We start from the raw sequence: 144179 nt of genomic DNA, 5'->3' as shown, positions 1-144179 counted from the left end.
TAAGATTGTAATTACCACCACGACTGCATATATGCAGAGTTTCCCCCAAAGAGTTCAAACTTTGACTCAAAATCCAGTAATCTTGAATCCTGGTCCAATCCTTACCAACTACGGAAAGGCACATTCATTTAGAATAATCGTTCAATAGAAAATTTATCAGCTCCTTCCTCATCCTACCCCCAGCCAGATATGTTCTCTTCCTGCTCTGAATTCCAACAAGACATAATGTTACATGTATATGGGTCTCCTTTTCTGTCTGCAGGTAATAGTTTTAGAAACTTTGTGGCCTCTAATATGGGCATGACACATGTGCATGCTTAAGAAATGTTTGACACCGCATGTTCTCACTCATAGGCGGGTGTTGAACAATGAGAACACATGGACACAGGTAGGGGAGCACTACACACTTGGGTTTATTGGGGGGAACTAGGGGAGAGACAGTGGGGGGTGGGAAGTTGGGGAGAGATAGCTTGGGGAGAAATGCCAGATATGGGTGATGGGGAGGAAGGCAGCAAATCACACTGCCACGTGTGTACCTATGCAACAATCTTGCATGTTCTTCACATGTACCCCGAAACCTAAATGCAATAAAATAAATTTTAAAAAAACAAAGAAATGTTTGAATGAATGAATGAATGGAAACTGAATGATGAATAAATGGATAGCTTTTATAAATATTCCCGATTTCCCTTATTTAAGCAGAAAAAAAAATACTATTTGTTGTGCAAATGCAAATGCCTGCAAGGCTCGTTGCACTGACTCAGAAGCCATGCAACATATCTTTGAAAACAATCAGGAAGTCAAGAGTGGCTCCAAATCAAGCCTGGGTGCACTGCTGCACTTTGTGGACATCAGGAATGGGCACTCTGACTCTGCCTGCTCCTGTGTAGGCCCCACAAGGATTACACAGGTTCTGAAACATAGAAGCAGGGGAGAATACCTGAGAAGCAGATTAAGGCAGAGTTCCTCACCCCATTGCCCACAGGAAATTCTCTTCAGTGGGCCACAGCACTAAAAGTACAAATCAAATGCTTCCTGAAAGGTTGGTGCTGATGTCATAAACAACAGCACCACTGAACTACATCAGTCTTGGAGTTTCTGTTTCTGATTCAGGCACTGTTCCCAGGTCAGGTGCTCTGTGAGTGCTAGCTTGGAGTGGCAGTGATAACAACACGTAACAATATCAGATGCCTACTGGGTTCGGGCTCTGCTATGACTCCTGCTTGCCCTTGGAAGAGCAAGCTGGGGAGCTGTGAATGTCAGCAGTGGGTATTTACGCTTGGCTCCAAACTTCTCCAAACAGTTTCCTACCTGTTCCCTTCCACTGGTGGTTGCTTGAGCCTTTCTGCTCCTCAGCCTCAATACTTTAAACTGTGTACCCGGACTCCTATTTTTTATATTTATGGATAACTTGATTCAGTTACAATGCAACAGACTCCAGGACAACTTTTTCTGTCTCTATCTCTGACTCCCAGCACTACAGCATAAATAAATAAATAAAAAGACTTCCTGCTGTGCACTTCTTGGGCACTGTGGCAACTGAAGGACAAGAGTGACTTTCAGCCTGGATTCCATCACCTAGAGAATATTATGTATTGGATGAAATAGGAGATGAGAGGTAAAAATGGACCGTGGCCTACACACACACACACACACACACACACACACACACACACACCACACACACACATACACACACACACAAGTAGGCTTCTAATTGCCAGACTTCTCTAAAGGATGCTTGAGACCTATCCCATTTTCTTTAGTGTTTACCAATTCCTTGACTTCCTCTGACCACAATACCCAGGCCTCTCTCTTCTGGAGATCCAGTGGTCCCCTTGCTGAACATCACGGTCTTCTCTCAGTTCTTATTTTCTTATTCTCTTTGACATCTTGTCAACATCTGACCTTTCTGGATCCTCAATTGCCTACTCCTGAAACAGTCTTCTTCTAATTTTCCTCCCAAGATTAATCACAAGTTAATAAGAATCCAAGCAACTTTTATATTTTTTATTTATTACATTTATATTTATTTATATTTTGAAACAGGCTCTTGCTCTGTCACTCAGGCTGCAGTGCAGTGGTGAGATCATGACTCATGGCAGCCTCAAACTCCTGGGCTCTAGCAATACTCCCATCTCAGCATCCCAAGTAGCTGGGATTATGGGCATGTGGCCCAACTTTTTTTTATTTTTTCTTTTGGAGAAACAGAGTCTTAATATGTTACCTAGGCTAATCTCAAACTCCTGGGCTCCATCAGTCCTCCCACCTCAGCCTCCCAAAGCAATGGGATTACAGCTGTGACCACTATGCCCAGCTTATTTCTTTTAAAGTGTCCCAACATTTCAGCACTTTTTAAATGTTTATTGCTGCTAAATTAAAAGTTTAATACATATTCACAATATACAGTGACATGATCTCATTTAGAGATTCAAACATGAAGCCTGTGTGACTGTGAAGGTCCACTGTGATCGGACCATTGTAATAGGTTTCTCTTACCTCTCTACCTGGCTTTTACAGCTCCTTCAATAACTCTCTTCCTCTTCTGGCTGCAAGACTGGGTCCTCAGTCCCAATCTCTCTCCACTTACTTCCCCTTTGCTTACTAATACTGCCTTCTAGCTCCAGTTACCATTTTTATACTAATGGCTATTCAATAGATTTACGAAACCAAATCTCCCACCCAAGCCTGGATTCCAATACCTTTAGTTGCCTACAAAACATGTAAATCTTACCATTTGCAAACTGAACACATCATCCTCCCTCTTGGCAAACTAGCTTTTCTCTTTCTCCTATCTCAACTCTTATCTCAGCAGAAGCTAAGGGTTCCGTATAAGGCTGTCTGTTGAGAAGAGGGTGCTCGTCCTTTTTCAGCTTTCAGAATTGGGTATGATGGTCTGAGACAGAGAAATCAATATGAAGAAGTTTGACAGAATATTACAGCTAGTTATCATGAAATGGATAGCAAGCTGTTAGACCTTTCCAGGAAAGAAGTTCTTGAAGTCAAAGGCAGAGCTCTGGGCTTTTACACAGAAACGGGTGCAATAGTTACGGATGGAGAGGGAGCTGTTAAGGCTGTCCAATTTAGACATCTCTTAGCAAACTGGGAAGCGATCTCCTTCATGCCTATACCCAAGTCCTATTTGTTAATTACATGCGTGTTGTCTTAGTCCATTTGTGCTCCTGTAACAAAATACCACAGACTGAGTATTTTATTTTAAAAAAAAAAAAATTTACTATCTCAAAGTTTCAGTGGCTGGAAAGTACAAGGTCAAGGTTCCAGGCATGTGATCTAGTGAGGGCCTTCTTGTTGAATCCTCACATGGCATAAGGTGGAGGGGCAACTAGCCAAGCACTGTGTGACATCTCTTTTATAAGGGCCTTTTAACCCCATTCACCAGGAAGAGACTATAAGGCCTAATCACCTCTTAAAGATCATCTTAATACCTATCTTTATCACCTCTTAATACCATCATATTGGCAACAACTGAACTTTGGAGGGGACACATTCAAATTATAACATATGTTGTAAAAAGCTGCAAAATATAAGTTTTAAAATATTAAACTTCCGTTTACCTCTATAAATTATTCACTCTGTGCGGGTTTTTTTGGTAGTAAGTTTTTAATCCCACTATTATAACAATCTCTCAGGAAATATTTTTATGGTCTGAGATCATCCAACAGCGCCGTGTACAATCTGTCCTCATAAGGAGCAGATGAAATCTACCAGTGGTATTCATGGTTATCTTTTCTTAAGCCAGTTATCGCAGGCATCTCTGTCTATCTCTTTGTGGAAGACTCTATGCATATTACCACAGGAAGGAGATATTGTGATATAGGCAACTTCCTTGTTAAAGCTCTTGTCAGGTTAAACACGATTACTTACTTTCTGAGGTTTCCACTAAGTAGAAAGATATGCGCCTTCGAGTCCTAATGAATATCAACTTCAGCCTACCCCAAATGAGGTAAGATCACCATGATTAGATATCAGAATTGAGACACAATTTACGCCCTGAAAGAAAATAATGAGAAAGATCAAATAAGAGTCATGTAATCTTACTGCAAAGCGTAGCCACAGGAAATAGACACCCTGTATCATCTGTCCCAAAAGATGGAGTGTTGTGAGCCACTAATCCAATTATAGGGATCCAGATGATTCAGGTAATGAATGAATCCCATCTTCAGACAGAAGGCAAGAGCAGTGCATGAAATATCTCAGCACAGCATGATATTCCATTTTATAGGAGCCAAGAGGAAACTGAAACTCTGCATAGACTTTCTGCCTCTTAGTGTACTGAAATTTCTCTTGCATTGTAATAGAAAAGATATGGCCCAAAAGAAAAAAGTTGTCAAAAATTTTGGTATTTCTCAAGGCACCTGGACAAATATACCATAGTCATCTAGGGTTATATTGTCACCACCAGTTGTGTAATTAAAACAAAACAAACTTTAAGTATGAGTAAGATATAATTAAGAACAGTGTCCTTTTATGTATGACAAATCAGTATGTGTATACTTAAAGTCTAAAGCTAAGTTATTTTTAAACTATTCATTGTTAAATCCTTTGTAGAAATATTCCTCTAGGAGAGGACGTTTCAAAATAAAATGTGATTCTATTTATAAAGTCTGTATTAAATAGAATACTGTATTAAATAAATACATCTAATATGAATGGAACTAGAACTAAATTCTAGTTTTGAACAACAAATATTTGTCCAAAAAACTTAAGATTACAGAAAAGGCTATAATTGCTGATTTTCTTTGGCAAATGGTGCCATATTGCAAGAAAATTTTATCAGAAAACTTTTGTTTTGTCTTTACTTCAACCTGAGAAAAGTTATAATTCAATTTGTTTTAAAAATGTATCATAATAAAGATTAAGTAAATTTACCTTGTAAAAGGAAAATTGGAAAATAGGCAATAGCTCAATATCATATAATGTGTAACAGCATTTGCCAGGAAAATTCTGCAACTAATATATGCCAAATATATTTAGTGAAAGCAGAGTTTATTGTTTACCATGCAGCTAGAAGTCCAAACACATTTTTCTTTGCTTTTCTTTTTTCCTATTTTTACATTAATACAATCTATCCCTAAAAACTGCCCAAGTCTTCACCAGCCAACTTAAGGTGATTTCTTGCCACCCCATTAAATTATCATCTATCCTCATTGATCTGATCACTTGCAAACTTTTCAAAGATACCGGTATTCCACCTGTCCTTCCTAAATTATCATAGTTCCCTTCATACCGCTTTCCACCACCACAAACTCGCTTGAAACTTGCTTGTGAAGGTCATTACTAATCACCTAATCCCCAAATCAAACCACCTTTTCTCTCTCTTTATCTCAGTCAATTTAATCAATATTTGATCCTATTAGTGTTCCTCCTTTTCCTTGAAATTTGTTTTTTAGGTGTTTTATTCCTAGCTTATCCTCCACATTTCTTTCTAAAGCTCATTTTCTATCTCTACCTCTGCTACACACTAAAGGCTTTTCTTTGGTTCTGACTTTTCCTCTTATCCACAACTTTTCCTCTTATTCACCTGACCTCGTTCTGTAATCCCCTCTCATTTTCCCAGGCCTAAGCACTTGGAGAATTTTCTCTTACCATCCCCCTAAAAATGTGAGTCTATCTAATGTAGATTTAATAAAGCAAATGTTCTTTCCACAGAGAGATATTGTTGGACCTCTAAAAATTCAAAAATGTTCTCAACTAAATTTTCTCCATTTGTATTAGTAAGGAAGACTAACTAAACTTACAATTCTCCGCAATGACAACTGCCCTTACAGATTTGCTTAAGCCCATGTATTCCCTAAAATCTATGGGATATTTAATAACACAACTATGAGTGCAACTGTTTTCTCCTTTAGGATATATACAGGAACTTTCATTCGAAGTCAAGGCAGATGCCTAAAACATTGTAGCAAGACAATCTTCTCATTGTCCGGAGCAGACACAGACACTGCTTACCTCTTCCCTAAATTCATTCATATGATATTAAACTATTGCGTATACTAAAGCAGAAATATGCCAGAATGTACTCTTAATAAATAAGGTCCATGCTTGGTTATAGTGGTATAATGTGAAGGGAAACTCAGGCAATAAACAAGACCAAAAGAAAAAGGAGGCAAGACAATCAGTTTTGACAACAGATCTGTTCTTAGTGTCAGTTCTGTCTCCAATATCCCAGAAACCCGGAAGAAAAGATGTATGGCTAATTCTACCTGAGAACTTCAGTGTTGCTCCATTTTGATGCTATCAAATCTTGAACTCATCTTCCAAGACTGGAGGCAAGAGTCCCCCTGCATACTACACACAGGCTGTCGTTGTCATTTCCCCTTAAAGTCATTTCATCATCCATTGTATGTTCTATTTGTGAAAACCTTGCTTGGTCGAGTCTCTATCTTCACTCGTTATATTTTTCTTCAAACTAAAAAATATGCTCTTAAGAACTGAGTAGCTTCATTCAGGATATGGCCACTACTATAAAGATGACTTTTAGGCAAAAGACTGGTTCTAGGAATCCTGAACGTTTCTTGCAGAGCTTACCAGTCTTATTTCTGCAAATCATGATTACCACACATTTTGTAGCTAAACAATTACTATTCCTACACTATAATATCATCATCTTGGCAAGTGGAATTTTCATCAATATGGGTTATTCTTTCATTCCGTGATATCCCTTGACTCAGGATTTTGTTAATAGACTAGGCCCTCAGGCTCTGGTTCACTCTTAGATACTTATGTTTTATGTTTTCCTGGGATGGTTAATTTATCTTGAGCATATGTCAGTCCCACCAAAAAAGCTCTAATTTTTTCACGTTTTTAAATGATTCTGTCACAGCAGCATTATTCAGAATAGCTAAAAAGTAGAAGTAATCCAAGTATCCATCAGTGAATTAGGAATATAAAATTCTGCAGGTGACCAAACTTTTATTAAAATGAGAGAAAATCAGAAAATGCAAGGACCCATTTAGCATTCATGGGGGAAATAATTTTTTTATACTTGAGAAAATACTACAACTGACTAAAAGAAAAAATAAAATTATTAAATCTCGAGGTAACAATATTAAAATTATATGTACTATACCCATTAAAATTCACATTATTAAAAAATTACTAATTTTTAACATAGTTGTATTACATAGTTCTTATATCAAAAATATTTCTTGGGAAAGAAAATACGTAAAATAAAAAATAATATTTTCAATACCAAGAATTTGACCTAAAAAACTAATTAATTAATACATATTGTAGAGATGAGGAAAGTAAGAGTATGATAAGTCTGTTATACAAGAGAATCAGTAATAGTCTTCTATTCTTGTCATTGGTTGAAAATTACGTATACATACCAATCTGTGTGGGTATGTATATTTTATATACATATATATGCACATGTGAATATAATATATGTATATATAACTATAGAACAAAAATGTGCAGATAGGAAGATAGGATATAGGAATATAGAATAAAATTTGTAGGTAAAAAATAACTAATAGGAAAAAAGAAGAGCTACAGTGACATATAATGTATAGGGAAGAGGAAAATAGTAAGTATAAACACAAAGAATAAAATCAAATGGCAAAATAAGACCATACCTGACTTAGCACAGTAAATATAAATGGCTTAAAGGGTAACAGTAAAAGGCAAATATAATCAGATTATATCAAGAGGTAAAAATCTGAATTTACTAATTATAAGAAGCACATCTATAAACAAATTGGCAAAGGAATGCTGAAAATAAAGGTGTTCAAAAAGTTTCTCTGGTCAAAAGGAATATACAAAAGTTAGAGGAATAAAGAGGTGGAAATATTAGAATCAGACACAGCGTCATGTATCCTGGTAAAAAAAAATGTGATATGGATGAAATGACTATCACATACCTGTAAAAGTTACAATGTGCAATGAAAACATAAACATCACAAACAATCCATACACTGAGAAAATACATAAAATAAAAACAGTTAGGAAAGAAAGGAAACTTTACGTAAAACTTTCACATAACTGTAACAGATACATCAAGGAGATAAAACAGAATTTCAAGAATGACAAAATATCTTTAATAGGCATGTCTAAGCTTTACGCTATACAGACAATATGCCTTTTTCTGTAAAATCCACAGTACAAACAGTAAAATTCACTGTAATGGTTTTAATAAAGTGTGAGCATTTTGAGTCATCCACCCCAAAAGGGCATATTCTTTCCACTTCCATCGTGTAGCTAGAATGTTAGGAATTACCCAACATTCTTCAGTCCTTGAAAGATCTTAATCTTTAAGACATTCAGAAACAATATGCAAATAAAACCCACGCCAGCCTCTCTATGTGCTTTATCTGACTGTAGTAGGCTGAATAAAGGCCTCCACAGCTGTCCTCGTTCTAACCCCTGGAACCTGTGAATGTTACTTTACATAGCAAAAGAGACTATGCAGATGTGACTGAGAATCTTGAGATAGGGAGATTATCCTGGGGATTATCTAGGTGGGCCTTAAATGCAATTTCAAGTGTCCTTATAAGAGGGATTAGAAGGAGACTTCACCACAGAACAGGAGAAACTTAGGATCCATGGAAGCAGAGGTTGAAGTGATGTGGTCACAAGGCAAGGAACGCTGGCAGTGAGCAGACACTGGAAGAGGTGAGGAAGAGATTCTCCCTGGGAACCTCCAGAGGGGAGACAGCCCTGCTCACACCTTGATCAATCCAGTGATGTTGATTTCAGACTCTGGCCTCCAGAACTGTGAGTAGATAAATGTGTTTTGCTTTAATCCACTAAATGTGTGTTTTAAGCCACCTACCACAGGAAACTAATACTCCGACCTCCACCTAGTTTCTCTCTCTGGGACTCCCACTGTGTCAGCAATGGTACCATTACTTTCTTTGTCACCCAATCGCCATGAACTTCTCCCCTTTTTACACTCATGCCCAATATAACGGGTGGTGGAAATAGCATGGATTTTCATCCCACCTCTTTTTTTTATGAATAAATTAAATAAAAGAGTATCAACACAAGTTTGCCTACCCATCATTTTAAAGTAAAACCACCTTAGCTTGATGGTTGACCTCTCTGGTGAAACTGCTAGAAATGAAGAAAGTATCTTACCAACCTAAAGGAAGTGGAGAAAAAAGAGTTGGAGGAGAAGCATGATCCCTTAGCCAAGTCTTTAAAAAAAGAGTTTTTTATAGTAGAACGATTTGTAATCCCCATGGACACAGGGAGGGGAGCACTACACACTGGGGTCAGTTGGGGGGAAATAGGGGAGGGACGGTGGGGGGTGGGAAGCTGGGGAGAGATAGCAAGGGGAGAAATGCCAGATGTAGGTGATGGGGAGGAAGGCAGCAAATCACACTGCCACGTGTGTTCCTATGCAACAATTTTGCATGTTCTTCACATGTACCCCAAAACCTAAAATGCAATAAAATAAATAAATGGGAAAAAAAAAAAAAAGTTTTTTTACGTATCTTTCTCTTGCCAAACTTTAGGTTGCTAATACATGTATCACTATAATTTTATTTTTTATTAATATTCCTGGTGAAAAGTTGGCACATTTGATAGATGCAGGGGCTGTAATAAAGCCATCTGTCCTAAGAAGCAAGAAGTACACAGCGTGATGTAGTTGGCTAAAGGTTTCCCCTACCTCGATTTACATGGGCCTTAACTTTGTTTCAAGAGATTCAACGTGGCAGCTTTAATAAAAAAATAAAAATAATAAAAAAAGAGGATCTTGTGTGTCCTTCAATCGTTGACTGGAAGTGTGGCAGGCCAGGTGTCACTAGCAGCTGAATAGGCAGGCTTCTTGATGACTGTTTCAGCACTGACCGAGTGGTTAAGTTAAATATTTAAAAACTGATAGAGCCAGTGTCGGCATACAAAGGCTGGAATGTAGCAAAAGTCCACCAAGAATTTTGCCTAGGTCTTTCCTGGGGCTTGAAGCATGACAAGATAATGAAGGAATTCTTAACAGGACCCAAGGAACTCCCTAGACCTCCACAAACAAGCTTTACTGGGAAGGAAAGGAAAACCTCCATGATTTAGCAGGAGACAAGATAAGGGTAATCCCCCTCACCCCCCCCTAACTTGGACTCATTTAGATTAAGTAAATTTGTTGACCCTCCAGAGGAAGATCTTTAGGACTCAGATCTCAGTTATAGATTAGAAGTTGATTACTTATGTCTTTAGATAAATGCACACTTACACGTAGACATATAGCTTAGATGGTACATATAAGCTCCGGAAAACTTTGTAATTTTGAGTTGGTCTGGCATTATTTCCCAGCCTTCTCTCTGTGCCCGGTTATAAAAATAAACTCTCTTCTGTCCCAGTTCATCTGCATCTCGTTATTGAGCTGTGAGAATAAGCAGCCCAATCCTAAAAGGAGCATAAAACAAACCTGCCTTTGCTGCTGGTATCGAAGCATCAAACAATGGATACAGCAACAAAAGAAGGTCTTCTTTCATTTTGTTTGGATACAAGGAGCTAGTTTGGGTCTGCTCAGTTAATGTATCTATGCTCATATTTTCCTTCCTCAAATATAGAATAAATGAGAGGCGAACACTGTGATTAGCTAAAGATTAACCAAGAAAGCAGAAATCATCTCAAATGTTCACAGCAGAAAAAATGGAAAGCACAGGTGGGTCCATGAAGAGTGGAGAGGTTGAGAATTAAACGGTGGGCTCTAACATAATCCTGGGAGATTGACAATAGCAGGAAGTCTTCATCATTCTTGGGCTGGCGAGACAAAAGGAAAACACGCAATTGCTGGCACAAAGAGAACCACTCCAGGAGATTGGAGCTGTGGTGGCCTTGATACAATGGGGGCTGAACTCACAGAGAAGATAAAGCCACTGAAGAGCCCACCCTAGGCTGAAACATGTGGGAATGTCTTGATATCTCCCTCCCACAACGCCAGTCCTCACCCTGCCCTCTAATCTCCCGTGGTTGATATAAACCTGCTGCCTGTTGACTCAATCCTGCCAGAAGTTCTCTGGAACCTAAAAAAGTCACCCTGCTGAGAATCAACTGCTTCTCCCCAGAACAAATCAGAGCAGAAGGATGGATCTGAGAGCAAACAGGTCCAGGACCAGCACACGGTACGGTAAAGTGATTTTATGGTGTTATGTAATAGAATATATCATTTAATTCAACTATTTCATTTTACAGAGAGGAGCTAGGGTACAGAGAGATTAAACTGTTTACCTAAATGCACACACAGAGCAAGATTTTATGTCTGAACACACAGCATGTTTTTATTAGGATGTGTTAATTATGACACTGCTTAAATCCCATTATGAAGTGCACGGGAGCTCAGTCATTTCATAGTCACCCCTAGTACCTAGTATAGTCATCCCTATTATCTGATACAGAACCTGGTGCTTAGAAAACCCTCAATAAAACATTTATGGAACTGATACAGATTGAAAGAGAAAACATCCTATCAACTGATCTAAGGCAGCTTTAGAAAATTTCCAGTCATATAAGAGTTACTGAGCAAGTTAAACAAAGAAGACTGCCAAAATTATGCCTCTTAAATATTGTTAAAAGAATCATACATTCTCACTGGCCGGCTGACAGTTTAAGTTTTCTACGATTCAAAACAAGAACAAAGATATGTTCCTTTTAACTATCACACTAAACTATCATTTGAAGTAATAAAAAGGACGTCAGCAATGAAAACTGTACAGGTTGTTCAGAACAGATTGATACAAATAAAAATCTAATAAATATTTATGTGGCCATGTGTGGGAGGTGTTTCCTGGAGTGTTTCCCCCACAGCCCTGACTATGGAGTGAAAAAGGAAACTTAGGAAAAAATATATCCAAAGAGGGATATTTAAACAGCACAGTGGGCAGCGGGGGAAGTGATGACTAATATTGCTGTTAGTAGCGGTTTAGAAACAAAAGAGGCAAGTTGGCTGGAAACCTTCTGCTATCTTCTGCTAGGGCTCCTTGCTAGAGCTGATGCTGGAAAGGAGGAAGGAGGAAAAGAGGGAGAGAGCGAGGAAGGAGGGAAAGAAGAAAGGGAAAGAGGGAAGGAAGAAGGAAAGAAAAAAAGGAAGGAAGAGAGGGAGGGATGAAGGAGGAAAATAAGAAAGGGAAAGAAGGAGAGAGGGAGGGAAGAAGGAAGGGAAGTCATTAGAATGCAAGCTGAACACCCATTTCTTGCTTTTGGCCAAACAATAATACACGTGTTTAGAAGTTAATTTTGGTGGGAACCCAACTTAAGTAGAATTAATAAAATTACTACAGAACTTGAAATTCACTTCCTAAAATTATTCATTAAAAAACTTACATGCATTGAATTAATGTAGCAACACCTGAAGGAAATCAAAGAAACTCGTTTGAATTTTAGGAGAAAAGAAAGTATCATATGATTTGAAATAAATGAAGAAGCCTTAAAAGAGCGAATAGCTAAATAAGTAGAGGAGGTTTTTGGCAACCTATAATTATTGGGAGATTTTTTTCATGAAGCTTCAGGAGAGGAGACTCTGACCCTCAGATTACTCATTCATCACCCAGTCACTGGCTGCTAAATTAGGGGTCAGGAAATAGAGATCAAACATGTGCAAGTAGGAAGAGGAAGAAGGAAGAGAAGGAGAAGGAGGAGGTGGGTAAGAAGGAAGAGGAAGGAAAGGAAGGAAGAGCAGCTATTGCTTTTCTGTTTCAGTGAAACCATGCAAGGCAAAATCCCATTAGAGCTTTCTGAGAAGTCAGGTCTGGTACAGATCTGAGGGTAGGCTTGAAACTTCTAACAAAGTCCATGAAAAATCCTTTTTTTTTTCTTTCTTTCTTTTTTTTTTTTTTTAAATTTAGAACTATTTTTCTAGGTGGCTGAAATAAAAAAAATTAAATAGTTGAAATACTAAGTAAATTTGGTTTCAACAATTTACAGATTTATGTCACAATATATGTTATGTGATTAAGCAGATAAAATAATAATATTAAACATCAAAGTAAGAACAGTGTGGGAGATGAATAATTTAAGGCAAGATCAGTTGCAATGGGTTTTTTTTCTTATGAATAGGAATATATTTTTCCTCTGCATTAAATAAATACTTTGAGAGGTAAGTAAACTGGGAGAGGGGAAATGCAAAACATAATAAAATGGAATACATTCAATTTTAAAAGAATGTCTCTATTTCATTTGAGTGATGGCCAAAAGATAATGGCATTTCTTCAAAGAAAGACAGTTATCAGAATTTAAAATTTCAAAAACGTGTATTAGGAACACACATAATCACTTATGAAGTATGTAGATTCTTGTCAAAAATATTTTGTCTAAATCTAATTATGATAAAACAATCAAGAAAAATCCAAATTGAGAAAAATTTGTGAAAGGAATAGTCTTTGCTTTGTTACATATATGCATATACTACATATGTAAATATGTATCCCCGAAGCTGACCTTGAGAAAGAAATTCACTGAGCCATTCCTTTTTTTTTTAATTTTTTTAGTTGCATTTTAGGTTTTGGGGTACATGTGAAGAACATGCTACTGAGCCATTCCTTACGAGTGTTCCCAAGAGAAACAGGAAAGTGAAAAGTTAAGTCAGTCTAAGAAGAATAAAAAGGCCAAGGCCAAGCGCATATCAGTAACCTCCGGAGAGCTGCCTCAGTCCCTCGAGGGCAAGTAGATGACCTCAGAGTTGTCCACCAGTTTTGCTGCTTGGGAGTCACACTTTCGGCTCATCCCTGCACTTCCTGCAATCTGTGAGCCTCACAGGCAGAGCAGGTTCTGGCTGCCTAAGGTTATTCCCTGTGAGAGAAGCAGGCTTAGGTTCCCACAGCAGAGTCTCTGCTGTAACTAAAAGGCGTCATTCATGATTGAATTAAGAATGGGGGAAGGGCAGGTAGCTGTGAGAGGTATTACTCAGACAACAAGGGCAATTTTTAAATGAGCTATACATTAAATATTCAATTTTATTGTTGTTAAATTTTAACTGTGATAATTATGTCATGCTTATGTAGAAGAAGATCCAGTACTAATAAGATACATATGAAGAATTTAAGACAAAAGTGCCATGTCTAAACTTATTCTCAAATAGCTTCACAAAAGAAGTAATATTGATGTGTATGTGTGAGTACATGAATGTATATACATACATACATGTATACATACATTTAGTGTGTATATGTATACATGTATGTAGAGAAATTAAAATAGAGGAAAAAATAGGAAAACATAAACAAATGGTGACTCTAAGTAAATGATATACAGATATTTGTTGTACTATTATTTTAACCTGTAAGTTTAAAGTTTTTCAAAACAAATAGTAGGAGAAAAATATTAGCACTTATCATGGTAACTTTTTTCAAGAAAAGTTGTATTTAAGATCAAACCAGGTGGGGTGGATCACGCCTGTAATCCTGGTGCTTTGGGAGGCCAAGACAGGAGGATCACTTGAGCCCAGGAATTTGAGACCAGTCCTGATAACATAGTAAAACCTGTCATTACAAAAAATTTAAAAATTAGCTTGGCATGGTGACCTGTAGTCCCAGCTACACAGGAGGCTGAGGTGGGAGGATTACTTGAGCCTGGGAGGTCGAGGCTGCAGTGAGCCACGGTCATGCCATTGCACTCCAACCTCACTGCTTATATAAATGCTCTTATATAAGCAATAAATAAATTAATTATATAAACTCTTATATAAGCTATTTATTTATTTTTTTAAGGTACAGTAGGTAATTCTCTAGTAATGAACCATTCCCAAATCTCAGTGACTGCCTAAATAAAAACATAAAATCATTACATTATTGTATTAAGTTGTGGTGAAAACCCAATAAAAAAATTTGGTGCAAATAAAATGAAATAAAAATGGGAAAAATGAAGTCCTTAAGATCAGTATATTAGGAAAAATTGTCTACTGACTTTCTGACAACAGGACTTATTTATTTGTGTTACTTATTTATTTATTTTTTGAGACAGTGTCTCTCTCTGCAGCCCATGCTGGAGTGCACTGGCATGATCTCAGGTCACTGCCTTTCATCCACCTGGGCCTTGCAAATGCTGAGATTATAGGTGTGAGCCACTGCGTCCACCAGGACTTCTGATTTCTTTGCTGTTCATTAGCGGGTGGACCCTATTCCCTCCAATCGTAACTCACTTTTTAAAGCAGTGATTCTTAGCCCTTTTGGTTTCAATTTTTCTGTGGCATATTTAAAGAAGAGGTTTAAGATACCCAAATTATTGCCAATCAAGTCTTGAATCATTATGGCGCACACACTTCCACCGTATAATTCTGTCCCGGAGTGTCTGAAAAGTATCCATAACAATTGGTCAGCTCCATGTAACTAACTGCTTCAGTGGAAATGATTATTGTCTTAACCTCATTCCTTTGTACTTAAAAAGACAAATTTCTCATACGTTCCAGAAAATATGCCATCTTTATTTAGCACTGTGCAGCTCATCTCTTACTTGCAGCAAGTTGTATCCAGCCTACGTAATTTCTGTAACCTACTACTCCATCCAGCAGTTGGTTTTGACCAGCATTGCTGCAATAATACATATACTTGTTTAATATGTATTAATACATATTAAGTATATGTATTAATCTTACACATTGGTTTTGACAATGTGGCTGTTTCTTTTTTTTTTTTTTTTTTTTGAGACGGAGTTTCGCTCTTGTTACCCAGGCTGGAGTGCAATGGCGCGATCTCGGCTCACCACAACCTCCGCCTCCCGGGTTCAGGCAATTCTCCTGCCTCAGCCTCCTGAGTCGCTGGGATTACAGGCACGCGCCACCATGCCCAGCTAATGTTTTGTATTTTTAGTAGAGACGGGGTTTCACCATGTTGACCAGGATGGTCTCGATCTCTTGACCTCGTGATCCACCCGCCTCGGCCTCCCAAAGTGCTGGGATTACAGGCTTGAGCCACCGTGCCCGGCAATGTGGCTGTTTCACAGATATTTCCTGTTCTGATCCTTACATCCAAATGGTACCTGCTGGTCCCCTTGTGGTGGGGTTAGGTGACCAGTTCTAGCACTTGTCACCAGTAAGTGAAGGGTAGAAGTGACAAACCACTCCTGGGCCAGAGTATGTAAATGTTGATGGCAAACCCACCACATTTCGCTCTTTTGCTTCCAGCACAGCGACCCATGATTTTCTTTCTTCATTCTGCTCCTGGCCCTTAGCAAATCTTTTTTTTTTTTTTTTTTTTTGCATTTTAGGTTTTGGGGTACATGTGAAGAACATCAAGATTGTTGCATAGGTATACATGTGGCAGTGTGATTTGCTGCCTCCCTCCCCCTGACCTATATCTGGCATTTCTCCCCATGCCATCCCCCACCAACTCCCCACCCCCCTGTCCCTCCCCTATTTCCCTGCAACAGACCCCAGTGTGTGATGCTCCCCTCCCTGTGTCCATGTGTTCTCATTGTTCAACACCCGCCTATGAGTGAGAATATGTGGTGTTTGATTTTCTGCTCCTGTGTCAGTTTGCTGAGAATGATGGCTTCCAGTTTCATCCATGTCCCTACAAAGGACACAAACTCATCGTTTTTGATGGCTGCGTAATATTCCATGGTGTATATGTGCCACATTTTCCCTGTCCAGTCTATCATCGATGCACATTTGGGTTGGTTCCAGGTCTTTGCTATTGTAAACTGTGCTGCAATGAACATTCTTGTGCATGTGTCCTTATAGTAGAACGGTTTATAATCCTTTGGATATATACCCAGTAATGGGATTGCTGGGTCAAATGGAATTTCTATTTCCAGGTCCTTGAGGAATCGCCACACTGTCTTCCACAATGGTTGAACTAATTTACACTCCCACCAACAGTGCAAAAGTGTTTCTATTTCTCCACATCCTCTCCAGCATCTGTTGTCTCCAGAATTTTAATGATCACCATTCTAGCTGGCGTGAGGTGGTATCTCAATGTAGTTTTGATTTGCATTTCTCTGATGACCAGTGATGATGAGCATTTTTTCATATGTTTGTTGGCCTCATGTATGTCTTCTTTTGTAAAGTGTCTGTTCATATCCTTTGCCCACTTTTGAATGGGCTTGTTTGTTTTTTTTCTTGTAAATCTGTTTTAGTTCTTTGTAAATTCTGGATATCAGCCCTTTGTCAGATGGGTAAACTGCAAAAATTTTTTCCCATTCTGTTGGTTGTCGATTCACTCTAATGACTGTTTGTTTTGCTGTGCAGAAGCTGTGGAGTTTGATTAGGTCCCATTTGTCTATTTTGGCTTTTGTTGCCAATGCTTTTGGTGTTTTGGTCATGAAGTCCTTGCCTATGCCTATGTCCTGAATGGTTTTGCCTAGATTTTCTTCTAGGGTTTTTATGTGTTAGGTCTTATGTTTAAGCCTTTAATCCATCTGGAGTTAATTTTAGTGTAAGGTGTCAGGAGGGAGTCCAGTTTCTGCTTTCTGCACATGGCTAGCCAGTTTTCCCAACACCATTTATTAAACAGGGAATCTTTTCCCCATTGCTTGTTTTTGTCAGGTTTGTCAAAGATCGGATGGTTGTAGATATGTTGTGTTGCCTGTGAGGCCTCTGTTCTCTTCCATTGGTCTATATCTCTGTTTTGGTACCAGTACCATGCTGTTTTGATTACTGTAGCCTTGTAGTATAGTTTGAAGTTCAGTAGTGTGATGCCTCCTGCTTTGTTCTTTTTGCTTAAAATTGACTTGGCTATGTGGGCTCTCTTTTGGTTTCATATGAAGTTTAAGGTGTTTTTTTCCAGTTCTGTGAAGAATGACCCATGATTTTCTAGGTGGCAGCTGCCTTGCCAGATGAGTTCCTGAGCAACATTAGGATACGCGGAGATCTCCTAATTACCCATGATGGGTAGTGTGAGCAAGTATAAGCCATTTAGTGGAGCAAGAAATAGTGCTTATGTAAGCACTGAGATTTGGGGATGGTTTGTTACCAGAGAATTGACTACTTTACTTCTTCTGACTGATAAATTAATCAGGTTTAATAATATACCTCTGACTTGTGTTGGCTCCATCATACACCAGGGAAACAGATGTTGTCTAGCATTTATATTGTTTAAACATGTAACACAAAACCTCCAGTTTAAATGAACTCCTGAGTGCATTATGAATAATATTTGTATAATTGGCTTTTTGTAAAGAAGACATTTCTATAGCTCTTTACAGGGTCATGCTAATATTAGATAGATTATTCTTCATTTACCTTGATCTGTTCTGAGCAATTGGAAGAGGAAAGATTTGCTATGGGAACACATGTATATAATTTCATGAAAGGAAAAGAGAAAGCTCTGTTTTGTGGAAGGCATTAGTCCACTTTGTTAGTCAAATGAAGATAGACTATTCATTACGCTTTAAGCTTAAGGAATCCAAGATTGCTAAACCAATGGATAACATGTGACTAAAGAACGAATTAGCTGAACTTGATTTTATGAGTTGCCAACATGAACTGTGTAATTACAGCCAGGTCTTTTAAATGCTTTGAATGTTTTTCATGTCTAGATAAGATTACTTCAGACCCACCAGACCTTGAAGGATCAAACTCTTGTCAGTCCTTTTGCCTAAAATTGAAAATATCATGTTACTTGGATTATTTATTTATCCCTGCACCTTGTTTCAAAAAGGATTTAAAGTAGATTGCATATTATTATTTTATTAACACATTTAAAAAACCTGTAAGAGGATCATAGAGTTTTTCTATATCCTACTTCTCAGAGTGTTTTAAACATATTGTAGAATTTATTCACTCATGAATTTGATACAAACTGAAGTGAAAATCTCTTCTCTAGAATCTCATAATACTTAGAAAGCATAGCAACACTTTCAGAGAAAGAGGAAGATCAAATTTAGAGAAAGCTCTTGTTTGAGTTTCTGCCACAATAAGTTTCCCATTCTAGATATTAAAATAATAGTATGTACCTACCCAAAAATACTCGAGTTACTGTAAGTTAAGGATTATGACTTCATTATATGTATTTTAGATTTAGAGTATGCAAAAATTAATGGTATCTTTTTTACCAGCTAATAGAAAAAATTCAAAATAATGTTATGATTTTAATCTTCCATTATATGCATATAAGCTAAAATAGCAAAACATCACGGACTTTGCATTATAATTAAACATAACAGGTGAGTGACTTAAGTTAAAAAAAAAATTGAGACAAGGTCTCACCCTGTCACCCAAGGTGGTGAACAGTGGTGCAAACACAGCTCACTACAGCACTGACCTGGGCTCAAACTCTCCTCCCATCTCAGCCTCCCAGGTAGCCAATATCACAGATACACACCACTACACCCAGATAATTATTTCTTTAATTGAGACAAAAATTTCACAATGTTGTCCAGGTTCCAAATACATTTTGACAGCCTAATTTTAACTATTCAAAAACTAAGCAAATACCTGAAAATTATTTCTTTTGAAAAACACATACTAAATTAAAATCTACTATACTTATGAATTTTCAAAGGTCTTCATAAATATTAAATCATAAATTATTGTGGCTTTCTCAATTGTCACATGTCTCCTTTCATAAGATATTTTATAAATTTTTACTATGGTATTGGACAGAGCGTGAACCTCAGAAGTGCCCAAATCTGAGTTCACCAACTTAACCAAGCACATATTGTTAAGACATTACCTTGAATAATTTATCAATTTAAACTGAAGGGCTTCATCTTCACCATTTCTAAATAATAGGTGTTATAAACAATAAATCAGGTTATTCCATTACATTTAATAGCTAGCAACCCCCACTGTGTTAAGTGTCAGTAATGCAACAGTACCGTAATATATAGGCAAGTGCCAACCAGAATTTAAGTATCTGTTGCATTTCATTCTACTTTCCTTTTCCCTCAACCAATTCCTGAATCAATGTAGGGAGAAACAGGAACATTTTAAGAAATCTTCTTCGACTAATATCAAACAGGATATCTGAAGACTCACCCTTCCATCTTCCTAGTTTACAGTTTGTTCCGCAGCTATTTCTGTGGCTAAGGGTACCAAAATTAGACATTACTTTTATCTCTAAATTTCAAGGCAGTTGTTAAGAACTATGATTAAACTACCAAAATGAAGAAACTTAGAGGAATAATGAACACAGACTACAAACTAAACTGATTGTCACATATTCTATCTGGTGATTTAAGAGACTACTTCTCATACACTGTAATTCAATGAAAAAAATAGCATATACAAAATGATTACTTAATAAGAAAAATTCAAACTTGAAATGAATTGTCAATGTGATGTGCCGTGTTAAAAATGAATAATTAAAATGTGTCCCAAGGTCCAAGTAGGGCATTTTCCCCCATTTTTTCACTTTTAAAAAATACTACAAAGGAGCAGTTATTTGGATTAAAAAATTAATCAAAATTGCTGAATCAATGATGCTTTCAGGAGTTTTCTGTCTTTGACATCAGAGTCATATTATAATACTCTATTTCCTGTTTCCTCTCCTAAATAGAATTTTGCTTCAGGCAATGTTTTTATCTGAGCTTCTGTTTGTAGAAACCAGGGACTTTTATTGAATTGATTCTCAGTGGCTATTTGATCTTAACAAAGCATTTAAATGATACTGAAGCCCTGGCTTGAGCAACGGAGCATCCTAGCCTATCAGTTAGTTGCACACAGCACACATACAACTCATCTGAGTTACAGCTAAGTGCAATTATAGACCTCAGAGCTAATACATACATTGCTTCTTATTTAAGGCAATTCACCTTTGAATTGGTTAACCCTTAATTGTTTATACAATAATAAAATGGGAAATAAAGTTGCTACCTAATATGGTAGTTTCCCCAAATAAACACTTATTTAAAGGTTTATTTATTAATCAAGTATCTGGAATGTGAAATACATTTTTATGACAGGACATAAATTTTAGGTAATGGTTAGGTTTTTATTATGAGCCGAAGTTTTTGATAATGAACAGGGAGAGATACTGTGGCAAAACAGTAATTGAATAAAACATAAATTAAATAAAATGATATTAAAAATCAATGTTTTACATTTATCCTAAGTTGAATATAAAGAGAATTAAATTGAGAATGATAAATGTGGCTTCTAATCATTGTTCCACCAATATTTGACCTTAAGCAAATTGCCTGGGGGTCATATCTGGTAGACAGAAGAGAATGTACACTTTCTTTTAAATACTTGATAATCAGCTTAATTGCTGTCATTTGATAACTTGCTCAGTATTTCATAACAATTGTATAAGTTCAACAAATATTTCTTGAGAGTCTTCCATATGCTGTGTATATATCTTAGCTACATAGTTTAAAAGTACATTATAAAAGATCTGATGCTAAATAGTATATCACCAGTGAATTGCAAATTAAAATATAAATGAGATATCACTATATATCCACCAGATTGTCTAATATTTTAAAGTTGTCAGTATTAAATATGGGGGAAAATGTGGAGCAGCTGGAACACTCATACATTGCTAGTGGGAGATTGAGATGGTGCTGCACTTTGTAAAGCTACACATATATTTTCCATATTGCCCAATAACACCTAAGTATTACCAAGAGAAAACAATTGTCACACAAAGACTTGTTCATGAATGTTCACAGCAGCTTTAGTCATCATAGCTAAAGACTGGAATCAACTCAAAAACATATACATAAATTGATGAGCAAATTGTGGCATATCAATTTAATGAGATACCATCCAACAATGAAATAAATCAACAAATGATAACACTGATTGATATAAATGAATCTCAAAATCATTATCTTACATTAATAAAGCCAAACACAAGTGAGTATTTCTTATATTATTTCATTAGCATAAAAATCTATAACAGGAATATCTAATCTATAACGGCAAAAAGTAGATTTGTGGTTGCTGAGATAAGGGGTAGAAGAAGACCGACAGACTGCAAAGTCCGTCGGTCCTCAGGAGACTGAAGCGGGAAAATCACTTGAACCTGGGAGGCAGAAGTTGCAGTGAGCCAAGATCATGCCATTGCACTCCAGCCTGAGCAACAGTGAGACTCCATCTCAAAAATAAATAAACAAATAAAATGTGCAGTGCTTCGGTTCTCCAAAGATTTCCAGGAGCTTCGGAGGGATTAAACAACCTTTGAGGTAATGACAGGAATTTGAGTTGAGAAACCACCAGGGATGTCAGAGGGATTTTCGGAACCCATGAAATCAATTCACAAGAGAAAGAGAACACTTTCATCTTTTAAGAAGCCTTCTTACAATAATACCAATCATGTATGAACTTGAAAGAGAGGCTTTTCACAGACTTCAAATGCTAGAGCTGCCAAAATCTGAGTTTGGCAAAAATGAGGAGGGCAGAGGGGTTAAGGAAGAAAGGCAAAGCCAGCCAGTCCTCCCACTGCGCTACTAGACCACAGGTTCCCACCTGCTTCTGTGCAAAGCTTTAATTACTAAATTGAGACCCTTCGACTCTATTGCCTAGCGGTTATGGGGGCTGTTGGAAATGTCATTCAGTAGCAGTAAAACATTTCCACACTGAATAAATTTTAAAGGGAAAAGGGAGGGAGAAAAATAAAGTCGTGTCTTAATTACACCATGTTTGTTATGCTAGTGCAACTTCCAGACAAACAAGTAACACCACCAATCACAGCCCCCCACCTGGTTCCAGTCGGATTGCCTAAAAAAAAAATCTTGACACTTCCACCATCTCAACCAATTTCGTAAAATGCAGATGCTAGTGCTCCTTCCTTTGAAGGATGTATGTGGGGAGGGGGAGATGCTACAAATTAAAATGGTGAGTAAAGAGTTTTAAAAAGAGCAAATAGAAACTGTGCGCATGTTAAGGCATAAGTAGCAGTCAATAGTGTTAAGAAGCATCAGCCTTTCCTTGTTCCATTGAGCACAATGATAAGGACCTAAATCTCCTGACATGAGATAGTAAAGACTCAACACCACTCCATCCAAAATGGAATCTAAAATGGGAAGAAAGAGGAAGAAATGACAGATTAAGGAAGTTGGTGGAAGGAATGGGTGAAAAGGAAACTAGCAAAGAAAGGAAAAGAAATTCCTAGATTTCCATCTGAGACAGATCTATTTGGGCTAGCTGAATGATGAAAAAGTTTATAAATGTTTGCACCATTTTCTGGACCCCAAATGCCACTCTCCAGAGATACTGTGTAACCCAATGAACCACCCAGAAGATCTGAGCTCTTCACAATATTAATCCTGGAACCCAGACTCCCTGTTTCGTGAAGGACCAGAACATGGTATTATGCATATGTATTATGAAACTTCTAACTACTGAAGACCATGTGTCTTGTGAATATTTTTATTATCGCTGAAATCACTGAAGGAGTTAAGTTGCCTCCCTTGAATATTATCAGCTGACACATCCCACAAAAAATATATCAGTTAGTAGCTACCAGAAAAGTAACTAAAGATAATTTGAACCAACACAGAACCTACGACAAATGAATAATGAAACAGTAATAATTCAAGAGTTTGCTGTGGAATAGAAAATCACTTCAAAGGAAATTTCTAAAAGGAAAATATTTCTTCTAACTAGGGCATAGAAAAATATAAAAATGAAAATAAATACAGTTTTTTCCCTCTGAGTCTAAAAGGAGTTACAGTGCCTTGAGAGCCACTGGCTATTTAAGCTAAAGGGAACAGTGTACGTGGTTTATTTTCAGTCTTCTCAAGCATGTAAAGTCTGTGTGAGTGAGTGTGTGTGTGTGTGTGTGCACATATGCATGTGTGCATTCAACTGTTAGATTCCTCTTATTTTCCCCAAAAGGTATCAATTGGTAAAATGTACAGGCTTTTCAGTAGGACACATCACCTGATTCTTACAACACACACACACACACACACACACACACACACACACACTCTCCACGCTGTCTTCATATGGTTTGGTTTGGATTTTGCAACTTGTAAACACTTCTAATCTTTCAGTCTGTGGCTTCTTTCCTTTAGATAATTTACATTTTATTTGCAATATGTTTTACATTATTTAATCATCATTTTTTAAAGTCATTGTAGCAGGGACATTTAAGTTCAGGCCAAGCCCATGCATAAAAAGATTCAGTAAGAGATTTGCTGTCTTGTGCTTCCCACCACATCTGGGTCAGGCCCTTGCAAAGCAAGGTCATGGGAACGTGGCTGCTGTCTGAGTTGTTCCTTTTCTAGCCCTTAGGGACATGACGGTCCTTTTGGACACTGAGTTGAAGAAGGTAGTAGTATTTATAACAAATCTAAATGGATTCATATCATTCTTACTCACACTATTTTCAGACTTCTTTTAAAAGTCAGGCTGAGCTCCTGTGGCAAATGTTCACTTCATTCATACTGACATTTTTTAGAAAATATCTTGGGATCTTACGTTAGTAAGAAATAGATGCAAGCACTCTGAGAAATGAACACAGCTAAGGAAAGGGAAAATAATGAACTGAAATTAAAAACAATGTTTTTTGTAAAAAATTTTGTTAAAAGTTAGAGATACCAAGAATTCAAGGGGGAAACATGCCTTGCTGCATTCTTACTTTCACTTCATTTTCTAACATGGCTGATATAGAGAAATCAACCACTAATAAGAATGAAGCCACTTATTAGGACATATTATTTTTAACTCATGAAATGTTCATAGTGCTTCATCTCTCAAAAATGTATTTTATATCTTTGCAGGTTGAGCACCTTTGCTACTGTTTGTCTAGCAATAGGCCCATGGTACCACCAAAGTTAACAGGAGGAAAGTATGTAATAAAAGACAATATTACAAACTAAAAAGTAATGAGAAATGATAATAAAACTAATCGGAACCTACCTTTATTTGGTTCCAAACACTCCTTTCTCCTTATCATTTTATTTATCCCAATAATACATGTTTCTGTCTTATTCTCCATATCAGGTATTGACATACCCTCCCTGAAATGGTTAGGCCTGTGTCCCTACTCAAATCTCATTTTGAATGGTAATCCCCATAATCCCCACATGTCATGGGAGGGACCTGGTGGGAAGTGATTGAATCATGGGGCAATTTCTCCCATGCTGTTCTCATAGTAGTGAGTAAGTTCTTACAAGATCTGATAGTTTTATAAGCTTCTGGCATTTCCCCTGTTGTCACTCATTCTCTCTCCTCCCACCCTGTGAAAAGGTGCCTTCAGCCATGATTGTAAGTTTCCTGAGGCCTTCCCAGCCACGTGGAACTGTAGATCAATTAAACCCTTTTTCTTTAAAAATTACCCAGTCTTGGTTATTTCTTCATAGCAGCATGAAAACGGACTAATACCTTCCCCTTATCTTATTTTCAAACATAAGGTCGAATTCTAATTTTACTAGCATCAGGGAATTGAGGAATTACAAGTGGGAGAGGAATTTTAATCCTATCTAGTGTTTCCATGTATACAAACCATAGTACAAGCCACTGCCGAAACCCACCTTCAGCTCAAGCTGTTTTCTCCGTTCCCACTCCTCATTGCTTTGTAGGGAAGCCACTGTAGCTGGCACAGTGGCCCATTGACTGGATGAGGGATGGGTAACTAGCCCAAGGACAGCTCATCCCTAGGTTGTGTTAAAATAATTAATTGGGAAACCATCAAACTGAGGTGGCTCTAGCCTCTTGAGTTCATACATGTAAACTCAAACCGAGCTCAGAGAAAAGGGTCATAGCCTAGAAAAATGAAACTTAAGCTTAACCAATCAGAAACTGCCAACTAACCTCTAACTAGGGACTTTAAAGCTACTTTAATCAATCAAATATTTTCTTTGCCTTGCTTTCGAGAACAACTTATAAAAGTTTTTCTCTTATTCCCCTTCAGTGGAGCCCAACCTGTTTGTGGTTTGGCACTGCAAATTCATGAATCACTATCTGCTCAAATAAACTCTTTAAAGTGTTAATGTGATTAAGTTTATCTGTTAACAGCTGGCAGCCTCTTAAGAGGATGTGTGGTTCAACAGGCTGTGCTCAGTGGAGGCAAATGTATGTAGCTAAGCCTGTCAGACTCACTTGCTCTGGAATTTTCCCCAGAGAACTAAGTGACTAACCAGTCAGTTGCAAGAGGATAATGAAGTAGACCTACAGAAAAAAGGTAGGATTCCATGAGAAAGAGATCACAGTGGCCATGATAGCCAGAGAAAAAAAATCTAGGGATACCTGGAATCTTGACAAATTTTCTAGTCCTAGATTCACTATAAAAATTTTTCTAATCACCACTTTCCCCGTTCCTAAAGGAGCTCAAGTAAGTTTCTATTTACTCACGAGCAAAGGAGAATACCTCACACCCTTTCTATCCTTCATCATCCCCTACAACATCCTTGCCCAGTGGTCAAGCTTAGGTTTAAGTATCTCTAGTAACAATTTACCACTCAATTTAACCCAGGACATCTCTAAGTAATTAGGGTATAAAGCCATTGGTTATATTGAGTGAGCCTTTCCAGCTTTGAATCATTGTTCTCTGGCTACTTACAGCACTGTGAGACGCAATATCCTCTCATCATTCTGATCCCTCTCAATCGTAAATGTCCCAATTTATCTGTACCTTTCCTCAAATTATGGCTTCCAGAGCTGAAAACTATCGTCTATGTGTGCTGTGACCAACACAGATGGCCTGGATTGCCATCACCCTTGTTCTGTGTAATTTACTACAAGTACTTTACCTATGACTGTGTTAGACTTTTATGACATTTTCTCAGCCCTATTACATTGTTGCATCATTTAAACTTCTTGTTAATTAAAAGCAGTATTTGAAATGAATTGCGGAAGTTAAAGAACTTCTTTAGGTCCTGTTATAGAGAAATATCTAGATGGAATGAAACCGTCTTGATTATTAGATTGGTCTTGGTACCCAGCAGAGGTGTATTAATCTAGGTCAGATTTGTCTGTAAATGACAGAAAACCCCAAGTGACAGTTATTTAGGCAAAATTGAAGCTTATTGTCTTCTCATATCACCATGAACAACCCAAATTTGGAATATCCACCAGGGACCCAGATCCCCTCTGTATTATTACTCGGGCATTTTCAGCATGAAGTTTCCAACAGGTGATTGCTTCAGGCAAAAGCTCCATCTTCAGCCACCACATCTCTGCATTCTGGCTAATGAGAAGGAACAAAAGAAAGGTAAGGCATTATTTTCCTTTTCATTAAGGACCGTCACCTGTATCTTCTTGGTCAAATTTAGCTCTATGACCACAACCAGTTATAAATTAGAATGTACATTTCAGTTCTCTTTTCAGGTAGCCACAGTCAAGAGTCTCTCTCAGGGTGGAAGAAGGAAAAATAAATATTTAAAGCCAAATAGCAGTTTCTCTTGCAGTGACCAAAATTCCCTCTACCTTATATGATTTTGGTCTAACAAAGTATTTTTCTGTTTGAATATATGAGCAGAAAACATCAATAAGAGCTTATTATGAGCCAAACAAATAAATGCTTTAAAAATAGCATTATGGGTTAAATTGTGTCTCCCTGAAAAGATATGTTGATGTCCTAACTCCTGCTACCTCAGAATGCAACCCTCTATGGAAACAGATGTAGGTGCCGGTATAGTCAAGTTAAGATGAGGCCATTAGGATGGGCCCTGATTTAATATAATAGGTATCCTAATTTTTGAAAAAAATGGAGGGGGTGATTTGAACTCAGACACAGATAAGACACGCACAGAGGAAACAGTGTATAGAGACACAGGGAAAATGCAGTGTGAAGATGGGGGATTGTAGTGTTGTATCTACAAGCCAACTACGAGAAGTGAGGAAGGATTCTCCCTTGCAGGTTTCAGAGGGAGCATGACTCTGCTGATGCCTTGATTTGGGACTTCTAGCCTTCAGGACTGTGAGACAATAAAATTCAGTTGTTTTAAGTCACCCAGTTCACGGTGCTTTATTTACAGCAGCCTTAGGAAACTAAGAGAAGTCTAGGTCATCTCCAAAGTTACAGCTAGAGAGAAGAAATAAGTTCCAATGTTCTATCATGCTGTAGGGTGGTTATAGGTAACAGTTTATTGTCTATGTTCAAAAAGATAGAAGAGAAAATTTTGAATGCCCATAACACAAATAATCAATGAGGTGATGGATATTCTAATTATAGTGATGTGATCATTACACATTTTATACATGTATCAGATATCACTCTGCACCTTATAAATATGTACAATTCTTATTTGTCAACTAAAATTTAAAAAGTTATCTCATTAAATTTCCACAACTACTGCTTTGAGAGAGGTACTCTTCATTTTCTCTTTTTACAGATAAGTACTTTAAGGCTCAAAGAGTGAAGCAACTGGCCAAGATCTCTTGAACTTTGATTCAGACCCAGTTTTTTTTCTGATTCCAGTGCCTGAGCTCCCAATACACTATACTAACTAAATAACCCAAAATGCATGTTTTTAAGATCTGCATCCTCTCTTAGCTTGGATTCCACAAGAGATAACTCTGAAGTGTTATGTACATACTAGGTGAGATTATTGCCCCATAGGTCCCTTTGTAGCATGATACTGTAAACTCTCAGCCCAACAGGGACACTTCTGAGAATGACAAAGATGCTTGATATAGTTTGGATGTGTGTCCCCACCCAAATATCATATTGAGATATAATCCCCAGTGTTGCAGATGGTGCCTGGTGGGAGGTAACTGGGGGCAGATTTCTCATGAATGATTTAGCACCATTCCCCATGGTACTGTTCTCGCCATAGTGAGTTCCCTCGAGATCTGCTTGTTTAAAAGTGTGTAGCAACTCATTCGCTCTCTTGCTCCTGCTTTGCCTTCTGCCGTGACCTTAAGCTTCCAGAGGACTCCCCAGAAGCAGACATCAGTGTTATGCTTCCTGTACCTCCTGCAGAACCATGAGCCAATTAACCTCTTTTCTTTATAAATTACCTGGTCTCAGGTATTTTTTAATATCAATGGAAGAATGGATTAATAAAATGCTACTTGGGACAAGAACCCTAAATGAGAACTGTCTTGGGCAAACCAGGGCTTACTTACACTAATACTTACCTTATTGCTTGGCACCCCATCCACTCTAACTCCTAACCAGAAATGTCACTGCAGCGAACTTACAGAATTCTAATGATTAAATTGGAAAACATGGAAGTAACTTAATTACACAATAATAATAATATGGCACCACACAAATAAGGTATTATTTCATGAGTAAAGTATGTAATACAGAAAATATTTACAAAAATGATGTTTAAGGTGATTAATCCTAAAAAAAGGATACATTTTGATTATTTAGTTGAACATATCTGAGAAGACTTCCCAACAAAGACTGAGGACTCCTACATCTGGAAAATTTAAAAAGAGAGAAAGTAAGGTCTATCTTGTATGAAATCTGCATATTGGTGCTCTGTTTGTTACAGCAATGAAGCCAATAACCCAATACTGTGGAGAATGTCAAGCATCTAGTTTTTCACACACACACATAAAAGTACTCCTCTTACAGACTCATTTCTAAGGTTGAGGAAAAAGTAACTCTTTCCCAGGGATATGGATTGAAAGTTATTATCTCTAGTCTCATTCAAATTTGAACCTTAATTAATATCAGAAAGGAGTCAGATTACACATCAGGGAGAGCCTTCTAAATTTGAATTTCTGCCAAGATAGAGTCTTCTTTTATTATTTCTAAGACAGCTAGGTACCCTTGGAAGTCACCTCGTCTAGACTGTAACCAAATAATGATGAAACGTAATAATCCTACAAAGGCTTAGCATATGATCTACAAAATTATATAATTTGATAAAAAGCTCAAATTAAGGATCTCTATATTTGTTAAAGTCAAGTTTCCATAGCCTCTGCCTGGGGCTAAGACAGACTAAATAAAACTAATTTTGCACATGTGAATATATACCTCAACAAACTAAATACTGTATAATCTGACTAAACTTCAGGGTTCTAAAATGATAACTTTGTTTACCTCTGCATGGGAGAATTGTTAGTGATTTTATGTGTCTCTTTTTTGTTGAGTTTTCTCATTGAGAATATAATATTTTGAAATTATATTAAATAATACTTGTGAAATTAAGAAACAGTTCTTTTTAAAAAATTATCAAAAATATGTATAGAAAGAGCCTATATCAGTTATCTATTGATGAATAACAAATAATGCCAAAACTTAGTGGCCTAAAAAAATAAATTAATATCTCATATTTTTGTGGGCTAAGGCTTTGGGAGCAGTTTGGTTAAGGGGTCCTTACTAGAGTCTTTTTTGTTTGGAGACAGACTCTCACTCTGTCACCCAGGCTGGAGTGCAGTGGCACTATCTTCGCTCACTGCAACCTCTTTCTCCTGGGTTCAGGTGATTCTCCTACCTCAGCTACAGGCATATGCCACTGCACCTGGCTAATTTTGGTATTTTCAGTAGATTCGGGGTTTTGCTATGTTGGCCAGGCTGATTTTGAACCCCTTACCTCAGCTGATCCGCCTGCCTCAGCCTCCCGAAATGCTGAGATTGCAGGCATGAGCCACCACACCTGGCTGTTGCTATGGCCTTTTACGAGATTGCTGTTAGGATGCTGGCAGGGGCTGTAGTCATATGAAAACTTGATTGGGGCTAGAGGATCCCCTTCTAGTATTTCTCACTCACGTGGTATTGGGAAGAGGCTTTACTTCCTCACCATGTGGGCCTCTCTCCATAGGCAGTTTGAATTTCCTCATGACATAGTGGTTGATTTCTCCCAGAGTGAGTGGTCTGAAAGAGAACAAGGCAGAATCCACAATTAATTTTGTGACTTAGTATCAGAATGTACACACATCACTTCTGTCATATGTTGTTCATTGAAAGCAGGTCACTAAATAATACCTGCACTCAAAGGAAAGGGAATTAAGCTCCACTTCTTGAAGAGAGGAGTGTCAGAGAATTCGTGGACATATTTTAAGACCACCAGAGCCTATATCCTCACACACACACACACACACACACACACACACACACACACACACACAGAACAACACATACATATAATATTAGGCTGGTGCAAAATATTAGGCTTTGTCTTTAATGGTAAAAACTGCAATTACTTTTGTACCAACCTAATATATTGAAAAAAATATTTAAAATAAAGTTATAACTGAGAGAGGAAATAACTGAACATTTAAAATTTCTCCTTTTTATTTTCTACTTTTAAAAGACAAATATTTTTCTTTTGTAATTAAAAAAAGGAAAGTTTGACAGAGATTTGTTGTCAATGTGGTGGTAAGACTAATTGTTTTAATTAATAGATCAACTTGGTCAGATTTGATATCTTTAGAATATTTTTTCTGATTCATAAATATGGTATGTCTCCCAATTTATTTAGGCCTTCTTTAATGTATTTTGATTGTTGTATTTTTCTCTGAAGATACTGTGTACATTTTTCTCCTTGGTTGGATATATTCCTTAGTATTAAATATTCTCTGATACTATTATATACTTTTTAATTATAATATCTAGTTATTTGCTGTTTCTGTGGAGAAATTAATATATTCTTAGTCTAATCTTATACTAATCAGCTTCCTAAACACTCTACTTATTTCTAATTATTTTCTCTCAGATTATTTTGGGTTTTTCTATACAAACAATTGTATCATCTAAAAATGATGACAATTTTATTTTTAGCTTTCCAATTCTCATATCTGATTTCTCTTTTATTTCTTATTGCTTTAAACCAGGAAAGCCAATATCAAGTTAAATGAAAGTCACAATCATTGATTTTTTTTCACTTCTGATTAAATGGAAATACTTCTAAAATTTCCCCATAATGAAAATTCTTTGCTATAGTTTATCACTATAGGAAGTTGTATTATATTTTTGATTTACAAAGGGTTTTTTTAAATCAAGAATTCAATATTATCAAGTGTTTTTTCCTGAATCTAGTGAAATAACATGGTTTTTTCTTACCTAATAATGTTGGAAATTATATTTATAAACTTTATTGTTAATTAAGTCATTCTTTCATAGTTGGGCTATATTCAACTTGGTTATGATTTCTTAACATTTTCATAAACAGATAGATGCAATTTGCTAATATTTTTCTTGGAATTTTTGCATATATACATTTTTGAGTAAAATAGGGTTGTAATTTTTCCTTCTCAGTGCAAATCTATCAGGATTAAGATTACTAATATTAAAATTGTAACTTCACAGAAATAATAAGAAAAACAATTTTAAAAGCAAGAAGCTGGGAGAATACACGTACAAAACATATAACTGAAATAGGGTTACCACCACAAATATATAAATCAATAGAAAAAATTCACAGTCCAAATTCAATGGGCAAATAAAATGAAATTCACAAAGAGAACAATGCAAATATTTAATTACTATATAAAATATCTTCCACCTCAGTGTAAATTAGGACAATACAATAATTATATGCCACCTAAAAATCCAGCAGAACGATGAAGCTTAAAAAATAGATAAATAAGTCCTGATGTTGCAGACAATGTAGAAAAATAAGAATTCCACCTCTGTTGGTAGAAGTGAAGTTCATATCATCAATTCGCAAAGCAATTTATAATATTTAATGAAGACCAGGCGCGGTGGCTCACACCTGTAATCCCAACATTTTGGGAGGCCGAGGTGGGTGGATCACCTGAGATCAGGAGTTCGAGACCAGCCTGGCCAGCATGGTGAAACCCCATCTCTACTAAAAATACAAAAAATTAGCTGGACATGGGTGCAGGCACCTGTAATCTCAGCTACTCCTGAGGCTGAGGCAGGAGAATCACTTAAACCTGGGAGGTATAGGTTGCAGTGAGCCAAGGTCACACCACTGCACTCCAGCCTGGGCAATAAGAGCGAAACTTCATCTCAAAAAAAAAAAATTAATCAGGTTGAAAGTGTTCATGCCCCACTACCTAACACTTCTACATCTAGAGAAACTGTCACTTTTATGCTCTGGAAGAGAGTAAAATGAGAAACAACCTTAATATCTCTCAGTAGGTAACAGTTAAGTCAGCCATACTTAATTGTGTTAGATAAAATGAAAAAAAACATATCTGCATATATCTATATCATACATGCTGAAAACAAAAATGCCAGTGGAAAAATGACATGTACAATATGGCACCATCTTTGTAAATCTTGAAAACACAAAAGCCAATGTTATGTATTGTTTATGGCTATAAATGAATGAATTAAAATAAAAAGCAAGAATAGCAAAGATAACACTAACTTGATGAACCGATGACTCTAAGGATGAAGGCCTGGGGAACGGCATGGAGAAGGTCAAGGGGGTTCCTATTGAGACATTGTGTTTACTTTTACAATTTGAAAAAAGTATGACAGTATGTTAACATTTGTTAATTTGACAGCAGAGTGTATATAAAGTTTATAAGTCTTTTGTTTTCCCATGGTTTTTAAACCTTTTTCATAATTGTAAGCAAATATGTGTGAAACAGAACCTCTTTAATTAGGTACAGTTGGCCTCATAGCCCTAGTTCCGCATCCATGCATTCAACCAGAACAAAATGTAGTTAGGGCTAGGATGGTTGTGACTATACTGAACACATACGCCCTTTTTTCTTATTTCCTAAACAATACAGTATAACAACTAGTTAAATAGCATTTACACTGTTTTAGGTGCTATACATAATCTCGGGATTATTTAAAGTATGCTGGAGGATGTGCCTGGGTTACATGCAAATACCATGCCGTTTAGCATCAGGGACCTGAACATTCCCGGATTTTGGTATCTTCAGGGGTCCCAGAACTAATCCCCCGTGGATATCAAGGGAGGACTGAATTTGGTAAGTATAATGGCATATTCCCGCTCTTATTGGCCCTGAGGCTGTTCTTTCATGAATTCTGTCTCTGATACTGAATACTCTCTGGGCTTGTTGCTTCATCTGTAATGTAAAAGGACTGAATAGATGGTCATTGAAGATTCTGTCTAGCTCTGACACTGTAGGTGCCATCCCTTTCCCAAGCACTTGTACTTCTCTTTCCGTTTTCAAGGTTCATTTCCAGAATCCAGTAACAACCCACTTTCATTATCTCTACGGCTCCTTTTTCTAAAAAGTTACCAGGAAGCCTTCGACCAAAGCATGCTCAGAGGTCAAGTTAGTTAAAACCCTAGGAAAGTTTTTTGTTTTGCTATTCATTTTCTCACGAGTCTTTCAATTTCCATTTATAATAAAAGTGCTAAATTTTCACCCGTCGTCTCTGCCATTAAAGAGGTGTAGCGAGGAGGAGGTGCTAATAGCGAAGATGTCCCACGGGCCAAAGGCTGCTTCTGCGCTCTTACCTGGGCTTCAGAACCCAGCAAAGGAGCAGGTAACTTAGGAATGGGCTGCAACGAGGCCGTCATAACTGTGCCATCTGGGCAGGGCAGCGTGGGTGGAACAAGTTGTCCTCTGCAGCTCCGGGAAGAGTAGCTCTCCCTGTTCTCTGAGGAAGGGGGGTATGGAGCGGGGAGGCGGGGAGACAGAGCTGCCCGGATCAGAAGCGTCCTGCAGCGTCTCCTCATCCGGAGGAAAAATACGTTTGGACGAACTCCGGTGGAAAAGCGCCCCAGGCTGCGACGGCCTAGAGATCTTGGGGCTGCAGCCCTCGCTGCCTGCGGAGGGGGCCCGGGGCGCCTGTGGAACCAGCTCCCTGCAGCTCTGCGGCCGCGCGGACCTCGGCTGCGTGCGAGGTGGAGGAGGAGGCTGGCCGGGTGCGAGCGGGAACCCAGCCTCAGCATCTCCCACCTGCTCAGGACCACCGCGCAGCTATGGGCTACCAGGAGGAGGAGCCTGTCATCCCGCCGCAGGTAAAACTAGACACTGAGCAGGCTCTGAAGCCAGTTTTCTGGAAATTTTATTCACGTGGCAACAGGTCAAGTCAGCTACCTTCACCTGGGGTCTTAGTTCAGCACCGTGTAATGTTCTCTGGGAGAATAAGTTTTGCTTTAATCTGAGTTTTTGTTTTTTTTTTTTTTTTTTCCTTAGCAGGCACTTTAATTTCACAGAATCACATCACTAAATCCTAACCGATACGGTACTTAGCAGCTGGGGCAGCTGTAATCTGGAAATTTTAGGATGGAGTTTGCTTGCCAAGCTCCGTTGAATTACCAGCTATTATTGTTATTTTTTATTACTGTTATCCTGGCATCGTTTTATTTTCATTAGTGACATTACTTATTATGACTAGAAATATCATGCTAGTATCCTGCCTTACATATTTGTTACTTTTCTAATTTTTGAGCTAATATTTGCTTATAATTGCTATTTTATCTATTAAAATAGAGAGATCTAGATGACAGAGAAACCCTTGTTTCTGAACATGAGTATAAAGAGAAAACCTGTCAGTCTGCTGCTCTTTTTAATGTTGTCAACTCAATTATAGGATCTGGTATAATAGGTAAGTGTATTTTGTTTTGTTTTAAATTTTAAATGAAAGGGCAAAATTTAAGACTCCCTATGCTGCTAGTGTTCATTAATTATTTCTAAAGAAAAAAATACTTATATAAGAAAATTGGTAATTTTGTTTCATAAAAGCCTTCCTTTTTTTTTTTTTTAATGTAACAGTATGTATGGGTGTCTTTTATACTGAAGATGGGGCTGCAATTCACACTCTTTCCACAGTTGAGAGTATCTTCCACATGTGGTGGATGAAGATGAAAATGCATATGGGTGGTAGTGACTCTTTTTGCTGTAGGCTGCGTGGTTGATTGCTAGTGTTACCTAATTACTTTTTCCTCTGACTGAAGTTCCATCATTTGAATCATCTTTCTTTAACCTTTTAGAATTATAAAACTTCCAGATATTTGTAAATATTGGGGATGCAAAAGTTTAATATGAAAACATACCAATCTTATGAAAAATTAAATTCATACACTTTACCTATCTATACAATATTAAATTTTAAAGTACAAAATTATTACGATATACTAATTTTAAATATCATTCCGTCAGCAATGCAAATTTGTTAATTGAAAATGCATATGATTTTCCTACCAAAGGAGCCATACAACCAGAATTAAAAGAAATAAATAGCTCATATTTTCCCATTGTATTAGAAGCAAGGGAAATTTTCTGAAAAAAAGTTGAGTGCATTGCATCACAGTAATAAAGGCTGCCATATTTTCGGTGGTTATTATTCTTTTTGGTGTCTGAAAACACCCTATCTCAGAAAAGACAAGAAAAAAACAAAACAAAATCCTGCAAAATATAATACTTTTTGAGAATTCAGTGTTTTATAAAGTTTTAACATTTTCCTCTCAGTTATCATCTTCTGAAAATTAAACATTTATCTGGATTGAGTTTACTTTTCTTACTTTTCACAAGTTAATATGGTTCTTGATTTTACATTTTCTATGGGTAGTCTTTTCCCCCCCAAATCATACATAAAATAGAGTTACCTGAGGTAAAGTAGAAGGAAGCAGGGGGAAAGACTTGTTTACAATTCTACCTCCATGTACCATGAAGGTATGGGCAGCTGTACTTAGAATTCTAGAGCTGATTCCTGATGTGAACATGTTAAACTGAGCCATGTCAGCAATGCTAACCAGCACCACTGAATTCTGCTCAGCAGCTTGTTTTCTTTTCTTTAAGGGAAAGCTTTTCAGAGAATAAAAATTTTGAGTGGAAATATTTCAACTGTGTTTGTTTTAAATATTTTACAGTCCATAATCTAAAATTGTCCATTTCCCCCAAAATTATATGAAATAATTTTATGTATCCATTTCAGCATTATAAAAAAATATATTTGCCTTCTCATTTTCCTCTCATTTTTTCCTACATAATAGCCCAATTTTGACTCCAGAGTCTGTCTTTCTTAGTATTTCATAACCCTTCTGTGCTCTTTATTATCCTGTCTGTCTGCTTTCTTGGCTAGCAGGTAAGGAAGGATTTGAGGTAATGAGTTTCCACATATTCCAGGGCTATGTCACTCTTATTCTAAAGTCAATGTTATTTGTGTGAACTGGCTTTTGTTTTCCATTTGCTGCTTTCTAAGTCTTATTCCATCACCTCATAAACTTGCTCTCTTGACTTGTCCCTAAGCTAATAACAATTTATTCCAAAATAACTATTAATACCTAACAGTTAATATTAATACTGTCCTATGTGCAACTTACAAATATGTCATATAAGAATATACATTGATTTTTACCTGTTATATGCAGAAATTGAGGGCGGGGAATTTCTGTATTTTTAGCTTTCTTGTTAATGTGAGGGGTGGGGCATTTTATGTTTTTTTCAGGATTGCCTTATTCAATGAAGCAAGCTGGGTTTCCTTTGGGAATGTTGCTTTTATTCTGGGTTTCATATGTTACAGGTAAAATACTATATAATTTCTTATTGCTGTGACTTCAGTTGTGCAATGACTACACACACAGACACACACACACGCATGCAGATGCTGCAACTGAATTTTCTCGTTAATTAAAAAGTGCATCAAGGAATCCTAAAGAATTTAAGCATTTATGCCTGAGGAGATTTACTTTTCTTACTAATCCTTTAAACAGATTAGAAAAAGTAGAAGAGCATTATATATTACCAAGCCTAAATCCTTTTCATGTGCCTTTTTCACTTCATGCAGAAAGTTGTAGATGGGGAAGTCATTTTAAAGCTTCATGAAGGCTAAGAGAAGAGTATGCTCTCAAAGTGCAGACGGCAGGGCTTCGTAGGCAGGTGCGTGTGAATGAACAACCTTATTCAGCTGTTGTTTGTGCAGGTAGAATTGAAGCCCAGGTGATCAACTAGCAGGGCTCATCACCCCTCTCCGCCTGGTTTATGCCTGCCCACACTCTTGCCTGCTACTATCTTTAAATGCAGCAATAAGTTGCTTCTACATTACATCTTCTCTTTTGCTTCCCCTCTTCATGTAAACAGTTCATTCACACCCACATTTTGCCACTCCCCCATTTAAATGCAGGCTTTACAACTCATAATCATCTCCTCTTTTTGTTGTCCTCATCCCCACTCTGTCAGCCCCCATCTCACCTTATGACAAACACGGCGTCCTTCCTCTGCCTTGGATCACTGTAAAAGAGGTGGCAATGATTACAGATAGACACAACTCACAGGAGTTGCTGCTGTGGTGGATTAGATGCCCTTTTACCAGCTAGTGCAAAACACCTCAGCTGCCCTCTGGTCTGGAGTGTTGGCTTGGGCCTCAAGGGGGCCTCCTTGCCTCCATGAGGGACCAATGTGTGTGTGGTACAGTTGGAGCTCCAGAGCTCCACCACCTTGCTGAGCTCTTTCACCTGCCCTGACTTCTCATTCCTCTTCTTCAGGGAGCACTCCATCCACAGGCCCCTTGCCCAAGAATCTAGATCTCAGCTCTGCTTCTAGAGACCCTGCCAAAATGCCATCCCTTATAAAACCTCAGGCTTCCAAGACCTGCCCAAAACTCAGCTATTTTTTCTCAGACTGAGGAAGAGACAGTAAAGCATGTAATAGGTTGCAAATTCAAAGCTAGAGAGGCATTGAGCTCCCTGCCTTCTTCCTATCACCCCCACCCTCAAGACCTAAACTGCTTCTAGTTCTTACAGTTCTTAATTTATAACTTAAGACCTGTAAATTAGCAGCATGGGACCTATAACTTTGTGCTTATGAAGAGTTACTGGTGTTTAAAAATTGCAGTCTACTTATTAGAGCATTTATTACACTAAAAAAAAAAAAATTCTCAGGAGGTTGAGGCAGGAGAATCACTTGAACCCAGGAGGTGGGGGTTGCAATGAGCTGAGATTGAGCCACTGCACTCCAGCCTGGGTGACAGAGTGAGACTCCGTCTCAAAATCATCATCATCATCATCATCATCATCATCTCATTCAAAGATTTGCCCTTGGAATTCTTAAATTTCCTGTTTCCCAATCAGCACTGACAAATAATTAATTTCCACCCTAATCACTATCATTTATTTAAGTGCACTGTAAATATTTATACACATTGTAAACAGGTAGGTAGAACAAATTTAAAAATATGCATCACCCAAGAGTTCAGAACTTGAAGAAAATGAACAGTATACTAAAGCCAAATCATATTACACATAAAAAAATTATAATGTGAATAACTTTTCAACTAATGCTATATGTAAACCTCTAACAATAACTGTGAGAAGTTCTTTGTAAATTCACATATTGCAAATTTACTTATTGGTGGAAATTACTAACTCATAAATTTACTTGCATGATCTTAAATAACTGAGAAATAAAGAATGACTCCACAAAAGCCAAAAAAGTTATAGGCTGATTCATTTTTTTTTAATTAGACTTTTAAGAGCAAAATCTATATGTAAGGCATAATACTGAATTTTTATTAGATTGGAGCTATAATTAATCAATGGTTTGCCTCTAGAATTATTATTTTGCCTTTCAAGGCCACCAATGAGGTATGTTCAGTTCAACAGGAAGCTTTTCTAAGTTCTGTTTTCATGTTTGTGAAATGTTGGAAACAAAAATAATTATAAACATTTACAGCAAATAATTGTAATTTGCTTTAAGATTTTCAAATTGTTGATTAACGTAAAATAATTTTTATTGCCTGAGCATATAATATGATTTAAAAGAAAAGTCCTCTGTTAAGTAACATAGATTCATCCACGAATTTTTTAAAAGTTGCATTCGATATATTTAAAGGGAGACCAAAATATTACAGTGATTAATACTTAAGATATGTAAAACTTTTAAGGGAATATATTTATATCCTGTATTTTACAAGCAGATGAAAGCATTTATATTTATTATTGACTAAATTCTTAACACATTCTTAACTTTAAGCAATCATTTTGAACTTTTATAGAATGTTCTGTGTTCTTATCCCAACCATACCCTTCTTCAACAAGCCTTCATACCATCTATGAAACTGGTTGCCTCCTCTCTGTGACCAAGTCCTCATCGGTTCTCCTTTTTGACCAGTGAGCTGTTCAGTTTCCCTCCCTCCAGCATCTGTCTGCTTTCTGATCAGTCCTCCATACTGCGACAAGCAATTTTTATGAAACCTCAGCCTGAACTCTGTAAACTCCCCCAATCAAAACATTCCGAGACACTGTAAGGATAGCAGCAACAACAAAATATTACATTTAAATTTCTTCATAGTTTGGCCATAGTCTGCATTTTTAGTCTCATTCCAATTATTCTAACTTTTCTCTCACTCTGTCACCAACAGTCACATGCAGACGTTCTCAGCCATTATGGAGAATTCTGTTACCCACAGATAGAATAAGTTTTCACATCGTCTTCCCATTCGTAGTCCTCTTGCCTGACATTCCTTTTCTTCTCTACCTGGTGAAACCTTGTTTTTCCTTCAAGACATTATTCAACTTTTTTGTGAAGCAGTTCCTAATTTAAAGCAAAGGAAGTAGAATTTATTGCTATGTCCTTTGTGTTTGCAGAATATTTTAAAATCTCTTAATACTTATTAGGGCTGGGCACGGTGGATCGGGCCTATAACCCAGCACTTTGAGAGGCTGAGGCACGTGGATCACTTGAGGTTAGGAATTTGTGACCAGCCTCGCCAACATGGTGAAACCCTGTCTCTACCAAAAAATAGGAGAATTAGCTGGGCGTGGTGGCTCACATCTGTAGTCTCAGCTACTCAGGAGGTTGTGGAGGCTGAGGCGGAAGAATCATTTCAACCCAGAAGGCAGAGGTTGCAGTGAGCTGAGATCATGCTACTACACTCCAGCCTGGGCAACAGAGTGAGACTCAGTCTCAACAATTAATTAATTAATTAAAATAAGAATCTATTTATTAGGTCATTTATCACATTAAATTAGACAGATGGGTAGACATATAGCAACCATGCTATATTGATCATTGATTCATTCAGTAAATATGTACTGATCATCAGTGTGCCAGATAAAGCAATGAGAAACATTATCCTTGCTTTTTTAAAGCTCCCAATATAGTGTGTCAAGCAGGAAAAAAAAACATAATTATACTATTTTATAAAAAAAATACCATAATAAAAATATGTACATGATGACAGACACTGGGATTTAACCTAGCCTCAAAAGAGCAGGAATGTTCTAGGAGGAGATACTTCCTCTGAGTAGTTATAAAAAAAAAAAAAAAAAAAAATTTAAGTTAGCAGAGAAAATGGAAGCAGATGGAAATGTGGAAATGTAAAATGCAACGAACAAGTGATTCAGTCTGGCTAAACTGCAGGGTTGTTGTTTGCAAATGGAGAGGGGAAGTTGAAGAGATTTGCAAAGGCAGATAGGAAGGCTCTCATGTAATGATAATCATTACACTCCCTGAGCTAGATGCTGAGCATGCTGTGAAATCTTTCTGAGGCAGATGTTTATGTTTTACTTTTTTGGAGGAGAAAATTGAGATTTCAATATATTAAAATGACTTAGCCAAGGTCTGAAGTTACTGGCAACAGAGCTGGGATTTTAATTAAGCGCATGGAGTCTGAGGCCAGACTACTAAGCCCTAACTCCTGATTCTTGTTTTACTACCTCTATAGAGATCAATTTACTTAACCTTATGTGCCTCACTTTTCTCATCTGTTAAATGAGCACGATAATAGTGCCTACCTCTGGTTGCTGTAAAGATTTTAAAAGAATAGTATTTGGAAAAAGACCTACCACGCAGAAGAGCCTTGTGTTAAACATTTGCTAGTAGTTTGTGGTCGCTATCACTATTATCTGACTCCAAATACAATACTTTTCCCACCATCACATGCAGCTTTTCAAAAATAGGTAGAAATAGCTTAAGTTCTCACTCAGCCTCTATAACACAGTAGTCATTGTGGTGGACATTTAAACACCATAATCCTCACACTGCTCTTTAAGGGTGCCATATTGCCTTACTTTACAGATGAGCTCAGGAAAGTCAATTCTTTCACCCAAGGTCACACAACTAATGAATAATTTTTATCCAAAGGCATTAATGGGTCTCCCTCAGATATTTTAAGCAGAAGACACAACTAGATTTATGGTCATCTATGACCAGATCCACTTGGTGGAGGGAGAATGTTCAGAATATCTTGGTAGGGAAGGGAAATCAAAGGTGTCTTGGTGAGGGGCAAGATTGGTGGATAAAAGAACTAGCAGGGGATTATTGCAGTACTCCAAAGAAGAAATTACAAAGGCCAAAGCTCTACCATAAGGCAAGTAGAGATTACAAATTACGGGCTACATTTTAATATTTCTGATGCAATAATTAATAGACTTGGTAACCACAGGAATATAGAAAGTAATGAAATAATTTAATGAGCAATAATGTAAGTCTGGGGAAATTCTCAGGTTTCTGTGGAAACTAATCACAGATTGGAGAAATATGGATGGAGAATCAAGTTCCAGAACCAATAACCAAATTCGAATATATATATTTTAAAATTAAGTTGCCTATGAGATTTTCAAGGCAAAATATTAATTAGGCAGCTGGTTGTAGAAGTCTGAACTTTTGAAAGTGTTCTGAGCTAGTAACAAATTTAGAGATTATTAACATCTAAATGAAAATTGCAACCACAGCATGAGTTAGATCACACTAGTACATTTTGAAGGGTGAGAAAAGAGGCTGGGCCCAGTGGCTCACACCTGTAATCCCAGCATTTTGGGAGGCCTAGGCAGGCAGATCACCTGAGATCAGGAGTTTAAGATCAGCCTGGTCAACATGGCAAAACCGCATCTCTGCTAAAAATACAAAAATTACCCAGACGTGGTGGCACATGCCTGTAATCCCAGCTACTCAGGAGGCTGAGGCAGGAGAATTGCTTTAACCTGGAAGGCAGAGGTTGCAGTGAGCTGGGATCACGCCGCTGCACTCCAGTCTGGATGACAGAGCAAGACTCCATCTCAAAAAAAAAAAAAAAAGTGGGAAAAAAAAGTCCAAGAATCCAGGGGTTGTGCAGAGTAAAAAAAAAAAAAAAAATTAAATAAATAAATAAATAAATAAAAACTTGTGAAAAATTGAGTATAAATGGCCAAAAAACTTTTTTGGAAGTTTTTTGTTTTTTGGAAGAAAACCACAAGAAAGAGATGTCACAAATGCCAAAGGAGAATGGTTGAGAAAAAAAGGAATGATAAATAACAACAAAAAACAGTTCTCTGAAAGGGCAAGTAAGGGCAAGGTTTAGGAGATAACAACTGGATTTATTCACTTGAAGATTATTGATGATCTTGTTTCACGGACATGGGAGGGAATCTTGGGGAAACCATATTGCAATAGCTTGCATTTTAATGCATTTGCTTATTACTCAGTAGATAAAAATGAGAAAGAGGGAAAAGAGAACAAGTATCTCACCTTGTGCGTAGCTGTGTACTAAATACAACTGTAACGTCTCTGTAAAAAACATTGAGTTAAATGGAAACACTAAGAGGAAGACTGACTTTTTGTTACATAATTTCTGTATATGCCTATCTTTAACTTCAATTCTAAAATTGGAATGGAAGTTTCTAAAAATGTAAATTTCTTTTTTTTCTTCTTTCTTTTTTTTTTTGAAGCAGAGTCTCACTGTGTTACCCAGGCTGGAGTGCAGTGGTGTGAGCTCGGCTCACTGCAGCCTCCGCCTCCCGAGTTCAAGCGATTCTCCTACCTCAGCCTCCCAGCTAGCTGGGACTACAGGCATGCACCACCACACCTGGCTAATTTTTGTATTTTTAGTAGAGATGGGATTTCACTATGTTGGCCCAGATGGTATCCATCTCCTGACCTCGTGATCCACCCTCCTCAGCCTCCCAAAGTGCTGGGATTACAGGTTTGAGCCACCATGCCTATCCAAAAATGTAAATTTCAACAGCAAAATTTCATAGAATGTCTCTTTCTTAACCATAATAACTATAAAATAAAGTTACTAATTTTATTTTATTATAAAACAAATGCTCCTAAATCTATTATTTTCTAAATTCTACCACACCTTTCATTCTCTGTCTTCATGCATTGAATATCTATGAAATATTTGATTACCCCATTTCTTGACATTTGAGCCTCACCTGGTAACAGTTACTGTGTTGGTTTCATCAGGAAAGTAAAATGAAATGCTGGCACTTTGACTCTAGTCTGTTTTCTCTTCTGTCCTGTTCTTTGCATCGGTATATTAAGTATATATTTGCATCTTGATTGAAAAATATGTAACTGGAAACATTAGTTTCATAAAAGGTAATGTTTTATGAAAAGAAAATTAGCTTTGCTCTGCTAGTACTGTAGCATTAAATTAAATGCTTCTTTAGAATTTCCTTTTTACTCCATGGTAGTTAAGTTAAAACATGAAAAATATTTGTATTTCATGTAATATGACATTTATTTAATTGATATTCTTGCCACAGACTTTTCCCTTGTTTTATTGATAAAAGGAGGGGCCCTCTCCGGAACAGACACCTACCAGTCTTTGGTCAATAAAACCTTCGGGTTTCCAGGGTATCTCCTCCTCTCTGTTCTTCAGTTTTTGTATCCTTTTATAGGTAAGTTGACTGTGAAAAATAAATATTGCAATTATGTGCATAATCATATAGTTATTTCTGAATAAAATAGTGATAATAGTCATTAAAGATATTATTATAGTTGTTGAAATCTTTTCCTAATTAAATGTTTACTTGTTTAATCATTTTCTTCCTTATTTTCTGGTCCTTTTGGTTTGTTTTCTGACCATTTCATTTAAGTAAAACGAGGGTTATTTTCACAGGGTTAATGTTTTGTGCTTTCTGTATTTGGTAAAAACAAAAAAAGTGGAATGATCTAGCATAAAATGTGAATAAGAGAACACATTTCTCATAAGGCTTAATACTTTATTTATTTATTTATTTATTTATTTAGAAAAGCTAAGGATTTGTGGAAGGCATGTACTAGGCCAATGTGCTATTTAAAGTTTATACCATAGTGGTGAAAATGTCACCTAGCACTTCTTAAAAAATGAAATGTTAATGTTCACCAATGGCCAAATGGACTTTATTTTCAAAATCTGTACTACAGAAGGTATTGTTCAAACCAGTAGGTCCATATGTCTTCACAGAAGGCTAATGATATATTTCCCAAAAAAGTCTTACTTTTTCAATGGAGGGGATATTTTAGTGCCTTCAAAAGTTTCTATTATTAGTCCTCACTTTATGCAGTACATGTGTTCCTGAAAAGGGGGTGTTGGAAACCAAACTTTAACAACAAAATAGATTGCATTTTAAGTATTTGCTACTTAAAGATGTTCTGTGATGAATCAATTTGTAAAGAGAAAATTCTTCTTTTAATACAAATTGATACTCTAGCATAGATCTGTTGTCCAATTATCTTTAAAGTTGTCCAAACTGGTAATCATAATATACATTTGAAAGTAGTAGGATTTTGTCAATATTTGGGAAGTAATAATTGATCACTTTCAAAATATTTAGAATAAAATATTGTGATGGCTTATTGATGACTCTTAATTATGTTTTTAGCAATGATAAGTTACAACATAATAGCTGGAGATACTTTGAGCAAAGTGTTTCAAAGAATCCCAGGAGGTAAGTCAAAATAAAAATTCTGAGGATTTAAATATATTTATTTTATATAGTTATTTATAGTTAACATGATTCATAATAATTTATAAATAAAAAATTTGAAAGTAAAATCATTGGATTACTTTAGGTATCTCACAATTTCCATGATCCATTCTGATCTTAAAGTTTTGATCTACTTTTATACATAATTTAGTTCTTATTTAGCTGTTTGAAAAAAATTGTATTTATATACTTAGCGTCCTTTATATTTTAAATTCTTTATGGTTCATATCACCAGTTCTCTGTGCTAACATTTTTTCATGTACTATTTAAACTATATGGTTTCTTAAATAAGCAAGAAGACTATTTTCCCCATTATTTGTATTAAGGTATAATTTAATACAGTAAAATTAGCCCTTTAAAATCTATATTCTGTCATCAGGTGTGGTGGCTCATGCCTAATATCCCAGCACTTTGGGAAGCAGAGGAGGGTGGATCGCTTGAGCTCAGGAGTTCAAGACCAGCCTGAGACCGACATAGTGAAACCTTGTCTCTACAAAAAGTACAAAAATTAGCAGGACATGGTGCATGCACCTGCAGTCCTAGCTACTTGAGAGGCTGAGGTGGGAGGATCACTTGAGCCAGGAGGTGGAGGCTACAGTGAGCTGTGATCATGCCACTGCCCTCCAGGTTGGACAACAGACTGAGACCTTGTCTCAAAAAATATTTTTAAAAAACCTATATTCTGTGAGTTTTGACAGAGGAATATAGTCAAATAACTACAGCTGCAATCAAAATAAAGAACGACAAGCCAGGTACAGTAGCATGTTCCTGTAGTCCCAGCTACTCCGGAGACTAAAGCAGAAGGATTTCTTGAGCCCAGGAGTGTGAGCCGCATAGAGATTCTGTCTCTAAAAATAATAAAAATAATGCAGAACAATTCCATCACTCCCTCCAGTTTCCCCATTTCCCTTTGTAGTCAAACCATAATCTCCAGCTCCCCCTTTCAGCCTCCTGATGAGATTTCTCTCCCTGTAGTTTTGTTTTTTTTCAGAATGCCAGGTAAATGACATCATACCATATGTTGCTTTTTTAAGTCTGGCTTATTTTATTTAGAAAGGTGCATTTGAGATTCAGCTGTGTCTTTAGATACATCAGTAGTTTACTCTTTCTAACAAATTGTTGAGAAGCATCCCATTTTGTAGATGTACAATAGTGTATCTATCGCCCAGTTAGGGACATTTTTGTCATTTCCAGTTTAGGGTAATTACAAAAAAAATCAGTGTGAACATTCTCAAGCAGACCTTTTCAACATATCACTACAACTTCACTCCCTGTGCAACTTTTCACTATGTCATGGTTTTTAGAATAATTCAGAGATCATGTGTCTTTTTGCTTTGAAGAGCTTCTCATCCAAGCTACGTAATCACCATTTCACTGTGACTTTCTCTACAGTTGCCATAACAGTTGAGGAGATTGATGCAAAAACACCTTTCCTCTTAGTGCTTGAATCACTCATTCTAGAGACATACAAAACAAAATGAAATAAAACGTAGAGCTAGAAAGTACAGCTATTCCTCACACAGGGTTTATTGGAACTTGAGATCATGGAGACATAGCTATCAAATCACAGACACACTAATGACCTGCTGTATGAGAAGGTTCGTTGTCTTCTCTGAGTTCCAGTTTCCTCATCTCTAAATTATGAAACATAATGTTATCTGCTTCATAGAATTGTTGTGCGAACCAAAAGAGGTGAGATAGGTAGTGCCTAGCACACAGTAGGCTTATCCAGTACTGTTAGCTATCATTAATGTTACCCTGGACTGTCTATAGCTTCTGTGCCAGCCCCCAAATTCCAGAGCATGAATGCATAAGCTGAGACCACATGAGTGGGTAGAATGCTAAGAGAAAATGGGCAGAATATAATACAAGACATACAATATAATGTATGTCTTATTTTTTCTTACTTGTGTATGTAAACAGAAAATTATGTCAATTTTCTATTTGCATACACAAGTAAGAAAAAATAAGAAAGAAATATATTTACATATAAACTGTGTTTATCTTTTAATCGTTAAGATCCATGGGATTTTTGTGGGGTTTGTTTTTGTTATTTTTTCAGGGCTTTTCTTTCTCTCTCCTTTTTTTTTTTCTTTTTGAGATGGGGTCTCACTCTGTTGCTCAGGCTAGAGTGCAGTGGCGTAATCAGCTCATTGCAGTCTCAACCTCCCAGGCTCAGGTGATCCTCCCACCTCAGACTCCCAAGTAGCTGGGACTGCAGGTGCACACCACCACGCCCGATTTTGTAGATATGGGGTTTTGCTTTGCTGCACAGGCTTGTCTCAAACTCCTGAGCGCAAAGGATCTGCCTACCTCAACCTCCCAAACTGTTGGGATTATAGGCATGAGCCATCTCACCTGGCCTCTAAGGTTTTTCAAAAGAGAATTACTAATTCCATATATATATTTTTTACACAGAAATTTGCTCTTGTTGCCCAGGCTAGAATGCAGTGGCACAGTCTTGGCTCACCACAACCTTGCCTCCAGATTCAAGCGATTCTCCTGTCGCAGCCTCCCAAGTAGCTGCGCCACCATGCCTGGATAATTTTGTATTTTTAGTAGAAACGAGGTTTCTCCATGTTGCTTAGCCTGGTCTTGAACTCCTGACCTCAGGTGATCCACCTGCCTTGGCCTCCCAAAGTGCTGGGATTACAGAGGTGAGCCTCTGTGCCCAGTCAAAAAAATATATTTTATTACTATATTTCCTATTCAAAAAGTAGCATCTATTTATTGGAAAAGTATTAGAAAACACAGACAAGTAAAATGGAGAACATAGAAAATACTAACAATCTCTTCTTCTTGGGACAATCAGGTGGAAACCATCTTTTCAACCCCCTTCCTGTTTTTACTCTTCCTTCCTTCCTTTTTCCTTTTTAATGCATAATTTCAAAGTTTTAAGAATACATGTAATTTCGGATATTCATATGAATAATATAACATTATATATCTTGTTTTATAACACACTTCTTTCTCTTAGTAATATTTTAAGAACATATTCTCATATCAAAACATAAATATATATATACATTAATGGAAGTTCAGTATTCTGTACAGTATCTATTGTACAGTTGGAGTGACCATAATTAATTTACCTTTCCCTGATATAAACATTTTGATCAGTAATTTTATTTGCAATTATACAAACAATGTATAAATAACACACTTCATAAAAATAAAACATTATAGAAAAAACTAATAGTCCCTTGAAACCCCCTTCCTGGTTTTCAATTTTGTAATAATAAAAAATGACTTTTAAAAATGTAGGTCACATGGCAAAGAACACAACTTTATTCTTTCAGCATTTTCAATATTTTGAGATGTGACAGTTTATAATGTTCACTTTGTATATTTTGTGAGGCATATTATCCCAGAGTATATTTAGATGTAGGTATTACAAAATTCTTAGCAAAGCTTTATTTTTTTTTCTGAAATACCTCACTAATGTCTTAAATTGGCAAGTAGACAATCACTTATACTTTTCTCTGGTAGCCAAAGCCTTGGTTCTTGATATAAGTCAAAGCAGCAAGAAATGCTGGTATAAAAAAATAGCATGTTTACATGCTTTTAAATTTTTTCAGAATTTTTATTTTCAAAAATTTCAATGTTCACCTTTCTTTACTGTTGTTTAAACATTTAAAATGCATGCTTGTGTGCATTTTTGATAGATCAGTATAGGTAATATATCTCATCATTAGATCGTTAGTGAAAAATGTCCTTTATGCAACGCCCTTTAACCTCAGTTATTAGGTGCCTACCTGTTGATCCTACAGCACTCTGCCAGCGTTTATCTAGCCCTTAGCAACTTCTCAATGAAGCAAAAGGCTTAAAGGGTAAATAGAAACAGACACACAAATAATTTGGTTCAAATTATGTTCACCACAAATATGCAAATAGTGAGTTCAGGGATTTTGGAATTGATTTTCCTGTTTTGTTGTTTTAATTCTTACTTTTATAATGACTAGTTATGGCTGAGTTCAACTATTCATGATTAAATATTCCATTCCATGTATATGTATAAATATATACACATACACATATACTCACACCATATACATATATATATACGCTATATAGAGAGAAAATACTAATAATCTAATAACCATATATAAAATACACATACGTGGTAAACATTTATGTCATTTTGAAATTTATTTCTTGAAATTTTCTTGTAAGTTTATTAGCCATCTAAGAAAATTAGTGTCATTGTTTAGGATAATAGCTTTTATTTTCTTACCACAATCATTCACTCATTTAAGACTGGATCTCTATAGACTTTAGAGTTTGCAGAAACTGATGCACAATGACTAGGTACTACTGAAGACATTGTTACAATATAATGACACGATCTCTGAGTGAAATTTAATATAAGCTAAAAATGTAAACAATAGTGTCTTCATTGAAATAGATATATAGCTCCTTAAGTGACTGTTTTAATTAGCACAGCTTTTAAAATACGTAAATCCTTGTATGTTTTATTTTATTCTTAAAACTTCCATTTCTATTTGATTATACACACATCACATATAATTATGTGTAATTTTCTATATATGTATGGAAATTTCTATATATGTATATGGAATATATATGTATATGTAATTTTCTATATGTGTATATTTCCATGTATGTATATGTGTGTGTGTGTATATATATATTATGTGTATATGTATATATATAATTTTCTATTTGTATTTACACATGACCATAGCCAAGAATCTGCAGTGTCTACCAGTTGCAGCAGCTTCCCTGTGACTTGCGCCCTATTCAATAAGCTGCTTCTGCCACTCGGGGAAACCACCTCTTTCTTGACAAAAGTATAGAACTGTATCAAATATTTTTTATCTAAATCTTGATTTTTAAAATTTTGTTAAAGTATTACTGTCCAAGATTCTTGGGTATAGGAAAAAAAAAAAACTCTTAGAAAATGTATCATCCTCCTATAGCTTACTTTCTACCTGAAGCATTTTGTCATTAAAGGGTTTTGGGCAAGGAATGACATAATGTTTTTTATCTTTGAAAAGAAATTCTGTAGTTTTGAGTTAAGAGTATACTCTAAGAAGATAAAGGTAGGCGGAAGCATGAAAACTGGTTAGGAGGCTATTAAAATAATTTAAGTGTGAAATATTACAACATCATTTGAAGTATAAGTCATCCTGAAGTTTTTTTGTATTTTTTGTATTTTTGTGATTTATTTTTATTTTTGCATGTTTTTATGGAGCATATTAACTCAAAATCATTGTCATTGAGGTAGTATTTATGTTTAAGTAATTTTTATAAATAAATGCTGGCTATTCAGTGTGTCACCAATGTGTTACTTATACCTGTAACATTTAATAATATTTATTATGTTTTAGTTGATCCTGAAAATTTGTTTATTGGTCGCCACTTCATTATTGGGCTTTCCACAGTTACCTTTACTCTGCCTTTATCCTTGTACCGAGATATAGCAAAGCTTGGAAAGGTAATTTTTTACATGTTAAATGGGCACAGAAATGTGCCTTGTTGCCTGCATTAATCTATTGTCTACTTGGCAAAGTTCTTAATTACAGCATTTATCTTCAGTTTCTTCTAGTTTACTTATAGTTATGCTAGAGTAAACTGTGTTTGAAACATTAGTTTGTGAGAACTGATAGTTGATGAATATGAACTAATATATTCTTCCTTTTTCTTTTTTAAGGTAGATACCCTAACTGATGTCAGACAGCACATTTTAAATTTAAAAAATATAAATAACTATATTTAAAGCAAATCTAATTTATTGGAAAAGTGTTTCATCTTTTTTGTAGGTAGTTTAAACAATTTAGAGCTAAACTAAGAAGTAACAATGAGTCACTTCAATGGCTTAAAATATTTTTATTTGTAAGTTACAATGTCTATCATGCTTATTTTTCATCCAGTGAATTTAGTTTTCAATGTGTTGATTGGTCAATTTTTGAGAAGTTAGCCAATATTTATAATTTGTATTATTGAAGAGGAATACTGAACTCTTCTAATGAAAACAATTAAATCATTATTCAGTTCACTACAAATGTTCATTTGTACTTACTCGCAAGGAATATTTGTATTTTACCCAAAATATTATTGGTACTGTGTCTACATAATGCCAGTGCCAAACATTCTGACAAGATATTTTTGCGAAGAGTTATTTATATAATATTTTTATATTCTATTTTGAAAAATCCAACATTTGACTGAATTTTACTTTTCGCTATTATGTTTGACATTGTGTATCCAGTTATGAAGCCCATCCTTCCAGGTAGAGCTGACGGTAGACATAATATTGTAAAGTATCCTGACCATCCCTAATAGTCTTCTGGAAACAAACAAGATGGTATCAAAACATGCTTTTTTGTGAACTATATAAAATAATTGAACTATTTTCCATTTCATATATTCAATGTAGACATAAATGTTATCTTCTGAGCAGTGAAGCATTCATAAAAGGAAAGCTATTAACATTATATCATATTATTAATACCTGAGCACGTTTTCCCTAAATACCCCTTAAAAGTATCATATTGAGATATCTAAGTAAATCTCTCAATGAGTAAAGCAGAGTGGTTAGGAGCTCTAATCTGGAGTAAGGCTGCTTGTATCTGAGTTCCCTCTCTGCCACTTTCCAGCTGTGTATCCTTGGGGATGTTGTTTAATCTCTATGCTCCTCAGAAGGTAAGCCAATTCATAATAGAAACTTCTTTCTAGTTAAAAATTAACAACTTAGAAAACAAGGTTAATAAGATTCACATGAAATACAAGCAGTTTTATATTTATTTTTCCTTATCAGAGAAAGGAACCATAATGTACTTATTCATTTAAAAAAAATTAGGACCAGAAACACAAACCTAGCATAACGAGTTCACAGGACACAGACACACACAGACCAGTTAATGTTTTAACCAGTTGACATAATGACAGAACAGAGAGGAAGAGGCAAAACAGGCCTAGAAACACAGACCAAAGAGCAAAACCATGTAGGAAAAGTAGAGCTGGAGAGCAGAGAGGAAAGGCTGAGCTACCTGCTCCTTAAAAACAAAAGGAAGGGGAGGAGTGTGTGCTCTTGGAAGGGGAGAGTAAAGGAAAACAAGTAGAAGCAGCAACTACAGATAGAAAAAAAGCAGATGTCGACACTAAAGTAGGACTTGAAGAAAAAAGAAAACATAATTTCACTTTTACTTTCATAAGCAAAAATCACCAGTTTTGTGTTCTATGCAGAAGCCACCATAAATGTTTAAAGCCATACTGCATGCTGTTGACAGTCATATATAATACTTGCTCACCTACTTGGAGTGAGTGCGGGGAACCAAGACTATGATCTGATAAGAAGTTACCTGCTTGACATTGTCAACACCAAGATGCAAGAATAACCTACTTAGGAATTAGGCAGAAAAATCTATGTGTAAATTTACCCAATTAAAAATGAGAAAGATTTAACATTCTAAATAAAATAATCTCTGTTCTAAATTAGCAACACCCTTGTGTTTTCTTTTACAGATCTCCCTCATCTCTACAGGTTTAACAACTCTGATTCTTGGAATTGTAATGGCGAGGGCAGTTTCATTGGGTCCGCACATGTAAGTTTTGTGGTTACATTTGTTAGTCTTTGGTTTATGGCCTTCACATAGATATTTATATGGCATAAATGCAGAAATATAAAGTAACCATGGTATCAGAAACATCATTTATGGTTAGTATTTGACAAAATGAGATAAAATAATTACAGGTAAGTAAACATGCATTTTTCATTTGGACCCTACAAGGCTGATAGAATTAAACGAGGTTTACCCATTATTTTAATGGGCAGCCCAAAGAATTAGAAAAAGAAAAGAATTTTGAATAGTTGAAAAGAGGAACAAAGTTTCACTAGCTTAGAGTGAAATGAGAAGAATAAGGGGCATAGTGGATGTTTTTATCCATCAATTAAAATGTGAACACTGAAAACCATCCTTTATTCTCTTCTGATTATTTTATTAATTATTTTGTGTTAACATACTCCATCATTTGTGAACTACTGATAACAACTGATAGTGCTAATTGTTTCTTTTTAATGTTATTATTTGGCCAGGTAAAATGTTGACAAATTGGTATCGGTTCCCCCAATTTTAAACATGTTACTCATTCATTAAATTTTATAGTGTGTGTACTGTCCATCTAAAATACACTGTTAATATGCTATGCTTATATAGTAGATTTCCCAGATACGAACTGGGCAATTTATAGTCACAGTCTCAAAAAAATGCTAGATTGAAATCAGCGTAGATTGGCTTTACATGCTGAATTGGGTTTCCACAATTCACAATAAATGTTAGCCGAATAAATAAATAATATATTAAGGAGTGTCCAGGGTACCCTAAATGTTTTCTCCAAACAAAACAAAGAAAAAATAATTCAGTATGTAATATCTAGCACAATGCAAGGAATACTAGATTTTTAATGAATGGCATCTGTAAGTAAAAACATAAAAGGAAACCTAATGTAGAGTCCTAATTGTTAACGCAGTGGCCAAGGTGATTTATCTTTTCTCATTGATTAATTGTTGCTCTGCAAAATTAATTCATTTTCCACTGATAGTCTTCTTAGTTTACCGGGAAAATACCAAAGTAAGTAAGTAAGTAAATAAATAAATAAAATAAGGCCTCAAGTTTATTGAGGAAAAAGCATGAAATATCTATGAAATATCCAGTCTAAGTGCATTTGATATAGCCTTTTCTTTCAAAAAAGCAAATGCCCATTTTGAAAGGATTGAAAAAAAGAAAGCATAAATACCTGTAATGTTTATATAAATCTTTTTCCTCAAATAACTTAATCCTGATTCATTTTTGTATTGGTCAACTCAGAATGTCATAACAAAGACACATAAACTGAGTAATGTTAAATGACAGTAATGTATTTTCTCATAGCTCTGGAGGCTGGAAGTTAGAGATCTGGGTGCCAGCATGGTAGTGTTCTGGTGAGGGACATCTTCCTGCCTTATTGAGGGCAGTCTTCCTGCTGTGTCCTCACATGGAAGAAAGACAGCAAGATCTCAGGTGTCTCTTTTTATAAGGGCACCAGTCCCATAGTGAGGGCCCCACTCTCCCTTCATGCACTTCTAACCCTAATTGTCTCTCAAGGTCTCCCAAAGACCTCAACTCCAAATGCCAGCACATTGAGAGTTAGGGCTTCAACATATAAATTTGGAGGGACACAATTCAATTCACAACATTAGTGGGTTTTTTGTTTTTGTTTTTCTTTTTTTTAGAGACAGGATCTCACTCCCTTGCCCAGGCTGGAGTGCAGTGGTGAAATCATAGCCTTGAACTCCTGGGCTCAAACAGTCCTCCTGCCTCAGCCTCCCATGTAGCTGGGACTGCAGGCATATGCCACCACACCCAGCTAATTTTTTATTTTGTTTTTTGTAGAGATGGAGTCTCACTAAGTTGCCCAGGCTGGCCTCAAACACCTGGCCTCAAATAACCCTCCTGTCTCAACTTCCCAAGGTGCTAGGATTAACAGGTGTGGGCCACCGTTTCTGACCTACACTAGTGGTTTTGAAATGCACCTGTTTCACTTCAATATGGCCCTTTATTCTTTCACTTTAGTAGACATTTACTGAGTTTCTATTGTTTCCAGTGATTGTGTTGTGCCTTGAGACAAACAGAGTAGAGAGAGGCCGGACTTAGCAAATTGTTCACAATCAACAATGGAGAAAGGGCATATTCTAATCACCCGCCCGCCACAAAAAAAAAAAAAGAGGAAGAAAAATAAATGACAGTACCAGGTAGTAAGTGCAAAGCAGAAAAATGAAAGAGAGGCAGAGACAGTGCCAAAGCAAAGGGTGCTTAATGATCTACCCTGATCAGGGAAAGTTTCCTGGAGAAAGAAAAAATATGACCTGTGTGTTTTAAAAGATGAATTGAAATTTTTCCAGATACATAGAGGGTAAAGGTATTACAGACTCAGGGAAAGGTATGTATAAAACGTATACTTAATTCTACTGATTAATATCATTTTGTGCATGTATGCACAAAAACATATACTTAACTCCACTGATATTAATTTAGTGTCTATTATGATGGTACCATATTTAGCTCTGGTTTTCAAAGCTGAATTCACAGTAACAGAAAGCTAATAAGTATATTAAACAGAATACAGTAAAGTATAATTTGGGCTAAAAGTTTTAATTGTGTAAGACCAAACTGTTTTAATTGATATGTTTTACTATAAAAAGTGTTTACAGGGAAAAAATAATTAGGTTATTATAAAAGATCTCATAGGTTTGGTAAATATAGTATTATGAGACAATAATGAAGGGAAAATATAGCTAAAGTAGAAATTAACCTAATCCTCAGTTGCACCATGGGAGAACAGTGTAAAGCAATGATCCTCAACACTTGTTTCACATAGAATTATCTGAGTAGCGTTAGAAAATACTGATGCCAGGGCCCCACCTGTAGAGATTATGAAGGAATTGAACTAGGGGCCAGGCAATTGGATTCATTATTTTCCTGCTGGGGATTCTATGAACAAAGATTCTAGAGCCTCTTGGTTTAAAGAGATTAAAATCATGAGAACATTTTTTTTTTAACTGACACATTGTTTCTAAAATTAAACCAGAGATTTTGTGTTATTTTAGTTACTGTTGTGTGATCATTTTTCATGATTCATTCTCCACTATTTTATTCAGTATTTTTTATGTGCAAAATGTCATGTGAAATACTGTCATGAATACACAGGGAAATAAAATATCTCTGTTTTCAAGGGGCTCACAGTTTAGTGAAGAAGACAAAGCTAGGCAAATGACTATCATATAGGCAGTGTACCTTGATACAGAGAAGAAAGGGCAGTCCGCTTCCTGGTAGGGCTTAAAGAACTGATTTTATGACCAAAGAGCTATTTAGGTCTGTTGTCAACAAAACGTGGCCTGTATCTGTCTGACCTTCCTTTAGTAGTGATACAATATTTTATCTGAGTCTTTGAAATTTAATAACAAGGATTATTTACTTAACTCTTTCAATATTTAGATGTTAAAGAGGTATGTTTTTTAATACTGTGCCACCTTTTATGTGTTTGATTACTACTGCAAACAACTTCTGTTCATCCTGATTTACAATCAGGCTAATCAAATCCCAAGTTCAGGAGTTGGCATGGTAGCTAGTCAGGCAGGCTTCTTTCTGAAAATATGACAGCAATGAATGCTTGTAATCCATAAAACATGAGAAATTCAATACCCCATGTGTGGTTTTCTTCATTTTCAGCTTAGATGAATGATCAGAAAACCTGCGGTTTTTTCCATAGGTCTTTTAAAGTGATGTTTGAGAAAGCTCTTTAAACCCACTATCAGAAAAGGCGAAGGTCTGTAATGGCTACTGGTGTTGACCTTGTTACTATGGAAACACCATTTTAGTGGTTATGTTTTAAAAATAAAACACAATTCAATTTCCTTTTCCATAATTTATAGGGCCATAAATTCTGCTTTTTGATATGATTTCAAATATCTCACAATCCAATGACTTTCAGGTTTTTTTGGAAATTACGTTCAGTTTTACTGTATTTTCTAAACTTTTGCTTTCTAAAAACTGAGGTGGCAAAGAAATTTAATTGCTTTTCAGAAAGCGTGCTGGTATAAAAATGCAGTAACAGTTCTCCCATTTTTTTTCTAACCAGAATCAAAGACATTATCACTGTGAAAGACCTTCATTCAATGCCTCACTAATAATTAATTATTCACATTCAGAATGGAAATTATAACATACAGTCCAAATTTACAGCTATTTTCCCCTCATATGACATCTTTCTTACAGCATTTTAATCGTGTGATATTCTAAACAAAATCCCAAAAAGTGAGTCTATACTTTCAATATGCATTTATGCATATAAAATGTGTCTTCCCCAAGGATCTCAATGCAATTTGTTTCCTTACACCTACAACGGATATTCTAACCCTGAAATTCTACAGTTTAATGCTACACATAAAGAACAAGAGATGGGGTTAAGAAAAGGATTTTTAAAAATGGGTAAAGACAGAGGAAGGTACATATTTAAGGAAAGAAATGATTCATTCTGACAAATATTAGCCATTGATCTTTTGTTTAAGTTCAGAGGTACATGTGCAGGTTTGTTATACAGGTAAACTTGTAACTTGGGGGTTTGTTGTACAGATTATTTCATCACTCGGGTATTAATCCTATTACCCATCAGTTATCTTTCCTGATCCTCTCCTTCCTCCCAAGTTCTACCCTCTGATATGTCCCAGTGTGTGTTGTTCCTCTCTCTGTGGCCACGTGTTCTGATCATTTAGCTCCCACTTATAAGTGAGAATAGGTGTTCTTTACTTCTCTGTTGCTGCATTAGTTTGCTAAGGATAATGTCTCCCAGCTCAATCCATGTTCTTGCAGGGGACATGATCTCATTCTTTTGTATGGCTGCATAGTATTTCATGGTGTACATGCACCACATTTTCTTCAGTCAGTCTGCCATTGATGGACATTTAGGTTGATTCCATGTCTTGCTATTGTGACCAGTGCTGTAATGAACATATGCATATACATGTTTTTATGATAAAACAATTTATATTCCTTTGGGTATATACTCAGTAATAAGATTGCTGGGCCAAATGCTAGTTCTGCTTTTTCAGATCTTTGAGGAACCACTACACTGTCTTCCACAATGGTTGAACTAATTTGCACTCCCACCAATGGTGTATGCATGTTCTTTTTTCTCTGCAATCTTCCCAGCAGCTGTCATTTATTGATTTTTTAGTAATATCCATTCTGACTGGTATGAGATGAAATCTCATTGTGCTTTTGGTTTGCATTTCTCTAACAATCAGTGATGAGCATTTTTCAGATGAATGTTGGCCACATGTGTGTCTTTTGAAGAGTGTCTGTTCATGTCCTTTGCCTACTTTTTAATGGTTTATTTTTTTTCTTGTATAATTGTTTAAGTCCCTTATAGATGCTATATATTAGACCTTTGTCAGATGCATAGTTTGCAGAAATTTACTCCTGTTCTGTAGGCTGCCTGTTCACTTTGTTGATTGTTTCTTTTGCTGTGCTGATGCTCTTTAGGTTGATTAGATCCTATTTGTCAATTTTTGCTTCTGTTGCAATTGCTTTTGGAATCTTCATCATGAAATATTTGCCCATTCCTGTGTCTAGAATGGTATTGCCTAGGTTGTCTTCCAGGGATTGTGTAGTTTTGAGTTTTACATTCAAGTCTTTAATCCATCTTGAGTTAATTTTTGTATATGGTGTAAGGAAGGGGTTCAGTTTCAGTCTTCTACATATGGCTAGTTATCCCAGCATCATTTATTGAATAAGGAGTCCTTTCACTATGGCTTCTTTTTGTCAGATTTGTCAAAGATCAGATAGCTGTAGCTGTGCAGCCTTATATCTGGGCTTTTTATTCTGTCCCATTGGTCTATGTGTTTGTTTTTGTACCAGAACCATGCTGTTTTTGTTACTGTAACCCTTCAGTGTAGTTTGAAGTTGGATAGTGTAGTGCCTCTAGTTTTGGTCTTTTTGCCTAGGATTACCTTGGTTATTTGAGCCTTTCTTTTTTTGTTTGTTTGGTTTTTTTTTTTTGGTACCATGTGAATTTTAAAATAATTTTTTTTTTCTAGTTCTGTGAAGAATGCCTTTGGTAGTTTAATAGAAATAACATTGAATCTGTAAATTGCTTTCGGCAGTATGGCCATTTTAATGCTATTGATTCTTCCTATCCGGGAGCATGGAAGTTTTCTTCCATTTGTTTGTGTCAGCCCTTTTTTTTTTTTTTATCAGTATTTTGTTGTTCTCCTTGTATAGATCTTTCACCTCCCTGCTTAGCTGTATTCCTAGGCATTTTTTGTGTGTGGCAATTGTGAATGGGATTGCCTTCCTGATTTGGCACTCTGCTTGAGTCCTGTTGGTATGTAGGAGTGCTAGTGATTTTTATACATTGATTTTCTATTCTGAGACTTTGCTAAAGTTCTTTATCAGCTTATCCTTTTTGGCTGAGACGATGGGGTTTTCTAGATATAGGATCATGTCATTTGCAAATAGGGATAGTTTGACTTCCCCTCTACTTATTTGCATACCCTTTCTTTCTTTCTCTTGTCTGATTGTTCTGGGCAGAACTTCCAGTATAAAGTTGAATAGGAGTGGTGAGACAGGGCATTCTTGTCTTATGCTGGTTTTTAAGGGGAATGCTTCCAGCTTTTGCCCCTTTAGTATGATGTTGACCGAGCTTTAGTCACAGATGGCTCTTATTTTGAGGTATGTTTATTCAATTCCTAATTTATTGAAAGTTTTTAACATGAAGGGGTGTTGAATTCTATAAAAAGCCTTTCTGGCATTTATTGAGATAATCATATGTTTTTTTTTCTTAATTTCGTTCTGTTTATGTGATGAATCACATTTACTGATTTGCATATATTGAACCAACCTTGCATCCCAGGGGTAAAGCCTACTTGAATGTGTTGGATAAGCATTTTGATGTGCTGCTGGATTTGGTTTGTCAATATTTTGTTGAGGATTTTTGCATTGATATCCCCCAAAGATATTGGCCTGAAGTTTGTTTTTTTTTGTTTTGTTTTTTGATGTTGTTGATGTTGTTTCTCTGCCAGATTTTGGTATCAAGATGATGTTGGTCTCATAGAATGAGTTAGGGAGGAGTCCATCCTCCTCAATTTTTTGGAACAGTTTCAGCGGGAATGGTACCAGCTCTTCTTTGTACAGCTGATATACTTCAGCTGTGAATCTCTCTGGTCCTGGGTGTTTTTGGTTGGTAGGCTATTTATTATTGATTCAGTTTCAGAGCTCATTATTGGTCTCTTCAGGGAATCAATTTCTTCCTGGTTCAATCTTGGGAGGGTATATGTGTCCAGGAATTTATCCATTTTTTCTAGAGTTTCTAGTTTACGTGCATAGAGGTGTTCATAATATTCTCTGATTGTTATTTGTATTTCTGCAGGCTCAGTGGTAATAGTCTCCTTGTCATTTCTAATTATATTTATTTGGCTCTTCTCTCTTTTCACCTTTATTAGTCTATCTATCTAGCTATCTTTTTTTTTTTTTTTATGTTTTTGAGCTTTAAAAAAACCAGCTCCTGGAGTCATTGATCTTTTGAATGTTTTTTGTGTCTCAAATTCTTCAGTTCAGGTCTGATTTCTTTTTTTCTTGTCTTTTACTAGTTTTGGGGTTGACTTTCTCTTGGTTCTTTAGTTCTTTTATTGTAATGTTAGGTTGTTAAATTGAGATATTTCTAACTTTTTGATGTGGAGCCACTGAATTTTTTGATGATGTATAAATTATCGTCCTTTATGTTGCAAATGTAAACAAGCACAGAACCTTAACTGGTTGAAGCAAAAGAGAATTTACTCCCTTAACTGTAAGTTCAAGATTAGTCCTATTTATCAGGTATGCTTGAATTTAAGAGCTCCATTGATGAAATCAGATATCATTTCTCTTTTATCATCTCTTGCCTGTGCTTTCTGTTTTGGCTTTAGTTTTTAAAAGCTTTTCTTCCTGACAAGATGGTAGCAGCAATCTCAACCTACATCAATTCAAGTTCAAGTCCATAGAAAGAGAAAGAATGTTCTCTTTGAAGGTACCTCCAACCTCACTCATAGAATTAGCTCTGATTGGCTTTAACAAAGATGTTTGATGATTACAGACCCTATCATCATAGCCTGTGTTGAGTTGTTTGTCTTTAGGTTACATGCCTGACCTGGATTTAGGGATAGAATGAACCCAACTAAAGCACCTGAAATAAAAATGGGGAAAAGGATGTCCCAAAGGACAGTGATGCCAGCAGAAGTGGGAGTAACCTTTGCAGGGTGCAAACTACAGATGTCCACTTCAGGTGATGAGAGTTTCAATCAAATGGTATGGGTAGAAGCCAGGTTAGAGAAAATTAAGACATAAGCGAGTGATAGGAAAGTGAATTTGGGGTATTCTTCCTCCTATTTTTCCCCTTCCCTGTCCTTCTCTTCTTTTTTTGTGAATAACATCTATGAATGAAAGTGACATGGCAAAACAGTGACTTCAGAGAGTAAGAGCTCTAAAAAATACCTACTTTATCATGGGATATATTGAACATGTGACATGGGCCAAGCGAAAACATAGAACCCAAAGTCCTCCGTGAGATGATGAAAGGCTGGACTTCAAGATATAGTTAGGGTGATCTTGCAGAGGAGCTAAAATACTTTGTCCTTTTGAAACAATAGGATAAGAATATAAGGAGCAAATTATGAACGAATTCTGAAGATCAGTGAAGGGAATTTGAGTATTCATGCCTGATAACCTATATTTTTTCAAAGATGAGATGATTATCTGAGAGTGTGGTAAATAGAAGTAGGTTCAGAACGTGAATATTCTGGTTGGTTAAATTTCCTCTTGGTTTCACCATAGGAAGTGAGAAGGGATTTACACATAGGAATAAAATCTTAATGTGTTTGTTAAATTATCTTTATAGTTATCTTCTGTGTGTGTGTGTGTTTTTTTGTATGTGTATTTTCTGCCTCTCACTATATTGGAAGTACAGTGAGAAGAGAAATTACAATTGTTTTGTTCACACTTTATACCCATTACTCAGCAACGTGACTAACAAAGGAATTAGAACTCATCAAAGAATTGCTGAATCATCAATTGGATGCATGAATGAATCCATGTGCCTTCTCGTTTTAGTCCATTCAACTTGGGGATTAACTGACCAAAATTTTGAAGTAATGAGACAATAAAACATTGTCTTGAGACAAATAAAAATTTCATACAAACACTGTCAAAGAAAATTTGCCTAAGGCTCCTTCCATACTAGTAAAATTTGCTAACTAATTTGATAACTAAAATGCTATTTGACTCCAGGCTCTGCAGCACTCACTGTTAAAGCTAGTGGTATGTTTTACCAGGAAGCTTGCCTGCATGAAAGATGCATAGAACAATTGCTTTACCTGAGTCTACATAAAAATAGGAAGGACATTTGCAAGACAATATCTGCTCAGGGAGGATTAGTCCAGTCACTGTGTTAGCGGAGCTGGAGGAACAGCCTAGACTGCTCAATATTAAGCACTTATTTCACCTACCATTAGTTATTCTTATAAATAGATGCCTTAGTGGGATTTACCACCTGTCTGTTATTCTAATTAGAAGCCAGACTGGTCTGGTTTCTGGTACAGATTCACAACCAAATAGCAAAAATAGAAAGAAAAAGGGAACCTGTTCTTTGAGCCAATAACATTTTATTAAATGTCTAACTGATGCCAGTCACTCTTCGAGGTACTGGGACTGTAAGATGAAGAAAGCACAGTCCTTGTCCTCAGATCCCTATAGTTTGTGGAACAAACTTATGAAAGACAATCTCAGCATAATAAGTAATAAAATTATGAGTAAGTGCGATGGAAACAGAGGAAGGGCCCTTAGCCCAACCTATGCAGGCAGGTAATATTACAGGATAAGAAAATACATGGGTTTTGCTTTAAAAAATAAACACGCATTAGTTGCATCAAAAAGGGACACAGGGAATGGGTAGTTTGTTAGGGACAGGTTGGAAGATATTGTTGGGAGAAATGTGTGTGACCCAGAGATGGGATACATATACTGTAACAGCAGATGGAGCTTGAGGTTCTAACATTAGGAAGAAGTTGGAGAAGATGAATACTTTGCCATTCACTGGGGGAACTACCATATAAATTAAAGGCCTTCCTTTGACAATTTTCTCCAAAACTCTTTTTTCACATTGCTTCTCAAATGCATTTTATCATAGTTTTAACAAGTGTCATATCTCCAAATTATCTCTTTTGAAAAACTGCTGAAGATGGTCCTGTTCTTAGTCTCTTTGCGTTACAATAACAAAATACCACAGACTGGGTAATTTACAAAGAACAGAAATTTGTTTGTCACAGTTCTGGAGGCTGGGGAGTCCAAGATGAAGGCACTGGCATTTGGTGTCTGGCAAGGGCTACTCTCTCTGCTCCCAAGATGACACCTTGAACTCTGCTTCCTCTGGAGGGTACAAATGCTACATCCTCACATGGAGGAAGGGATGGAAGAACCAAAAGAGACTGAATTCACTTCCTCAAGCACTTTTATAAGGATGCTAATTTTATCCATGAGGGTTCTGCCCTAATGGCCTAATTACTTCCTAAAGTCCGCACATTTTAACTTTGTTTCACTGAGGATTAAGTTTCAACATGAATTTTAGAGGAAATGCAAACATTCAAACCATAGCACCCACTGATCCTGACTTCCCCATCACCACAAGCTATATAGCTTCTGCATTTAGAAAGTAACTAGGATGTTGGTGATTCTGAGCTGAAAGTTGTGCCAGCATATAAAAGGAAATGAGCCTAGAGAGTTTGGCAGCGACCAAGATGAAGGAAAGTTTTACATGTGGTGGTGAGAAACTTGAATTTGTTCTTTAGTTGATGGGGTATTGAAAGTTCTTAAACAGGTGAGTAACTAGATCAAGTCTCAGTTTTAATTGAGCTTCTCTTGCAGTGGAGGCAAGGACAGATGGGAGTGTAAAGACCTGGAAGGAGGCTATCTATAGCAAGCCAAGCACCCAGGCAAAAGGATTCCATTTGCCAATGGAAATGATATGAGGATAAGACTGGTAGTGAAGAGGAGGGGAAATTCAAGTAATTTTAAGCTGGTAAAATCAGAACTTACTAACTGATTGAATGAAGGCACTAAGAGTACAGGAGTTACTTAGGGTGATGGCAAAGTTTCCAGCTTAGAGAACTATATGGGTAGATGGTCCAGAACTCACTGCCAAAGGAAGAAAATGGAAGAGTCTGCCAGCAAACTACATTTATTAAATGCCTACTGGGTAAGTCGCTCTTCTAGATATTGGGGCTACTAAGACAATATATCACGTAGCTTTTCCAGAGGTCTCTTACAGCTTAATTGAACGTCGGGTATGGCAAAATCACATACAGGGGTCTACCTTCTTTTAAGTTATTTATCAGGATAGGAGGGGAAGATGATTTGGAAAAAAATATAGTACATTTTCAATATTTTATATCCTTATTTTGTGAGATCCTTGAGGGAAGAGGAATAGGAGTCCCCCAAACATTTGGAAATGCAAGTCTGGATCTTGGGGAGGGTGTTATGGACGAAACTGTACAGGGACTGCATATAAGGTAAAGAGAGGCACAGTCCAAGCAGAAACCCAATGACAAAGAATTATCTGGACATCACATCTGAAATTACGTTTATTTTTAATTTAAATTTACATGGTATTTTAGTCCTGTTTTATGAAAAAGCACAAGGAACCAAAGAGACACCCATAATTCTGACAAGTATTCATTATATTAAAAAAGTAAAATCCTGCCCCCTCCCACCCATACCCTGCCCTTTTAATCTAATCCCTTAGAAGTAAACAGTTAATACCAATTTTAGAGTTCACAGAGGAATGAGAGACAACCCAGTAGGTGACAGAATGAGATTCAAATGAGACTAGTGTCTCAAATGGCAAAAATGAAGTATTTGTGATGTTTATGGTGCCAAGCTATGCTAGCTTTCTACATTATTCATATTCTAAAAATTTATATTTCAGCAAAAAAAAATAGTATAAAGTTTTATGTAAATTTTAACTAGAAATCAGCTTTTTAATAAATTTATTTTTGAAGAGTTTATTTGGGTTTAATAAAAATTTGATCTAATAGAATATATACTTTTTAAATAGTTTCAACTTTTATTTTAGATTCAGGGGATACATGTGTAGGTTTGTTACATGGGTTTGTTGCATGACACTGAGGTTTGGAGTACAAGTGATCCAGTCACCTGTACAAATGATCCCGTCACTACTATGATAGTGAACATAGTACCCAATAGGTAGTTTTTCAACCTTCGCCCCTCCTTCTTTCCCCTCTCTACTATTCTGTGTTCCCAGTTCCAGAGTCTGTTGTTCCCATCTTTACATCCACATGTACCCAATGTTTAGCTCCTACTTATAAATGAGAACATGTGGCATTTGCTTTTCAGTTCCTGCATTAATTTGATAAGAATAATGGCCTCCAGCTGCATCCATGTTGCTGCAAAGGACGTGATTTCATTCTTTTTTATGGCTGCATAGGATTCCATGGTGTTTATGTACCACATTTTCTTTATGCAATCCACTGTTGATAGGCACCTGGGTTGATTTTTACATCTTGGCTATTATGAATACTGCTTCAATGAACATACAAGTGCATGTGACTTTTTTGTAAAGTGATTTATTTTCCTCTGAGTGTGTACCCAGTAATGGGACTGCTTGGTTGAATGGTAGTTCTATTTTAATGTATTTGAAATATCCCCAAACTGCTTTCCACAGTGGCTGAACTAATTCACATTCCCACCAACAGTGTATAAGTGTTCCCTTTTCTTCACAGCCCCACTATATCTGATATTTTTTGTTTTTCGAGGCTGGGTTTTGCTTTGTCATCCAAGCTGGAATGCAGTGGGGCAATCATGGCTCACTGCAACTTTGACTTTCTTTCTGGCTTCAAGCAGTCATCCTACCTCAGCTCCCTGAGTAGCTGGGACTACAGGTGTGTGCCACCACACCTAGCTAATTTTTAAATTTTTTGTAGAGATGGGGTCCCAGTTATGTGGCACAGGCTGGAGTATCTGGTTTTGTTTGTTTGTTTGTTTTTACTTTTTAATTATAGGCATTTCTACTAATATGAGATGGTATGTCATTGTGTTTTTGATTTGCATTTCTCTGATAATTATGACGTTGAGAGGTATTTCTTATTGGCTGTTTGTATGTCTTCTTTTGAGAAATGTCTGTTCATTTCATTTGCCCACCTTTTATTGGACTTATTTATTTTTTGCTTGTTGAATTAAGTTTCTTACAGATTCTGGATACTGGAACTTTGTCAGATACATAGTTTGTGAATAGCTTCTCCCATTCTGTAGGTTGTCTGTTTAGTCTGTTGATAGTTTCTTTTTGCTGTGCAGAAGTTTTTTCATTTAATTAGGTCCCACTTGTCAGTTTTTGTTTTTGTTGTGATTGCTTTTGAGGAATTAGCTATAAACTCTTCACCAAAGCCAATGTGGGGAAGGGTATTTCCTAAGTTTTCTCCAGGATTTTTATATTTTGAGGTCTTACATTTAAATCTTTAATCCACCTCGAGTTAATTTTTGCATATGGCAAAAGGTAGGGGTCCAGTTTCATTTTTCTGCATATGGTTAGCTAGTTATCTCAGTACCACTTGCTGGATAGGGAATCCTCTCCCCATTGCTTATTTTTGTCGACTTTGTCAAAGACCAGATGGTTGTAGGTGTGTGGCTTTATTTCTGGATTCTCTATTCCATTGCATTGGTCTTTGTGTCTGTTTGTGCACTAGTACGATGCTTCTTTAGTTAGTGTAGCCTCATAGTATAGTTTGAAGTCAGATAATGTGATGCCTCTGGCTTTGTTCTTTTTGCTCAGGGTTGCTTTAGCTAATGGGACTTTTTTTGTTCCGTATGAATTTCAGAATAGTTTTTTTCTAAATTTGAAAAATGATGTTGGATAGTAATAGTGTTGAATTTGTAGATTGCTTTGGTTAATATAGTCATTTTAATGATATTGATTCTTCCAATCCACAAGCCTAGAATGCTTTTCTCATGTGTGTGTGTGTGTGTGTGTGTGTGTGTGTGTGTGTGTGTGTGTGTGTTTTAATAAATCAGTTTTAATGGTTCAGGGTGATTTCTAAGAACAATTTTCCTGAGCAGCTTTATATATTCGTGTAAACCATGGTTGTGTACAGAACATAATCAGCATACAAGTGAGCTGGGAGTAAGAAAGTGGCAGAGCTTTCGGTGGTTGCCGGAGCTGGGGGAAGTGGTCAGATCTGCTTGTCATTAATAGCTTGCGGTGTGACAGGCAACATGGAGCCTCTGTTTTGTGTCCTCCAGAGCTCTTAACTCCCGGATGTGTCTGGCTGAAGAGGCTCTTACAACAAAAATGCAGCAGCCTCTGCCAGAATTGTATATTTGAAAGTGCCTCTGTTTAGCTGAAAGAGGTTGGGCAGGTACCATAGAGAGGCACAATGTTTTTTGAGCCTCCTGATCTAGAGGTTTAAGTTCTGATGCTCCTTTTTATCAGTCTGTGAAGACTGGAACTCCCTTTGATAGGACTTGCTACCTACTACCTTGCCTTATTGTTAATCACCTGTTATAAAGATAAGAGTTTGTCTTTCAAACTAGGATACAATTTCAGAGTGCAAGAATCCAAACTGAGACAATATTGCAAAATGAATTTAACTCTCCAACACTCTCCATCTCCAGCCACAACCTCCATAAACACAAACAGTTTCTTAAAAATATATGATGAAGCATTTGTTTAGATTTACCAGGTTAAGGGAAGCAATTAATTTTAAAAGTGCATGCTGTGCAAAGGCTACAAAATGCTATAAGCCAGTCCCTGTTTTTGTTAGTATTAAAATATTTTGAATCATTTTCAAAACACTGCTGTTAAAGTGATCTAAATTTTATAGTGGCCTTCATTATTTGTCTAGATCTTTTTAAAACTTTCTAAGATATTATAAGGAATCCTGCTTCTTTTCAATGTTGCTTTTATTTGCACTTATTCAATGCATTTATTTTTCTCAAAAGAATACATTCACAGACTAGGAGAGGTGGCTCACACCTGTAATCCCAGCACTGTGGGAGGCCAAAGCAAGGTGGATCTCTTGGGACCAAGGGTTCAAGACTAGCCTTGACAAGGTAACAAGACTCCCAGCGCTACAAAAAAAAAAAAAAAAAAAATTTTAAATAGCCAAGTGTGGTGCCATGTGCCTGTAGTCCTAGCTTACTTGGGAGTCAGAGGCTAGAGGATCTCTTGAAGCCAGGAGTTTGAGGCTGCAGTGAGCTATGATCACACCACTGCTCTCCAGCCTGGGGTTAGAGTGAGACGCTGTCTCAAAAATGAAGTAAAATTTATTAACCTGATTGTATAAAATCAAATGTTACAAATGGCTAATGAAATAGAGTATTTAATGAATACTACTCTATTCATTAAAATAGAGTATTTTATAGAGTATTCAAATAGAGTATTTAATGAATACTACTCTATTTAATGAAATAGAGTAGCCTCCTACCAAACCCCTTTTTAAATTTCAAGCCTTTTAAGCCTTATCTTTTGGCATTCACATTTCTCTTTCTAAGTAATATGATTGTAACTGCCTTTTTTGGTGTCACTGTTATCTTCTCTTACAGTAGATGAAGATTTAGCTCTCTCAAGCTGTCTTTCCTCTTCTTACATACATGGAGAATACTACAACTTTTAAAATTAAGTTTATGCTTCTCTTCTTGTACACTTCTCCTTTCTTTTCCCTACAGTTACCACTTAATTTTGGTTTTGTGTTTACCTGGATGTCTAGTTTAGCTTTTGAATTTGATCGTTTTTGTTACTTCTTTTCCAGATGCTCAAACATATAATCCATTCGTTTTATTATTTTCTTCTGAAAACCTCTGTCCCAGAGCCTTCTGTCCTGTCCTCCATTCTACACAGATCGCTTTCTCACTTCGCTCCCCATGATCCTCCTAGGACTTCCTTTTACCCTCTTTGCGTGTTGTATACCCTCTATCCATGATCCCAGACCTTCCATTTTTCTCTACTTTCTCCTTTTGTTGAAGCATCCTCTGTAGCTTTCTGGTATCTCTGAGTCCTGCACGTGCCAGGGTTTTGCAAAATGAATCATCTCTTTCTCATCATGAACTCCATCTACATGGTTGCAACATCTACTCTCAATAGTCACCAAGGAAGTATCCAGTTTCCCTTTCACAGAGTGTCTTCTCCTCAGATGTCTCTTCTCACACTATTCTCTCCCTCATGAATTTATTCCTCTTTTAAATTTCTTTAGTAGCAGTTTAGTGGGATCTCAGGAAAGAAAAAAGATAAACTTATGTGGCCCATCTCCATACATTTCATTGGATGTCCAAGTTTAAATTTTGATGATTAATTTGCATGGAGGTTTAAGTAAAAAATTAAAAATTTTATTTAAAATATATTTTCTGCCTTAGGGAAGTTATTTCATTTTGGTGGAGGGTGTATATTAGGCTGTAAATAGGATAGCAGGATAGGGTATATGTTCCAAGGCTATGTCTTGGAGCATATACCCTACAGATAAGGGGAGAGTACTGAGAATACACTGAATACTACTTCTTGATCTTGGTTAGCCCTCTGTATTCACAGCTTCTGCATCTGCAGATGCAACCAACTGGGGACAAATATATTGGAAAAAAATTAAAAATAACAATATAATAATAATAGTAAATACAATAATCCTAGGCTATTTTATATTTAAAATTTTAAAATATTATATGACAACTATTTACATAGCATTTACATTGTATTAGATATTGTAAGCAATCCAGAGATAATTTAAAGTATATAGAAGGATATGCTTAGGTTATATGCAAGTATTAAACCCTTTTATGTCAGGGACTTGAGCATCCATGGCTTTTGATATCTAACAGGGAGTCCTGGAACCAATCCCTCCCACATACCAAGGGACAACTGTGGATGCATGACCAATCTCATCTTCCAGTTTTTAGTTTACCTCTATATTTTTAAATGTGTATATAAAATTTTTTATTATACAGATGTTTTATAATTACCTTCTGTTGATTTTATTAACTTTATTGTAATTTTTAATATTATGGTTTGGGGTTTTTTTCAGTTTTAAATTTCTTTTCCTCCCTCAATACTTTATTTATTTTACTTTATTTATTTTGAGGCAGGGTCTTACTCTATTGACCAAACTAGAGTGCAGTGGGGTGATCATGGCTGACTGCAGCAGCCTCAAACTTCCAAGTTCAAGTGATTCTCCCACCTCAGCTTCCCAAGTAGCTGGGTGTATAGGGGCTCACCACCATGCCTGGCTAATGTTTTTATTTTCTGTAGAGCCTGGATTTCCCTGTGTTGCCCAGGCTAGTCTTGAACTCAAAGCGATCCTTCTGCCTCAGCCTCCCAAATTCCATCGTGCCCAGCCTCAATATTGTATTTTATTCTTTTATTTCTTTTTTTTTTTCTGTTTTTTATTACTTGAATTTAAAAATTAATTTGGGGTAAATCGATGTTTATATGATATTGAGTCTTCCCATTCGTGTGTATGGATATGGTATATTTCTCCATTTATTTGTGGTTTTCAATAAAAGTATAACATGACATTAAAAACATCCACATCTTTTAAAGTATTTAGTGTTTTTGTTGTCATTGCCACTTAAAAAAAAAAAATTTTAATTGGTTGTTATTTGTGTGCACCAACCCTCTTGATTTTTTGTGTATATTGAACTTGTATCCAGTAACCTTGCTGAATATTCTTATTAATTTCAAGTGCTCGTCAGTAGATTTCCCTGAATTTTCCATAGATGTAATTATATTGTGTAAAAATAATTTACACAATCTTTCCAATGATTACACAACTTTTTACTTATTTTATTGAATTTGCTAGGAATATCAATAATATATTCTGGATGCAGTGATATTGAACATCCTCTCTAGTTTCATCCTTAATTATAATATTTCTAACTTTTCACTTTAAATATGTCATTTGCTGTAGGATTTGGTGGACATTCTTTATCCAATAAAGGAAGTTCTATTTTATTATTAGTTTGCTTAGCATGTTTTTCAAAATGAATACTGAGTTATATGCTTTTCTATAAATTTTGAAATGGTCATAAGCTTCTTTCCTTCATTAATCTGTTAATGTGGTAAATTACACTAATATCTATCAATATCACAGCTATTAATAAATACTGATTACATTAATATTTTGTTATTAAACTACCTTTGCGTTTATTGAAAAAAATTCTTAGTCATGATTCCTTATCTTATAAATTGCTTGATGGCATTTGAAAATATTTCATTTCATATTTTAGCATTTACAGTTCAAAGTCAAAAGATCTATAACTTTATATTTTCATCCAGGTTGAGTATCAAAGTTTCAGCAATCTCGTAAAATATACCCAAGCACTTTCCTCTCTCTCTCTATCATTTTTTTTTTTTTTCCTGTACAACTGGTTGTATCCGGAACTCAATCCTAGGCTATTTTATAAATGATTGGAAAGCCATATTCAATATCTGTTTCTTTCTCTTTCTCTAGATTTAGACATATGCATTTTCCTATCTGTAACATCTTTTTTGGCACTTTCCGTCTTATAAAATCATCATCATTAAGATGAACAGAGAAAATCCAAAATTATCTCTAGGTATTGTTTCACACTCCGGGAATGCACTTAAGGAACCATATGGACCCGGGGAAAGATTTAAATGGAAGGGAAAAAAATGAAAATGAAACTTCTACATTTTATTACTAATATAAGATTTAAAAAGTAGGACACCACCACAATCTGTACTGGGGTTGGGGAACAGGGATGAATATTTTCCAAGTGCAAAAACCGTAGAGGGAAAGCATACCATTTAAAACATATTGCAAAGTTAGAGAATCTTCAAGTTTCTACAACTGTTAGTGCTGCCTGATCTAAATCATTTTCTAAGGATCATGTACAAAATATATATTTTTTCACGTTAACATTGGAATTTAACAGGTATGCTGCTTTTAATGTCGACTGCATTTAGAGTAGTGGAGGCAGCAGGTGGCAGTAGCTCCCACTCCAAAAACTGGGAATTGGAGCAAGTCTCGTAATAATCCAGGGCCTCCCTTGCAGGCCAGCCTTTCTGTAAAGTTTCTTTGTGTCTATAACTGCTCATTTCATATGTGGGAAAAAGATGATATAATGCGTAAATTCCACAAAGTGTGGAAAACAAACAAGAATTTTTCGTGTGTACCTTCTTTACATAGAGAATGAATAAACAAACTTATGAAAGAGACGGGTCTTCAGCTTTAGAATTTCTCTTTTTTATTGAAAACGCCCAGTGCCTTTTCACGCTTCCTAGGAATTTCCCAGTTCTTTTTTTCATGCATTACTTTGAGTCTCACTCCAGCCTTCCCTTCCCAGGAAAGTTGACCATATTTTTAGACTTTTTTGCTACCGTCATTAATAACACTGGATAATAATATTAATACTAATGATTGTTTATTGAACATGTGCTCTGTGATAAACTCTCTTCCAGAAGCTTTACATATTTTATCTCAATCTACACAGTAACTTAATGAATTAGACACTACAATTATCCTCAATTTATAGATGTGGAAATTGAAGTCCTGTAACCTGCCTAAAATCACACAGCTAATCAAAAAACCATTCGCCAGAATACTGCAAGCGACCGCTTAAAACTCAAAGGACTTGGCAGTGCTTTCTATCCCTCTAGAGGAGCCTATTCTATTATCGATAAACCCTGATACACCTCACCACCTCTTGCCCCCGGCCTATATACTGCCATCCTTCAGGAAGAAGGCCAGAAGAACAATGGAGGCTAACTGACCTTAGAGCCTTTGCTGTTCATCATGACGCAGGGTGTGTTAGTCAGGTAGACTTATCACTGCCAATACCAAATATTTTCATTCCACTAGGATGTAGTCTGTTTCAAACTGTTTAAAGTGCAAATAGTTCCAAAATTCCCTTGAGAAATACATCTACAGGTGGGAATTTGAGGCCACTGTCTGTTGGTTCAGCACAGAAAAAAATATGGGAATGAATAAACCAAGAAGATAAATCTCAACTTCTTCACTCATTATCCGCGAAAGCTTGGCAAGTTATATCACCACCCAGAGCTTGATTTTCACCATGTGTTAAATGGTGATAATAATACTTGTGTTATTGTGAAAATTAAATGAGATAACACAGTAGAGTTTCCAAAAGATAGTACAACCACAATTAGTATTAGTTCATGTTTCCCTCCCTCAATAAATTGTAGTGCTGATGAAATTCTTCCTGGGTAGGTTAAGCCTGAAAAAAGAGGGGAATCAACAGCAATAATTGGGTGTTATTAATTTTTATATCTGCCTCAAAAAGTCTCTCAACTAGTGAGTGCATAATAAGTGCTTGCTATTAAATTGATGACCAAATAAACAAATTCACAACTACATAGTCTGGATATTTTACATATGTAAAAATAGAATCTCTCCAAGTATTGATGTACATTTTAGAGGACTGGAGTTAAGAGATAATGATTATGCTCCTGGGAAATTTATTTATGATTACACAAGATAAATGGGAGCCCCTTATTAATTTCTGGCTTGAGGACACTCAGTTTATATTTGTAATACCATTTCTTGTTATCTGATATACTGATGCTTGAATTTATTTAACCATTTATCAAGTTAACTGATTCTTCTTCTAGACCAAAAACAGAAGATGCTTGGGTATTTGCAAAGCCCAATGCCATTCAAGCGGTCGGGGTTATGTCTTTTGGTAAGTATATGGTTTCGAAGGCCCTTTCTTAATATGGAGTTGTCTGTTCCATGAAAAAAGTGCTGTGTTTCATATTTATGTCTGGATAGCAGATGTCCTAAGTTGTAGATTTCCTATTAGCAGCATATGATCTAGTTTGTGCCAATATAAAATTAGGCTCAAACTTTTCTCACTCATCACTAAAATTTGCTTCAATTTGGAGAAATCCATTTCTTATGCAGAAAACTCATTACAGTCATCTTGTTTCTTAACTTGGAAGGCTAGCAAGTGTTATGGACTTCTTCAAACCTTGCACACAAAGTATTATAAATTGGCCAGATGTCTAAATCTACTTTATTATGTCCCAGATGGCAAAGGAAGCCACGGAATGAAAATTATGGTATTTAGATTTTCCTTAAGATGGGAAGGGTCATTAGGAAAAGGAAAATGAGAGAGAAGGTTGGACTGGCCTGGTTTATATCAAGAGTGAAATGAAAAGATCATATAAGCCTGATGTGAATGAATGGTCTCATTTTTAGAGTTATTAGAAAAATTATTTTCTGACATATTAATAAATTCATATATTTAAACTTCATTTCATTGACATCTAAAGTAGCACATGTCTTTGAATTTCAGAACTAGAAAGAAAACCCTAGTGCTTGCTTTAATAATGCTCTCTTTTTTTGTATTGCAGCATTTATTTGCCACCATAACTGCTTCTTAGTTTACAGTTCTTTAGAAGAACCCACAGTAGCTAAGTGGTCCCGCCTTATCCGTATGTCCATCGTGATTTCTGTATTTATCTGTATAGTCTTTGCTACATGTGGATACTTGACATTTACGGGCTTCACCCAAGGTAAAATGAGAGATTCAGTTATGGTATATTTTAGTATTCATGTGCATTGGTACAGGTATACCCAATGTTCTGCTTATTGGTACAGGTATGCCCAGTGTTCTATTTCAAAGATTACTCTCTTCCACTCCTTCTCTCTACCCTCCTGCCTCCCTGCTGTTGGTTTGCTAATTTTTACCTTTTTAAACTCCTCAGTTTAGTTCTGCAGCCCATACCCTCTCCTTCCACACTGTCACTTCCCAACACTTGATTTTTGGCTTTTCTCCAGGGCAGCTTCATTTTCAAAGGTACCAGTGGCCTCCCAATCTTCAGAGCAAATAATCTTCTCGATTTGGATTCTCTTTAATCTCTCTGAATCACTTAACAATACTGAACTTCCTTTCTTTGCTCAAATTTTCCTCCCTTAGAGGAAAGAACATTACTATATTATCATTGTTATTCTTTCTCTCTGTTAATTTTTTTCTTTCTTTTCTTTTTATCTACCCTCTCTAATCCCCCACTCCACTCTGTTCCATGCCACCCAGATAATGGTCTCAAGCATATTGTTTGCTCTTTTCTCAACAAATTTTCCAGATGCTTTCATTGTTTTAATTCTAACCCGGACTTTTCTTTTTGTCGCCAACCTGCTGCCTGTAGGACATTTCTACTCAATTGTTCTATATTTGTCTTAATCACAAAACATCATGTTTCCCTGTAAACCAGACCTTTTCTTCCTCCTTCCAAAGATATTTCTCTGTTTTTGCATTCACCCAGCAGGCCCAACAACTGAGCAGTCCTCCCTTCTACTTCCCTCAGCTCTTACATTCAATCATTGATGTAGTGTAATAATCAGGGCAGTCCAGCAATGGGCTGTGATTTACATATTTCATAGCTCTTGCAGGTCTATTATCTCATTGACCTTCAGACAACCCCTTGAAGGGAAGTGGAATAACTAGTTTTACTCCCTGATTAAAACACAAAGAGATGAAGTAACTTGCTCATGTGCTGTCTGGTGACAAACTAGAAAACAAGTCTTCTGACTCTCAGGTTCAGTTTTCTTTCCATTCTCTTTCTGCCTCCCCTATTTTGGTCAATCATGACCCTCTGAAATTTGTCTCTTTGCCTCTAGCTCTTCTTAGCTTAGTTTTCTGAAAACACTTGGGTGCTCTTGGGAGGAAGGCTGCCTTGTTTTGAACAGAGGTTACAGATCATTATGATTTTGGGCAAATATTTCTTAAAATGAAGAAAGATGGCTTCAAAAAATAATGACTGACAAAATTCCAATGCAGCCAAAAATATAATACATTCATGTGCCACTAGAGTGCAGTAACAAAGTGACCTTGAAAGTTCTGATAAGAATGGTGCTCCAAAACATTGCCATGTATCGCTATTGCTACATAGTTTACCAAGCCAAATGACCTATGGGCTCTGGTCTTTACAGGACCTTGGTTTTTAAATGCCTTTTCTATGAGACATAAATCTTTTTTGTTAGTCAATCTTCCTGGAGTTTTTGTCAGTGTAATGGCTCATATAAAATTAAATCTTTATAAAACAAAGCTGACAGGTGTTTGATGTTGATTTCCCCCTAGTATTTTAATTCTTTAAAATACATTCAGATTCAAGCTGCCATAAGCTGACATTGTTTCTCCAGGCCACTTCTCCTTGGGCAAATCTAGTCTAATTTGTACAAATTGTGTTTTTCTTTTCTAGCCTCTTTCAGTAGATAAATTTCAACTTGTGAGGCAGTGGGAACTCTGGATTCTCCTTGACATTTCCAGTGACGTTTGAAAAGATACTATGGCTCATTTTTTTAGTGGTTAGTGAACAGGGAACTTCCATCCTTTTTTCTTAGAGAACTGGAATCTTTTCAATCGACCTTGAAGCAGGTTTCTGCCACCTTTACTTTGAGTTTTAATGCCCTCCTACCCAAAAGGGAGGTTCTAAAGTAATGTACATTTGTTCTAGTTGATGGGGGGAGGGGAGACAGTCACTTAAAATACATCTTGGGAAGAGGCAAATTATTTAGGGTATTCAGCTTTGTAATGAAAAAACAATACAGAGGTATTAGAGTTTTTCTTCTTTTTAAATGTTATAGTATGGAGTGACTTTTATCTAATTTTCAATTAAGTATAATTTTTAAAAGTAACCACAATTTTAACATTTAAGCGTGTTACAGTCAGAAAATAAACAAGCCCAAATACTCTGTTTCACCATTAGTCATTGTTTGTTTTTTAATTATTTTTATTTATTCCATGGACTACTGTGCAGTTGTAGGTAATTGTTTTTTGATACGTGACATCTGTGCCCTAATTAGATCCCTTTATTTCTTCACAGACAGCTGAGAAATATAGTCTCTAAATAAGAATTATTTCAAGGTATATTTAGTCCATCTTCTAGTCTGAAACTTATTAAATTTAAAGTTCTTTCTGGGAAATTGTCATATTTTCACAGTTTTGAATCAATGCATTTACGCTTGGGCTCATGCAATGCCATGAAAGGCAACGTATGTATGAAATTTCTTTCATGGCCCCAAGGTTGCGATGAAACCCTATAGCATGATACACAGGAAATTCAGCTCCCCAGATGTGCTGGTCTACTCTTCCTTTCAGGATTGTTCTTGATCTAAGAATAGCATTTCAAAAGGAAATTTGTTTATTTTAACAGACTTTTTAAAAAATGATGAAGTCACTTACTCACCAGAAACAAAGACCAGAAGCCAATTTATAAAGCCAGTGTCCAAGAATTTAGGGAGTTGATTCTGATGTAAGAAGACAATGGATAAAGTATTTTTCAGAATTCAATAAAAAAATTTGCAGCAAATCTACCAAAAACAAATAATAACAGAAAAACCAATGGTGATGGATTTATGTTCATGTGGAGCATGTACTGGTTTAAATCAGTGAATAACTACATGGTTATTGAATTCAAAAACTTATATTTAGACCCAGTTATCTATTCACTTAACTAAATGAAATGAAGTTTATGGAGATTCGCTTATAAGTCATGTGTCACTTAATGACAGGGAAACATTCTGGGAAATGCATTCTTAGGTGATTTCCTCATTGTGCAAACATCACAGAGTGTACTTACACAAACCTAGATGGTTGCACCTATTACACACCTAGGCTATATAACATAGCTTATTGCTCCTAAACTATAAACCTGTACAGCATGTTTCTGTCCTCAGTTCTGTAGGCAACTGTAATGCAATGCTATTTGTGTATCTAAACATAGAAAAAAACAGTAAAAATACAGCATTGTAATCATATATGTGGACCATTATGCGATGCGTGACTGTTAATACCTAATATTTCAATTATTAGACAGTTACCTCAAACACTTAGTATCTAGTAAATAAACTTATTTTATATTATTATCTAGGAGATTTATTTGAAAATTACTGCAGAAATGATGACCTGGTAACATTTGGAAGGTTTTGTTATGGCGTCACTGTCATTTTGACATACCCTATGGAATGCTTTGTGACTAGAGAGGTAAGCACAGTTTCTTCCCAACACTTTACCCAGCTGGTCTCTCTGCCACATTTAATTTAGGAAGATTTATAAATACTGCAGTTTGGCAAATTTCCAAGGGCATGACAAATGGTATAACTTGTAAATTTTTCTTTTCTGACTTTAAAATGTCAGAGTTTAAAGATGAATTTAAATTCAGATGTTTACAAGACAATTTTTCAAAAGTTGGGTTTGAAAATTAGGTTCGGCGGTTTGAATTATATTACCATGAGCACAAATGTTTATGCAACTGCATTCCAAAGTGACTGTAAGCCTTTAGCAATAGCCAAACTAAAGTTGCTGCCTTTAAGGCATTCTTACAAAGAAATTAAATACCAAGGTCTAAAACATGTTTTACAAAACTGTCTTTTTCCTTAGATGTTTTATCAGTCAACATGTATTAAAGACACTGTAGATTCTACAGTGCTCTATGGATTCTAACTCGTTTTGTTATTTTTCAAAAACTAAAATATCTTATATTCCATGGAGAACCAAAATTTAGCTGAAACTTTTAGCTTTATAGATATACTTTATTTATATATTTATATATGTGGATGTATATATTTACAACTATATTTAACATATAAGTAATCACATAAATATATAGAATGTTATTTACATATAAATATATTTTATTGTCAAAGCCAGCTCTAAATTGCATTATATATTCCACCTGGATTTGTAGAGAAAGACTAGCCAAGAGAGAATTCATTCTTTTGGTGTAAAATTGGATAACATGGCCTGTCAGGAATCCTTTATGCTATCAGCTAAAACTCCACCATACCAGTTAGCAGTAAAACATGATCCTGCTTCACAGTGGGTCTTTCAGGGACCACACTGAAAAGGGCTCAGTCGTAGAATCTGTTCCTAGAGGCTGTTTGTGCAGTGCACCATGTGAAAGAGTCTAATGTGCAAAGTGAAATATCTACAGAGCTTTAAATACATTCAGTAATCCGCAGGCTTCTTGAGGCAGGCCAGGGCTTACCCTAAGCCAGTTCCAGAGATAAGGAACTGACCACACAGCGAAACAGAAGAGGGAAATGTCCAGCACTGTGCATGTCCTTTACAACTAGCACTCCTCTCCCTTACACACATACATCTCACAGGCCAGTTCTCTACCTTGACTACAAAGGAGAAATAGACTGAACTATTTTTTTTTTTAATGTAAGAGCCCTTCAAAACTGTACTGGCTATTGTTAGATGCAGGAAATGGCATCATTTTAGCTTCTGCCCAGTACTTAGGTTCAAATCTGATCTCTAGATCAGTAAGAACAGATGGTGCATTCTCACGTGGTTTCTAGTAAACTGCCTGTAGGCGGTCTGAGTCACTTCACCTGCACAACTTCTGTCTTTCGTACTTGAAACTTGAGTTTCCTTTCTAGCTGCTATGACAGGAAGACAGAACTAAATCAAAATCTCTGCCACGATAGCAAATACTCAGCAGAGGAATGGTGTCTATACCATTCCCTTCTCTTGCTCTTCATTCTGCATGCACACACACACATACAGACACAAATGTACAACTGACAAAAATGTAATCGAACCGTTTCAATTCATAAAAGCACTGAAAAGGCTGTCTACCCTTAATAAATCTTACTGGCTGCCTCACTAAGTGATTTTTCACTCTCACAATTACATCATAGAGGCATCTGTAAAAATGGATTTTAAATAAGATAATATTTGGAGAGACATTACAACTTCTGTTATTAATACCACCATTAAATTATTAGCAAAGTCTTGGCAGTATGTGACATATGGGAAGTGTTGCATATCCAGGCAGCCCAGCTTAGAGAGATGACTTCTTTATGATACCTCAGCGTGTGACCCTCTCCTGTCATTTCCAACTCTTGCTTCACTGTTATTTTGCACAGTGTCACTAGTCATTCAGACTATCTTCTCTTTACCCTCCATAGATATCGTTCCTGTTCTTATCTCTTTGCTGTTTTACATGCTCTTGCTTCAGCCTGTAATTCTGCTCCAAATCCTACCAAGGTAGGTCAAGCATTTCAGGGGTGCTGTAAAGGAGATTACTCTAAGGAGACAGCTCTAGATACTTAAAGCTTCTTCTAGTCCTAAATTCTGTTTGATCTTTTTTGTCCTGTTATAAATTGATCACAACTTGTTTTTTTAAGTTTGACTGTATGCCTCCAAGAATGAATTCTTGAGAAAAGGAATCATTTCCTTGGCATTGTATCTTTGCAAACCATATCATAGTGTGGGACACATTAAGTCGGCCATTTTTTATTGCTTTTCTGATCTGAGTAGTAATGAAAAATGGTGATGAACTCTTCCTCATTTTTGGTGAGAAAAGGCAAGATAAAATAGACTTAAATTGTAACAAATAGGAATTCGTTTATATAGGATTAATTTACTGTTAGTAAAGGATATTAAACATCCAGTACTATTAAAGGAAATGTGATAGCTACTTTTTAGAGGCCATGCAAATAATCTAAATAGTATGTCTAGTGTGTTATAGCAGTAACCTTGTTGGACTCAAGAAAAAAGGATAAGATAACTTTCCAAAGTCTCTCTTACACTTGAAAGACATACGTATTGAAACATTGGTATGCCACACTATAGATCTGTAATATAATCCACTAATAGTTCAGGAAGGAATACTTGTTATTGATATGCGTGTCTATATTTAAGTACTTCGGAAAAAATAGAACATTCCTAGTGACTTGAGATTTGATTAATAGTCTTATTGGTAGTACTTTATATACTCCTAAATGCTATTATGAAATACTTCCTCAATAAATCCTGCATGCCTTTCAAAGTCCCTCTCATAATAATCTGTTTATTCGGCAGGTGATTGCCAATGTGTTTTTTGGTGGGAATCTTTCGTTGGTTTTCCACATTGTTGTAACAGTGATGGTCATCACTGTAGCCACGCTTGTGTCATTGCTGATTGACTGCCTTGGGATAGTTTTAGAACTCAATGTAAGTACATTTAAAGATTTACCTTTTCACTCTAAATTTTTCCTTAAAAGATGATGATTACATTTAACATAGGATATATTTTCCTTAACAAAAATGTCACTTTTTGAAGTGGAATGAAAATATGTTTGTAATAGTAAATATTTTCAATGATGATTCTGTGTGCTTTATGGGACTCTATAGTTTTAAAGCCATGGTTGTTTGGAGACATATGGGGTCGTCACGACTGGGTAGGCAGTGCTGTTGGCCTCTAGTGGGTAGAGGCCAGGGATACACATCCCACCGTGTGCTGGCCTCTCACAGCAAAGAATTATCCCATCCAAAATGTCAATAGTGCTGAAGTTTAGAAACCTTGGCTTAGAGTACTTTCGCATATTTCATTTACTATATAATACATAGGTGTTACTAAAAAATAACTATAAATTAAGTGGATTTTGACTTTGCTGAATAATAATATATCTAGTGAAATTTATGAAAAATATGAAAGGATTTGAGTTACATCTATTCACTCGCTATGACATAATTTATTTTTCTTTAAATATTTTTCTCTCTCCAGACCTTTCTTTTGTAGTCTGCACTGCCATGATATAAACAGAAGTCCTAATAATATCACAGCTGAATTAATCCCAGCTCTGTTTCAACTATCATATATTTAAGTTCTGCTTTCACTTTATCGGCATCCTGCTAAAAAGTTTCCATCTTCCTACCAGAGCAAGCATAAATTATGTTGCTTCTACAGGCTTGTCCTCCATGTAAAGTATTTCCTATTTACTTCCCAAAATCTATGCTCAGCTCTTGTCAGTCTCATTTTTTGGCCTGTGAATAACTCATATCAATTCTTTCCATTATTCTTTGTCTTATCTGCTTTTTATTTCCTATCATGATTATTTTTCTTTCATTTCTATCCAAATTTTACGAAGACCTTAAGATCCAGTACAACTTTTAATTCCTTTATTCACCAATCATATATTTATTGAGTAATTACTATGTGCCACACAATAGAATATGAGGATGAATGCAATAAGACAGGATCTATGCATTCTCACAAAGAAACATAAAAGTCCAACTGCAGGGTCCGGGCGCGGTGGCTCAAGCCTGTAATCCCAGCACTTTGGGAGGCCAAGGCGGGTGGATCACGAGGTCAAGAGATCAAGACCATCCTGGTCAACATGGTGAAACCCCGTCTCTAGTAAAATTACAAAAAACATTAGCTGGGCATGGTGGCGTGTGCCTGTAATCCCAGCTACTCAGGAGGCTGAGGCAGGAGAATTGCCTGAACCCAGGGGGCGGAGGTTGCGGTGAGCCGAGATCGCGCCATTGCACTCCAGCCTGGGTAACGAGCGAAACTCCGCTGCCACAAAAAAAAAAAAAAAAAAAAAAAAAGTCCAACTGCAATATAGATGATGAAGACAGAGGAAGCCGGGCACAGGGGCTCACACTGTAATCTCAGCATTTTGGGAGGCCAAGGTGGTTGGATCCCTTGAGCCCGGGAGTTGGAGACCAGCCTGGGCAACATAGCAAAGCTCCATCTCTACAAAAAATTATCCAGGTTTGGTGGAACTGCTGTAGTCCCAGGTACTCGAGAGGCTGAGATCAGAGGATTGCTTGAGCCCAGGAGTGGAGATGGTGCCACACTGCACTCCAGCCTGGGCAACAGAGTGAGACCCTGTCTAAAAAAAAGAAAAAGAAGAAGAAGAAACCGCCAGAGGGAAGTGGATGGATTCCCAAAACACATTTTTTGAGAAAAGATTGGCACAATTTGGTAACACAGATTTCATTGGGAAGACATGGGACAGAATGACTTCTTGGTTTTATTCTGTGGAACTAGAATAATGATGCCATTTGCTAAGCCAGGAATGGAAGTTGTTCTCCCACTGCAAAGTGGTTAATCTCCTTCTATAATCCATACAGAAGTTCTCATCAGAATCACCCACCATTTAGCATTTATTGGTCGTGCATCACAGGGAAGGGAAACCTGTATAGTTGGGATCCCAAGTCATCATTTACTCATTTCATTGAGAAATGAGGCATAGGTGAAGGTATTATTGTCAGTTCTCAAGTTACTACATCCACCAGATGCCATTTTGATTTGAAACTCCATACAAAGGCAGGTGGGAATTCAGTCAGGGATCCTACTGGGGACTTTCTTACAAATGGAAAGTAGAGTGCAGGCAGTTTTCATAACCTGAGGGAACTGGAGAATTGTCTTTTCCACCAACAGTGGAAGGAAGGAAAACTCATAGGAAAGTAAGCAAGTGCCGAAGTTAACTTTTACCTTCTTCCCGATTTTGCACAGGCCAAATACCATAGGAAAATACATCTTATGTTAAATGTAATCATCATCTTTCAAGGATGATTACATCCTAAATAATTTTGAGTAGGGCCACTAAAAATTATTTCACATACCAACCTTGATTTGTGTAGATGGATCACTGCTACATTAATGTGCTGACTTAATTTATGTATTATCTCGTGTAATGTATTAACGGTCTATAACCTTTCCTTACCTAACAATTGGTAAGCTCTTTGAAGAATACTTAACCACCCCCTCCCTCCTCCATAGTATTTGGCACAGTGCTAAGAACACAGTGCTCAAAGTATTGCATGGGTGATTGCACCTTGGGACTACAGTTCAGGATCTATTTCTATAAATATTCCTAGACATAAGATACTTTCTGTAATGTAGTACCAGGAAATGAAGTGTTATAAAACATGGTTGGTGTTGACGGTAGTAGTAATCTTTCAGCTATGCTGTGGAGATAATCAGCATAATGATCTCCAAACCCTGTTTTTTCCTATTTTACAAATTATCTTGTTTGAGTCCATAAATTTGTTTGTTGATATTTTAGGATTTTGTTGTGAGACAAAATATATTTATTACCTGAACAGTCACTACATCTTCATAGCACAACAATTTTTTTTGTTTTCAAGTTAATCAAGTGCACATATATTGCTCATTTTTTCAGAAATGGTATATTTTTTTGTAAATCTAACCATTACTTTCTGTGAAGTTAATTACTGATCTCCATGGCATTTGCACTACAAAATTGTAGGCACATAATCTATTAAATATCCTCTATTATATTTACATTGGAAACTTTTTTGGTTAAGACAGAATTCTGGTATTACAGAGGAGTCATAGAAGAGTACCTTGTGAATACCTATTACAAAGTCAAGATCTGAGCTGGTCCTGGAGGACTATTTTTAAAATTTAACATATAATTCAAGATCTTTAGATTTTTTTTAAAGATCTTTAGATGTTTTAAAACCTGATTATATAGACGTACATTAAAAATTAGAGTGCTAAATTGTCTGTTATGACATAAGAATCCAAGACAATTACACTAGTTTTAAAACACTTTGTAAGAATTAATAAAATCTAGGATCCATTCTTAGACCACTTGAGAATATGTGTTTTTCACCTCAGTAAGCCTTTTGGTGTGCACAATAACATATTCAAATCTTACTCAACTCCTTTTTGTGTGGGCACTTTCCATGTCTAATAGAGCCAAATCAAGCATCATGTCTGTCAGTAACTAATACACACTGGATCACGCAACACATTAGAAGTGACAAAGCATGCTGTGTTCTGCTTCATAATAATAATGTGGGCCAAGAGCTATGGCTCATTATATGTAATAATACAATAATAACATCATCATCATCATAATGTGGGCCAGCACTTTGGGAGGCTGATGTGGGTGGATCACCAGAGGTAAGGAGATCGAGACCTGCCTGGCCAACATGGTGAAACCACATCTCTACTAAAAAATCCAAAATATATTAGCCAGGTGTGGTGACATGTGCCTGTAGTCCCAGCTACTAGGGAGGCTGAGGCAGCAGAATCACTTGAACCCAGGAGGCAGAGGTTGCAGTGAGCCAAGATCACCTCATGACACTCCAGCTTGGGCAACAGAGCGAGACTCCATCTCAAAATAATAATAGTAATAATAATGTGAGCTACCATATATTGAGTACTTACTCTGTACCAGGTACTTTGCATGCATCATCTACTTTTATCTATATTCAGTGGACAGATGAAGAAACTGAGGTACTGCATGATTAAATAGTCTGAGGCCATTCTAGTTACAAGCCAAAAAAATCAAGATTTGAACACAGGCATTTGGACCCTAAAGCTCACATTTTAAATCATTATACTGCTCTGAGATTTCCTAAGCATAAGATTTTAAATTATGTAAAATAATTATTCTCATTTCTCTATCCACTTTCTTAAGTTATAAAATCTATGCATTGAGTTTATCTGTAAGAAAGGTTAAGAGTAATCTATGCTACATATATAGAGACTTTAATAATGGGTTAAAACATACCAGGAGATGAAATAAAATGGAACTAAAAGGTTTTTGTCTTAATAATTTTTAGTTAATAACTTTCATCTTAGTAATTGTAATACTTTAGAAATGTAGCTAATAGCTTTTATCTTAGGTAACAATTTTAGGACTTTATTCTTTTTCATTTTGGCGTCTGAGCTTCACAGATGAGATTAATAATGAGCTTCACAGATGAGATGAATAATGAGCTTCACAGGTGAGATGAATCAGATCTTGCAAAGTTAGGGAAATGCTACTATTTAGTATAACCAAATAATATGGAATAAAATGATTTGAGATTGTATTAGTTATTAAATTTAAAAAATTAGAACTTTGCTTTCCTTTTGTTTGTTTGTTTTCATGGCAATAGACAACAATGAAATATTTTTCCAAAGCAAACACACACTAAGTTTTTAAAGGTTTCATTTTAGAAGCAAATCAAATAAACGTAAGTACTATTCTTGGTAACAAGAATCTAGCATCTTAGCACTAATGTTGCTATTAGAGAAAAGAGGCATCTACAGTAATTGGGCCCTATGGGTTTCTGCTTGCCTCAGAACAAAGAGAGAAAATGAAGCAGCTGGTGCCTGTGGCCAGCGTAACCAACTCATCAAGCATTGTATGTAGTTTACAGTGGAAGGAAGAAAGCAAGCCAAATGCCAGCAAGAGCCCAGATAGAGAAATACAGCCTTCAGGGTGAGCGAGCCATAGTCCCAGTTGCCAAAGATTTCCTGAGCAAGAGAGACTTTCTTTTTAAAATATACGAGTGAATTACAGAATTTAGACTGATTACAAAGTAGAAATTTAAAAGATGTTTAAACATTATTTTATTTAGTTTCCAGCTTCCTTGCATCATTTGACAGATTTCTATACAGATAGGAAAGCTTAGACCCTTTTTCAATCTGTACTGGCAATAAAAATCTTCAATAGCTTCTGTTCTTTCTCTCCAGCAAGCTGCAAAATGCCCTGGCATCCATAGTGTTATTATCAATTAATAAGTACTGTCCCACCTTTATAACTTAGACTATATTTTGTTGTCTTTTTAATAAGCAGTTATGGTTTTGTATCCTGTCAAGCAATTTCAGAAATTATTCCAAAGTCAGTGGTGTATCCTTAAGCAAGTCTACATTAAATAGAACAAATAAGCCAGACTAGTTCATAGGGAATAGATCAGCTGCAACCACGTTATCATTTTACTGATGATCTTGACTTCTAGCAACAACCTTTAGTAAGACTGAGCTTTTAAATATCAAAAAAGTGGCTGATATCTAAAAAGATACTCAACTGGACTTCTTCCAGTAGAAATGTGAGCTATATAGTTTTTCCTCTAATCGCTACTTTCTCAACACTTACGAATTATAACATAAACAGAATACCTATTGCTTTACACTGCCCAGCAAGTTAAGTTTGGAAGAGTACCAAAAGGCTGACTGATGACAACTTCTTAGCAGAAGCTGGGGGCAGTTTTCATCCTGATAATACCTTCATAATCTGCAGTTCCAGATGAATTAGCTGCATGTTTGTTCCTACAAAGAGGAGACCACGAAACACACACACACACACATACTCATATATATTTGTATTTGAATTATTTTCTGTTGTTTTCATAAATTGTTATTTTAAAGAAACCAAGGGGTAATACTTTTTGTTATAAATACAGACCAAATTTTACAGTATTTTCCATAACTTAAAAAGCAAATAACAGGATAGAACCTATGCAATTCGTAGTACATTTCATTCTAGCTATTTGATAACTAATCTTTTATTTTTTGTGTCCCTTTGTAGATATTCATTTGAATTCAGATGCTATGAATGGCAAAAGTATATTTTCCATATATTTTAAATTAGAACATAATTTTGGTATTTTTTAGTATTTTCTCATTCTTATGGCTCTTACTTTGGAACTATTTTCCATGCAGTGTGGTCTCTACTATTCTTCCTTTGGACACTTTCATTTTTGTAAAAATTCAAAAAGTTATATTATTGGAATAATGGTAATAATATTTCTGGTATGGAAATATTGCTTTGTATAAAACCCACAGCAATTTTATTAACTGGTGTGAGAATATAGCCATTTTAAAGCTATTTTTAAGGTTCAATTTATAATTTTACATCATCCAACTTCAAATTTATTTTGCTGTTATTTTTCCTGGAGAAAATTTACCAAAATAATGTGTCAAAAAGCTTGTAAACCATAGGTGATAGTTGCATTGGGTTTCATTATACTATTCTTTCTGCTTTTGTTATGCTTACAAATTAACTTTTAAATTTAGAAAAACATATTTTATGAAAAGCTTGCATTTAGTTGTAAAGCAGTACCACTTTGTTACTGATTTTATATATTAAAAATTTATATTTTATTATTTCAGAGAACAACATTTGTGAAATGTTATATTAACAGAATGAAAAATAAAACTACATGACTGGCCGGGTGCAGTGGCTCACACCTGTAAACCCAGCAATTTGGGAGGCTGAGGCGAGAGGATCACTTGAGCCCACAAGTTGGAGACCAGCTGGGGCAACATAGTGAGACCTCATCTCTGCAAAAAATTAGCCAGGCTGTAGTCTCAACAACTGTAGTCTCAACAACTCTGGATGCTGAGTGTCAACAACTCAGGATGCCTGTAGTCTCAACAACTCAGGATGCTGAGGTGGGAGGTTCACTTGAGCTCAGGAGGTTAAGGCTCAACTGTGATCATGCTAATGCACTCTAGCCTAGGCAGCAGAGTGAGACCCTGTCTCCAAAAAAAAAAAAAAAAAATCAGAGAAAACAAAAAATACATGATTATCTCAACTGGTGCAAAAAAATTTAGCATCATTTCTTGATAGAAATTCTTTCAACAGTTTATATATAGAGAGAGGAAATTTCTCAACATAATAAAGGCTATTTATGAAAAATCCACAGCTAACATCATAATTAATAGGAACAACTGAAGGCTTTTCTACTAAGATCCAGTAAAAGATAAGGATATCCACTCTCACCACTTGTCTTCAAGATAATACTGGAGGTACTAGAAAGAGCAATCAGACAAGAAAAATGAAAGGCATCCAAACTGGAAAAGAAAAAGTAAAATTATTTCTATTTGCAGATGACATGATCCTATATGTAGAAAACCCCAAAGATTCCAAAAATAGTGATAGAACTAATAAATTAATTCAGTAAAGTTTCATGATACAAACCAATATACAAAAATCAGTAGCATTTTTATACACAAATAATAACCTAGCTAAAAAAGAAATCAAGAAAACAATGTCATTTATGATAGCATCAAAAATATTTTGGAATAAATTTAACCAAATAGGTGAAAGATTTATATACTGAAAACTTTAAAACCTTGATGAAGGAAATTGAAAAAGACACTAATAAATGGAATGTATAAATAAATGAAAAGATATCCTGCGAATAGATCTAAAGAATTAATATTTTTAAAATGTTTATATGACCCAAAACAATATACAAATTCAACCTAAATTCTATCAAAATTCTAATGGCATTCTTCACAGAAATAGGAAAAACAATCCCCAGATTCCTACAGAACCACAAAAGACCTAAATAGCCAGGGCAATACTGAGAAAGAGAAATGAAGTTGAAGGCATCACACTTCCCCATTTAAAATTTTATAAAGCTGCAGTAATTGAAACAGTATGGTACTGGCATAAAAACACAAATATAGACCAATGGAACATAAAAGAGAGCCAAGAAATAAATCTAAACATAATAGTCAACAAAATTAGAGTCAACTAGTTTTCTAGAAGGGTACCAAGGGGACACAATGGGGAAATGGCCGGGCGTGGTGGCTCAAGCCTGTAATCCCAGCACTTTGGGAGGCCGAGGTGGGTGGATCACGAGGTCAAGAGATCGAGACCATCCTGGTCAACATGGTGAAACCCTGTTTCTACTAAAAATACAAAACATTAGCTGGGCATGGTGGCGCGTGCCTGTAATCCCAGCTACTCAGGAGGTTGAGGCAGGAGGATTGCCTGAACCCAGGAGGCGGAGGTTGCGGTGAGCCGAGATCACGCCATTGCACTCTAGCCTGGGTAACACGAGTGAAACTCCGTCTCAAAAAACAAAACAAAACAAAAACAAAAAAACGGGACACAATGGGGAAATGACAGTTTTCAGTAATGTTGCTGGCGAAACTGAATTCCTAAATGCAAAAGAGTGAAATTGGACCCTGATCGTATAAGATGCCTAAATGTGAGGCCCAAAATTATAAAACACCTAAAAGAGAACATAGGGTAAAATCTCCTTGATGTTAGCCTTGGAAATTTTTTTTTTGAATATCACACTAAAACCTCACACCATAAAAGCAAAAATAAATAAATAGGACTAAATCAAACTAAAAGACCCCTGCACAGAAAACAAACAAAAATGAAAACAAAAGCCGCAACAAATGACAACCTACAGAAGACTGGGAAAAATATTTGCAAACCATCTGATAAGGCATTACAATAAAAAAATTTACAAATAATTCTTATAACTCAATTGCATAAAAACAAGTAACTTGATTTAAAAATAGGTAAAGGACCTCAGCAGATATTTCTCTAAAAAAGATGTGAAAATGGCCAACAGGTATATGAAAAAAGTGCTCAACATCATTAATCATCAGGAAAATGCAAATTGAAGCCACTAGGCAATATCACTTCATACCCTTTAGGATGGCTATAATGAAAAAGGCCAGAAATAACAAGTGTTGACAGAAGTGTGGAAAGTAGGGAACCCTAGTATACTGCTGGTGGGAATGTACATTGGACTAGTCAATATGGAAAACAGAATGGAGGTTCCTAAAGAAATTAAAAATAGAACTTCCATGGAATATGACCCAGTTCAATGACCCAGGACTATCTATTCTGGGTATATACCCAAAAAAGATGAAGTCACCACCTCATAAAGATATCCACACTCCCATGTTTATTGAAGCATTATTGACAATAGTGAAGAGATGGAGACAACCTCAGTGTTCATTGATGTATGAATGTATCAAGAAAATGTCATATAGATCTGTTTATAACATGGCATATTATTCAGCCTTGAAAAAGGATATCCTGCCATTAGTCACAGCGTGAATAGACCTGAAAAACATTATGTTAAGTGAAATGAGCAGGACACAGAAAGCAAAATATTACGTGATATCTCATATATGGAATAATTTTTAAATGCCTAATATAGAGACTTAGATGTAAAAGAATAAAACTGTGATTACCAGGGGCAGGAAACAAAGGGAGGAAATGTCAAAGAATTCAAAGTAACAGGTATGTAGGACAAACAAGTCTACAGATGTAATGTACAATATGAGGACTATAATTTATAAAATTGTATTATGTTTGGGACTTTTGTTAAATGAGTAGATTTTGGCTGCTCTCATCACCAAAGTAGTAACTATATGAGATGATAGATGCATTAATTTACTTCAATACAATAATCATTTTACTATCTGCATGTATTCTATAACAGCATGTTGTAAACCTCAAATATACACAATAAAATTTATTTTTTAATGTATGTTTTATGGCTTAAGAGAACATTTGTCATAAAATTTTAATGTATTTTATTAATGTCGCATTTTTAAATATACTATGATTAAAATTAAACATAATTAGATAAATATGTTATGTAAAATGCATTAAATGCCAACATTTATATTATTCGCTAAGTTTTTAGTGTGAATTAGCTTATTTGAGGAGAAAGTCTCTTCCTTTGACATCAATAGCTGTTGGTATTTTTGTAACAGACAATTCTACTACTCATTATTTTAAATCTGACATTTCTTCCTAATTGGGCTTATTCTTAGCTAATGTGGGGAAGGGCGAATGAGTTATAGTCATTTAGCTCTGCTGTCAGCTTTCTCGGTAATTGATGTGCTTAGTTTTATTTGAAAGAGGATTTAGAAATGCTATTTCATGTTAAATGTCTTAGGATAATATAGTTTTTCTTTCTCACACAGATAGGCACAACTTCTACACAAGCTCAGGTAAAGAAGAAAGACATCACACCCCCTACACAATTCCCCAAAATTTCCCTCTAATATACAAATGACAAACAGACCGTTCTTGTTTGAAGTTCATAGTGGATACACAGTAATTTTAAAAGAAGAATATAAGGAAATGTGATGAACTGAAAATATGGGAAATTTCAAGAGTGCCAGAAGTCAGTCCTATCACCTGCTTTATTTTCTATATTATTTTCTGATAATATTTTCTTAAGTCTGATATTGTTATGGTGTCTCATTATTTTCATTTGTAAATATGCCAGTGGAAAAGGCAAAACCTATTTCTAAGTCTTTCTTAGAATTATTTTCTTTCCCTTCTTTGATTCAACTGAACATATCAAATGTTTAACATGTGCATGAAAGATACATTTTGTAAGTGCTTCAGAAAACTGTCCAAAGAATGTTTCCATCTAGTAACCTTATCTTGTTTCTTGTTTTCATCATGCAGGGTGTGCTCTGTGCAACTCCCCTCATTTTTATCATTCCATCAGCCTGTTATCTGAAACTGTCTGAAGAACCAAAGACACACTCAGATAAGATTATGTCTTGTGTCATGCTTCCCATTGGTGCTGTGGTGATGGTTTTTGGATTCGTCATGGCGGTTACAAATCCTCAAGACTGCACCCACGGGCAGGAAATGTTCTACTGCTTTCCTGACAATTTCTCTCACACAAATACCTCAGATTCTCACGTTCAGCAGACAACACAACTTCCTATTTTAAATATTAGTATCTTTCAGTGAGTTGACTTCTTTAAAAAATGTGTATGTTTTCATAGAATTTAAACCACGTAACATTTACAGATGTTTTAGTCTCTATTTATATTATAAAATTATTATTTTGGCATTTATCAAGACTTGGTTTTCATGACTCTTTAGTGCAATATAAAAGATAAAGTAAACAAAAATTGAATGTATTTTACCTTTAACTGGAAGAAAATAAATGTTTTGTTCTAATGACTGCACTACACTACTGCTAATTGAAGAAAGGAGAGTGAAGCGTTTAGTATTTTCTGCCATCCCCCATTTACTTAATATGCAAACCAGAATATTGTGCTCCAAAATAAGTAGGTGATTGTGGGTTGGAATTTTGTGTAGGTGTCCTTTGGTGGGGGAGGAGGTTGGATTTTTTCTTTGTCCTTAAGAGTCTGTGGAATTGAAGGGAAGGGAAACCCAAAACTATTGAAAATAATACATAAATTTTAGCAGCATTCCTTGTTTAAAGGAAAGTGGATCCCTGGAGAAATGAGCAAAGGACATTCCATGCAAGGAAGCCTGAAACATAGACTGGCTGTGAGGAGCAAGGTGTGTGAGGAAACAAATCACCTCCCGTCTTCTGATGCCATGGGAATACAGTGGTAGCGCCATTATAAAATGAGGGTTGGCGGGTGGGGGGGCGTGGCAAGACACAGTTGCTCTGTGGTAAAAACCAATGAGATCAGTTACACATCGAATTTGGACCTGTTGAATTTGAGGTGTGGTCAGGAATGTACAACTGGAAGCTGAACTTTGAGACTAGAAATGTGTGAGAAGAATCAGGGCTATAGAAGGATTCTCAGTCCACTCAGGGTTCCTTGGAGAGATTTCTGGGAGCTCTTGTTGACTGGGTCTTTGGAAGCAAATACTGAGACAGAGTTTGTCATAACTAATAGGAGAGAGGGGAAAGCAGGATTGGCAGGGAAAGGTAGAACTGCAATGCAGGCTGACCTCAGGCAACCCCACGGGGAAGCTGGTGCATATATGACCCATCAGAATTGTCGCTGTTCGGGGGAAATAGGCAGGTTTTGATACTGCTGCCTCCATCAATCATCGAATGTGTACATCTGGAGAAGGATGAGTTCTTGGGCTAGGCAGCTCTTTTCAACAGAGCAAACCCTAAAGGAACTGAGAGCTGGAGGCGGTCTGCTGATATCTTTGTCGCCACATGCTTCCTTGCAGGGGGATCTGGGAGACACAGCTGTGCCCACCACAGGTGCCCTCAGTTTTTACTGAATATTTTTGAGTGATTTTTTAATGAAGATTTTTTGTCTTCATATCTATGGCAATCTTTAAAAAGTAGCATGAAAATTTGGGGCCATCTGGATGGCCTCCTTGTATCAAGTGTCACCTAAGATTTCCATTTCATTTGTATTCCAGTCAGGCTGTCCATCTGTGGTACTATATTAATTGCTGTCAAATAACAAGACTCTATCAGAAGCAGAGCTAATACATATATGATGAGTTTGTACAAATCAAATGCAAAAAAAAAGTCCTACAGGAAATGTATTAAGGGTAGGTTCATAGTAGCTTGAATAAAGTGGTGAGAGCTGAGTCATTGTGTGACTCATACTGAGAAAGGCCTGTCAAACACAAAGGAAGATGCATTTTAGCAGGTAGAACCATGCTCAAGGTTTTAGTGGTGATTTGTTTTTTCAATAAATCATTATCCTTGCCAATAAATTAATTTAAATTCTGTTGGATAGCTTTTCTGTATTTAACTTATAAATTTGTTTTTTTATAGTTAAGGGTCATAAGGCTAAGCATTTTGTGCCTGTTTATAGATTGGTACGTGTTTAGGTAAAATATAATAAAAATGCTTTCATTCCATGTAAGAAATTTTTGCCACAGTCTGTCCTTACACTGCTGAAGACTGCAAAACACTGACCTACATAGTTATTAACTAAAGTCATGAGGGATGAGATCTCTATGCGTGTACAAAGAGAAGCATGTCAAGGATAACACGATGTAGCATATAACCATCTCTTATCTTGTACTTTGATGTTGCTTCAGACTCTTCAAGTAGATGAAAGCTCCTTGTAGGAACTGAGTGCAGCATTACTACCTAATAAATATTTCTTAGTTTATTTGTTTTTAATCAGCTATAGAACAAAACTGCTTGTGACCCAGTTATTAGCTGCATGGATTACCAGTATCTTTCAAATTATAATTGAATAAATCTTAGGAACTCACATTTATTTTGCAAGAATAGTTGCATGTTTATTTTGCCACCATGCATAACTGTAAGAGCCCCACCCCCCTATCTATTTTCTGCCTCAATTCAGTAAGATTCCCCTGAAAATCTTCCCACCCCTCCCACTTGTTGCCCCTCACAAAGCAACTTAAAGGTCTTAAACCAGTTTTTGAAACTGTCACTACATTAAGTGCTTCTTAACTCTAAAAAAGTGGCGGTAGGCAGTAATCAGACGTTTACACACAAATGAGAACATCTAGCAATACACTTCCTTTAAAAACATAAGTTGGATAGTATCTGTGTAATTTAAAAATTGAGTCATTATTCATTTATTATAGAATCTTCATTAACAACACTAACTTGAACCATCTTCAAACATCAGAATGAGTAAATAGTCTACGGCCATACCACCCTCAATGCATCAAATCTCATCTGATCTTGGAAACTAAGCAGGGTCGGGCCTGGTTAGTACTTGGATAGGAGAATGGGTAAACTGCCTTGCCTGAACTATTTCCAGTGATGCCAAACAATAATTGTTGCCTCTTGTTTTTCTTAAAAGGAGACTGAATCAAATTAAGAAATTTTCAATTAGTCCTCTGCTGAAGTCATACTGTATACAAATATTTAATTAAAGATATAGTTATTGAACATAATAGATCTCCTTCTGGTTTATCTGCTGTAGCCTTGCTTAGGAAAGGAATAATAGTCTGTCTTTTAATTAGGAGTGGTTATTGATTGGAACAAGTATTGTCAGGTAGTCCAAGAGTGGCCCCAGCATGAATCGGTGAGTGACCGTGAGGTCACCCACCAGTAAGGGTACCCACGAATGCTTTACTAACTGTGGCAAGGATAATAATTTGCTACCTCAATAGAATAAGGTCTTTTAAGAATTTATACTTACTCTAAAAATGTATACAGAATTTGCCAGGATGGCAGAGCAAATATGTAGAGTAGACCAGAGATGCTGTGACCTAGAGAACACATAGACCAGGAAAGAAAGGAAAGAGCCCAGTCTTCATCTAGAGTAGTGCCTTTTAAACTTGGACATGTGTTATTATCACCTGGAGGCCTTGTTAAATACACAGATTGCTGGGCTTTACCCCCGCAGTTTCTGATTCAGTACTTGGAGTGGGGCTTCAGAATTCGCATTTCTGGAAAGTTCCCAGGTGATGCTGATGCTGCTGGTTCAGGAATCACGTTTGAAACAAGTTGGAAGTTGGACGCAAGAAGGTGCTAGATGGAGCCATCTGTTTAAAGAACAGGACAGAATACAAGCAAGACTTAGGAATACCACCCTAGGTCTCAGGAAAGACAATGAGGCTGGAGACACAGGAGGGAGAGCGATTGGTACATGTTAAATGTGTCATCCTTTGCCTCTTTGAAAAATCATCTACCTAGAGACACTTGCAGTGAGAAGAGGAGAAACCAAGACAATAATATTAGTGAAGAACAATGACAAGGGACATGGGAGAATACAGAGATTACAACCCAAAACCAACACAGCTATGCTGAGTGAGCTGGAGTCCCAATTCCGAGCCTGTCAGCACCCAGGGAAGGTTGCCTGATCTTCATGGCTGTCATTGTGAGAAGGAAGAAAATGTACCCGTTTTTCAAAAGAACATCAAGTTTTCCAAGGACTAAACTCTCAGCAGAATGGCTTACTTGGAAAATTACATAGGGAATATGAGTAAAACTGGGTTATGAACAATGTTCTTGATAACATCATTCAGATAAAGAATTTACGTGATTGTCTTTTATAAGACACTTTTTCATTTCATTAATGTTTGCTCATTGAAAACAAAGATTATCAATATATTTAGCTTTGGTATTTTTATGATAGTATTCATGTACACTATGCATAGACCCTTCAGAGGAAATTACTTGAAATATGCCTAAATATTCTTAAAACCTCTCAAGTATACATGTCTGCACATATTTTTTCACTTTTCCATCACTAAATTAACATGTACTTATAGTTTTTTAAATTATAAACTCCTTGACACCTGAAACAATGTCATAGTTTTATTTTTTGTCAGTGTATGCTCATGTATCTTACTCATTTAAGATGCTTGAAAAACATTTAAGGACTCAAATTTATGTAATTTATATGTATTTAACCCCTTTAAAGTTATACCCTGGCAGGAAACCCTATATTAATCCCCTTCACTTACTATTATTTCAAAAGAAACAAGGAGTCAAAACTTTCAGCCGAAATGCATTTATTGTTTAGGTACAATCATCACCTTGCTTAACTTCAGCAGACAGCTCAGTAATTGGATGTTGCACTGAGAAAAGGCAGTTTAGTAACAATTTAAGAAAAACACCTCAAGCTGTATCTCAGCTTGCAGTTTAAATTTTCAAAGACATTTGAAACTTATTTTCAAGGTACAGTGACAGCGATGTATTTTCATTTTTAGATTTTGTTTTGCCAGAGGATAGCAAGGCCAGTTCCAGGAGAAGGAATTCAGTTCAGGCTTCATGCAGTGGAGTCCCATCACATAGCAGCATTGTTCTTTAAATCTTTAGGTGCTGGAAGATAAAACAATAAAGTATCTTCTGAGAAAAAGTAAAAATCATTTTATTCCAAGAAGACAGTCTTCGAGTGACTTATGACTTTTCTAATAAAATTTAGCCTTCTTGTAAAGTCTTAAGAATTTTCTAAGCTACAGTTTTTAACTACTGCATCCCTATGTGAAAGTTGTAGAGTGGAAATTGAGTAATATGACCTGGGATTTTATATGCTCTATGTCTCAAAACGTTTCAAAATGAATTTAGTTGTTTTTTAAGCTGTAAGAATAGACAAGGGAAATGAAATAAGCTTAAACATTTAGAAAAACAGGGCTTGAAAACCCCTAGGGCTTTGTAGGGGCTCTTGCGATAGTACAAACATAGTGGGAGACATTCCCTATTCTGGAAGACAGCCTGACCTTTGGAAATAGACATTTCTTAAAAAAAAAAAATAAGCAATTTAAAAAAATTGTTAGCTTCAGGTGGGAAGTTTCCCAGGAACAAACAATTTTATATGTGAAAGCTAAATGTCAGCTGTGGACCTGCCCCTTCCACAATTCTGAGCCTACTCCACGGTTCCTGCAAATTCTTCTGGCTTTCTTTCTCACATGCCCTCTATGCTGCCATAAACCATTGTTCTTTTGTTTCGTATCTGTAAAGTTCCATAATATTTTAGATGCAAAACACAATCCCTTCATCAGTTTCCATAAAATCTACTTACATCATGCAGCGTGTAAATGTTTGATATTGTTGTTGCATCTCTTAAAGATTTAGAGTGGTTGCGAGCAAGGGTCACATCTCAGAGAAAGGCCTTCAACCAGTTCTCAGACTTCACCCTCTGAGCTCCTCCTCTGCTCCTCTCATTTTTCATCTCCTCCTCCAAATTAATTAACAAGGAATATTTCCCTCTGACTTCCTCAAGGAGGTCCCAGCATCTCCAGGTTTCTAGGAGACCCACTATTCCCTCTCAAAAAAAAAAAAACATGCACACGTTTACCCCACAGCTTTTCATTGTTTTAATCCCAAAACAAATGCTACTCTCTTTCTTTAAAAAATCATGGTTGGGTGCAATGGCACATGCCTGTAATTCCAGCACTTTGGGAGGCTGAGGCAGGCAGATAACCTGAGGTCAGGAGTTCTAGACCAGCCTGGCCAACATGGTGAAACTTTGTCTCTACTAAAAACACAAAAATTAGACAGGTGTATTGGTGGGTGCCTGTAATCTCAGCTACCTGGGAGACCAAGGCAGGAGAATAGCTTGAATCCAGGAGGCGGAGTTTTCCGTGAGCCGAGATCGTGCCGCTGCACTCCAGCCTGGGTAACAGAATGAGACTCCATCTCAAAAAAAAAAAAAAAAAAATTACATGGAAGCCATCAGTATAAACATGTTTTCCATTCCCTTATACATGTGTACTCTGTTATTTATATTCTGAATTGCATTTCTGGTCACTTTGTTCTCCATGCAAAGGGATGCCCAGAAAACGTCTGCCTTACATAAAACTGAAACTTGGGTTGATGGCTTTAAATAGAAACCATCCCATCCAGATGGGTAACAGGGTTGACCAGCTCCCACTGTGAAGCCACATGGCTTAAAGCTGTGCTCCCACAGATCTATTGAGCTTATTTTCAGCCAGTGAAGCCAGTGAAGGCACATGGCTTAAAGCTGTGCTCCCACAGATCTGCTGGGCTTATCTTCAGCCAGTGTTATTTTTCACCGCAACACTGTACTGTTCTCCAAACAACAGCTGTGCGTCTGCCTACTTCGTTTGCCCTCTGGATAAATCTAGCCTTTTAGAATTAGATTAGAGCAGGCGCAGCTGTAGTGGGTGGATAATCATCTGCTTTATGAGTGAGGAGAATCTGAAAAGCTTACTTGTTTGCTCAAATATCATCTATGGGATGATACGGTGGTGTCTGACACATTGTTGATGGCTTTTTAGTATTTAAAGTCGAGATATCCATTAACACTGGAGCATAATTAGAGGGTCTAGATGAAGAATTAGGAAGCGTAATTCTGAGAGAATGAGAATGCTGCCCTCCCAACTTCTCTCCGCTTTCCTAAATTCCAGTAGAACACAAGATTCTGCCCAAATATCTCCTTCTCTAAGAGGTCTCCCCAGCCTTCACCAGCAGACAATAACTTTTCTTCCTCAGTAACCTGTGAGTATATGTCTTAATAGAAAGAGTCATCCATTATAAATAAGAACTTTCTAACAATTAGAGCTGACGAGTGTTGGCATAAACTACCCTGGGTCTTAGTGAACCCTCTGTTCCTGGAACAAATTAAACGAAGATTTAACAGACAATTGCCCTCAATGTGCTGGGTAAGAATTGAGCTTAATGATTTTTAAGCTCTCCTCTCAGCTGAGTTTCTAGATACTGCCTTGTGTTTTCTGTTAAAATAAAATATAGCTGTTATGGAACACCTTTGATATTTACTTTTGCATGTCTTTTATATAGAGAGACCATTCATTCCCTTCCCATGTTTAGACCACCTTGTACAAAATAAGTGTTCAAGAAAATGGATGGATTGGACAATGCCAGATGATTTTGGCAGGGTGCTTAAGAAAGGGAAGGGAGGACAACCTGGAGACAATAAAACAGATATATAGCCATGCCATGAAGCACCAGATTCCCAGCATTTAGGACCACAGGAAGCATGGGAGTTCACAGGGAGTAGAGGGACCCTTCAGCAATTTCATGTTGATTTTACCACTGGGTCTATCCATGTGCTAGAATTTTTGTTGCCACTGCTGAGAAGCATGTAAAACTTGTTCTTATTCTCTTCCTTCTCGTCATAATTCCTGCTTTCCTACTTAAGGAAAGGATCATTTGCAGGAAAAATTAAACTGTTTAATAATTGTGGCAAATAGATCCACAAATTCTATAATTGCTCCATTTGAATGGAGAAGATTCACTAAATGCAGAACAAACCCTAACCACAGATAAACACAAATGCATCAAACCCATAACTGGGTGCACAAATGTGCAGCATCTACTAGTGATTCAGGCTGGAAGGTGGTTGTACTACATTGCCCCAAAAAGTATAGTCTGTGGAACAAAAATATTGGCATCACCTGGGGTCTCTAAAAAATAAGGAATCTCAAGCCTCACTTCAAACCTACTGAACCAGAATCTGCGTCTTAATAAGAGCCACAGGTCACTCATGTGCACATTCAAGTTTGAGAAGCACTAGCATAAAAGGGAACTTGTCTTTTGGGAGCAGGACCTATCAGAATTAGCTAGGAAACAGTTAAATAAGCAGTCACTTCTTGGAGAGTCTATTATACCCACACTAGATCTTCTGTTACTGATGAGAATGGGGGGTAACCTTTCAGAGACCTGAGAAAGACAAAACGTTCTTGGCTATAACACTTAAGCCCATTTGTGTCTGTTCTACCTGTAATCATGTGGTCAAAAACATTTTTTTTGCAAATTAGGCAGACATAGTGGCACGCACTTGTGGTCCCAGCTACTCAGGAGGCTGAAGTGGAAGGATCGCTTGAGCCCATGAGATTGAGATTAGCTTGGGCAACATCATGAATCACACACCATCCCCATCTCTACAAAAAATATTTTAAAATTAGCTGAGTGTGGTGGCTCATGCCTGTGGGCCCAGCTGCTCAGGAGGCTGAGGCAGGAGGATCACGTGAGCCTGGGAGACTGAGCCTGCAGTGAGCCATGATCATACCACTGGACTCCAGCCTGGGCAATAGAGCAAGACCTTGTCTCAAAAAGATAAAATAAAACATTTTTTTCACCATCAGTGCCTAAAATTGAAACACACCAGCCATACCTTTCATTTAGATCACAACTGGCTAATTCTTTTTAACTATGGTAGAAATAACACTACAAATGGAGAAACCTTAAAGACAACCTGTTGATTTCTAGTTTGTATTTTAAAAGCCCTAATGAATACATTAGAAAATTTTCAGCATGGGAATATGCTTTTAGAGTCATATCTATCATCAAACAAATAGGAGGTGGGCTATGGACGTGGTCATCACTGCAATAAACATTTAAAGCCTGAATATAGCCCTTATGTTTGAATGCAAAAGAGTGTAACTTAATAGTTACATATATGAAAGTCATAAAAATTACCCTAAAATTTATGTTGCTTCTAGATTATGTGGTTGGCTAAATATAGAATATTCAGTAACATAAGACATACTCTCCAAGTTGTCTGAAAAGCCACTTAAAATACATTTTGATTTTAATAATATTGAACATGCTAGATAAGGAAAAACAAACTCCTATTTGTTTGAATTATTTTGGTGACATTAATAGCTTCATGAAAGAAATATAATCTATTTATAAGCAAGCAGTAACTGCGTCATACAACTTAATTTAAATTTAGTGAGGGTCTGGTGTTCAGGAAAGGCGGAATATTCCTCATTCTAACCTCAAGAGCTCTTGATAATAAGGGGAACTACAAAAAATATTTTCTTAAAAAGGAGAAAATCCTGCCTTTTGCAAACGTGGATAAACCTGGATGATATTATTCTAAGTGAAATGAGCCAGACACAGAAAGACAAATAATGCATGACCTCAGTTATATGAGAATCCAAAAATTCATAAAAGTCAAGAGTGGAATGGTGATTGCCAGGGGCTGGGAGGGGTGTGCTGGCAGGAATGTTGGTAAAAAGGTAAAAAGTTTCAGTTATGCAGGATAAATAAGTTTTAGAGATCTAATGTATACCATACTGGCTATAGTTAATAATACCAGATTGTATACCAGAAATTTGCTAAGAGATCTTAAGTGTTTTCACTAACGCTAAAAAAAAAGTAACCATATGAGGTAATAAATATGTTAATTGGCTCAATTGGGGTAATTATTTCATAACATATACAGATATGAAAAAGTCTTGCTGTACATCTTAAATATATACAATTTTTATTTGTCAATTGTGCCAGAATAAAGCTGAAGAAAAAAGGAAGTAAGCCAGAAGTCTTATCTAGATGAAGGCCAGTTGGTTTCCTAAGTCCCGATAGTGACAGGTCATGAGATACAAAGTTCCAAGGTTGAATCTGAATTTCGTCACTGTTTATGTAAGCAAATGATATGACATTTTTCATCTTCATTTTCCTTACCTTTAAAGTGAAGAAATTATCATATGCTAGGCTTCTGTGAGTTTTTCTTATGTTTATTGATCATTCGAATTACTCTTATACACTGTATTTTACTTAATTTTCTTCCACTGGGTCTTGGTTTTTTTCCTTGATGAATTGGTAGTGTTATGCCATTATGAATAATATAAATAGTAATTAAAGTAAATTTTGTATTTATCTTTTAATTTTATTTTTTACTTAATGACATTTTTCATTTTATGTGGCCAAATGTATTTTTTTATCTAAGGGTTTTTAATAATTTTTATAAAAATCATTGTTTGACTGGAGAGTGGATATTTTACACACATTATCTTATATTTTTGAATTAATTACAGTTCGTATTTGTGTCTTATTTTATTAAAAATTATAAAATGGCCAGGCACAGTGGCTCATGCCTGTAATCTCAACACTTTGGGAGGCCAAGGCAGGCAAATCCTGAGGTCAGGAATTCAAGACCAGCCTGGACAATGTAGTGAAACTCCCTTTCTACTAAAAATTTAAAAAATTAGCCAGGCATAGTGGTGGGCGCCTGTAATCTCAGCTACTTGGTAGGGTGAGGCAGGAGAATCGCTTGAACCCAAGAGTCAGAGGTTGCAGTGTGCCCAGATTGCAATACTGCACTCCAGCCTGGGCGACAGAGTGAGACTTCATCTCAAATATATATAATGCACATTATAAGTAAACTTAATAATATAACATAAAGATAAAAAGTTAACGCACTATTCTCATTTTGGTTTATTACCCTCCAGTCATTTTTCTATGCATGTTGTCACTAAATTGAGATAAAACTATATGAGAGTTTTGGGTCCATGTTTTGAATATCATATTATGAGCATTTCCCCTGCCATTAAAATTCTTCATGGCTTACTGCCCAAAGTAATTTACAGATTCAACGCTATCCCCATCAAGCTACCAATGACCTTCTTCACAGAACTGGAAAAAACCACCTTAAACTTCATATGGAACCAAAAGAAAGCCCGCATAGCCAAGTCAATTCTAAGCAAAAAGAACAAAGCAGGAGGCATCACACCACCAGGCTTCAAACTATACTACGAGGCTACAGTAATCAAAACAGCATGGTACTGGTACCAAAACAGAGATATAGACCAATGGAACAGACAGAGGTCTCGGAGGCAACACAACATATCTACAACCATCTGATCTTTGACAAATCTGACAAAAACAAGCAATGGGGAAAGGATTCCCTGTTTAATAAACAGGGAAAACTGGCTAGCCATGTGCAGAAAGCAGAAACTGGGCCCCTTCCTTACAACTTACACTAAAATTAACTCCAGATGGATTAAAGACTTAAACATAAGACCTAACACCATAAAAACCCTAGAAGAAAATCCAGGCAAAACAATTCAGGACATAGGCGTAGGCAAGGACTTCATGACCAAAACACCAAAAGCATTGACAACAAAAGCCAGAATAGACCTAATCAAACTCCACAGCTTCTGCACAGCAAAACAAACAGTCATTAGAGTGAATCGGCAACCAACAGAATGGGAAAAAATTTTTGCAGTTTACCCATCTGACAAAGGGCTGATACCCAGAATTTACAAAGAACTAAAACAGATTTACAAGAAAAAAACAAACAAGCCCATTCAAAAGTGGGCAAAGGATATGAACAGACACTTTACAAAAGAAGACATACATGAGGCCAACAAACATATGAAAAAATGCTCATCATCACTGGTCATCAGAGAAATGCAAATCAAAACTACATTGAGATACCATCTCACGCCAGTTAGAATGGTGATCATTAAAAAATCTGGAGACAACAGATGCTGGAGAGGATGTGGAGAAATAGGAACACTTTTGCACTGTTGGTGGGAGTGTAAATTAGTTCAACTGTTGTGGAAGACAGTGTGGTGATTCCTCAAAGACCTAGAAATAGAAATTCCATTTGACCCAGCAATCCCATTACTGGGTATATATCCAAAGGATTATAAATCATTCTACCATAAGGACACGTGCACACGAATGTTCATTGCAGCACTGTTTACAATAGCAAAGACCTGGAATCAACCCAAATGCCCATCGACGATAGACTGGATAGGGAAAATGTGGCACATATACACCATGGAATATTACGCAGCCATCAGAAACGATGAGTTTTGTGTCCTTTGTAGGGACATGGATGAACCTGGAAACCATCATTCTCAGCAAACTGACAGAAGAGCAGAAGATCAAACACCACATGTTCTCACTCATAGGTGGGAGTTGAACAATGAGAACACATGGACACAGGGAGGGGAGCACTACACACTGGGGTCAGTTGGGGGGAAGTAGGGGAGGGACGGTGGGAGGTGGGGAGTTGGGGAGAGATAGCAAGGGGAGAGATGCCAGATGTAGGTGATGGGGAGGAAGGCAGCAAACCACATTGCCATGTATGTACCTGTGCAACAATCTTGCATGTTCTTCACATGTACCCCAAAACTTAAAATGCAATAAAATAAATAAATGGAAAAAAAAAGAATTCTTAAGCAAAGTTTTTGACTTTTAAGCAAATATACAACGAATACATGCTAACAAGTAATAAACCTATTACTGAACAACAACAACAAAAATTCTTCATGGCAGACCTGATTTTTAACAGCTGCATAACATTCCACTATTCATATGTTCCATAAACATTCTCCTATTCTTCTGTTTTTAGGGTATTTCTCATTTGTGTTATAAATCAACTTAACGAACATTCTTTCATGTGATTCTATTTTATCATATTTCATGTTATTCTTAAAATTTTTTAAAAATAGGATTACTAATTAAAGAATATAAAAATTTTAAGGCTCTTGCTTTTTTGTTGTTGTAAACTCAAAATCCAGGTAAACTACACTAATTTAAAATTTCACAAGTATACATGAATGTCCTTTTGCCACACATCAACAGTGAATATTACCATCCAAAAATATTAACTGTCAGACAGGATCTGTTTTAAATGGATTTGAAGCATAATATTTTGTCTCTGTATTCCTAGAGACACACTTTAAGGGGAAGAAAAACTTATTTTAAAACAATAACAACAAACACCATTTTCTGTAACTTTATTAATGGTACCTATGGTGTTACAGGCATTGTATTCCAAGGTTGCTATGTGGGCATATGGTTCAAGGTAAAGCAGTAATTATAATGGTGTCCTTAAAAATCAAGATTTTGGACATGGCATAAAGGAGATGCAGATATAACAGCAATAAATTTTGTAGGCTGGGCGAGATGGCTTATGCCAGTAATTCCAACACTTTGGGAGGCTGAGGCAGACAGATCACTTGAGCCCAGGAGTTCAAGACCATTCTGGACACCATGGCAAAAATCATCTCTACAGAAAATACAAAAATTACCTAGGCATAGTGGTATGCGCCTGTCGTGCCAGCTATTCAGAAGGCTAAGGTAGGAGGATCCCTTGACCCCAGGAGGTTGAGGCTGCAGTGAGCAGTGATCAGGCTGCTTCACTCAAGTCTAAGTGACAGAGCAAGACCCTCTTCCCAACAAAAATAAATAAATAAATAAACAAACAAATAAATAAATAAAAGATATACAGCTGTAACGTTTGGTAAAATTCCCATAATCTTAAAATTGAACAGGAAATAAGTGTATGAATTTAAAATAATTTTATTTCCAAACATTTAAACACATATTTCATAGTTCTGTAAACTGCAATGGCTGAGAAACAATGACCAAAGCATAATACATTGAACACAGCAATGACAATATTGTGGTCTCCAAATACCTTTCCCATTGAAAAGAACCAGGGCTCTTTGGAGAAGTGGTTCATTGTAGGAATGGGACAGAAAAGTTACAAGATAAAAATGAAGCATCATTTCATGATAGAAAACAAAGAAGCAGAAGTATCTAAATAACTTGCAAGTCATCTTGGAGTGATCTGTTTCCGTTAGTCAAAAGATGGGACAATATGAGCATCAATCAGAATAGTAACACCAGTGGTTTAAAATACATTCTATAGGCCGGACACGGTGGCTCACACCTGTAATCCGAGCATTTTGGGAGGATCACGAAGTCAGGAATTCAAGGCCAGCCTGGCCAGCATGGTGAAAGCCTGTCTCTACAAAAAATACAAAAAATTAATTTTTGGCACATGATTGTAGTCCCAGCTACTCGGGAGGCTGAGGCAGGAGAATTGCTTGAACCTGGCAGGTGGTGGTTACAATGAGCCAGATATTACCACTGCACTCCAGCCTGGGCAATAGAGCCAGATTCCATCTCAAAAAAAAAAAAAAAAAATCTGGATTCTATATGTTTTTAAAACAAACAAACAAACAAAACTCATTCATTATCCTTGGAGGATTCCAGGAAGCCAATGCATTATTTGAAAACTGGTAAAAAGGGAAAAATCAAGCATTTTTATAGGCTTTGTTCTAAAAGTTCTACTGCTGGGTAATCAAAGAATTCATAAATGTCTCTTTATTAAAATATTCTGGATAATAAATGTTAAGAGAATTATAGAATTAAAATATCATCATTGTATGACTCTCTAATGAATTATAAATCTAAACACTGATCACCAATAGTGCCTAACAGCAGAAAAAGAAAAAACTTGATAGCATTTGTCACCAATGGAAGATTGTAACTCCACCTATGTAGTAATCTAAAAAGAAAAAAATCAAACTTGAATTATCAAGCCTCTAAATCGAACTTCCAATCTGCAAGAGATAAAGTAGAAGGGAAACTACAGATTAAAAGAGACTGAAAAGGCAAGTTGACCAATTGCAATGTATGAAACTTATTTAGATCCTGATTACAACAAACAAGTTGGGTGACAGAGTGAAACAATAGGGAAATGTAAATACTGATTGAATCTTTGAAGATACTAAATAATTATTTAAATTTTTATGTATGAAAATGATATTGCGGTTATGTTTTGTGAAGGATTTCATCTTTTATGTACACCGAAATATTTATAGGTGAAATTATATCTGAAGGTTGCTCAAAATAATCTAGCAAGTAACAACGGAAGCAGATGAGGGTATAAATGAAACAAGATTTTCCATAAGGCGATAATTGTTGAAACTTGGGGACAGGGACACAGTATATTAAACTATTCTCTTCATTTTCGTATATGTTTAATGTTTTCCATAATATACTTTTTAAAAGAAGAAAACATTTTTGGAATATCTTTTATGAGGGAGGAAGAGGGATTGAGTCTAATTACAACCTTTCAGGCCTACAGGAAATAAATTGCGTAGTCTGTCCGTTTTTGGAGCATTAAAGAAAAATGTGTGAATTCATAATCTTCTGGTCATTATACAAGAAATGTTCTCCTTGAACCAGCATCTGTGTTAACTTCATAAAGAATAGTATCAATAAGAGGATTGCATAGCTCTTGGAACTCAAGTGATACTTATTTTCTTGGGTACAAAAATGAAACAGAATATCAAGAACTCTTAAAACTCAACAATAAGAAAACAACCTGATTTTAAAATGGGCCAAATGCCTTAACAGACACCTCACCAATGAAGGTATACAAATGGCAAGTAAACATATGAAAAGATGGTCTATATCATATGTCATCAGAAAAATGCAAATTAAAACAACATTGAGGTATTGATCGACTTACCACCTATGCAACTTACAACCATTCGACTTTATGACCACAATCGCTAGCCTAGCCACGACTGCTCCACGTCTGGCAGCGCAAACGTTGCCCAGCTGGGCATACGACAGTGCGGACCAGCTTCCGGCAGCACTACCATCTCCACGTGCACCATTTCAACTGTACATATAGTCTACTCAACTTACGACCAAATCGTGTTATGACCGGTCCGCGGTCCCGACCGTGGTTGTAAGTCGAGCACTAGCTGTACCATGATACACCTATTATAACACCCAAATCTGGAACACTGATAACACCCATTGCTGGTGAGGATGTGGAGCAATAGAAATGCTCATTAATTGCTGATGGAAACGCAAAATGGTAACAGCCATTTTGCAAAACAGTGTGGTAGTTTCTTATAAAACTAAATATACTCTTACGTGTGACTCAGGAATTGTGATCCTTAATACTATATTCACCCAAAGGAACTGAAAATTATGTCCATACAGAAGCCTGCACACAGATGTTTGTAGTAGCTGTATTCATGATTGCCAAAGCTTGGAAGCAACCAAGATGTCCATAATGGGTGTATGGATTAATAAACTGTGGTTCACCCGGACAATGGAATATTATTCAGTGCTAAAAAGAAATGAGCTATCAAGTCATGAAAAGACATGGAGGAAACTTAATTGCAAATTACTATGTGAAAGAAGCCAAACTCAAAAGCTTATATAATTTCAAGAATATGCCATCTGGAAAAGGCAAAACTATGGAGATAATAAAAACAGCAGTGGTTGCCAAGGGTTATTGGGAAGGCAGTGATGAGTAGGCGGAGCTCAGAGGACTCTTGAGGTAGTGAAACTACTCTCTATCATACTATAATGATGGATTTTTTTTACACTTCTTGAAACCCATAGACTGTACAAAAGTAAGAGTGAACCCTAATGTAAACAATGATCTGTGATAGTTATGATGTGTTGGTGCGACTGTATCAATTATAACAAATGTACCAATCTGATGGGTAATGTTGAAAATTGGGAAGACTACACATAATTTGGGGTCAGGAAGTATATGGGAAATCTCTGTACCTTTCTCCTAAGTTTGCCAGGACCCCAAAACTGCTCTAAAAATTTTATCTTAAAAAATTAAATGGAAGTAAAAATATCATCATTGAGGGTTCTCCTTTCTTCGCTTTCTGTTGTTTATATTTTAATATTCTAAATAGTGTTCTAGAATTTAAAAAAGAAAGCTTATCATGTAACTATGTTGAAGATTTACAATTATTACCTGCTGTGAGTTCAAAAAAAATAGTTTGCCAGCATAAATGTATCTAAAAGACATACAAGGTCCAAATGGAGTATCCAAGTGCAAGGTGCAAATAGAAGTCTCTCCTTCTTGGGTTCCTTCTGATACTTACTTTGGACAATTTTCTGTGTAATCACAATGGCAAGAGAGCTCCCTCCAACATCACACAGGGAGAATCACTATCTTTTTCTTTTTTTGCTTTTCTTCCCAGCAGCACCAGTCCTGGTGCTGTTCACAACACAGTATTCTTGGAACGCATTAACATACAGGTCTCATTTAGGATCAGGGAATCATGGGTTGAAAGATTCTAAGGCTCTGACTCTCTCACCGTGAGAGATTTCAGAATACAAATTATATAGTGTTGAGGTAATTTGCAAGTACATAGTCTCACATTCTTCAATAGACTTGGCACAGGTTTAAAGTCTTAAACCATCTGTTCTTGGACAGCTTCACTTTTATTTCTCTTGGAGGCAGCTGGCCTCTCCTTTGGCCTTGACGCAGGGGCCAGTGTTCCTTCTTGCTCAGCCTACCATCATCCCAGGCCTCCACTGAGTATTACTTCCACAGATTTTCTAGGGCCTTAGAGAGCCAGGGTCCTTTCCCAGCCTGGGGCCCAAGTCAAGTTCACGGTGCTTACATGGAAATTGTTCTAGTAGTTCCAAATGTGAGCTGAGGGTTTTCTGACCAACCTTCCTGTGGAGCTGGGCAACAACACAGTTTACCTGAGCTAAGCATCCTCCCATGATGAATGTGTTTTGGGTTTCTCTTATTTTTTTCCTTTCCTTCCTTGTACTCCAAAATTTTACAGAACTTGTAGTCTCCTCTTCTTTATACTTCTGATCACATACCCCTGAGGATTTCCCACCAGCAGCCCACATTCTAAATTTGAATCACAGTTTCTTTGAAAATGCTCAATCTAACTGCACCACTGGACTTGGAAACTTGTCCTCAATGTTGAACACTTACCATAGACCTTTTGGCCCAGTGAAACATGGAGAATCACATTTCTAGACTTAAATGCAGATCTGTGACAGCCGTGTGTGGGCACATTCCTGGTACCCCATCCTGATCTCCTTGGGTCCGCTCTTCAGAGGACTGGCCTTGAGATGCCTTCTGAGTGCTGACCTTCTGCGCTTGCTCGTACTCTTTTCAGAGAAGCAGAAGTGCCTGAGGCACTACATTCCTGGGAAACCAATAGCCAAGTACTGACTTGTGTGGAAGTTTGACAGCCCAGGCTTTGCCTCAAAGAGGGACAAATCTGAGATGTAATATATACTCCCTGTGGAATCACTGTGAGACTGAGAATCTACCTGAAATGTCTCCCATTTGTCTTCTTTTGCCTTCCCAGTCCTGCTTCTTCACACAAGAGTACGTACTGAATAAATCACAAATATTAACACATGAATTCTTGTCTCAGGGTCAGCTTCTCAGTAATTCTGCCTAAGAGTCCATGCCATCAAAATGCCAAGATGTAATTACAGTCAATGCCTGGATTCTGCAAAACTGATCATTTTAGATTTACCAAAATTTAGGAGAAGAAAGTTTGTACCTCCATTCTAGACAAAAGAAAAATATAGAGATAAAATAATCCCATAGTAATTTTTTTATATTGTATTTTCTTTGGTGATAGTTTTTTAAAAATACTTGCATTCAATTTTCACATTTTTAAGGAATCAAAGTGTACATATATTTTTAAGTATAAATTTAAAGAAAAAGGAAGGATTTAACTTTTCTATATAATGAGTAGCCTGAATATATTCTCTTAACCTATATTTTTACTCCCAAATACTCTTGATTGTTTTCCTTTGTACTATACATCAGTGATCTGTGTTTGAGGTTTACGTTTATTGTCATAATCTGGCTATCATTTTACATGTTTGGTCACTGCTTACAATAGTTCTAATGAGAGCCATTAGTCTAGAAGCTGCTTTACACACTGTTGAGCATATTTGATTTTATTTTCAGACACCTCATGCTTCAATTGTGAGCTACTCTTAACCCATTGGAAAGAACATGGAGATTTATGGCTAATTGAAATAGAGGACTCCTACTGAGAAAAGAGTTATGTTCTCAGATCAACACTAGATATGAAATGAAGTTATTAGCTAGATGTACTGGCATGTGCTGTAGTCCCAGCTACTTGGGAGACTGAGGCAGAAGGGCAGCTTGAGTTTAAGGTTTCAAGGATGTGGTGAGCTATGATTGTACCATACCACTCTAGCTGAGGCATCAGGGTAAGACCCTGTCTCAAAACATAAAAATAAAAATAAGCTTAGTGTTAAGGTAAGAATTTCAATCATTTGTTAGAAGAATGTTCCCCATTATCCTTCTTTTAAATTTGTTCACATAAATTAAATATATGACATCGCTATATCAATTTTCAAAAGCATTAAAACATCTAAAATAGCAAAATGTCACCAAACCTTAGCTTCCACTCACTTTTCATTTTGTAATCACTGTCATAGCACTTCTTTTGATAAGCTGTTCTGTATTGCAATAGCAAAACCATAGAAAGTCATAATTTCCAGTAACATAAATTAGACATCATATAAGCTTTATAGGAAAAAAAGGACAATTTAACATTAGACAGGTTATCATGGCAAGAGACTCTGGATAGTCTGTCTCAGGGGGTCTGAACAATAAAATAACTGTCAGTGTGTAGTAGATCCATCTGAATTCAGGCTCAACTGTGACATTCCTTAAAGAACTTTCCAGTTGCATGAGCTTGTGATTATTCACGGAAGAAAGTTTTTTGTAGCATCTACAAAATTTGACCTCTGCAACTTTATGGAAAAAGTTAGACAAACTTATTTTCCAGGCAATGATTTAAAAAGGACAAATATTTATGAGGCACTAGATTGTGATGTCTTAAAACGCAAGGTGAAATTAAACACATGATTTTCCCCTCACCTAAGAGGTATGTTTAATTGCTTCAGATAAAAAAATGCATAGTTAAATACACATGTACATTAATGAGATATTTGAAGGGATAGTTAACATTTTATAGCACATATAATTAATGATGTCTCACATGAAGCCAAAGCAAGAAGTCAGTGTGAACGACCTTCGAATTGAAAAAAGACAGGCTGAAATGTCTTCAAGTAATTATTTTGGCTGCATAAAACCTGAAGCAATGAAAGAGGTTCCAAAGTTCTTTTACAGAACCCATAGGACTCCATATACTTTGTATTCAATGAAGTCTTGGGTAAAATTATGACAAATTGTTTGTATTGAAATATGAAAACTTATAACACTGTGGTCCTCATGCATAGCCCACCTTCATCACTTTCATGAAGGAATCACAAATCAAACACTTTTTCTTGAGTTATTTTAGTAATTTTGATTGGGTATACCTAGTCTATAAGAAAAATAGTTTTTCCTAAGATATTTTAATGTACTTTTTATTTAGCAGTTCATAAATACTCCTTATATTTTTATACCAATTAATCTTTCTTTTGTATTTGTCAGAAATATCAGTGCAACTAGATGGGCCAGAGACAGTGCCAGATTTTTCACATTGCCCATTATTTCTCAATCACACAACGAAACACCTAAGATATTCTTGCAAGTTAAGAGTAGCAGTTTGGTTGAAATCCTAGCATGATTCATTGCCACAGGGATAAAATGTAAAACACCCGAGGGACTGAAACTTTCTCCCAGCATGTTGAGGCTTTCTAGCTTTGACTGTTTGTTCAAATATAAGCAAGTAAGTTGTGAAATTTAGCTCATCTGTGTCCATGGCCAGTTTCCTTTGCCCTATATCCTCTTTATCACTGAGAGATTCACCCCAGCTGGCTCTTCCAACTCTAGTCTTAGGACTGCCCTTTGTTGTTTTGGCTGCTCAGCAAACTTTTCCACAAAAGGCCAAAACAAATAGCACCATTGACAGGCATTACAAAACGTCTGTTACCCTGCCAGCAGACTTGCAAACCCTCAGGGGGTCTCCAGGGTTGAACTGAGTCTAACATAAGCCTAGAGTTCTGGAGCTCTCTGCTGCCAAAGGGCCAATGCTTTTCTCATAAAAGGTGTAGGATAATTTCAGGATGACTTTTCTGACTCATTTATAGATCTTGCCCAAGACCTAAGTATAAGAGAAGTAAAGACAACGGTCCCTTTAAGAGGAGATGGGTAGATAAATAAATGACTGCTCAGCCTCATCAGGATATGTGCTCCAAACACCTGTCCAGTAAAAACCCACTGCATAGTATTTTTAAGTAACATAGTACTTCACTAACTAAAAATGGGAAACCATCAGAGGACCTGAGAAAAAGTGCTATGTTTTCAAAAAGTTACTCTGGCTGCTCTGAGGAACGTTGGCTGAAGAGGAGAATGAGAATGAGGGATGAGTCCAGAGGCTGCTGGTAAGGGAAAACAAGGTGGTGGCTTGGTTTGGAGTGCTGACATATAGATTATGCCTAGAAGAAATAATGTTTCCTATTAGAAGAGTTATGTGAAGACCTTCTTTGTGGCAAAAATGACATAGCAGAGCTGGTTACTAAGGCTACGTCTGGTACCCCCAGATACAAACATGTCATCTGTATGCCTATTAGCTAACCTCTCTGTGCCTCAATTTCCTCTTCCACACAATGGGTAGATAGTAAAGCATGAGGTTGTTTTGAGAAGTAAAAGCATCAACACATGGAAAGCTATTAGAACAGAGTTTTACACATAAAAATTATGAAAAATACCAGCTATTATTATGAACTGGCCATTCTCTATGTTATACAGTGACAGATGAGATGGCACAAATCAGTCTTCCATGATTTACATTAAATTATTAAGATAAAATGTAAAAAGAATAAGAAGAAGACATCCTTGTTTTACCCCACTGGTGCATATTATCTAAAAGGAGCCAGTCCTTCTGCTTACTTTGGTCTTATAGCACCATGAATGCCTTTATTCAATATAACTCAGTTTAATTCACTGCTGATTTCTGCCCACACAGTCATAATACAGAGTCTTTAAAGGACACAGACAAGATTTTCTTATACTAACAGATTTTATTTCCTTTCAGGGAGAAGTTACGGTATTCCTTCCTCTCTCTCCTTGGAACCTCTAAGGAGTCTCTCGTGATGCCCATGTCTCCCCTTCATGGTTTCAGCTCTTGCTAGGCAGCATACCTCCCCACTTGTCCCTAGCAATCACTGGGCCACCTCCATCATGGTTCTAGTTCTCACCTGAGCCCAGTTTCTGGTTTCTGGTAACCACACATTCATCTGATATCCTTCCAGTCCAAGAGAAATTAAATCTCCTTGAAGTATAATCTCTGGGCTGCTTCACACACAGAATTTCTGAGATCCTGATGTATGTCTGGATTGTCCCCTGTTTCACTTCTCTGATTTTCATCACCTGAGTGATCAATTCCTTAATTTAATTCCTTCTCTTTGAAAGGTTGGAGGTGATTTCCATTTTCCTGACTAGACATTAAATGATATTTGGAGAGTTATATTTGTACTGCTGATAATATTTGTAGAGTTGATCAGGTGAAACATATTGGCAAAGATCAGAGCCTACCATTTACAACGTTACATAAACATCTAGAAGCAGGAAATCTGTTTTGAGTACTTTATCTACCATGAACTTTCAAAATAATTTTAAATAATGCTTAAACTTTCATTATAAAGATAATAGCTGTTGTTTTAAAAAAGGGAAGTTTAAAAAATAAGACTTTAATTACTATTAATATAACTCTCCTACATTGTACTTGTGCACATCATAGTAGTGTTGGGACTTGGGAGCAAGATGCAGTATTTACATTTAAACTAAATTTCACCCTATTAGGTGAGCCATTTATGATCACACTGACACCAATTTAACACTGAATCAAGATCACAGAGCTTGAGAGAGGTGGGAAGGAGGAAATGAGGATCTATTAATCAAGACTGATTTGACCCCTTGCCTACTGACAATGGCAGGGACAGTTACTAAAGAGTAAGACACAAGGTTTGTAATCTGGGAGCTTTCTGCTAGCATGGAACAAGAAAAGAAAGAGGTAGAGGGCAAAAGAGAGAAGATGAGCCCCAGGGGCAAAATGGACGCACTCCTCTGAATTACACTGAGGCATCCAACTCCATTATTCCACTCTAATTCCTAAATAACCTCTCCTCAAAGACACATCTCTTGAGCTATTTCTTCATATCCAGTAACACAGAGCACTGATTGTCCTCTGCCTATGACAAAACCAGGATGCTGTTCATGTGACTAATTAAATCTTGCAAAATTAATTATACTCTTCATGGTAATTGAAAAGACCTCAAAAAAGATAAACCAAATGTTCTATAATCATCCAGTTTGAAATAATTTATCTCAATAGATATAAAATATTCTGGAATTAGAAAAAATTTAGAGTTTATCACATCTATCATTTACCCAACCAAAAAGGTCAATATGCCAACTAACAATCACTATAAATTAGTCTATAAAAATCATCATTAAAATGTATTTCTTAATTTCTTTTCATTACTTGGTTTCTTGTTAGTGTCCATTCTACCACCCCAAGATTCCAGGAAAGGATAGGATGACAGCCTTGTCTCCAAAGGAAAGAACTATCCTGAGTTGTACAAAGACTACAGACAGCCTTGCTTTCTGTACTGATGGCCAAAGAAAACAGAAGCAAACTCACTGCCCTGTTGGTGAGGACGAGTTGGCAGCTCTCTCTTAATGAGTGAAATTCAAGGCCAAATCATTCTGCAGCTTCTAGTTGCATCAGCCTCACTCCCATGGAGGACATTTGGAGAGTTCAAATTTTAAAAAAGATTTAAATTAACGATATATTTTACAAATGTCTACTGTAAGTTGTTCAAAATCAGAATAGATTAAAAAGTCTATCTCAGTTTCAAGTTAATGATAAGACCAGGCGTGGTGGTTCACACCCATAACCTGGCAATTTGGGAGGTCGAGGTGGGTGAATCACCTGAGGTCAGGAGTTCAAAACCACCCTGTCCAACATGGTAAAACCTCGTTTTTACAAAAATACAAAAATTAGCCAAGCATGATGGTGGATGCCTGTAATCCCAACTACTTGGAAGGTTGAGGCAGGAGAATAGCTTGTACCCAGGAGGCAGAGGTTACAGTGAGCCGAGATCACACCATTTTACTCCAGCCTGGGTGACAGAGTGAAACAGCATCTCAAAAAAATAAAAAATAAAATAAAATAATAAAACATCAAAAAGTGTAACAAAATTATAAACCAACTAACAAACACAAAGCTGAGAAAATATATACAGGTATATGGTATAGAGTGTTAGAAATGTATAAAAGAACATAGTTTCATTATATTTCTCCTCGTGTCTGAAAAAAATTTATTTGAATGGTTTCTGCCTTAATTCCTAAACAAGACATATCTCTTGAGCTCTCTTACCCATGAGCATAGAACAGTTTGCACATTGCATATGAGGATATTGCACACTGCGTATGAGGATACCAGGATGTTACTCTCACGACTTTAATTAAATTTTGTCAAAAATCAATTATAGTTGACCCTTGAATAACACAAGTTTGAGCAGCATGGGTTCACTTACATGTGGATTGTTTTCTGCCTCCATACTTCTTAGATAGCAACACCAAGCCCTCTTCTTTTTCCTCCTCCTCTGGCTTCTCAGTGTGAAGACAATGAAGATGAAGAATTTCTTGATGATCTACTTCACCTTCCTAGTCAACTAACCTACTTCTTGATGATCTACTTCACCTTAATGAATAGTAAATATATTTTATTTTCCTTATTTTCTCAATAACATTTTCTTTTCTCTAGCTTACTTTATTCTAAGAACAGAGTATATAATGCATATAACATACAAAATAGGCATTAACTGATTGTTATCAATAGGGCTTCTGATCAACAGTAAGCTATTAGTAGTTAGGTTCTGGAAGAATTAAAAGTTACACATTGATTTTTGACTACACAGTGGGTCAGCACTCCTAATCCCTGCATTGCTCAAGGGTCAACTGTATGCCAAATAATATTCTCTACTGGAAGAATCTTTAATTTTTTTAATCTCTCCTTTCTTTCTCTGTCTCCTCTTCTCCTTTCTCTTTCATCCCATTCTCTTCCTTTTCCACCTCGACCTTCTGCTTCATATTTCTTTACTTGGCATAAATATGGTCCTTAACACTCACTCAAGTTTTTACTCCACTCCTGGAGTACAGTGTTTTCATCCAGGAAGAATTTCTGGACTGATGACAGTACAGCAGCTCTCAGTACCATAGGTGTCAGTTTCCTCACTTGTGCAATGGTGAATAATAATGACTTCCTAGAGGTGTTGGGGTGAGTTTGGAGATTATGTGTTTAGGATGTTGAGTATGGTCTTGACATGTTAGGAATGTACAGTTAAATATAGCTGCTGTTATAATTGGTTAGTTGACTAGGAATTGAAGGAGTTGAATTTCAATAGGTAAATATTAAATTAACAGAAATTAATTGAAAATTTAGTGTGTGTTGAGGAAATTTTGCATAGTTTAGCAAGACTGCCATCCATAATAAAAAAAAAATGGTAAAGCTAGAAAGGTAGGTTGGAATTGAGGGATAAGATGTGTGTCGACAGTAGGGAGAGAGAGCCACATCAAGGAGTTTGGATGCCATCCAGCAGAGAGTGTGAAACCAGTGAAGGTTTGAATGCAGGGTCAAGTGCAAGCTGTGCTTTATTCAAAGGCCACTCTGGCAGCGGCACGCAGGATGCTTGGGAGCTAGAGAGAAACCAAAGCAAGGACAGAAGAGGAGAGGGAGCTAATTTATATCCAAGCAACACATAATAAAAGGCTGAAGTACTATAGCAGCAACAGAACTGAAAAGAGAGATGATTCAGGAGTCATTTTTGAAGCATTAATTATAAAATTTGGCATCCAACAGAATATAAAAGGTCAGGAAAAAAATGATGCCAAGGTAGTGAGCTAAACATTGAGTTAAATGGCAGCATTTCTCAGGGTGGAGAGTGGAAAACAGGCCAAGGAGAAAGAAGACCTCATAAAAAATGTGAAAGGAAAGAATGGAGAGAGAGGAGAGATGGAAAAATACTGGGAATGAAAATAATGATTAATATAAAATGAAATGTATAAAAACGGTTATATTCTATGGGGTTGTTTAACCCATAAAAGGAATTTTCTCAGGTAAACTGACGAATCCTTAAAACCTAGATGCCTAATCTAGGGTGTGTATTAATTTGTGTGGGAGGCACTGCCCATGTACACTTCAGGACATTGATTTGCTGTTGCAACAGCATTAGCATAGAAATAGTCAGAAAATATGCAAAAGGGTTTCTGAAGGAAATTCCCACTCCTTAGTTTTTCTGCTCTGATTCGGATACAAAATTATCCATCTGGAAATATTTGGGCACAGTTCACCCTTCCTCGAGTCAGAAGGATGAATTAACTTACCTCTTAGTGCCTCTTGCAATGCTCAGATACTCTGACCAAGGGCTCTGGGCTCAGCTTCAGCAGCTAACAGTCACAATGGAAATCCAACACTAAAGCAGACTGGAGAATCGCTGTTGGAATCAAGGTACTTTGTCACTTTGAGAACAGAGTAAGGAACATAAGCAGTCTATTGATAAAGGTGTTTGCCTACCATTTTCAGCACCAGAGATTTAAAACTGGGCAGGAAACACCTTTGAAAAATGATAATCCCAAAAGTCTGGAATTGATAGAGTGTTTTTATCTGCTATCAATTTTCTGGGACTTTTGGTCATTTGGATTTTGGCATCAAATTATCTAAATGCATTCTCAAGGTGACAAGAGGAACAGTTAAATTCTAGAATCTTATTTTCTTTTTCTTTTTTTTTGAGACAGAGTCTTGAACTGTCCCCCGGGCTGGTGTGCAGTGGCACAATCTCGGCTCACTGCAACCTCTGCCCCCTGGGTTCCAATGATTCTCCTGCCTCAGCCTCCCAAGTAGCTAGGATTACAGGTGCCCGCCTCCACGCCCGGCTAATTTTTTGTCTTTTTAGTAGAGATGGGGTTTCAGTATGTTGGCCAGGATGGTCTCAAATTCCTGACCCTGTGATCTGCCCACCTGAGCCTCCCAAAGTGCTGGGATTACAGGCATTGCAGATGTGAGCCACTGTGCCTGGCCTAGAATCTTATTTTCAAATAATTATTCTTAAAATGCTTTTAGAGAAAGCTTTTATACAAATACAATTTTTTTCAGTAATTAATCAGTACTATTTCAAGTAAAATATTTCAGTAAAATGTCCACTCATTTTAAGTCTCAGAAATCTCTTTTTAAAATGTTATATGTTTTCTTCCAGTACTTTGGTTTACCTTACACATAACCATTTCTCCCCTAAATGATGTCACAAGGATTTCTTATAACAATTAATTTTGTACTTGTTCTGCCTAACGTGCTCAATTAGCATTGATGTAAAAAGACACAATTTTATTATGCTAAATTATATCACATATAATATGTGATTAGGACTAAATAGTGTTAGAAGTCAACGTGGCTATAAATAAATTCATATTAGAGGGCTGAATGAATGAACATCATATTTTTCTCATCTTTTGGAATTGTATTACCTGTGAGGTTTCAAGATCCCATGAACGTAAGACAACTTAGAAGCAGTAAAAGTGCTAAGTTGGGCATATGAGGATATTCGTAAATAGCTTTATTATAGCAAAGGACTCTCTTAGTGGTGCACCTCATGTTGGTAGCTACCTAAATAACACTAATCAGTTCTCTTTCCTCCCTCAGCTTCATGGAGGTACTCTGCTAAGTCTTTGAATCTCACTCTGAGATTTCCAACAGATGAAGTAATAATGTCTTAAATGTATATAACGTGCATAGGACTTTCCTTGGAGAGTTCATTGGCATAAGTACAAATGAAGACATAGTATATATCTGTTATAGTACATCCATAGTTTATAACCACGTTCCCATAACCACATGTTATAGATTTTAAAAGTAAGGGCTAAGTCTAGGTCATGTAGTTAGAAATGAATTTTTTAACACTAAGTCTAGAGTTCCATTCATTACCTTATCTTTATTAACTTAGAAGTCATACGCAGCATGTATTATAATTTTAAAGTTTGCAAAACACGGGCTAGTGTCTGAATCAACATATCATACCTTCCAAGCAGCTTGCTTAATAAACTTATTTGCTCAGAACCTAATGCCAACTTAAAAGAATTCAAAGAACTTGGATTAGGTTCTTTTAATAGTTCCCATTATGACCTACTAAAATAAATTACAAATTGAAATGCAGCTGAAATAACTCTGTAACTAGTGGTTTTTTTTTGTTTGTTTTTGTTTTTGTTTTTGTTTTTGTTTGAGACATTGTCTCGCTCTGTTGCCCAGTCTGGAGTGCAGTGGCATGATCTTGGCTCACTGCAACCTCTGCCTCCCAGGTTCCAGCAATTCTCCTACCTCAGCCTCCCAAATAGCTGGGACTACAGATGCCCACCACCACGTCTGGCTAATTTTTGTATTTTTAGTAGAGATGGGGCTTCAACATATTGATCAGGCTAGTCTCGTACTCCTGGCCTCAAGTGATCCACCCACCTTGGCCTCCTAAAGTGCTGGAGTTATAGGCGTTGACATACCGCACCCGGCCAACTAGTGCTTTTTGTTTGTTTGTTTGATTTTGTGGCATGTCAAAGTACTTTTTTTTCTGGCTTATTTATTTATTCATGTATTATACTTTAAGTTCTGGGATACATGTGTAGAATGTGCAGGTGTGTTACATAGGTACACATGTGCCATGGTGGTTTGCCACACCCATCAATTTGTCATCTACTTTAGGTATTTCTCCTACTGCCATCCCTCCCCTAACCCCCAACCCCTGACAGGCCTCTGTGTGTGATGTTCCCCTCCCTGTGTCCATTTGTTCTCATTGCTTAACTCCCACTTATGATTGAGAATATGCAACTAGTGTTTTTATGGCTGATGAAAAGCTTTCAGCTGAGCACTGTGGTTTATGCCTATAATACCAGTGCTTTGAGAGGTTGAAGCAGGAGGACTGTTTAAGCCCAGGAGTTCAAAACCAGCCTGGGCAACATAGTGAGAGCCCGTCTCTACAAAATAAAATAAAATAATTCCCCAGACATAGTGGGGTGTACCTATAGTCCCAGCTACTTTGGAGGATAAGACAGGAGGATCACTTAAGGTTGAGGCTGCTATCTCAATAATGAAAAAAAAGATAAAAAATTTTCAATGTCTAACACTTATCCCTGGAATATTTATTTTCATGAAAGTGAGATCCATTTGCCAAGTTCTAATGAGATATTTGTAAGGCTAAGTCTTTATGTCTGGGTTTTTCTTAAGAAAATCCCAGCACCAAGATCAGAGAAGTGTGGGATATGGATAGGATTCCAATTAGTGCTATTCCAATTAGCATTGATTTCAATTAGTGCTATTGATCCTTCCCTACATGCCAGAGTCTGTGCTAGGCCCCTTCATGAACATTATAACATTTAATTCTCCCTCGAACATGGTGGGGTATGTATGGCAATCCCAGCTTAACAGATGATGAAATTTCAGGATTCTGAGACTTTTTGATATTTTGTCCAGAAGCTTAGTAGCAAAATAAGTTGCTGTCATCATCTCACATTGAGGCTCAAGGATAAGCTAGTGTATGCTAAAATTTTAACACTTATCATGAATGGGTTAAAGCATTCAGAAATTAGGCTGACATTAATTAGCAAACTAACTTATGTTTGAATAAAATAGAATTTGGCTGGGCTGTGGCAGTGGAATAGATAGTGGAACTTTATATACTGTATAACTGTTTATCAGAGTAAATATTACTTGTAACACTACAAACAATGTAAATATAAGAAAATGGTAGACTTTAATCAGATTTCTTTGAAATCTGTCAATATTCACTTATTTCAATTTGATGATGGGTCTCTATGATGCTATGGTAAAAATCAATGGTGATTATTATTATGGCAAACATGTACTACATGCCATGTACATCCTCTATCTTCACTCATTTAGTACTCACAACAACCACTTGATTTATGGATTATTATTATTCCTATTTTAGAGATGAAGAAATTATAGCACAGAGAGGTTAAGAAACCTTCCAACTTCACACAGCTAGCAAGTGTCACATAACCCACGTAGTCTTCCTCCTGAAAAGAGACCCTTTAACTCTACTCCATGTCCCATATATTTTGGATTCCTTATAGTCTAGTTCAATGACCTATGAAGTAATAGGTGATTTTCATAGCTGTGCTTTAGCACTGTAGTTCCAAATTGGCAGTCCTGAAAGCATTGGAGAACCAAATTATTTTCAATTAAATTCAACACACATTTTTTGAGTGTCTGTCACTTACCAGAAAATCTTCTGAATGCTAAGGATTCACCAACTACCTCTGTGCCACTGAAATGGCAGAAGACAGAAAAAAAATCTTCGCCTGGATTCGCCATAAAGCAGAGTCTACGACAAAGGCTTAATTAAGTGAAAGTGGTTAATTTAGGAGTATGATCTCAGGAGACAGGAGTTAGGGACAGGGGAAGTGAAAGAAAAACTATGACAGAAACAATCAATGGATGCAGTAAGTCAGCCACCACTCTGGTTGACTAGGTGTTCTATTCCCTGGGACACTTTGAGAAAAGCATTCCTGGTTACCTGTCTGAACTCATCTCCTGTACCTTTCTTGTTCCAAGCAGACACATTTCCTACCTTTAAGCCTTTGAACCTGTGATTTTCTCTGCCTGAAATGGTCTCCCTCCAGATACAGGATGATTAACTCCTTTCATTTCTTAAGATTTTTCTCAAAAGTCATGTTCTCAGTGAGGTCTTTACCCCGTCAAGAATAACTTCCCCCCAAAACTTCCCATTGCTCCCATTGCCCCCTCCCTCCTATGGTCTTCAACTTGACATTTATCACTTTCTAATACTTTCCTTAACTCTATTGCTTATTGCTTGCCTCTGCCACTAGCATGCAACTGTGCCAAGCACGTAAAATCTTCTCAGTAAGTTTTTGCTGAGTGAAAATATAAAACAGTGTCAGAGGCATCCATATGCCTCAAAGATAGTTATAACAATTACAGCAAAGATCTGAAAAAGTAAAACATTCAGCTTTTGACAATCAAATGTAATTTTTGAGTTCATAGAAGTCAATAAGCTTCTGTATTAGAATGTTATCAAACAAAACATTTTCTAAATTTATTTCCGATTAACATATTAAAAACAATGTCAAAAAAATTGAATGGCAGGTTTTCATTGTAGACCACAGAGAAAAGGAAATCCATGATCTCACATCAGCAAGTTATTTCAAAGAGGAATAAGGAGCAGAAAACCTTTCCCTTTCAGGAAAGACAATACTGGGAAGAAACAGAGAGGCAGAGAAAACAGCCTTTCAGGTGTATATTATATTCTGCCCACACTCCTCAGGGTTAAAATTATGGGAGGATGGAATATTAGGTTGAGAGAATTCCCAAAAATGGAAAAGCTTTGTCCCATGTTCCACTTGGTATCCTGGTAATAGGTTACCATGAAATAAACCTCACACTGATACAGGGAGTGGAAAGGAGGGTTATTAGTGGGGAGGCAGTGAAGGGATGTGGTTAAACAGTTCCTCTTCCGGCAGGACTCGTGAATCCACAAAGCCCACACATAGCATAAAGGAGACCCAAGAGTTCCTGTCTATATGAAGCAGACACTACCAGTATTTCAAAGGCTAGCTAGGTGCTCATGCAACATGGTTGCAAGAGGAGGTCAAAGTCCTCTTATAGCTAAAGATTTCCAAATGGGCACTCAAAATTGGGAGCAAGTGGTGCCACTTCCACTCCCCCATGGACAGAATTATCAAAAAATTATATTAGTTATAGATGAATAAAAATCTACACATTCTTGCACATCTGTATAATGAGTGAATTTTCTACCCTACAACTATAGCATGTACATCACCACTTACCTCCCTAAACAGTTCTAGATTAAAGTACTATGATCCATTCCAGACCAACCTAACTAATCAATTCCTTATGTGCTACTTCACTTTGCTTTGTATAGGAACAGAACAATTTCTACTACAGTCTACTAGTCTGGGAAAAGATATGTAGAAAGGAAAAATGAGCTTTTATAGTGACTGAAATGTTGACTGTCAACATAATCAGGTGTATATTAAATACAAAAACATAGATATAGAAAAAAATATATACACATAGTCTACTTTCTTCTTCCATAGTCCCAAAGAAATTTAAGACAGACTTTTCTCCATATTAATCGTTCAGTCAACTAATACTTAAAGTAGGAACTGACACTCTGAAACATTTCCAAATGGAACACTAACCAAATATATTGCCATGTGACTTTAGGTGAAAAGAATGAATCAGGATATCTCTTAATAAATGTAATAGTTCTGAATGAAAAAAATTCTTCTTTTAATTTGATGTTAATTTTCTTCTTTCCATGTTTGTCTGGGAAAGACTAGGTCCATATAATCTATAAAAGGATCTCAGTTTTTGCATTGGTCATGTAATAAAGGAATTTAGTCCAGCCATTGGTGAATCTAATTACTATTTTTGAAATAAAAATAAGGAGTTATATCCTGTTGTTTTCGTTTGACAGTCACTGAGAGTTTCCTGGCTAAGCCATTAAGCTAATGCCATAGCAATTACCTAAATTAAAGGCTGGAGTATAAGACTCGCTGGGAAAGATGGTCATGAAGACCTATTAACTAATCAAAACCAACTACTCTATTCATCTTATAAAAATTCTCTACACAACAAGCAGGCAAGAATTATTAAAATACCATTTGGCAAAATTTGGTCTAGGTATTCAAGTCACTTAAAATACTATAACTGGTTTTAATATATACATCAACATTAAAGACATTCTATGAGAAATCCAAAGGTAAAGTAAGAAAAATGCATATTTTATTGTTTTTTTCCATTAAAATATAAAAATGGTTGTACATTATTAAAAACGGTTGATTTACCCCATTAAAATAATTTATAAAAATTTTCTTCTCACTGCTAGTACTACTCCCTGGCTGTTGATTTTATACTTAATCATTGATATTTGCTCCCTTTCTTCTAGTACCAGTTCTCACCCAATTATAGTTGCTACTAAATTGTAGTATATCATACTCAAAAGACATATTCTCTGTGGTTTCTTTAATGTAAAAAATGACTAGAAGTGAATGCAAATATTAGTGCTAGCAATGAATTCACTAATTGGAAAGTACTGCTGCAAGGTCAAGACAAGTAAGGAAATAAATAATCAAGAAATAGATCTGGTGGCTTTTACGTTCAAACAGAGTAATAATTAACCAGTTGACTTAGAGAAATATAATCTTTTCATCTCATTTAACATTACAGAAATTTCTAAGACCAAGAGCAAGGTAATCAACAAATTATAGTGAAATGTTTCCTTTAAGATTATAAAAATTAATAGCTCAAAAAGCAAAGTTAAACAATCATTATGTTGGAGTAGAATTCCAAAGTTAAAAATTATTAATCCCAATCAAGTTATTAAAAGTTAGATATGAAACCTAAACTGAATTTCTTTATGTTTTTGATAATGTGTCATTTTCAAAAAGTTGAAAAATTGACTAAACCAAATGGAGAATATACCTGTGTCAAACATTTATTTAGCTCATTAATGAGGAAAACAGAGAATATTAAACCTGGTTCCAAGGGCAGAAATAGCAAAACCCACCAATCTAAATATCAAAAACGTGTTCTTTTCAGTGGGCATAAAATATTTCCCAATTTACTTAAGGTCATAACTGTACAACAACAACAAATCCTCGAAGATTATTTTCGAAAACAAGAGAAGACTGGTCTCATTTTATCTTGACATATGATTGTAGCACAATCATATCTTGACATATGATTGTAATTAACCTCCTTGCTAAGGTAGGTACATCTAGAGCCATATCATGTTGAACAACTACCTAGACTAGAAAATTAACTCGGTGAAAATTTCACAAAGAACCTCAAATTACATTTTTAATAGATTTAGTATTCCAAGTTTTCAAAATTGCTCTTGTTGGCTGCTTTGGTCTGAAGCTAGGAAACCAAACCCACAATACTCATCTCAATAGATTTTAGCTATAGTATCTATAAATTTGAGTATATTGTTTTCTGCTCAAGGTCCCTAAAATACCGTGCAGTGTGGCCTGTTAAGAAGTAATGATAGTTTTGCTTAACGGTTAGAAAACTACATTGTTGTACTCATACACCTGACTGATCAGCTATGTAGTATTTATATACAAGTGATAATACAGATTTGTAACATTAGTTTTAAAAAGGGAAAGTTTTGTTAGGTATATTTTGTTACCTTTTACAGAATAAGAATTACATATGGAAAACCCTCTAACCATGGCACTTGATGTGGTGTGGCAGGGCAGTCATGAGTCACCTGCCTGCTGCAGTCACTTGTAAACAGGATTTTTATTGTTAGTGTTTTATGCATGTAACAGACTATGCACACTTTTAATTTTGTCAAATACACACATGCCACTATGACCATTTAGACTCCAGCCATGAGACTGTTCGCTCACGCATGTCTGTTTCCATCTCTGCCATGGCCTTGGCAGGCTGTGGGGAAGGCAGCTTTGGAAGGTCGTTGCTTCTGCCCACTCTTCATTCTTTCTTGTGCACTACTTTCTCCTTTGCAGTTAAGACGCCATGAGCAGGTGGATTCCACGCTGCAGGCATGAAATAAAAGCTTTGCAAAGGCAAAAAAAAAAAAAAAAAGAAGAAGAAGAAGAAGTAATGATATTAATTGCCTATAAGATCTCAAGTGCATCAGACCATTTTTTCTGGGACTGTTTCGTGGGCTTAGGTTTCACCTATGAACTGCAACCTTTGTTCTTTCATGGTGGTCTTGTCAGAACTGATGAATTAAGATTTATTCTCATATCTAACACTTCCAAGAATGGTCTTGGTTGCACAATCAGTTTGTCTATGTCCTGGTGAAAAGAAGGACAGATTTTCATTGAGCCTGTACAATTAACTATATTGCCATAACAAAAGATCAGAAAGACTCAAGAAAGTGTTCTGTTCCCCAATTCTGAAGCCTCAGGGAAAATAAGTTACCATTTAAAGAGTGTTTCATTTTAATTTACAAAAGTATAGTCTACTATATAAAGAGTTAAGGAGAGATTCAGAAAAAAGGCGAGGAGGGGTTTCTCATATACCCATTAGAAAAAAGAGCACTAAACGTAATATCAGCAATTAGATTTTCCTATTCTTTAAATCTTAGATATTAGGTCAGCAGTTTGCTTTCATGAGGTTGTCCTCGGGACTAAAAACAGAGTAACTAAAATCCTGACTCAGTTTTCTAGTACTATCTGACAGTTGTCTAAGTGGTGACACTTAAGATCCCTATTCTGTGTCCATAAGCCTTTATTTTGAAGTATCAGTAGTTAAAAGTATAATCAATGAAACATTTTTATTAATAAGTATAACATAATTGCATTCATAGTATTTAGAGAGGGTAGAGATTCTCTTTGATATGTCAACTATTCCCATGCAGATTTTACAATAGTGTGCAGATATTTAAGAAATATAGAATATAACATATAACTCAATTATTTACATCTTCCTGTTTTATGAAGTAAAAGGAAAAAAGTTTTTGATTGTCCATGGCCCTGGGAAATTCCAAAAATAGTTTAGATATAAAATTTATACTGAAAATAATACTTCTTACATTGTAGGATCTGATCTGAGGTAGGTAAAATCCTAAGAGTTATCAGTAGACATTTGGTCACTTAGGAAAGACCCACAGATGCCTGCAGTGAATGGTTTTGATTGGTTACCTATTAATGAAAGTGGCAATAAGATATTTTAAATTAGAACTGAGGAAATGTTATTTTGTTTGTGAATAATCATGGACACGAAAAACAAACACACTACCACAAATTATTAAAAATTATTAAGGCGAGACAGAATCCCTATTCTGGGAGCAGATTACACAGAATATTATTACCTCTTGTTAAGAGCAGATGGAATTCTTTAAGACTTATTCGCGGCCGGGCGCAGTGGCTCACGCCTGTAATCCCAGCACTTTGGGAGGCCGAGGCGGGTGGATCACGAGGTCAAGAGATCGAGACCATCCTGGTCAACACGGTGAAACCCCGTCTCTACTAAAAATACAAAAATTAGCTGGGCATGGTGGCGCATGCCTGTAATCCCAGCTACTCAGGAGGCTGAGGCAGGAGAAATGCCTGGACCCAGGAGGCGGAGGTTGCGGTGAGCCAAGATCGCGCCATTGCACTCCAGCCTGCGGAACAAGAGCGAAACTCTGTCTCAAAAAAAAAAAAAAAAAAAAAAAAAAAGACTTATTCACAATTTTAAGAGAGAGTAAACCAAATTCTAGTTTTACATAAATGTGATATTTGACAGAGGCTCATTCATAAGCTGCTACTTTAAAAATTATCTTATGAATAAAACCATCAAACCTGAACAAATTTGCCAAAAATTAAACACATTATAATACTTCTTTTTAGACTTACCATTTGCAAGTAACTATAAATCAAAGCAACTAAAATCCGCTTTCCACAAAACTTCTACAGTTGTCTATATCTATTCACATTTATTTTTTACTACCTTCTTTCATACTTTATAGCAACCAGCCATTTTTCCTTAGGATAACACTACTTTCCTTCTCCTTTTATCAACTAAAACAAGTTCCATTATCTTGATTTACAATCATAGCTCTCCAATTGCTTTTAGTAACATTTCAATCACCAATATGAATTTAATCCTTAACCAAAGTAAACAACTTCATTTCACAGAGATAACTGAGATACAGATAATTGAGACATTTTCGTCATACCCAAGCATTTTAGCAAATCATCAAAAATTGTAATCAAATATAACATGACTTTATACATGCATTCTTTTTGTACTTTTTTAAAGTAACAGAAAGTAATATGCATGTTAGCATGACCCTTAGAAATTATCTAAGTATCCAAATAACATCCACCAACTAATTAGATTTAACTCATTCCAGCTCTTGAAGTTAACTAAGGGGCTTGAAAATTATTTAAACTGATACATTACAGAGATAATTCGTTTTTTTTTTTTAAAGATTGTAAGAATTGTAATTCAATTTACATGATTGTTATTTTTTCTTGTTATTTTTTCATAAATTATTTGATAATAATGTTAGCTTTTCTAATCAAGAAATAGTACAAGAAATGTGGAAATCCAGATTAACTAATTTCCATGAAAAACAAATTCAAAACTTAAATAAAAAAACAAATAAATAAATGAATATGTTTATCTTATTTTTCACACAGGTGAAAGATATATTGCTGTTTTTTGAAACTAAAATTTTTTAAAGTCTATTTTTTTTCATCAATTGACTTTGATTATGAAAACTTAATTCTAAAATAGAAAGGTTTCTGATTGGCTGGTTTCTATAGAAAGAGCTTTCTGCTTCAGAGTCTAGTTCTTTTAAAGGTTTAGGACTTTAGTCTCTTTATATTTCGGGAATTCTGGAAATCTGAGATTTACGTAAGTTCTTATCCTTAATAGATAAAAAGAGACCTCTGTTATTTTAAAAGACATTGTAACAGATATTTAATACCTTTCAGGTATATGAAAATATTCTATACTCAGTCAATGAAAGGCAGTCTTTTCACTGTTACAAAACACATGGAAAACCTGGATACAAATATAAAACATGTATCAAAAATTTAATTAACTTGTTAATGAGGAAACTAGCAATGTAATAAATGCCATTTCAAGAGCACACATGGGGAAGTACTAAAGAAAAGAAGGGCCGAGCACAGTGGTTCATGCTGGTAAACCTAGCATTTTGGGACGTCAAGGTGGGAAGATCGCTTGAGCCCAGGATGTCAAGTCCAGCCTGGGCAACATAGTGAGACCTCGTCTTTACAAAAAAACAAACAAATTTAGCCAGGCACAGTGGTACGTGCCTGTAGTTCTAGTTATTTGAGAGGCTGGGGAGGGAGTATTGCTTGAGTCCAGGAAATTGAGACTGCAGTGAGCCATGATCATGCCACTGCACTCCAGCCTGGGCAACAGGGCCAGATTCTGTCTTGAAAACAAGAAAAAGAGCCAGATGCAGTGGTTCCTGCCTGTAATCCTAGCACTTTGGGAGGCTGAGGCGGGTGGATCACGAGGTCAAGAGTTGGAGACCAGCCTGCCCAACACAGTGAAGCCTTGTCTCTACTAAAAATACAAAAAAATAGCTGGGCATGGTGCCAAGCACCTGTAATCCCAGCTACTAGGGAGGCTGATGCAGGAGAATCACTTGAACCTGGGAGGTGGAGGTTGCAGTGAGCAGAGATTGTGCCATGGCACTCTAGCCTGGGCAACAAGAGTGAAACTCATCTCAAAAAAAAAAAAAAAAAAAAAAAGAGAGAGAGAGGGAGGGGGGAAAAAGAAAAAAAAAAAAAAAAAAAAGAAAAGAAGACTGACTAATGTCCTATAGAGAAATCAAATAATATTCTTAGAGCTATTTTTTCTACTAGGCAAACATCCTTTGGGTAGAGATGCAAGATCCTTTGCATTTCTACCCAATGAAAACCCACAAGTTAACATGTAACTTTACAACTTACATTCTAATCAATAGTAAATAGTATATGAAACAAAGGGGCATTCTCCTACAGAGTTAAACTACTGTACCTTTAAGTGGACCTATTAGACAAAGCTCCAGCATGGCACTGAAAGGATATGTGATCCTTTTTGCTTCATTTCTAAGGTGTAATTTTTCACAATAATGTTTAGTTATAAGTTGGGATTCTTGATAAACACGAGAGTTCCTGTGTCTTTAATCCAAATAAGAAAACTTAGTTAGATGTTTATTTGCACCAAAATTCATATTATTTATCAAAAGTTCATAGTTAAGCTAAACTTCATTTGTTGTCAGATGATACCAACAGGGATATTCTTAAAATCCTGGAAGTCAAGAGGAGAAATTTGATCATAAGGCTACAGAGGAATCAAACCGATATGAGTGATACTGGGTTTCTGGGAGCAGAGAGCATTCTAAAAATCAAGACTAATAGATATTTGTTTCAAAGGGTAATGTAGGGTATAATTTGAGTCTAAATGTAACACAGGAATGCTCAGACATGTCTGAAGAACTAATTAAGTAGGCCACAGGAGTTGACTCCTGTGAGTTCTAGGGTGGAAGGAATTTTGAACAGAAGGCTGAAGGAGTTTAAGAAATACAGGAATTAAAAAAATATATATTTTTATTTTTATTTTTTAAAATAAATAAAAGAAAAAAAGAAATACAGGAATTAAAAGCCTATTGGTGTAGTACACAGCCTGACTTCAGGATATTGAAGACTACAGGAATGGGCACCTCCCTGGCATCTTGAGGACTTACAGCTATGAGAGCACCAGTGATGAGTTTCCGTGTTTCAGAGAAATGTGTGCTTATGGTGTGTGGCCCTGCAGCAACAGTAGTGGAGAGCTCTTGCCCTCAAGTAACTATGAATAGAACCGAGTAACATAAGAACACTATGACCTCAAATTAAAAGCAATTTTACCTCTAACCTCAAGATCTCCAGAAAAAATATGAGCAACATTTGAGGGGCTATAGCCACTGCATTAGCAAAGAAGGACATGAGTCCACAAAATACGGGTTTTCAATACTACATGAACATTTGTACCAAAAAGTAGACAGTCTAGTGAAAAAGAGAGCTATTGAGAGAAAAAAATCGGTTGAACAATTTCTGATATTTTAGAATAAAAAGTAAACTAACACTGGTGTGCATTTAGATATCTAAGCTTTTTCTTTTATGACCTATGAAGACCTATTAGCACATTGATGGGTATTTGGGTTTTGTTTTTTGGAGAGTATTTTTTATATTTTTAAATAAGTAAACAATATTAGCTTATAGTGGGTATTTAATTATATTTCCTTTTCCTAGTCTTTGCTCAGAACATTTATAAAAGGGAATAAGAACCAAAAAAAATGATATTTGGAGTTGCCCAGGTGATGAAACAGGTTAGAGTGTTATTACTGTTTTTTTTGGGGGGGCGGTTCATAATTAGGTGAGTAAATGGAAGGGGGATTCCTCAAAATGGGGTGAAAGCATTCTGTGAAGATGCTCCAATTCAAACGATTGTTCAAATGTTTTGTGTTATCAATTTGGAAAGTAATTTCTGGGAGATGATTGTTCTCAGGCATTGGGCCTACCATGAAGGATAAAGATCCTCTCCTAACCATCCATCCTCGCTGCCTCTCCACAATATTCTCTGTGCTCTGGGTTATCTGGTTGATGTGGTTTGGCTGTGTGTCATCACCCAAATCTCTCATCCAAGTACTAACCAGGCCTGACCTGCTTAGGTTCTAAGATCAGACGAGATCAGCCACTTTCAGGGTGGTATGAGCCTAGACCCAAACCTCACCTGGAATTGTAATCCCTGTGTGTCAGGGCAGGGACCTGATGAGAGGTTACTGGATCATGGGGGTAGATTTTCCCCATGCTCTTCTCATGACATGGAGTGAGTTATCACGTGATCTGATGGTTTAAACATCTGGCACATCCCCACTTGCTCTCTCTCTTTCCTGCTGCCATGTAAGATGTGCCTGGCTTCCCATTCAGCTTCTGCCATGATTGTGAGTTTCCTTAGATCTCCCCGGCCATGCAGAAATATGAGTTAATTAAACCTGTTTTCTAAATAAATAACTCAGTCTCAGGTAGTTATTTATAGCAATGTAAAAACAGACTAATACAGTCGTTTTACAATTATCTTATCATTTCCTCTGGCCACCAATTCAACCACTGATGCACATGCACATATAAAACATATGCATACAAATATCTGTTACAAATAAATTACATCTTCATAATTTTACACTCAACACGCCTTATCCATAAATGATATTTTCAGAGTTGTTGAATTCATTAAAACATTATTGTGGAAGATTCTCAATGTTTCATATTTTCCTCAAACCTTTCTCAACCACAAAGAAGCTGTTGGGTTTGAATACCAACCAAACCTTTTCCAGTTCAGCCTCCCTGATCCAACCTTGTTTCTGCCACCCTCACAAAAGATTTTAACACAGAAAAACCAACTAAAGGTTTAGCTACACTCCTTTTTCTTTGAGTTACTGCTGTTATGGTCACAACAAATCATTGATTTCTTTTGAAAAACCAACCAGGTAATAGCAATTTCTGCTCTGGAATAGCCTCTTTGTTAAAAGAAAAAGGTGTTGTCCCTCTGAATTTTCTATTTTGTCATACAATTCAGCTGCATTTTACTCATCTTTAAAATAAAAATAAAGGTCAGGTCCACTGGCTCACACCTGTAATCCCAGCACTTTAGGAGGCCAAGGCAGGAAGATCACTTGTGCCCAGGATTTGGAAACCAGCCTGGGCAATATTGTGAGAATCCCTCTCTACAATAAAATACAAAAATTAGCCAGGTGAAGTGGTTCACACCTCTAGTCCCAGCTACTCAGGAGGCTGAGGAGAAAGGATCACCTGAGCCCAAGGAGGTTGAGGCTGCAGTAAGCTGTAATTGTATCACTGCACTCCAGCATGAGCAGCAGAGTGAGATCCTGTCTCAAAAAATAAATAAAATAAAAATAATTATGCTTCCTTGCTGTCTTGCAATGTAGCAAGAATTAACTGCATCTTTAAAATATATAGTACTCCTTAGTACCTCATAAGTAAATATAATAAATATCTAACATATTATTTCTATAACGTTGGTAAGAGATTTTTCTCTTTATGGCTTGCTGGAAGGTATTATATATTGTGGTTTAAATTCTTAGTAAAATTTCTTTTATAGAATTTTAAGATTTTTATTTCATATATTTAAGGAACACTTTTATATGAAAAGGTATAATTTGAAATTAGCTACAACTACTGCTTTTGCTAAATAACACAACTTTCAAAAATAGATTTCAAGGTATCTTGTTCCAGCTTCCTACTCAGGACAGGCCTCATCTCTATAACCAGCCTGATAAATTGTCTTCTAAAACCTACTTGATTTTTCCATAGGGACTACAGGAAGAGCAACACATTGCATTTTTTAAATTTAAAAATAAACACGCAGTGGAAATGAAAAGCCAAAAATAGGTTATGAAAAAGGTCTTATAAAATCGGCATACCTCAGACAAGACTGTTAAGAATTTTAAAAAAGAGAGAAATAAAATGGATTTAGAATTAAAAAATGCAACATAATTACAGCTTTTTAAGATTAAAACAAAGGATATTATCAACTTAATGTGGATAATTTTGGAAACTTATATGAAATAGTTAAATTAGAATGAAAAAGAAATTTACTCAAAAAGGACTGAAGACACTAAAGAGCTTTGAGCCATAATGAGCTCAGGTCACCCTGAGAGCCCCTGCCTCAGTTACCAGGAAGCAGATAAGGGACATCTCTGTTTGCCTTCCTGTACCTCAGGCTGGTTTATATACTAGCACTTTTTTTTCTTTAAGTGATATATTTCATCAAGGACTGGAAGAAAGTTCTTGGGTGTTGAAATAGTGTTAACCACAGCTCAGCGTCGTCTATGATATTGACAGACTGCCTAATTTATAACATACGTAAGAATCACACCTGGAGTGATGAGGCAATACTTCATTTAAATCAAACTATGTAGAGAAGAAAGGAGTCTTATATTTGCCAGATGTAAAACTGTATTTTAGTAGCATTCCATGTAAAAGGTCACTGATTATCACAAATAGTCCCCATGTGGTAGGAGATTGGGAAGTTAAAAATGATATGGTCACCTTGAAGTCTGGGTATTTAAAAAAAAAGTAAAAAGAAAAAATGACATGTTTTCCTTTAACATGGTCAGAAAAACATCTTAATCTCATTTCCTTTTTCCATTCCAAAAATAATTACTTATTTACTTAGTACATGCCTAGATCTCTGAAAATATTTATTATTTGCTGATCAAAATTATGCACTCTATTTATTTATTACAACAGAAAATTGTAAAGATTGAGAAAATATATATCACTATCCCTGAAATATACACTGTGGCTCTTGTAAATATGCAATCATATAAAAATACATCAAACAGAAAATCACCTTATTTAAGTAAGCTTATCTTGCTACATACTTGCATTGTGATGGCTGATAAATATTGTAAGCCTAGGAGAAAATACTTCAGTCAGAGATCTGAAACACTCTTTTCATTACCTTGCTAATTGCAGACTCATACTTGTATGCCAGTGATGCCTGAGTATATTCTAGACACTCAGCTAAGTCTGTTAACTGTATTATCTCATTAAATTTTCTCAAAAATCTTATGGAATAGCTATTATTTTCCCAACTTACTAGATGAACCAAACAAAAAAAAAAAAACACCAAAACTCACACACTTACATATATCTAATAAGTTATGCTATTCTTTTCTGCTTTTCTATCACTTTTCTGCTTTTCTGTCATTTTTCTATTTCTACCAGTTACCAAGGAAGAATAGTTAAAGTAGCCAATAATGAATGTTTAAAACATTAAAAAATTGTGCCTTATATGTGCTAGAAACAGTAATTTCAACATAGTAGGTAGACTTTTGGCAGTGTGCTCTTCTCATCATACTATTTGTAATCCAAATGTTCATTTTGTGTTATTTTCCATGTCGGGCTGCCTTTGATTTTTCCAGATTTGTGTTGTTGTTAGTAGAGGATAATATACAATGTCATTAATTCTGCTGCAAATCTCCATGGGGTGGACCTTGTTAGGAGTACAGAATGATCCGATTCAACTTCATCCTGTTCTGTACAGTTTTCAATGTCTTGGGTGGATCCCACAGTAGAACATGGACTAACGATAACATGACATCACATTTTTATAGTATCTTTTTTCTTCGTATGGTCAAGGGTGCTCATTACAGAATGCATCTGAATTTCTGACCATCTCTTAATTTTTCTCCTCTATGTTTTGCCTCCCTGGTCTTCATATTCCTTAAATGAAACTGAACATGTCTACAACCTTAAACTCTCCCCAGAATGAAGTGTTTCCTTTGGGACAAGTCAGGTTCAGGTAAGCAGTACCTCTGAAGCTGGCCTAGACTTTGGAGATAGATAGGAAAATATATTCAGCATCTGCTTACACAATAATATTTATTTGTTCTGGGATACCTTTTTAAATCTGCTATGATTCCAACAAGGTAACTGTAATGCTACTGCAAAATAAAAACCAGAAGAAACAACTTTTGATCCTAGTTTTGCTACTTTGCTACTTTGCTTCAGTTTCCAGAACAGTGAAATGGTGATATGAGTGTCTATCTCTATAAGCCCTTAAGTGGTTTAAACTAGATTCAATAAGTGAGAGTGTTTTCCAAGGGGTTGCATGTGACATCTTGTTATTAATAGTCCATATATATGAATTCAATAGTTTTTAACACAATGAACTTGATTATTCAACATAGATGGTGAGAAAATGCAGAGATCACAGAATATTTATAGATTCATTATAGAAATAAGGAAATTGAAGATACCACAGTTAAGTGATTTACCCAAGGTTATTATAGAGCAAGAAGACAGCTCTCAGCTTGGAGGAGGAGAATTTATGCTTTACAGGTATAGGCTTATAGAGACACAGCTGGCTCCCATTTGTAACATTTGTTTAATAAGGCTCTCCATTACCTTCACTGGACACTTACCCTTTGCCAGGAACAGTAAATTTCCTAATGTCATCCAGATAGTAAGAGTCAAATCCAGGGATGTAAAGTCAAACCTGTCTGGCTCCACAGCCTGAGCTCTTAACCACGGTGGTACTTAGTTGACCGCACACACATTCAGCCTCCCAGGAGAAAAGGCACAGGAGGGAGCAAGGAGCCCTGCCAGGATGAAATATGCTGAGACTTGTTAGGTTTTATGCCTGGAAAGACAAATCAGTGGCTAGTTGACTCAAAGTTGTACATTTTGAAATACATGGGAACTGACAAGCAGTTAAGGCTTTAGGAAGCTCTTTAAGATGGAAAGGGAGAAATGCAGCTTCCAGTTATAGCTAGAATTGAATAAGTAACTAAAAAACCTAAATATCAAGATTTAGTTAATCATATCATATAAAATAGATAAAAATTAACTTTTTTTTTGGTCCTTATCCTGTTTTTCTTTTAAAGAAACACCCCTATTTGAATGGTATTTGAATTTTAAATTTATTAATTAAAATTTAAATTTTAATTAATAAAGCTGATACTTTAATGTGATAAGAGTTTATCTACTTCCAATGAGTAAGAAAATTACTGTCAACAGAATTGCAGAATCCAGAAACAGAAATGTATTTGGCCAAAGGATATCTTAAACCCAGAAATGAGAAGGTAGATATTAGTTAACTTTGTGTTGATAGAGGAGAATCTGAGCTTTGAAATTTGAAAGGGCACTGAAAACCCTGCCCTCTTTCATGCTCATAGCACTAAATCACATGTCTGCATGCCCGTGCACGTTTTTCCAGGCCTCACCTCTATTCTGGAATGTGTGCATATTAATAATTTCTTCTTAGCACTAAATATGATAATATAGAAATATAGCACCATTTTAAGAGATAGCATACTAATTCAGGCATTTCTTCTAATACTTAGGACTGAAAATTGTTTATCTTTCGGGAGAGGGGTAAAAGGCCCTACACTGATTATTGACCAATTTCCTTTAGATTTTAAGTTGATTGAGAGTCACAAAAATAGTGCTGATGAGCCCAGTGGTCCATGAGTCCCACAAGGGCAGAAGCAATATCTTGTGATCTTTGTTTCCCTAGCCCAAAGCTTGGTATAGCAGATATCCAATAAAACACTCCTTTTATTAAAACAAATTTAATTCATGAACATATAATCTCCTTGGAAGTTCTATTTTAAAAAATGTTCAGTGATTTTTCATGTTTCAAAATATAAAAATCTGATGAGTTTAAAAACTCATTAAAATTGACAACAAAGCACATCTATTTCGGTTCTTTCAATTCCTAGAAGGCTTGGTTGTAAATGACCCTCCAGAAGAGAAAAGGTATAACATAATAAAAGAGGGATTTATTTACATTTTAGGAATAAATTAGCCAAATCTGACTTTTATTTCAAATGTTAATCAACATAACTGGCTAAAAAATATCTCCCACGCTCAATTAGTCTACAAAAACTATTTGTTATCTATAATACTTAAAGGGGGGGCCATGCATGAAACTTGAAAGTATGAATAACTGTATTACCACTTCATTTGAGTATGTCATTTAATTCACATATTAAAATAGGTCTGACAAGAGTTAAAATATCTACAATTACTATGGTTATTGAAAACTACATAAACAGTACAGACTTTAGCTATTATATTTGACTTTAAAATGTTTAACAATTAATTACAATTTCAATAGAGAAAACTACTTCTGTCAGTTTTTATTATAATTGCATACATTGGACAGTAAAGCCAACATTTAATCATTTAAGAGTTAAGAATTTTTCATATTTTACTTTGTATATTTCTAACTTCAGTGCAAAGAAGAAGAGAGGCCTCAATGAAACAAAATCAAATTTTTTTTGTTTTTGGTTTTTTTGAGACAGAGTCTCACTCTGTCACCCAGACAGGAGTGCAGTGGCATGATCTCAGCTCACTGCAACCTTTGCCTCCCAGATTTAAGCAATTCTTCTGCCTCAGCCTCCTGAGTAGCTGGGATTACAGGCACCTGCCACCATGCCTGAATAATTTGGTTTTTTTTTGAATTTTTAGTAGAGATGGGGTTTCACCATGTTGCCCAGGCTGGCCTCAAACACTTGACCTCTGGTGATTCCCTGCCTCGGCCTCTCAAAGTGCTGGGATTACAGGCATAAGACACCATGCCCAGCCAAAATTAAAAAAAAAAAAAATTTTTTTTTCCTAAGTAGACATTGCTATGTTGAGGAAACTGTGATATTTCAACAAACATATCTGTTGAATTTATTTATTCTTACCTATTAATTCTTGGTCAGTTTGAAAAAGGCATTAAATAAGATTATAAATTGGAATAGGAGAGAAGGGAAAAGAAGATATAACAATAATAAACATAAAGACAGTAGTGACTAATCACAAAACCTGGCCCAGCATTCCTGACAGCCAAAGAAAATGTTTTTGGTATTTTGGGATAAAGCTCCCATGAAACATTTATATAGGGAACATCAAATTCTAACAACACTTTCTATGTGTTAATACATGTAGGAATACTCTGTAAATTATGAAAGCACTACACAAAGATGAAAGGATAATTATTATGCATATATTACTGAATTGAGAATAAAGCCACAATTCTGACTTTCAGCTCCATTTTCATCAACGAAGTCTTACGCATAAATAACAGAAAAAAGTTTATCTGAGATTGGGCAGCTTCTATGAAACACAAAGTCTGAAATAAGACTTTTATTAAAATCACAATGCAACAAATCTGATCTTGTTCTGTGAAGTTGCCAACACACATGTGTATACCATCTAAGAAGACATAAACACTTCTTTTAGGTTGTAATGTGCAAAGGTGAAATGCATAGAAGGATATTAACCACATTTGAAGTGTAATTTTTCAGTTTTAAATAAAGCTTTTCAAGTGGCACTTACAGTGGAATAAAAATGTACTTAAAATAAGCATTTTAAAATGTTTTCAATGTTCCATATAGTTTACAAAAACTTTAGACAAACCCTAATTCTATTTTTCCATGAGTGGTTCACTTTAACATGGCTGTCTGCTTTTTACATAAGCACATAAGTATTTATTAAGCATGTAAACCTCCTTTCCATTTCTTACTATCCAGCAGGATTCTGAAACCTAGATTATCATTCAAAGAGATACATAGCTAAGTAGACCTTCGTTTAGCTTTATTCTACCCGTTTTGATACTAACCCCATCAAGTAACCAACCATGTGGAGAATAAGTCTTCTCTCCCTAGTAGGCAAGCTCACCTTCCATCTGTTCTATTTAAAGTGGCCTACCAGCCCCTTTGAGTTGAAGTCTTTCCCCGACTCAAGTCCCCTTTAGGATTCTTCTGAAAAGGGAAGTCCTGAAGGTTTTCTTCATTCCTTTATTCAGTGCACACATATTGGTGGAGAGTCTCCTGTGTTCTGGGTATTCTTTCAGGAGACAAAGGATAAGATGTGGTCCTTTAAAAATAGGCCGGGTGCGGTGGTTTACGCCTGTAATCCCAGAACTCCGGGAGGCTGAGGCGGGAGGATCACCAGGTCAGGAGTTTAAGACCAGGCTGGTCAGCATGGGTGAAACCCTGTCTCTATTAAAATACAAAAAATTGGCCAGGCGTGGTGGCGCACACCTGTAATCCCAGCTACTAGGGAGGCTGAGGCAGGAGAATCGCTTGAACTCGGAGGCGGAGGTTGAAGTGCACCGAGATCGCGCCATTGCACTCCAGCCTGGGCGAAGGAGCGAGACTCTGTCTCAAAAAATATAATATAATAAATATAACCCTTCAACTCTGCCATTGTGTAAATGAATGACTGAATAACTGAAACAAAGTGTCACAAGGTTTTTCTCTACCTAACAGAACCTACTGGGGGCCAAGAAAGGGAAGGGCTACTTCTGTCTCGCAATCAAGGAAGTCTTCCTGAGGAGATAATACCTAAGCTTAGCCACTTAAAATGATCGGCTGGGTGGTGAAGAGAGTGGGAGATTCCCAAACGGGGAAATTGAGCAAAATCTTGGAAAAGTGGGCAATTTTGAAACAGCTCTGCATAACTAGAAAGATTGGAAAACGGCAGTTTTCTTCTGTTATGTAAAAAGATTTATAGCTGTCAGGCCTGGTGGCTTACACCTGTAATCCCAACACTTTGGGAGGCCAAGGCAGGCGGATCATCTGATGTCGGGAGTTCAAGACCAGCCTGGCCAACATGGTGAAACCTTGCCTCTGCTAAAAATACCAAAATTACAGGACATGGTGGTGGGAGCCTGTAATCCCAGCTACTTGGGAAGCTGAGGCAGGAGAATCTCTTGAACCCGGGAGGCAGAGGTTGCAGTGAGCTGAGATTGCCCCACATTGCACTCCAGCCTGGGTGACAAGAGCAAGACTCTGTCTCAAAAAAAAAAAAAAATTATAGCAACTGTGATTACTATTTTGCTAATCACTGGCTACAATGAGGATAGTTTAGTACCATATGTGAAGACCACCAAGCTTGGTGGTGCTCTTTAGTGGTTTTGCCCAACGTAGCTTACTTCTTGCTTATGTGGATTCTGTTGTAGGTCCTGGGACTCTCCAGGGCAGCTGTGCTCTGGGTAATAGTTTAGCATTCCAAGAACCTTCAGTCTTGTGTCACCTTCATTTTAATACATGCTTTCATGTTTGTGGCAGCAAAGGGAGAAAACATAGAGACACAAACAGTGGCATAAGTAATTTCACCAGAAAATAAGGCATTTCTTATCTGCTCACTTTTCCACTTACCAAAGTCACAGGACCATATCTAATTTCTGTGGGGTGGAGCATTTAATCCTCCCTAGGACCAGAAGGAGGACAGCAAAAAGTGGTGAGCAGTGAAAATGCCTTCAGCGGTTATGAAATGTTATGAAAATGTTTTATGATTAAGATTAGCCTAATCTTACTAGTATTAGGGTCCATAATGTTACTGGTATGTCATAAATTAAGGATGAAACTAATTAAAGATTTAATCTTGTCTTGTGATTGAAAGATATGACTTTAAAGTAGTTTCACTGTTACTCAATATTTGTTGCAAGCAACTGTAAAAGCTTGCACAGCTTCACATTCAGAAGCATAAATGATTCATGAAATTGTTTAACCAGAGTTATTATTTAAAGACTAAAATCCAGGGGTATTTAAATAAATTGCATTACTATTAGTTAAGCTCTCTAAAAGCAACTTTTTCTAATATGGTTCCAGTATTGTAATCCAAATGAGTCATGTTTTTTTTTCTTTTCATATGCAAAGATACACTGAAAGGACTGCATAATGCACTGGAAGAAATAAATACTAATGCCTGCCTATGATAGACAAATAGTACATTGCTAGGCATTTAGTTCAGCAATCTTTTTTGTTGTTGTTGCTGCAATGGATAAACAACTAACGGAGTATTAATATCTATTTAATTTTAATATCTGCCAATGTTGCTCTATCAGTGGCTAACACAGGTTTATTACTTGATGTCAGCACTACAGCAGAGGTCTCCTTCAGGGTGTTCCTTCATGTAAGATTTCTCCATCAGTTTAATCCAAATATCTGTTTTTAAAACTGTAATTTTAAGTTAATTTCTTAATGTCACATTATTTTCTGAAAACACATTTTGGATCCATTAGAATGGCTTGCACCTTAAAACAATTGGCACTTATGAAAAATATAAAATATGCAAATATATTACGGTTGTACCAACGTGATTGCGGTTTTGTCATTACTTTTAAAATGGCAAAAAGCCGCAGTAATTTCTACCTAATACCTGTCTATCAGGTGTAAAGAATCATCTAAAGGGCATGCACGTGGACACTAAAACGAACAAACAAGCACACAGCTGTGTATGATTCCTTTACGCTTGTAAAACTTCCAATAATTGAATAAAATCTATCACTTAATTCTTACAGATTGTCATCAGACATACTGTTGACCAGTTTTCATGTCACAACTGTTATAGGCTTTTACAAAAAATGCCTCTGAAGACAGGGCAAGCTTAAACCTGCCACCAATTAGAAAGATCTGTGTCACAGGTGCACTTTTAAAAGAATGGCAACCTTAGAGGTCAAGTTAAAAATACAAGCTAAGAAAAATACACACACACACAATCCTGGACATCGAAGGTCAGACTGTAGGGAGGGCAAGCGGCAGGCCCCACTCTGCGAGTTTCTGTCCGCATTCCGCGGAGGCCCCAATCCTCCCCTCGGGTCCTGGCCAGGCAGGTAACTTCCCTTCCTCCCCACCTGTCCTGCTCCGGCGCACCAGCCTTCCCGAAGCGCAGCCCTAGCGGTGGGAATGGGAACACCTCGCATGGGAGCTTCCTTTCAGTTCAGCTTCCCCAGCCGGACCCCAAACCCCGAAGCCCTGGGGGAAGGAAATTCCAACTCGCTCCCGGCCCACCCCCGCCCCGTTCCTCTCTCCGGCTCGCTGCTTCCCTCGCTTCGATGCCGCCGAGCTCGTCCCCGCTTTTGGACAACCGTGCGGCAGAGGCGGCGGCGAGCTCCCGGACTCCGGGCAGGGAAATGGGGCAGGGTGAGTGAGCGAGCGGGCTCCAGCAAGGCCCCCAGCGCCCAGCGAGCGCCCGCACCCCGCCGGCGGGACAGGGGAGGCGCTGAGTCGGCCCGGCCCGCGCTGGGCTGAGCCTCGCAGGGGCTGCCGCTTCTCCATTCAAGTCCTGGCTTGAGAGCCGAGCTGCGGGCGTGCGGCCCGGGGGAGGGAAGAGTAGGAGAGGAAGCCGGGAGGGAGAACAGGAGACCTACTGTCTCCTTCGGAAAAGAACGTAGGAGACTTGGGTGGGAAAAAGAGAGATCAGCCCTCCCAACTTCTCTTCGGGAAAAGTTTTCGCAGGGCGTTTTGTTTGTGCAAACTCGGCCGGAGGAGCCCGGGAGTGCGCTGCCGGCGTGGCGGCGGTGCCCAAGCGCCCGGCCCGCTCCTCCTCCTCTTCCAGCCGGGGCAGCTCCGCTCCCTCCCCGAGAGGCGCCAAATGGCTACTCAGTAAACCCCACGGGGCGGGGGCTGCAGCGCCACCTCCTCCTCCGCCGTACTCTGGGCGCTCGCTAGACCTTGCGGCGACGGCGGCGGCGCCCGCGGGTTGGGAGCCGGGGCCCGCAGGTGGAAGCGCACCCGGGAGGCGGGCCGGCCGGGGCTGGGGCTGCTCGGGCGGGCTCTTGACGCTCAGCCAGCCCCGCTCCGGCCTCGGGAAGGCGCGCGTCCCGCCCTGACCCGCCGGCCTCTTCCACCCCAGCAGTGACGCGCCGCCTCGGAGCTGGAGCCCGCGCAACGCCCCGCAGGGCGATGGACGGCCGAACCCCGCGCCCGCAGGACGCCCCGGCGGCGCCCACGCCGCTCGCCACCCCAGCCGGGTAAGTACAGAGGGCCGCGCCGCCGCTCACCGGGGAGGGCGAGGACGGCGAGGACGCGAGGCCTCGGCGGTTTCACCTGCCTGGCAACTGTCTGCCCTGCCGGCGGCCTGACTCACTGGCCGCCCTCCACGAGGCCGGGGAGGCTGCTTCCTCCGGCCTTCTCGGAGGCCACCCGGGCGGAGGGTTGATTTTTGGTTGCCTTCCTACCGGGGCTGCCCGGGATTGCTGAAGGCCGGCTGAATGCCAGGAATTGGATGAGGAGTCCGGGAGCAAAAACTGTAACAAAGGGCCCCTTGTTTGGGCTCTGGAGGAGCGGTGGACGATACCTGTAAGTGAGCTCCTGGGAAGAGGGCAAAAGTTTCCTTGGCCATGGGCTGAGGCCCAGGCAGGTGAGCAGTGTCAACGTGACTGTAAGGAGTGGGCTTTCTGCAAGCGGGTGGAGGGCGACGGGAAGGTGTGCCAGCTGTCAGCCCGCATGACAGTTCCGGGAGCGAGCGGGGTGCGCGCCTCTGATTGGGGGTGTGTGTGCCTGTGGCCAATTGCTGGTGCCAAAACCAAGCGCAAATCAGATTGCAAACAACTCTACTTTTCTTTTTATCCTCACATGTTTGAGAAGAGATTGGAGGGGAAGGGGCTGTCACATGGTGAGTTAATGTTAAATGAAGCAGGTCTTCGTGCCAGATATGCGAATAGTCACCTTGCTAAGCATTTGAGTAAACAGTAATGGGAACAGGTAGTTCTGCAAGAGATGAAGAAAACCCTAAAATAACCTTGGTCTTGGGAAATAGTTCAGGAGTAACTTGGATGCTAGTTGAACTTCCGAAGTGGGAAATCCCTT

The 144179-nt window shown here is 36.7% G+C and overlaps 2 protein-coding genes and 1 long non-coding RNA gene across 12 annotated transcripts in view; 2 read left to right on the top strand and 1 right to left on the bottom strand.

The window, feature by feature from the left end:
• Positions 1-33426: 33426 nt before the first annotated feature.
• Positions 33427-94035, top strand: SLC38A11 (solute carrier family 38 member 11). Of its 4 annotated transcripts, none has more exons than XM_032286582.1 (12): positions 33427-33604; positions 35084-35198; positions 37041-37115; positions 44059-44193; positions 45160-45225; positions 50616-50722; positions 52753-52832; positions 73438-73508; positions 74182-74343; positions 77701-77813; positions 80640-80771; positions 91538-94035. In XM_032286582.1, the coding sequence occupies exons 3-12, from the start codon at positions 37055-37057 to the stop codon at positions 91829-91831; spliced, it is 1221 nt and encodes a 406-aa protein (XP_032142473.1). In that variant the 5' UTR covers positions 33427-33604; positions 35084-35198; positions 37041-37054; the 3' UTR covers positions 91832-94035. The 4 variants fall into 4 exon arrangements, with proteins under 4 accessions (XP_032142473.1, XP_032142471.1, XP_032142472.1 ...); XM_032286580.1 differs by lacking the exon at positions 33427-33604 and adding an exon at positions 34298-34608; XM_032286581.1 differs by lacking the exons at positions 33427-33604; positions 74182-74343 and adding an exon at positions 34317-34608.
• A 2204-nt stretch (positions 94036-96239) lies between these two features.
• On the bottom strand, positions 96240-97564 carry LOC116557094. The gene is made up of 2 exons (XR_004271356.1): positions 97267-97564; positions 96240-96566 (listed from the first exon to the last, which is right to left on the bottom strand). It is a non-coding gene; the product is annotated as an uncharacterized LOC116557094 (long non-coding RNA).
• A 44571-nt stretch (positions 97565-142135) lies between these two features.
• Positions 142136-144179, top strand: part of COBLL1 (cordon-bleu WH2 repeat protein like 1) — a 163082-nt gene continuing 161038 nt past the window's right edge. For 2 of the 7 annotated variants that reach the window (XM_032286575.1, XM_032286574.1), the window contains exons 1-2: positions 142142-142511; positions 143224-143341. In XM_032286575.1, the coding sequence (XP_032142466.1) occupies positions 142424-142511; positions 143224-143341 (206 nt within the window). In that variant the 5' untranslated portion in view covers positions 142142-142423. Of the gene's footprint in view, positions 142512-142618; positions 143342-144179 lie in introns of those variants that run through there. The other 5 variants (XM_032286568.1, XM_032286570.1, XM_032286573.1 and 2 more) reach the window with 5 other exon arrangements.

This window comes from Sapajus apella, unplaced genomic scaffold, assembly GCF_009761245.1.
Source record: "Sapajus apella isolate SASKATOON/1434 unplaced genomic scaffold, GSC_monkey_1.0 scaffold18, whole genome shotgun sequence".
In the NCBI taxonomy this organism is placed as follows: domain Eukaryota; kingdom Metazoa; phylum Chordata; class Mammalia; order Primates; family Cebidae; genus Sapajus; species Sapajus apella.
The sequence above is the reverse complement of the archived record's forward strand: the minus strand, read 5'-3'. Positions and strand labels throughout refer to the sequence as shown.

What these genes read in the sequence shown, in the direction of transcription:
- SLC38A11 (XM_032286580.1), top strand. Translation starts at nt 34,570, where the DNA reads ATGGGCTACCAGGAGGAGGAGCCTGTCATCCCGCCGCAG. An exon ending in AGCCTGTCATCCCGCCGCAG is followed by an intron (nt 34,609 to 35,083) that starts GTAAAACTAGAC and finishes CTATTAAAATAG; the next exon opens with AGAGATCTAGATGACAGAGA. An exon ending in GGTCGGGGTTATGTCTTTTG is followed by an intron (nt 73,509 to 74,181) that starts GTAAGTATATGG and finishes TTTGTATTGCAG; the next exon opens with CATTTATTTGCCACCATAAC.